This window comes from Primulina tabacum, chromosome 17 (assembly GCF_025594145.1).
Source record: "Primulina tabacum isolate GXHZ01 chromosome 17, ASM2559414v2, whole genome shotgun sequence".
Lineage (NCBI taxonomy): Eukaryota > Viridiplantae > Streptophyta > Magnoliopsida > Lamiales > Gesneriaceae > Primulina > Primulina tabacum.
The window spans coordinates 28,607,347-28,731,555 of NC_134566.1; the positions used below are offsets into that span (position 1 = coordinate 28,607,347).

The 124,209-nt window shown below is 34.6% G+C and overlaps 10 protein-coding genes and 2 pseudogenes across 18 annotated transcripts; 4 read left to right on the forward strand and 8 right to left on the reverse strand.

Annotated features, from left to right (window-relative positions):
* Window positions 1-10,735: 10,735 nt before the first annotated feature.
* On the reverse strand, window positions 10,736-13,001 carry LOC142531212 (uncharacterized). Its single transcript, XM_075637295.1, has one exon. It carries the CDS (start codon window positions 12,562-12,564, stop codon window positions 10,954-10,956), a length of 1,611 nt encoding a protein of 536 aa, XP_075493410.1. The 5' UTR covers window positions 12,565-13,001; the 3' UTR covers window positions 10,736-10,953.
* Window positions 13,002-14,304: 1,303 nt separating this feature from the next.
* Window positions 14,305-20,226, reverse strand: LOC142532038 (uncharacterized). Of its 3 annotated transcripts, none has more exons than XM_075638345.1 (13): window positions 19,882-20,224; window positions 19,041-19,227; window positions 18,745-18,817; window positions 18,381-18,519; window positions 18,088-18,197; window positions 17,614-17,754; window positions 17,381-17,522; window positions 17,156-17,299; window positions 16,644-16,795; window positions 16,013-16,087; window positions 15,715-15,853; window positions 15,087-15,356; window positions 14,305-14,696 (listed from the first exon to the last, which is right to left on the reverse strand). In XM_075638345.1, exons 1-13 carry the CDS (start codon window positions 20,131-20,133, stop codon window positions 14,544-14,546), a joined length of 1,977 nt encoding a protein of 658 aa, XP_075494460.1. In that variant the 5' UTR covers window positions 20,134-20,224; the 3' UTR covers window positions 14,305-14,543. The 3 variants fall into 3 exon arrangements, with proteins under 3 accessions (XP_075494460.1, XP_075494461.1, XP_075494462.1); XM_075638346.1 differs by having other exon boundaries at window positions 19,041-19,259; window positions 19,882-20,017; XM_075638347.1 differs by having other exon boundaries at window positions 14,560-14,696; window positions 15,087-15,178; window positions 19,882-20,226.
* A 2,085-nt stretch (window positions 20,227-22,311) lies between these two features.
* On the reverse strand, window positions 22,312-24,229 carry LOC142531686 (putative pumilio homolog 8, chloroplastic). Of its 2 annotated transcripts, none has more exons than XM_075637912.1 (5): window positions 23,625-24,229; window positions 23,351-23,513; window positions 23,106-23,276; window positions 22,761-23,019; window positions 22,312-22,668 (listed from the first exon to the last, which is right to left on the reverse strand). In XM_075637912.1, the coding sequence occupies exons 1-3, from the start codon at window positions 24,062-24,064 to the stop codon at window positions 23,127-23,129; spliced, it is 753 nt and encodes a 250-aa protein (XP_075494027.1). In that variant the 5' UTR covers window positions 24,065-24,229; the 3' UTR covers window positions 22,312-22,668; window positions 22,761-23,019; window positions 23,106-23,126. The 2 variants fall into 2 exon arrangements, with proteins under 2 accessions (XP_075494027.1, XP_075494026.1); XM_075637911.1 differs by having other exon boundaries at window positions 23,601-24,227.
* A 27,076-nt stretch (window positions 24,230-51,305) lies between these two features.
* LOC142530652 (pumilio homolog 12-like) lies at window positions 51,306-52,845 on the forward strand. The gene is made up of 5 exons (XM_075636473.1): window positions 51,306-51,544; window positions 51,623-51,740; window positions 51,857-52,023; window positions 52,120-52,378; window positions 52,478-52,845. Exons 1-5 carry the CDS (start codon window positions 51,306-51,308, stop codon window positions 52,775-52,777), a joined length of 1,083 nt encoding a protein of 360 aa, XP_075492588.1. The 3' UTR covers window positions 52,778-52,845.
* A 1,534-nt stretch (window positions 52,846-54,379) lies between these two features.
* LOC142531636 (DNA (cytosine-5)-methyltransferase 1B-like) lies at window positions 54,380-63,495 on the reverse strand. Its single transcript, XM_075637849.1, is given in 17 exon segments — window positions 54,380-54,906; window positions 55,253-55,471; window positions 55,573-55,734; window positions 55,867-56,145; window positions 56,241-56,438; window positions 56,550-56,697; window positions 56,829-56,940; window positions 57,043-57,242; window positions 57,364-57,472; window positions 57,475-57,523; window positions 57,715-58,441; window positions 58,443-59,216; window positions 59,675-60,036; window positions 60,038-60,997; window positions 60,999-61,126; window positions 61,563-61,667; window positions 63,188-63,495. Coding segments are annotated over 16 exon segments (4,665 nt in total). The 5' UTR covers window positions 61,666-61,667; window positions 63,188-63,495; the 3' UTR covers window positions 54,380-54,771.
* A 6,358-nt stretch (window positions 63,496-69,853) lies between these two features.
* LOC142530922 (uncharacterized) lies at window positions 69,854-82,254 on the reverse strand. 5 transcript variants are annotated; one of them, XM_075636848.1, is made up of 13 exons: window positions 81,825-82,254; window positions 81,426-81,564; window positions 74,785-74,921; window positions 74,495-74,696; window positions 74,013-74,251; window positions 73,758-73,869; window positions 73,317-73,461; window positions 72,994-73,136; window positions 72,696-72,865; window positions 71,950-72,210; window positions 71,772-71,827; window positions 71,461-71,672; window positions 69,854-71,321 (listed from the first exon to the last, which is right to left on the reverse strand). In XM_075636848.1, the coding sequence occupies exons 1-13, from the start codon at window positions 82,083-82,085 to the stop codon at window positions 70,123-70,125; spliced, it is 3,276 nt and encodes a 1,091-aa protein (XP_075492963.1). In that variant the 5' UTR covers window positions 82,086-82,254; the 3' UTR covers window positions 69,854-70,122. The 5 variants fall into 5 exon arrangements, with proteins under 5 accessions (XP_075492963.1, XP_075492962.1, XP_075492965.1 ...); XM_075636847.1 differs by having other exon boundaries at window positions 69,855-71,321; window positions 71,902-72,210; window positions 81,825-82,253; XM_075636850.1 differs by lacking the exon at window positions 81,426-81,564 and having other exon boundaries at window positions 69,856-71,321; window positions 71,902-72,210; window positions 81,825-82,252.
* Window positions 82,255-85,641: 3,387 nt separating this feature from the next.
* Window positions 85,642-88,715, forward strand: LOC142531360 (microtubule-destabilizing protein 60-like). 2 transcript variants are annotated; one of them, XM_075637461.1, is made up of 8 exons: window positions 85,642-86,496; window positions 86,602-86,647; window positions 86,732-86,821; window positions 87,057-87,176; window positions 87,715-87,813; window positions 88,193-88,252; window positions 88,325-88,419; window positions 88,530-88,715. In XM_075637461.1, the coding sequence occupies exons 1-8, from the start codon at window positions 85,988-85,990 to the stop codon at window positions 88,630-88,632; spliced, it is 1,122 nt and encodes a 373-aa protein (XP_075493576.1). In that variant the 5' UTR covers window positions 85,642-85,987; the 3' UTR covers window positions 88,633-88,715. The 2 variants fall into 2 exon arrangements, with proteins under 2 accessions (XP_075493576.1, XP_075493575.1); XM_075637460.1 differs by having other exon boundaries at window positions 88,193-88,419.
* Window positions 88,716-88,950: 235 nt separating this feature from the next.
* On the reverse strand, window positions 88,951-89,528 carry LOC142530653 (UDP-glycosyltransferase 83A1-like; annotated as a pseudogene).
* Window positions 89,529-92,654: 3,126 nt separating this feature from the next.
* Window positions 92,655-96,739, forward strand: LOC142530409 (LRR receptor-like serine/threonine-protein kinase RPK2). The gene is given in 2 exon segments (XM_075636241.1): window positions 92,655-96,315; window positions 96,317-96,739. Coding segments are annotated over 2 exon segments (3,402 nt in total). The 5' UTR covers window positions 92,655-92,952; the 3' UTR covers window positions 96,356-96,739.
* A 1,632-nt stretch (window positions 96,740-98,371) lies between these two features.
* Window positions 98,372-100,675, reverse strand: LOC142531350 (ninja-family protein AFP3-like). The gene is made up of 2 exons (XM_075637447.1): window positions 99,771-100,675; window positions 98,372-98,874 (listed from the first exon to the last, which is right to left on the reverse strand). The coding sequence occupies exons 1-2, from the start codon at window positions 100,357-100,359 to the stop codon at window positions 98,573-98,575; spliced, it is 891 nt and encodes a 296-aa protein (XP_075493562.1). The 5' UTR covers window positions 100,360-100,675; the 3' UTR covers window positions 98,372-98,572.
* Window positions 100,676-113,279: 12,604 nt separating this feature from the next.
* LOC142531673 (uncharacterized) lies at window positions 113,280-113,727 on the forward strand. The gene is given in 2 exon segments (XM_075637895.1): window positions 113,280-113,604; window positions 113,606-113,727. Coding segments are annotated over 2 exon segments (384 nt in total). The 5' UTR covers window positions 113,280-113,335; the 3' UTR covers window positions 113,721-113,727.
* Window positions 113,728-117,366: 3,639 nt separating this feature from the next.
* On the reverse strand, window positions 117,367-121,913 carry LOC142530764 (protein LONGIFOLIA 1-like; annotated as a pseudogene).
* Between the last annotated feature and the right edge of the window lie 2,296 nt (window positions 121,914-124,209).

Below are 124,209 nucleotides of genomic sequence, written 5' to 3' on the forward strand. Positions count from 1 at the left end.
TGATATACTTTGAAGTTTTTGAAAGCAGCAAAGGCTAAGAATATTCTGATAGCTTCGAGCCTAACTACTGGTGCAAAGGTTTCATCATAGTCTATTCCTTCTTCTTGTCTGAATCCTTGTGCAACCAGTCTTGCTTTGTTTCTTACAATTGTTCCTTCCTCATTTAGTTTGTTTCTGAATACCCACCGAGTTCCAATGACAGCTTGGTGAGAAGGTCTAGGTACTAGAAACCAAACTTTATTCCTCTCAAATTGATTCAGCTCTTCTTGCATAGCTTCTATCCAACTGGGATTCAGAAGAGCTTCTTCAATCTTCTTTGGTTCACCTTAAGAAATAAAAGCAGCATGCATGTATTCATTTATCATCTGTCTTCTAGTCCTTAGTGGAGCTGCTGGATTTCCAATTACCAAAGATGGAGGATGAGATTTTCTCCAAATAAAAGGATTTAGATTGTCTTCATATAAGGCAGTAGATTGTTTTGGAGTATCGACTGCTGGTTCTGGAATGTCAGGTGCTGGTTCTGGAGTATCAGCTCCTGGTTCTGGAATGTCAGGTGCTGGTTCTGGAGTATCAGCTGCTGGTTCTGGAATGTGAATGTCTGGTTCTGGATTTTGAATATCCTTGACACTTGCTTCTGCATCATCTTCACTGTCTAATTCCAGATAAACCCTGTCTAATCTTTTACTTAAATTAGATATGTTATTAATCTCGGGAACACTGCTGTCTTCATCAAAGACAACATGAATAGATTCTTCAACATTAAGAGTTTTATTATTGAAAATTCTAAAAGCCTTAGTAACTGCTGAATATCCCAGAAATAAACCAGTGTCAGATTTTGAATCAAAAGCAGCTTAAATGATTTTTGCCATTATTGTGCACAAAGCATCTACAACCGAAAACATGAAAGTAAGATACGTTCGGTTTACTTCCTTTCCATATTTCATATGAAGACTGATTGTTTCTCTTGTTGATCATCGTTCTGTTTTGTGTGTAGCAAGTTGTATTAATAGCTTCTGCTCAGAAGCGCTGAGAGATGTCTGCATCTGCTAGCATTGTTCTAGCAGCTTCTTTAAGTGTTCTATTTCTCCTCTCAGCTACTCCATTTTGTTGAGGCGTCCTGGCAGCTGAATATTCATGATGAGTGCCCTGTTCATCTAGATATATCTCAAGAATCTTGTTAGTAAATTCAGTACCTCGATCACTTCTGATTCTAATGACAGAAACTGATTTTTCATTTTGAATCTTTTTCAAAAGTTTGATCAGGAGGTTACTGGTTTGATCTTTTCCAGCAAGAAAAATTACCCAAGTAAATCTAGAGAAATCATCAACAACAACAAGGGTGTATCTCATTCCCCCTAAGCTTATGATAGGGATTGGACCAAATAAGTCCATATGTAATAATTCTAAACATCTTGAGGATGATTTGCTGCCTTTATTTTTGAAGCTAGATCTTACTTGCTTACCAATTTGACATGCAGAACATACATGATTCTTAATAAATTTTATGTCTGGCAATCCATCGACTAAGTTCTGCTTTTTGAGATTGTTGATAGACTTAAAATTTAGATGATTCAGTCTTTTGTGCCACAACCAGTGTTTATTACTTAGAGATGCAACTAAACATGTAGGAGCAATGATATGATCTATGTTCCATGAGATTTTATAGGTGTTGCCTTTTCTTACTCCGGTTATAACAGTAGAATCATCAGCATTTGTAACTGTGCAAGTGTGCTTCTGGAATGCTACTGAAAATCCATTATCACATAATTGACTAATACTGATCAAGTTATAACAAAGATTTTCAACTAAGAGCACATCCTTAATAGTGATGTTACCATGATAATCTTACCCTTACCCACGGTTTTACCTTTTGAGTTATCCCCAAAGGTTATCTCTGGTCCAGCACAACTTACTACTTCTGATAGCAGACTTTTCTGTCCAGTCATATGTCTTGAACATCCACTGTCCAAATACCACGTTGAGCTACTGATCTTGGTTTTCTTCACCTGTTCCTGCAAGCACAAATTTTAGTATCTGGTACCCAATCTATTTGGGTCCAAGCCTTATTAGTCCCTTTGGAACCCACATTTGTATAATTTTTATACTTCGGGTATCCATGGAGGTATGTGCAACAGAGGGTCTGTTGTTTCTAACATTGTGCATCTTAGTATGTTGTTCTTCCCTTCTGTTTCTGTTGTCTAGCCTGTATCTCTTCTGAACAGGTCTAGAATTGTAGTACTGGTAGTTTTTAACCTTCATAGGAGGTTGTCTTCCTGAGTTGAATCCTCTTCTGATTCTAGAACTCTGGTCAACTTTTTCCTTAGGTTCAACATAACTCAGACCATAATGCATCCTTTTGTTCATCTGATTTACATTCATTTCTACTGAAACAGTAGGTACTTCTTGTTTCTGTACCACACTGGATTTCACAAAGTGAATATACTTCCCTTTGCACATATCCAGTTTTGGCTTAGTATTCGTTTCAGAAGTACCTTAATTATTACAAAATCCGAGACCACTCCTGTCTCCAGATTGTTTTTGTAATTCTTGCATCTTTTTCAGTGAAATAGAGGACTTGTTCCAAACATTTACCAGCAGTGATAACTTCTGATTTTCAGAAAGCATCTTCTGGTATTCTTCTTTTGCTCTTTCATTCTCCGTTTTTAATTTACTCATCTCAACTTGTAAATCATTACAGTTGTCTACTTGCAAGCAAGTTAACTTACTGTTCTGATATTTTAAGTCCTGATTTTTAGATCTTAACTTCCTCGAACGATTTAGAAAGTCTATAATACTCTTCTACCATGTCGTGTAATGCTTTGACTAAATCATTGCGTGTAAATTCATCAGAGTCAAAGTCAAATACCTCTCCGGATGTCGAGGTTGACTCAGTATTTGCCATCAGACATTTGATCTCATCTTCATCACTTTCACTCGAATGGCTTTCAGAACCAGAAGATTCAGAACTTGAGTCTGCCCATTTGGACTTACTTTTTTCTGCAACCATTGCCTTCATGTCTCTTCTGGTCTTTTTATCATTGCGTTTGACACCCTTCTTCCTCTGGTCATCCTTCTTTGGTTTTGGACAATCAGCAATGAAGTGTCCAACTTTTCCACAGTTAAAGCATGCCATATCACTAGGTGATGATTCCTTTTTGAAATTGCGGTTGGCACTTTGAAATGTTCTATGATTCTTTCTCATGAATCTGGAAAACTTCTTAACAAATAATGACATTGCGTCATTGCTTATCTGTTCAGCACTTCTCTCAGAAGTGTTCTCTAAAGCAGTAGCAGAAGATGAACTTGGAGCAACTGTAGTAGTAGAGTTAACAGTAGCTGCGAGAGCTTTGGTTGGTGGATTTGCTAAGGGCTCTTCTCCACTTCGAACTTTAAGTTCAAACTCATATGCCTTTAAATCCGAGAACAAGTCGTGTAGTTCTAACTTGTTGAGATCCTTGGAAGCTCTCATTGCCATTGTTTTGACGTCTCATTCTCTGGGTAGGCCTCTCATTACCTTTAATGCAATTTCTCTATTGCCAAAGTCTTTCCCAAGAGCTGAGAGTTCATTGACGAGGCTGCTGAATCGTTCATCAAATTCATTCATAGTTTCTTCAGCCCTCATCTTCATATTCTCAAACTTCTGCATGGCTACAGACAGTTTGTTTTCCTTTGTTTCTTCATTTACTTCACAGATCTGAATTAATTTTTCCCAGATTTCCTTGGCAGTATGGCACATCTTGAGTTTGCTGAAGGTATTTTTGTCGAGTGTCTTGTATAAATGTCCTTCGCAACGTTGTCAAGATTGGCTTTCTTCTTGTCCTCACTTGTCCATTCATATCTTGGTTTTTCAAGCATCTGAGGTGCATCCTTCGGTGATAGCAATAGCTGGATTTGGCTTTAAGATCTTTAATGGACCATCAGTGATGACATACCACATGTCATCATCTTGAGCTGCAAGATGAGCGTGCATTCTGATTTTCCAATCATCGAAATCTTCTTTTGAGAACATTGGAACTTTGCTTAAATGAGCCATGTCTATTAAATATTTTTCAGAACAAGAATAACTCTGCTCTGATACAACTTGTTGAGGATCGGGTTGAGTTTAGAAGGGGGGGATTGAATAAACTCAACGGCAAACTTAACCGATTTTTCGGAATGATGTGCTAAAATTCTGTTAGAGATTTTAACGATTCTTGTTCAAGTATAAAGACCAGCAGATCACAAGATAATGTGCGAAAAACGATCTGTTGGTTAGTAGGGTGAAAAATAATAAAGCCGAAAAGCAGTAGATAGCACAAGGTTTGTTTCTGGAAGTTCGAAGATGAATCTTCTACGTCTCCCCTTCTTCTGTTTCCAGAAGATATCACTAAAAGACTTTGGTGAATACAGCACAACAATTGTACACACCCACTTCAACAGGACTTACCCTTCGCCTATTGAAACTCTTAGCTTTACAACTCAACTTCTTGAATGATCTTAAGTTCTGGAAAAGACTCTTTTCCAGTTACAAATTCTTCTATCAATGAAATAGTGAAGTGAATAGCTTGAGAAGATATAACGAAAAATAGCTAGCACAATATGATCTCAATGATCAAGAGTATGCAATGAAGCGTGTGCTGCTTTTTCAGTGTTTGAGCTCTTTTGATAACTGAAAGTTCTAACAATGCTCGAATGATGTTTTTCAATTCAGATTTTTGTTCAATGCTACGTACTACTTCACGAAATCCTTCATCTCCATATATAGGCTCTATTCAACGTTCAAAAACTGAACGGTTTTTTTCTTTTTGGTGGTTCAGCTTTATTGCTTAAAATGGACCCTGCAGAATACATCAAAAGTAATCAGTCGCAGTTCATACCAAAAATGGTATACCGTCTTAAATGTTCTTGTATAGCATTTAATGGCATTTAATGAAGCAATAAATGATGGTATCACGTTAATAGATCAACGGTAATATTTAGAGACTTTGAGATACGCAAGATTCTGTTAGTGTATATTTCGAATTTTATATCCTTCTAGTTCTGGTTTTAGCTAAGAAATTATTTAAGCAGGTTTTAGCGCGATATAAGTACTTCTGGTTTACAACATCTACTGGTTCTACTAGTTTTGAACTAATCCAACATCTACTGGTTCTACTGGTTTTGTACTTAATCCAACATATAATGGTTTTTCCTTAGCATCTCCACAATAAATTTAATTCTAACAAATATATTATCCGCGAGTCAAACAATTCATCTTAAGTTATAAGCTTATCTTTGATAGGTAAATTCCCAAAAATATAAGTAAACTTATATCAGATAGGTGTATTATCAAAATATAAGTCACTTATATCTGATACGTACATCCCCAATATGATTCAACTTATCTTGGTACATTCCCAAAGAATGTTACAGTTATTTCTTTTCGTATGATAATACCAATCTAGTCTACCTTATCATCTCTCCATTATCACTGTTCTTTTTCACTCAATCTATAGGTACTTCTTCTTCTCTAAGCTCTTAATGTAGCTACGTTGATCAGTCGTAATCTTCATCCAAGTTTTGGAGAGTGAATGTTCATAATTGATCTCAAGAGTACAGGTTGAGTTATAGACAATTACTGGAATGAACAAAATCAGTACTGTCTATGCATTTAATGGAAGAAAATAGCTCAAAATTTTTCAGTCTCAGAATTTCGTGAAAAATTTACTAAAAATCCTTCACATCAAGAACATGAATGATACCAAGTTTGGTGTAAAAATGCTAAGCCATTTGGAAATGAAAATTCCTCAAAGTTTCGAAAAGTTCGAAAATTTTACGGAAATGATGATATCACTATCTTACCGAAGGATTTTGAGGTTCGTCGGCGGTGCTAGAAAGATTGAATCGTTCTAGTTTAGGTTCTTCTCATCGAGAGCTTTCCAACGCCTACTTTTAATAGTAAAAATTCCTTCAGGATCAAAAGTTATGGCCGTTTGAAGTTTGCGCGAAAAACACCTCAACTTCTATGCCATTTGCAAGGTCTACTGCATGCGCCTACTGGAATTCGCGGTCTACTGCAATTCTGATGCTACTGCAATCAGTTTGCTGCTTTTCCAGCATTGTCTGCTGCTTTCCAGCACTGTTAGAACCAGTCTGCTGCATTCCGAGTCTACTGACTCAGTCTTCTGCATTCAGATCTACTCGTTTCCATCTACTGGTTCTGGTTTCGGGCTACTGGTTTTGGGTCTACTGAATTTTTTTTTTTTATTTAGACATGCTACTGTATTGTTTCCCTACTGATTTTCCTAACTGTACGTAGTTAGTCTATCATTTCAGTAGTCTATTACAGTAGTTTATTTTCAGTAACTTTCAGAACTTATTTCCAGAAGTCTATAAGAACTTATTATTTCTAGTTCATCCTCCCCAGATTATGAAACCTGGTTTGCTCTGATACCACTTCAATGTCACGCCCCGGGACGGGGGTTGGTTGACACCGGCGTTGCTCTCAAATTTACATTCGAAAACAACAAGCCTCAGAAGTACAGAATTCAGAAATCAGTCTTTTATTCGTAAATACTGAATATTCAATGTCTGATACAACTCAAATAATAATGTTTTACAGCGGCAATGTAAAACCAGAAATACAATGTCTGAACATATGCAGCGGAATTAACATAAACATAAACTGAGAACAATAATCTTCTTCACCAGCCCCAGAACTGGATCTGCTCTTCTTCTTCTAATATTTCTTTCTCGTTCTTATCTGAGATGGGTTTGGTGGTGAGTGATGTGATTGTCACTCAGTAAGCGGGGGCGGGAATAACTCCCAGTTTTCGAAATCATTTTCATACAGAAACAGTAATACAAAAATATATAGAAATTCTTATTTTCATAACGGAAATCAGTATTCAGAAATCAGTAATCAGTATTCGGTAATCAGAAATCAGAAGTTTAACAAGTAAGCACTGAGCACATTCTTGAATTTCATGGCTAAACTGATATCAGTCCCCTATATGTTCTCTCCTCTAAGGGGTGAGGCCAGTAATCAGTAATGTTCAGAATATATATTCCTACCATTAGTTCACTAAGTTTCAGTGCTTCGAAATCAAATATCAGGAATCAAGAATATACTTTGCTTTAAAATAGAAATCATCAAACGGTTTTCAAGATATTTATACATAAGCCCACTTACTGTAATTTGCTAAAAGTGTTTCGGTTGAAGTCTGAAATCTGCTTGTTCTTGCTACTGGTTTCTACTGCTCGAAAAAATCAGCACTCTCTTAGCTCGAAAATTCAAGTGATAATCTCAAGATTTGTGTAACCCAATTCAAAGGTCTGAGAGTGTTATTTATATGCCAAATTATGACTGTTAGCCTCCCAATTAATGATCATAATATGACATTAACAGCCTTTATTCCATGTTAATGCTTCAGTTACAAGTCTAAGCTGAATCAGTAACTGTCTGCTGCTTTCTCGCTCTTCTGCTGCTGGATTCTATCTGCTGGAAAATACATGTCTGCTGGAAAAATACCAGCTTCTGAAATATGAGTTGCTGCTGGAATCTTGATAGCTGCTGAAACATTTCTAGCTGCTGGAAATTCAGGTTCTCACATTTTACATTCGAAAACAACAAGCCTCAGAAGTACGAAATTCAGAAACCAGTCTCTTTATTCATAATACAGAATAAATCAATTGTCTGTTATAACTTGAATACTAATGTTTTACATCAGGAAATGTAAAACCAGACATAACTGTGTCTTAATAGATGTAGCGGAAATAGCATAAACATAAACTGAGAACAATAGTCTTCTTCACCAGCCCCAAAACTGGATCTGCTCTTCTTCTTCTAACTTTTCTTCCTCGTTCTTATCTGAGATGTGTTTGGTGGGTGAGTGATATGGTTGTCACTCAATAAGCAAGGGGCGGGAATAACTCTCAGTTTTCGAAATCATTTTCATACAGAAACAGTAATACGGATATACAGAAATTCTTATTTTCATAACAGAAATCAGTATTCAGAAATCAGTAATCGAAAATCAGTATTCGGTGTTCAGTAATCAGAATTTAACAAGAAAGCACTGAGCACGTTCGTGAATTTCATGGCTAAACTGATATCAGTCCCCTATATGTTCTCTCCTCTAAGAGGTGTGGCCAGTAATCAGTAATCAGTCATGTTTAGAATATATATTCCTACCATTAGTTCACTAAGTTTCAGTGCTTCGAAATCAAATATCAGGAATCAAGAATATACTTTGCTTTAAAACAGAAATCATCAAACGATTTTCAAGATATTTATACATAAGCTCACTTACTGTAATTTGCTAAAAGTGTTTCGGTTGAAGTCTGAAATCTGCTTGTTCTTGCTACTGGTTTCTACTGCTCGAAAATCAGCACTCTCTTAGCTTCGAAAATTCAAGTGATAATCTCAAGATTTGTGTAACCCAATTCAAAGGTCTGAGAGTGTTATTTATAGGCCAAATTATGACTGTTAGCCTCCCAATTAATGACCATAATCTGACATTTACAGCCTTTATTCCATGTTAATGCTTCAGTTACAAGTCTAAGCTGAATCAGTAACTGTCTGCTGCTTTCTCTGCTCTTCTACTGCTGGATTCTGTCTGCTGGAAAATACATGTCTGCTGGAAAAATACCAGCTTCTAAAATATGAGTTGCTGCTGGAATCTTGATAGCTGCTGAAACATTTCTAGCTGCTGGAAATTCAGGTTCTCACAGTTATTATGTCATAATTAGGTTGATTGAAAAGTTTGTCGTATGAACAAGTGAACATGTTGTATATGGTCATGATGTTATTTTATCTATTGTATTTTGATCTGTTTAGATTGACAAATACTTTTAAACATGATGTTGTTCAAATGATTTTAAACAATATATAAATCTAAATTTCGTAATTATGTTTTGATTGTTAGTTAACCACGTGTAACACACGTGCAGTTTCCTAGTATGTTTCCCAGTTTTCCGTTAAGAGTAATAGTATATTTTTTTCCACTGTTCTTTTGTTCAGCATTCCATTCTTATCACGCCATCCTCTCATGGCAGCATCGACCATGAGTTTTAATAATTCATTGCTCTCCTCAGTCGTCCACAAATTATATTTTGTTTGTGAATCGCCCATTTATAATTTCTTAAGAAAATGTAGAAGTTAAATATCTCAATAATTATATTAAAATATAAACATGGAGTTCTTAAATTTGCTCAAACATGTTAGAACATTAAAAATGCATCAGCCTACACATGTAAAAATGCATCATACCTTCATAGTATATATATTGAAACAAAAATGAATACTTGCAAGAAAATAAAAGGGTTCACAGTCGAGAAGGAAAAATTACTATGCTCCTAACTCTTCTACTCCTAACAGCTGAAAAATGACGTTATCTTCTCACACTCATTAAAGCAAACAAAGAAACACTGTATAATATGTGGTGAATGATAATAAAAAATTTAGATGAAAAAGCCTATTAAAAAATCATGAATTTTTAAAAGTATAAAATAATCGATTAAATAAGTCAAAAATTAAACTTCAATATAAGAACAATCAATTTTACTGTGTACGTATGAATGATTCTAATCAAACTATTATTTTCAAAAGAATTTTTACAAATAATAAGTAATATTTTTATTTTTATTCTCTATATAATATGTGGTGAATAAGAACCACCAAACTATTACCACAATTCTTTTTACACATATATATACACATACATCGGATCATTCATCGTTTTTATGAGATAAAGAAAATTTATGAAATACAATAATCATAATGATTCAAGAAAAAATAACAATTCATCTATTTACACATAAATATTGGCAATATAAATATATAATTCAAGAATGACCAATCATACCTTTGAATAGAAGAAATTTTTTTGAGAGAGTGAAGAACCTTAAAGACATCTTGAGATAGAAGAGAGATAGCGTATTTTTTAAAAAAAAAAAGTCCATCAAAATCTTTGGTATATGTGGAAGAATATTTTAGATTTTCTGTAATTGTACATAAGACTTCAAGGTTTTACATAAATAATAAATAAGAATCCTTGAAAATCTATGGATTTTTTGGATACCTCTTGACTTATGGAGAGTTTTAAAAAGTCAAGTTTAAATACCACGTGACTTTTTAAAACTCTACCAAAATCCATGTTGAATACCATTAAACATATATAGAATATATTAAAGTTTAAATTGAATACCTCTGGATTTTACCCTAAGAGTTAAGTCACAAGCGCGGTTCTTTTTTGCCATTCCAGAATATAGTTGAAAAAGTACAGAGATAGGGAAAATGAAAGAGATACATGGAAGTGAAATTGGCTGCCATGTAAAGCTTGCTTTTAACGTACTAACCAGGATGGAATAACATTGTCAAACAAAGATTATTCATAAAATATGCATATGATCCAACGACTATTAAGCAAGGGAATGACTAAACCGCAGTACCACTCGGAATTGTAATTTTATACTAGCATTCATGTGCACGTACGTGTACAATCGTTTTTTGATCTCTATCAGGATTAATATATTGTAAGAAATTCACCAATGCATCCTCAATCTCGGATAGGATTGGAAATACATGTTTTGTAAAATTAACATTTCTAAGAAAAATAGATGAAGTATGAAGATATTATTGCTCCATTAAATTCGTCCAAGTAGAAAATATTGCCACTTCTTAAGTTTCGACAGTCCTTGAAGCTGCATGGTGATGATTCTTGAATCTTAAGCTTACTCACTTTCAGTAAATTTTTGCAAGTAAATTGTTTTCATCAAAAATTTAGTCAGAGTTGGTAATTCGAAATGCAACATTGTTCGCTACATCAGTTCTATACAATGTCTAGTCCAGACTAAAAGAAACTAAGAAAACAAGGACATCAATGTACAAAGCAACAAATCTGTAGAAAATATCTCCAGGTATAAATCTGTAACGAAATTTAGCCAACTAACTTGTACGAAGTCGCTTCACAGAGAAACGATTGAGCTATATTCTCAGTTACTGAGCACTAGCGCTTCGTGCTCATGACCCCTCTCGACCCGCCATAGATTGAGCCCAACATGGCCATTTGTGCCTTCATCAGAAGTTAAAGGAACGTTAAGATCAATGAAATTGTCAACAATTCCAAATTGTTGGTTTCCTGCGGTACTCTCTTTTGTTTTGCTTTCAGCAAATGCAGCATAATGAGCCCTTTTATGGCCACCCAAAGCTTGACCCGAACCAAAGAACTTGAAGCATGTCGAACACTGGTAATCCTTAGTTCCTTGATCTAATCGAATGCCATTATATTCAACCTGATCATCTTGCTTGATACAATCTTCATTTGCAGATAATTGGCTAGCATTTGTGTCCACTGAGGAGATGTTACTGCACAGTCTATGCCTTGCTCTGTGGCTTCCAACGGCTTGGTGAGATTTAAAGTTCTTGTCAAGCATTTTTTGCCTGTTCTCATGCTTCTTCTCAGAATCCTTCGAGATTTCGAGATTATTAGCGCCATTCTGAGGAGAATTATTTTCCATTTCATGTACAGAAAGTTTCGCTTTCTTGCAAGACATGGATTTCAAGGATTCTGAATCAGTTTCTTGAATCCGGGCTTCCATTATCAGATCCTTTTCCGATTCTGCAAATTTGATGGGCACAGAAGAACCCTCTAGCATTTTAGGTGTTTTGATAGATCCAAGACCATCAAATTCTGACGCATTTTTAGAAAATGTAGCTTCACAACCGGAAGTGCAACAATCAAGTTTCTCACTTGTAAGACTATTTGAAATCTTATCACCATCACAAACAAAACTTCCATCAGTTCCATTAATTTTCCTACTTTTCTTGAATGATCCTGCTCCAAAATATACAGAATCATGATAAGAAGACTCAGTGACACCTATGGACAGCATCAACAAGCAGACAGCTGCATTCTGCTCCTCCTCAAAAGCAGAGGACGATGCATTTAAACTGGACACCTCTGGATTTGCTTCAATCTTATACCTGACCCTCGACCGTTTTTTACGAACAGTGCATAAACTCCTCAAGTCTAATGAATTATCAGATGATTCGCCGCGAGCCCTCGATGATTTCTTGGAGTGGCTCTTCATGTGACCAAACATGGCTCTGATCGAATCGAATGCTTTCCCACATGTCTTGCACTGATGCAGGCCTTTACGCTTCGTTGAATGGAATCTCATGTGACCTGACAGAGCTCTCAGTGATGGAAACCGTTTGTGACACACTTTACAGGCTGCCTTTCTTGAAATGCCGCATTTCGGTTTGGAAATTTCCGAAGATTTCTTAGGATTATCTCTTAATTCATAGCCATTACTTAGATAACTCTCTCCATGATCCGTGTTACTGCGGCAATTCTTGACGTCTTCCACGCTCAGAAAGGAACTGTTTGAATGATCATTGGAGGGTTTTTCTAGTTGAAAACCACCATTTTGATCATTTGCGGATTCAGAATCCATTCCAATTGCTACTTTTGATTCTGCTGCTTTCTTTGATGCTGAAATCTGGGCTAAGTGAACCCTCATGTGACCTCCAAGTGACTTCCCACTGACGCAACTTTTGCCGCATATCTTGCATACGTACCTCTGTTCTTGCGACTCCTCCATCGCTACCGAAATTTCTCGGATCCAAGAACCAAAAAACAAAAAGAAAACGAAAAGGAAGAAAAACCCAGACTAAGAATTCGATCAACAAACTTCCATCATCCACTGCCCGCTTGATTACGCTGAATTGAAAGAGAACCCCACCAATCGATCAAAAAAACAAGGTATTACTCCAGAATCCATTCAAAAAACGTCTAGCCTCCTCGAGAAGGTGTCCTCTGAACAGCAAGAAGCAAATGCTGAAGCGATTGACGAAGAACCCATCGCGGGTTCTGAGCAAAAACAAGATCTTGAAATTGCAAATGCGTTGAAAAGAGAGTTTTCCCAAACTCTTTTCTCTTCTGTAGCAAAATTGAAGTGAATGGGAGTCGTTGATAGAATAACTACTCGGTGGAATCCTGGTGATACCTAACCATCGAGTAAAGAAAGACTTGCATGCATTAAAAGATTAGACCTCCCCATGACTTTTGTAAACGGTAAACCGAGATCGGAAAAGTGACGGAGGCCAAAAATCAATCTTAAGGTATTATAACTTGTAATGACAAAAAATAATAATCAAAATATAAAATACTTTGTAGTGGAATTTATTTCTTAGAGTTTATTTAACATTCGAAAATAAATGGAAAAAATGGAAGATCGATTGGTGGAGAGTGAATAGAATTTGTTCTCTTTGTTTTGGGGGGTCTTGCGAGTTGCGTCACGTTGACTAAATGAATGGAAATCACTAATCAACTCTATTTAAGGTATTGATTTATCTACAATTACACACCCTTTAACATGGGCTATATGCACAACATATTGAAGATTTCTTTTTTTAAAAAAAATGATGAATGCTCGTTTTATGAAATACAACTTAACTAACGCAAAAACTTGTGTGAGACGGTCTCACGGTTCATATTTTGTGAGACGGATCTCTTATTTGGATCATCCATGAAAAAGTATTACTTTTTATACTAAAAATATTACTTTTTGTTGTGAATATCGGTAGTGTTGACTCGTCTCACAGATAAAGATTCATGAGATCGTCTCACAAGAGACCTACTCTTCAACTAGAAATTGCAATAATTTGTAATATATGTTAAAGTTTGATGTCTTTTTCTATTCTACAATCTCTACTATTTACTCAGCTGAACAAACCCATTTGTTGTCCATACTGTGTAATTTGTAACTATCTTTATTTTTTTGTTGATTGACAAAATATAATAAGACTAACAAGTACACCAAATCGAGTTTGTAATATAAGTTGAAGTTTCTTGTCTTTGTTACTTTCTGGTGTCGTTTACACGAGTGAACAAACAAATCTTTGCTCTTTGCACCAAGTATAATTACTAAATAGTAGCATGTCTCGTACATATTTTCTAGACATGAATGTTTGTTTCAACCAAGTAAAATAGGCCTAGCAAATGTACTAAGGTGAGTTTGTAGTACGTATTAAAGTTTCAAGTCTTTATGACCGAACACACTTTGCTTGCACAGATCACAATTATATACAAAACTAGTTTTTATTTGAGAAATAGTTTAGACACTTTCGCTCAAACTGAACTCGCCAAATTGCTCAATGTTCAAAAAGAGAGCAATCACAACTATTCCACTAATTCGATATAGACAAAAAAATGACCAAAATAATTTAAAATATTTCAAATGTTGAGACGACGATCTATTCAATTCTCAACATATATTAACTTACAAGTTTGCTTCCATGAAATCCAAGCACAAAAGGACGGTATTATTTTCTATCAGAAAGCATTTGCAATCGCTTAATTATAATCATTAGCATCAAAATTTCGGTAAAACCACAACCCCCTTGTGGAATCAAGAAATGCCCTTCAGCTCTGAGTTATACGATAACAGGATGCCATTGCATTATTCATGACAAATGGAAATGAGAACATTAAATTTTTCGACCGACTACGCTTTCTCTGTCCATTACATACCTGGATTTAAAACTTAACATCAGGACTACCTCGTAAGACAAGCATCTTTCATTCACATTTCATTGCAGAAGTGACTTCCCAATCCACCATGTCAGAGTCTAGCTCAGCCAATCCACCGTGGCCCTGCTGCCTTCCACAATTCACGATTGTTACAATAAACTTTTCCTTCCCGAGTGCAGACGGATACATAATTTGTTCTTCCTGAAGGATAGCAATACCGGGGAAAACAAAAGATTTCTTAGTAAGAGCACCCATCTGGGATGTCTTGCCAAACGACATACCCATAACATGCTATGCACGTTACCTGATTCAGCATCAAAGCAAAATAACAAAATAAACACTGAAAAAACCCTTTTTCGATTATGTAGCCTCAAAAAAATTTGAAAAGAAAAGCTAGTTTAAATCGAATGTCAACTCTATTATTTGGTTTTCCATGATAATAAACTAAAGTACTTGAAATTCATATAATTGCATTAAAAAAACATGTTAAGCTATGTTTTCTTGTCCTTCATTACACCTAATAGTATACATTTGTATCTCTTATTGAATTTATAAGAAGGGTGAAAATGTGTAACATTTATTTGATCTTACGTCAGGAAGTTCATAGAACTCATCTGGAGTTATCTGCAGCAACTCAGCAGCAGTCCTACCAATACACCAAGCAAATAACCTTGTGGTATCATCTGCAAGAGTAATTTTTAAATGGAAGGTTCGTTGTACTTCAGCATTGCGAATATGGTAGCAGAATTTGCATTCAAGATCTCCACTCGATGTTAAGTCAACAAGATGACCGCAAGGGACGTGCATAAATCTTGTATTTATGTGACAATGTTCAATTTGATCTATCCATACTCGACATACCTGAATGGTAATTGGGAAAAAAATGATCTGAGATCAACTTAAACGCCAAGACCAGGGACCAAATCAATGTTAGGCTTTAAAACAAGTGGATAAGACCTAAGCAAAGTATCACCGGCATAGTTTAAGTCTTCCAAAAATAAATAAGAAACCTAATCTAGCACCACCAAAACCAAACTTTATTGAGCAAACTTGTTTATCAGCCTTATGCTTCCTGGGAAAAATATCGTCATAAGAAACCATCTGTAACCAAAAGTAATTGCTGCGGTTGAAACGAAATTTTCCTAGTGAAGAATAAAACAGCAACTTTTCAATGTACACTGAGATTGATTACTGCTAAATACAAACGAAGGTCACAAACCTGTGCACCACTGGTGTGGAGAGATAAATCAGATAGACTCGATAATTTGTGGAGACAAGATGAATTAAGAAAAGCTAGCAAGCAACTTGTATTGATGACTGAGGCTTCAGTGTCATTCTCATGCCATACCAACTCAAGCCTGATCAAAAAATAGTCAAGGCACAAATTTTGATGAATATAAACTTTTGAAATGGAATAAACCAAAAGAAAAAACAACGAAATACAGAAACTGAAAAAAATATATATTTAAATATTGCCAGCACTTTCATGACTCAAAATGTAGTCAGCACACAGTTACCTTTTCCGACGAGTCATTGAAGAGCTTAAACCAGATATGTAGACTGCATGACCAACCCCTAATCTCCCCAATGACCTAAGGACAATTATGGGGAAAAAAGGTCATTCATCTCTTTTGGCAACTTCAGCGAGTGTACAATCAAACATCTTATGGTAGACGCACGCAGTTTAAAGTTTTAAGTACTAATTCCCTTCCTTATATCAACTACACCACAAATCTCATTATCCGTCTCAAAGTGCATTTCTTTTCAAACACCACACTGCCACTAAATGCTGAACAAATGTGTAACTATGTTAATGGCTAATTTTAGTGTTTCTTGTTCCTCCAGTCCTCCTAATGTTCAGAAGCACAAGAATTATTTTGCTCCTAAAGGATACTAATCCTGTTTTTAAAACCCGAGTGGCATTTGAGTCACTTTAAGAGAAAAAATCTTGCAATTCTGCAAAATACTTTATGGATGCATTCATATGCATGGACTTCATGTCTCAGATAAGACTATATACCATATAGCAGAACGTTAAACATATCTAGTAATCATTCAATTTTTATTGATCCGCTATAATAGATTGTAAGGGTAAGTGGTAACATCACACATATAATGCACATGCAAATTGCAAAAAATTTTACATACCAATATCTAATGAAATGTAGCTTTACCCACATTGCTCCAGTTGCATCTTCAATCTTCAAAGAAAACCTGGACTCTGAATTTTTATTTATGTCTCTCACAATGCCATAGAGGCTTATGCCAGTCATCTTGTCACCTAGATCTACAATATATGACTGAAAGACTTTGAACATATAGGACGCAGATAAGAAGTTTAGAAATCCTAATAATTGAAAGTTTAGATTACAAAAAATCTTGATCCATTATACCAGAAAAGAACAACGAATTTATGGGATTGCATGTACGGTAACATTGACAAATTTATAAGCCATAGAGTCATTCTGATATATGGGAAGTCAACAATAAAACCTTTCATCATGCTATAAATGAATTAATCAAGCCAATTAACCAAGCCACAAATCTTTACATCAGATTATCAAGTTCTAGAAAGAGAAGAATAATTGATTTTGAACTTTTATTTTATAGAGCAAAAGGCTGTATCATGTACTTGATAGTTCGGAGAGAGTCGAGCTTACTCGAAAGGGATAATTTCTAAAGTCGATTGACCCTTGAGAATCACAAGGTAATGTCACTTGAGAAACCATAGGTCCCTGAGTCAGATTTGATGCGCTTAACAATCCTGATCCTTGATAATGACTCTGTGTCAATGGAAGACATACCTGAAAAAATGGAGTGGATTTTTGTCATAACACTCTAATAGAATCATAACTAAAATCATTGATTAATTAAGCATTAGTTACTTGTCCTTTATGCTGAATAAGAGGCACCAAATACAGCTGGGTTGCACTGCCATATTCCAGACAAATTTCATTGCATGCATCAAGAAAACTATCGATAGGACTTGCAATAAATGGTTTGTCAATGGCAAGCATACTTCCCACACTGCATAGCAGTAATGCAATTAGATGTATGTTCAACAAAAATAAGCGTATTAAAAATATAAAGAAAATAAAAAATGAAGGACCAATTATACCTGAGTAGATCGGCAACTGCAGTCTGCTCTCCCCAGAGTAAGAATTTTAATCTCACGCCATCATTGTCCACAAGAGTTATTTGTTTCCTTTGCAAATTATCAGATCTCCCCTGAGTTTCCAGTGATCCTATATGTTCAATTCTGTTCAAAACCAAGAAGACGGTGACATACCATGGAAAATATACCACAGAACTGCAAAAGTTGCAAAATCGAGCTTGTTCAATCTCCTCTTACTGAATGTTAAGAACCAATATAGATCATGTTAAATAGTACTTTATAAAAAAAAGATTCGGAGCTCATATATTCTACAAAACTTCTTGAAGGAAGACAAAATGGTGCAGCGAAATAGTTCCAAAGGCTCTCTTTATAACCCGGGAAAAGACCTGACAGAACCAATTAATCGAAACTGGAAGAGCCAACCAGAACAGATTCAATTTGGTTCAACAGAAACACGTGAGAGAAATGGTATAATACCTTGTATATAATGAATAATTTACTCCCTCCTTCACTGCATCGAGAGAAATTGAAGAAAAAGAGTCGGAACAAAACTGTGCTCCAATAAGCATGGCATCATCATCTTCATCCTGCATCAGAAGATAAAAGATAGTCTCATAACAGGAATCATGTAATTGAATTCGGAAAACCATCATTGAATTGCAATTAAAAGTAGCCAATGAGGTACTGGTTTCATTATTGCTCTATGACTAAAACATGAAATGTCAGAACTTTTGTAGCATGATGTGCAAAACATTGAGAGCCAGGGATACCTCATCTAACAACACAACAAGATATTCAGTTGGCAAAAGGCGTGTAAACCCCAAGGCAGCCCGAAGACGACATCCAGTTAAGATAATTTCACGGCCTTCCTTCAGAATCCCATTTTTGGAATAAGCAATGTTTTTAAACCTGTGTGTTTTGGAGTTGGATGGACGAATATTGATAAAAGTAAATATGATTTGCCATATGTAAAATTGGAGTGCTAGAAAATCATCCAATATCATATGTAAACCAGTCTACATATCATTTTATAACGGAAGTTCCTGTAAATGAGTTAAAAGGCACTGATATGGGATAAATAACATGCTGATTCAACAAAAACAATGATTTCGTAAATAGGATTTGTGATGAAACCTGCTGTGAAGATATAAATCTATGGTGTTGGAGCTCCAAATATCCCCCAAGGTAAGCATGATGATACTTGTCCCTGTAAAAATGTAATATTCAATTTTGAGTTAATCAAACTGAAGCAACCAAGATCTCCCAAAATGGGATTAAATTACCCAACGAGTTAAAACATCAATATTCAATAAGTCTAGATCTTTCAATGCCATCTAAACAGAAATAAAGGTGGAGATGATACATTGATTTTTTCTTTTTCTTCCATAAACCATACACAAACTAAAACTACAGAGAAATGCTTTTCATACCGGGAAGAATAAAGGCTTCAAGTATAACAGCTTCAATTACGCTGTTCAAGGATAAGAACTTTTTCTCGTAAATTGAATCAATTGTCACGGTGTTCGGGAGCTTCACCCTCTTATGCTTCCTCCTCAACTTGATCATACGTCCAGACTGTTTTCTAGGAGCTCCACCTCTATTCTTCTCATTCCAAGCCTGTGTACATGCATTCATGCCCAATGTATAGACTATAAAGAGTGTGAGTCTCTATGTGTTTAAATTTGTAAAACACGTTATCTTCGAGAAACACTAGCATCAGCGTTTGGTTGGTATTTGTTGCTCGGAAAAGACGAAATTGTAGATGACTAAAGCCATCTCCAATCCATATCCTCTATTTTTCATCCTCTATACTCCAAAATAGAGATCCATGATCTCTATTTTCAAACACCTTCTCCAACCCATATCCTCTAAATATTACCCAATACTCTATTTCTTTAATTTATTTCATTTTCAACTCATATCCTCTAAATATTACCAAATAATTTTTTTTAATTTATTTCATTTCCGAACACATACACACATATAATTAATTAGTTTCATAATATATTATTTAACTAAACTTAATTAATTCGCTAAACATGGCACAACTACATGTAATTCGCTTATTAATTTTCAAAAGGACTATATGGCAATTTTTAAAATATCTATTTTGTAATTATTTTTCATCCTTTTTCAATCCTTTATATGAACAGTGATACTCCATAAACAGAGGATCACTGTTGCATACTCTAAAATGGAGGAAACAAATAGAGTACGGTTGGAGAAAAAGGATTCCTCCATTATGGAGTACGGTTGGAGATGCCCTAATACCTGATAAACCTCCGTCAGGAGAATCGCAGGGGTGACACCGGTGGGATATGCGACACAAGTTTTGAGGATTCGCTTCACAATCCAGCTCCACCCTGGCACATCCGTCGGGTCTTCTTCCAATTCAGCTGAGTTTTGATTGCAAGGCAACAGAGTCGATTTGGTGTAATCGATGAATTTGAGGAACGGGTCCTCTTCCTCTTCTGACCGTTGGATTTCCACTGGTGCTAGAAGCTGATCAGTAGAAGAGTCCATAAGGAAAGGAATTTCGGAGCCCTAGTTGATAGAACTGAATTGGGGATTGTGGAGGCGCGGGAGATCTTTTTTATATAATATTTTATTTTTTAGGCGGTAAAAGTTTTTTGAATGCTAAAATATCACATGGATCATTTAAGTTCTCAAAATGGGCTTAAGCCCAATGTCCTGAGAAACAAATCTGGGCCTGGGCCTCTTCTTGTGACAAGACTGCAATAGGCAATGGCATCTTTTATTTTTTGTTGGAGGATTTTTCTATTTTCTCGAACAAAATACACTAATGTAACTTTTCGTAGCTATAATATTTCTCTATTTTATAATAATAATCAAACTAATCATAAAATTTTTGATTAAATTCTAAAATAACTTAAATTTTAAAAAACTCTGAACAAGCACACAACGTATACACACAACACGTCAATGTAAAATCAATTATAAGTGGCAAAATCATATATATTAAAAACAATTTATATATTATTAACGATTTTTTTTTTCGAAATAAGGGAATTGGAAACCAACGCGTAACGAGAATTTATAGGTCTGAATCGAATTTAAATTTCAAAATTAAAGTAGTAGAATATATAATCAATTATAAGTGGCAACATCATGTATAAAATGTTTATAATGTTATAAGGTTTTGAAAGATAAATAGCCATTTAACTATCACTTGCATTTTTATTTTTATTTTTATTGATATTCCTAATCTAGGGGGTGAGAGGGCTTGAACTCGAGCCACTGACACGAGAGTTCTCGGAAGAGATCAGTGGAACTAAGCTCCGGTCTCACTTGCATTTTGTTTTGACTTGCCAAGAATAATAGAAAGTCCAATAACAAGAACTTCCTGCGACTGTTTTAACTAAAATTACTTGAAGTTGCAAGCGTGTATAGATCAAACCAAGTGCCATCATAAGAACTAGCATGGACAGTACTAGATCTTTTTTTTTTTGGGATCATATAATGTATTCATTTTCATCATTAGGTGGTTAAAACCTGTAAAAAAATATATTATATTGCATTATTTCATAATAATGGATCTATTTTTGGAGATATTGAGTCTCCCGAATTCAACAATGGCAGATAGTTACTTTAATGTGAGCAACAAATGAAGTTCCTATGGCAATATCCATAGCCATCTCCATCGGCTCCTCTTCCTTTTCGTCTACGAGCAGTTTCATGACCATAAAACAAAAAACTCAGAGTGATATGATTGTGATACTAATATGAATTGTTCAGATGCATATGTTGGTCCAAATTCAAGTTTTGTAGCTCGTAGCTGCAAAGAGAGAAACCAAATGGAAATTGTGAAGAATCAAATACAGCAAATCGACTCCATTCTTAGCTTTTGAAAATTTTGTGAGTGCAGGAACATATCAGCTAAGTGCAGGCAGAACTATCACAGCTAGTGAACCCTTAAATGGCAAAAAGAAAATGTGTACTTCCGTGTCATTTTTACACCCCTTTCTATGAGGACATGAAGCAGAATGGTGGTCAGAAGTGAACAAACATAAGTTTTTGAAGGAATGGAATGACACAAAACAGTCAACACATAATAACTTCTCCACTCACTAAGTTGCTTATCTTCTTGTGAGAAGTGGAATTTTGCCTCAAACATAACTCTGCACCTGATGAAGAAGAAAATCTCCAGTGATACTGCTCCACTGTACTACAGTTCTAGGCAACACTACCAGCAAGTCTCAGTTCACTACATCCCATTTCCCACATCCGATGGTCCAAAAATACAGATGGTGGTTTTGTCATGTTGACAACAACTATAAACATGGGGTGTAGCTACAATGGTTTTTTCCCATCTATTTCTGGTAACTTTAAGCAGCAAGGCTTTAAAAATTTCTTTTTTTCGTATGTCAGTGACACGCCGAACAGACCTACATGAGCGGTGTCAAAAGAATACTTGAATTGATTGCAAGTTTCATGATAATTGAAGTGTCTTGTTGATAAAATTGGCTGCTTTCTTGATACGGTAAGAGGCCAACATAACTAAGAAAATCCATTTTGGAAAATCAACCAAAATACCATTTGCACCAACAGCCGACATATAATTGAGAATATCCCACTAACTATTAAAAACTCATAGACTGCCAAAACCTCTGCTAATCAACAGCCGACATATAATTGAGAATATACTTCGTTAACAAGCCTATAGCCAACTCAACACACACTATGTATCTTGGAGCAAAAGTTCCATTAGATTATTTCTAAACTCTGAAAATTTTCATTAGATTGCATCTAAACTCTGGAAAAATAATCAAATAATTGAGATAGATAATCTATTTTGAGATGAGATGGAACAAAGACAGAAGAAAAACCTAAGTAACCAGTAAGTTATTCATTCAATCTTCAAACCACGCCCTAAAAACACAAAAATAAACAAACAAAGAGGTCATGTGCAAAGCGGGGATGGAGTTTCCGAGTAGAAAGGGAACCAAATTTCTCGATGACGTGATTTCTATTTCATTCCTTATTTAGCAGTTCCGAGTGTTGGCAAATCAGATCATTCAAAGTCTTGCGAACGGTTCCCTGCAAGATTGGATAAAGTTGTATTAACTTTAAAGTTTGTTTTTTTTGGAGCTAGCTAGACTGTAAATAAAGATGAGCACCATTATTGGCACCTTAGAGCATTTCTTAGCGGTTTGGAGAACAGAGTTGCCACAAGGATCTACTACGATACTCAATAAGTCAGGACTACTGATTATTTCATCGATTATTTGAGGGGCGAATTTTCGTTCGGATGCCTCCATCAATTTCTTTACTACATTGCTGGCATATTTGTCCTTCGACAGGATACACACAGCCCCTGTCAGTCGAAATAGTATATTTTGTATCTGACCTGGCCTGTCAAATCCTATGACATGCTCCACTAGCCGATGCCTGAAACCAGTAAAATGTTTGATTTTATATGCAAATTTGTAACTGGGATATGAAAAGGAAACGTGTGTGCATCTATGTCTACGTACCCGAATTGTTTCTTAGACAGATTATATACATCTAACATTATTTTTGCAAGAATTCGCCGTGCGTTCTCTCGTATAGAGCCTGCCTATTGATACGAGGTCTTGAATAAGGCAAGACCCACTTTCGTTGACAATGATCTCCGAACTACCATCAGCTATCACCTTGAGTATTGGCTGAGAAATACACTGAGTATTGTCATAGACATGTTAAATTCAAAAAATCTAGAATGAAATTCAATAATAAATACTTCAGTTTCTTCTGCAGGGAAGATACGGAAGCAATGGCCAATAACGATAGAACCAAACTGGTTGTTTACGAGCGGAACCGTGAAGTAACTGAAGACGGCCATCATATGCGATATTTGCTTCCGTGTCACGAGACAGTCGAGAAATTTCTTCATGGACTCAGATCTGCAAAGAAACGCGAAATCGAGTTATCAACTTTAAGGGTTTTGTCGCAGAAATACGAAAAATCCAGAACTCGAGTTCTAAACACACCCTTGAGGATTCAGACAGACTGACATGAGTAAACTGACATTAGCAGTGACCGAAGAAACCAACTGGTTCATCTGTTCTTCGTGGCAGACTTCGAAAAGCTTTTGAATCACAGAGCTACCCAACCGATGGACCATCAACTTACATATGCAATCTTTCACCTCGGAAAATATCATTTGAACGTCTTCCTGTCTCCTTTCTTGGAGTTTCTGATGCAAGAACTGGCAACTGTATTGATCCATTGCTTCCGAAAACACATTGCCCTTCAAATCTTCTAAAGAAGAAATGGGTGGCTGACGATCGGTTGGCCCATCTCCAGCGGAAACAGGCACTGTAGTGTGATTGACAGCCATCGGGAATCCATGAACACCGAGGTTGGACGGATCGCTTTCCGCCTGGACAGGAATGTTTTCAGCGGCGGGCGGTTCTTGCATCGGAAACGTGGGGGAATTCGCAATATTCTCCATCAACGTAATTTCAACTTGTTGGTTGTATCCTATTTGCGAGAGAAGATGAGGAATAAAAGGATTTTCAGAGATTTAATCGAGCTTGGGCAGACTTAGGGTTTCACGATTATTTGGAAAACGAAATTATCTTACCTAATAAATTCAAACTTGCATCATTCAGATTCAGTCGATAACATTATGAATATTATATGCACGGGCAAAGATGTACTTATAATCTCTTATATTTTATAAGTTTTGATGTTTTATTTTAAAAATAAATTGTTAAAATGTTTGTATGAATTATTTTAATTATAAAAATAAATTTATTTTATATTTATATTTATAAAAATTGATGTTCTTTAGAAAAATATATTTAAAATTATTTTTAGTATGTATAAATAAATTATTGATTTAAAAATTGTAGTTAATAATTTATTCAATAAAGCTGAATTTTTTTTTATTTTTTATATCTTAATAAAAAATAGAACATAACCTTATTTTAAATTCTATAAAAGGCAAAATGATAAAGTGTGGATTTAATTAGTGAGGATAAAGTGGACTTTTAATATGATATATAAGAATATTTGAATAATTGAAATATTAAAATAAGATTTTTTTTAAAAAAGATGCGTTTTAGAGTTTATAAGCTGTTTGCAACTTTTTTTACCAAACAAATTACGAGAACTTATAAGCTCTAAAACAAATTATAAATTGTTTTTTAGAGGATATAAGCTTAGTCAAACACTTTCTTAGTTAAATATGTGAGCGTTTGACCACTATTCAAAAGTTCGATTATATATATAAACATCTTTTCAGATGATCTTATGACAAATGTCTTATCAAATGTAATTTACCTGACTAAGTGATTTGCAATTTATTGAGTTACTCAAAATGTTTATAATTTAAATATTTTAAAAAATAAATATATTTTATATTTATATTTATACAAATTGATGTTATTTGGAAAACATATTTAACATTATTTTTAATGTGTATAAATAAAATATTGATTAAAATTGTAGTTGATAATTTATTCAATAAATATGAACATTTTTTATTTTTTATATCCTAATAAAAAAATAGAAGATAATCTTATTTTAAATTCAATAAAATTCAAATTGATAAAGTGTGGATTTAATTATTGAGGATAAAATGCAGTTTTAATAAGATATACAAGGATGTTAGGGTAATTGAAATATTTAAAAAAAAGATGGAATCTATATTTTTTTAAATATTTATAATTTATCGAACAACTTATTTTGAAAATTTATAAGTTGTTTGTAATTTTTTTTACCAAATAAATGACGAGAGCTTATAAGCAGCTCTGCCAAACATCCTCTTAGTTGAATATGTGAGCGTTTAACCACTATTTAAGAGTTCGATTATCTTTATCAACATCTTTTTAGACGATCTTGTGACACATGGCTTATCAAATGTGATTTACCTGACTAACGTGATTTTCAAGCTATTGAGTTAGTCTAAAAGTTTACCAATGATACACAAAAAAATTAAAGAGAGACATACTTAACTTGTTCAGTAAAACCTTTTCTTTATTTTCAAAATTACCCCACATATTTGACTATAGTATATATAATTTTGTTTTTTGAATTTGACTCTTTTAAAAACATAAAATTAATTGTATTTTATATATTAAATTATTATAGTAAAATATGCTTACTTTTTTATATTTCATAATTATAGAAAAATTTATTTCTAAATATCTGTTATATTTAATTCTGTAAATATTATAATTAAATCAAAACTTACTAAACAAAATATATATAAATACATAATATTATATTTGTGTCCAGTCTCTATGTCCAATACTTTCTCAATTGATGTGTTGCTTCTCTTCAATTGCATTATCGGTAAGAAGCACTTCTTTTTTATTTATTAATTTTTGACTCCATGCATTTTTTAAAGATTTATTTCCTATTTGAGTGGTCATTTTCATCCCGATTCGTGGAAAATTTGTGGGATTGTATTTGGCTGATAATGCGGTGAAGTTTCGAATTCCATTTCCAATAAATATGAAATATAGATGTTTGCAATCTAACTCAGAGATCACGAGTTAAATTAACGTGTGTCTATATGATATTTAGTGTTAAATTTCATCACTCGATTCATTTCACTAAATATGGATATTTTACCCAACCTTTTCCTCCGAAAACTTGTCACCGAAGAGTTTTCTCACTGGTTTGGTTTGTGCATATGTGGTTCTGAATAACTTTTCAGGTGTTTTTAATTTAAAGTGTGCAAGGCTATAGATCATGAATTATCTGACCTTTTTATTTTCTTTCTTGGGTCTTTTATGGCTTGAAGGCTTTGGATGTGTTTTGGGGGATTTTGTGAAGAGGTTTCATAAAATTATTCTAAGTTGATGATGAACGTTGGTTTTATTTAGATTACAGAGATTTGTTAATAAGGATTTTAAATCAGTGCTTCATGCAAAATCCTTTAACCCTTATTTTTGTGTTTATCAAAGGCAGTACAAAGTACTTAAATTTTTTTAAGTTAATGATTGCAAGGGATAACTTGAAGTCCACAACAATTTGGTATTATTATAATTAACAAGACTTTGGGTTTTATTCCTTTGGTAAATTTACATCTAATAAACAAAAATTATGTTGTTCTCATGGTTGTTGCTTCAAATGCTATTAACCTTTTGAAGAGACTTCATCTTCAAACTAATTGTATGCCCCTTCACTCTTTGTGGCATATTATATATTTCATGTATTGTTTCTACAATTCTCATGCATTGAATTCATAACTGCATGTAGTTTTTTTCATTCTTTCCTTGCGTGAATTGAAATAATTAGGTGTTGGGAGCAAGTGTGGACTATGGCTTGAGTGAAGCAGATTCTGAAGTTTCCATAATTGATAAAGAGAAGCAACAATTTAAAAGCTTAGTACTTGTTTCGGAGAATTTCACGGTGCAAGTTGTTTCTACCCGCATCAGATTTCTTTTTACTGCTTCAAACTTTTGCCATACAGGGTTCATATAATTTATTATTGTGGTGCAAATATATATTTTATGATTTTATTACCTAAGCTAGCCTATTTCTTTAGCTATTTAGTTTATCATAGAAACAATTAAAGTTGTGTGTGTACAAACTGAAATTATGATATTGTAGTGGAATTGTTATAGCAAATAGTCGATGGATTAAAATCTAGAAGCGTGAGATTGGATGGAGTCATAGCATTAGGTCGCCATCTGGAAATGATATCATGAGAAATTATGTCCTCCAATTGATTCCAAATGATGTCAAGCATTTTCATGTCTTTATGTTTGGTAAATAATTAACTCATTTATCCATCATTGCCACACAATTCTTTTAAGCATAGTTCCTGTAGCTATACGTTAAGAGCTTCCGACATTACGCCCCTAAAACATCATGCAGGTTTTGAAAAGAGCATGTGGTTTATTTAGCATATTCACTTCAAAATTCGAGGTTCCATTCTTTATTTTTCATCACATCGATATAAAATTTATTTGATAAATACAAAAGATCATATTATTAAATTTTGTATCTTTTTTTATTTGTACAACTCCATAACAAAATCAAATATTTCAACACTAAAAAGTTATTGCACGCGTGCAACACTTATATCACATTAGACCAGTGCAATGCGTGTGCCACAGCTGCTGGATCTTATTGTTTTTAACAAATATATCACTAAAGTGTAATTTCATCTGCATCCCCCTCCTTCCAACTCCACAACCATGTTAATCTTCCAATTCACTTCGACTACCTATCCATGTTGTCCAATCTCCATGTCTTCATCATTAATTTATGCATTCTCAATTGGACTGACCTCTCATCCAACGCTCTTCGTTGGGCTAACCCCTATGCCAGCGCCCTCAATATTTCCCTCTTACATTCCCAAAGGTTGCATCATTGTTGCTTTTTTGTGAATATCATTACTGCTTAATTGAGTATTTTTTAGGTGAGTATTGCTTTGATTTTCAAAGTGCTGCATAGTTGATTGCCTAAGTATTGGTGTGTCTCTCCTCTATTCGTTGTGTTCTATTTCTAGTACATGTTTTGTTCGTAAATCTTGGATATATGGTTAGTTTGTTGGTTTCTTAAGTTTATAAATCATTGTAGCATTTTGATTAGTTTGGTAGCCAGAGAAAATTGGTAAAACTAATTATCCCCCTTTTCTCCAGATCTCCCACATTATTTTCTCTCATTGCAATTGGGGTTGTTGCCAGTTCTTCCGTGTGAGTATATCCAAACAAAATTCAAAATTTTAAACCTCCATAATCCAGTTTCCATGGACTGCAGACATATTCCCAAATTATCGACATGATTTTTCATGTTTAGATTATGCACACGTTTTTAAGAGATCAAATTAGATTATAAAAATGTGGTATTGGTTAACTTCCTCTTCACCGATCTCATAAGAAGTATGTGGTCAACTTATTTTTTATGCGTTATAGTTCATGATTGATCCTAATTTCATGCACAGTTCTGCTCGATGTGCTGTTATGCTCACAAAATGGAAATTATCCATTAGGGTAAACACATCCGCCAATTGTTTAATAAAATTTTTCTGGCAAAATTTCAGTCCCTGTCGTTAGATTGTTATCTAAATTTGAGGATATAACATGGAAGATAATTGTTTTAAAATCTAATTCGGTCAAAATGTGTTATTCATAAATTTTGAGTTTTCAAATATGTAGCTATGATATTAAGCGTGTAATTTCATCATCGAGTTATTACATTTGGTTATTTTACGTAGTTACTTCTTGCCATGAACTTATTTTTTCCACGGTTTTTTCTTTTCTATTTTTAAGTGATGATTGGGATTAATAGGCCTTATAGTGGTTCAGTTTTAGTTTGATTAGGTTCTTGAGCAGTTTGAATCATGGTTGTATAAGATAAATCATGTTCAAATGAACTAGTTGGGCATCTGAATGAAGTGGCATTTATAAATTGGTGAGATACTTAAATATATGTATGTGAAGAATATGACATTCATACCAAACATGCCATACTTTGACAACAATTTTTTGAATTTTAATGGAATTTGGTTTTGTACTCAAGGCTGATGAAAAAAGGTTAACGTTTGTGCTTGATATATTATTTTGATATCGTGCGGTCTTTTCACTAGCTTAGTAAAATATTTTTATATTTATTTGGTATTTTGAACTTTGAGAAAAATTTGGTATAAAATTTTCTCATTTGGTACTTTATGTTTAAATGAATTGTTATTCATGCTACATATAGTTCAAAAAAAGTTGACCTCATACAGGTTTAGTGATCATCAAAGGAGTTAACTTGACATCTGACATGTATTAGGGGACATTGTTTATTGGATAGTTAGACGAATAGAAGCTAAAAGAGTATTTTCAAGGCTACAGGGAATTATTGCATACTGTGGCAATGAAAAACAATTTCTTTAGATTGCATCGTGACTTTGTTTTTGTAATGTTTTGGGATCCATACAATTTTGACAAGGTCTTTTAGAATAGTCAAGTTTCGATGGTCTGACATTATGATTAACATGTATATTATAACGTTTTCTATATTTTAATATACTGAATATATATGAATAATGATCTTCCACACTCAAATGTTGTTTACGAACTCAACTAAGTTTTGAATGAATCTTATTATGGGTGTGAGTGAATAATTTACGGAAATTTACGAATGAATCCATAAACTTATATGCAATATGTTATTCACATGCAACACATGTGCTCGATTGCATGTAACATATTATAATTGAGCATTTTTTCAATTCTGATTAGGTTTAATTTTAAAAAATGATTTGTGGTAGTCACTTGGAGGGAGCTGGTAGTCTTGGAGGGGGCACGCAAGTGCCAATAAAGGACCTGCAGCAGGGAAAAGTATCGGTGTGATGGGACATTGAAAACTGTCCTATCTCGAAAAACTACAACAATTCGAGGAGGATTACATGTAACATCATCAAGGCATTGAGGGGTTGGGCTACTTGGGTGCGCAAATACCAAAACTTTAACTTTAGAAGTGCCAAACATGCTTAAATCCACTGGCGTGTCGGTAATCCACACCTCATCTGATACGTGTATGCTTTCTGAATCAAATTTGATTTATTAATGATTTGTTCCTCGTTTCTTTTATAATACAGGAAAAGATGCTTGCCGACAAGAAAATCATCTTCGATAAGATGTTTTGGGGATATAGGAATCCCCCTCCAGCTAGTTACTTGCTATATCTGGAGATATTGATTACATGTATGCGTCGAAAAGAGTGAAGAGCCTCAATTTCAAGATTATGTTAGCGGGTCAAAGATTTACCTATGAGACTTCTGATATAACGGATATTGTATGGGTTTGGGACAAATTATTGATAATTTGTATACGTTATATCAGAAGTCTCGTAAGTAAATCTTTGACCCGCTAACATAATCTTGAAATTGTGGCTCTTCAGTCTTTTCGACGCATATATGTAATCAATATCTCCATATATTAGTAACTAGCTGGAGGGGGATTCCTATATCCCCAAAACATCATATCGGTGATGATTTTTTTTGTCAGCAACATCTTTTCCTGTATTAGAAAATAAATAAGGAACAATTCATCAATAGATCAAAATTGATTCATAAAGCATACACGTACCAGATGTGGTGTGGATTACCGACACGCCGGTGGATTTAAGCACATTTTGCACTTCTAAGGATAAAGTTTTGGTATTTCCGCACACATGTATTGAAATTTCGCACAAGTATCCCAACCCCCTTAATGCTTTGATGATTGTACACGTAATCCTCCTCGAATTACTGTAGTTTTTCGGGATAGGACAATTTTCAATGTCCCACCACACCGATACTTTTCCCTGTTTCAGCTCCTTTATTGGCGATTGCGTGTCGCCTCCAACCAGCTCCCTCCACATGACTACCGCAAATCATTTTTTAAAATTACACCTAATAAGAATTGAAAAAATGCTCAATTATAATATGTTACATGCAATCGAGCATGTGTTGCATGTGAATAACATATTACATATAAATTTATGGATTCATTCGTAAATTTCCGTAAATTATTCACCCGTACCAATAATGAGATTCATTCAGAACTTAGTTGAGTACGTAAATAGCATTTGAGTGTGAAAGATCATTATTCATATATATTCAGTATATTAAAAATATAGAAAACTTTATAATATTAATGTTAATCTTAACGTCAGACCATCGATAACTTGAATATTCTAAAAAACATTGTCAAAAATATCTGGATCCCAAAAAATTACAAAAACAAAGTCACGATGCAATCTGAAGAAATTGTTTTTCATTGTCATAATATGCAATAATTCCTTGTAGCCTTGAAAATACTCTTTGAGCTTCTATTCATCCAACTATCCAATAAACAACGTCCCCTAATACATGTCAGATGCCAAGTTAACTTCTTCGATGATCACTAAACCTGTATGAGGTCAACTTTTTTTGAATTATATGAAGCATGATCAACAATTCATTTAAACGTAAAGTATCAAATGAGAAAATTTTATACCAAATTTTTCTCAAAGTTCAAAATACCAAATAAATAGAAGATACTTTGACTAAGCTAGTTAAAATACCGCGGGATATCAAAATAATATATCAAGCACAAACAGTATCATTTTTCATCAATCTTGATCACTAAACCAAATTCTATGAAAATTCAAAAAATTGTTGTAGAAGTATGGCATGTTTGGTATGAATGACATATTCTTCACATACAGATATTTAAATATCTCACCAATTCATAAATGACACTTCATTCAGATTCTCAACTAGTTCATTTGCACACAATTTATCTTATACAACCATAAAGCCTATTAATCCCAATCATCACTTAAAATAGAAAAGAAAAAATAGTGGAAAAAATGAGTTCAGGGCAAGAAGTAAATACATAAAATATCCAAATGTAATAACTCAAATGATGAAATTACACGCTTAATATCATGGCTACACATTTGAAAACTCAAAATATTTGAATAACACATTTTGACCAAATTAGATTGTGAAACAATTATCTTCCATGTTATATCCTCAAATTTAGATAACAATCTAACAATAGGGACTAAATTTTTGCCAGAAAAATTTTATCAAACAGTTGACAGATGTGTTTACCCTAATGAATAATTTCCATTCTGTGAGCGTAACAGCACATCAAGCAAAACCATGATATTTATGAACGATAACGCATAAAAAATAACTTGACCACATACTTCTTATCAGATTGGTGAAGAGGAAGTTGACCAATACCACAGTTTTATAATCTACTTCGATCTCTGCAATACGTGTGCAGAATCTAAACTTGAAAAACCGCGTCAATAATTTGATAATATGTCTGCAGTCCATGGAAACTAGATTATGGAGGTTTAAAATTTTGAATTTTGTTTGGATATTGTGGAGACCCGGACGTTAATCATGTTATTAATCATCATTGGGACTAATTAATCAATTATAATAAACAGGGTCTAAATTTTTTTTTTTAAAATAATGCGGAACGTAGTGACATAAAAACATATATACATCTCAGTATATAAAAGTACCAATTCTGTACCACATACATTTATTTAATTAAGGTTTAACAGCTAATATCAAGTGTCCAACCCTATCTCTAATCCAAGTCCGGAGCCGCCACTCTAATCACGATCTCTCTCTTTATCTCCGTGAACCTGTCCCACCTGTTGTCATGTACACATACAGACAAGACAACAGCCGGATAATTCCGGTGAGAATATAATCCCAGTATAAATCAACGAAACATGCAATCATATAAACAAATATAAAGCATGTAACAGGTAACAGCAATATGTATCAAAATCTGAAACATAACTAATATCAACTGTCGACAATACTCGTAGCTACACAATTTAGACTAGACTCAATCCTAGTCTAGGGATCCCGGTTTCCAGAAGTTGGCATTCCTATATCGACCAACAGTGATAGAAAAGAATCAAGTTCTATCCACGTCGATAAGGTATCGATCACCAGAAATAGAAAAAGGTCTTATTCTATCCACACCGATATGGTATCGATCACCAGTAATAGAAAGAACTCTAATTCTATCCACACCGATATAATATCGATCATCAGTAATAGAAGAAGCTTCCAATTCTATCCACACCGATACGACATCGATCAACAGTAATAGAAGAAACCCAAATTCTATCCACATCGATAGCCAATCATCCGGTGATAGACTTTGGCACTATCGCCAATACACTATCTTGTGACATCGTGCAATGTGCCCGTGGCGATCCCGCCACTATCAGGCACTTCTGTCACAAGATTACTCGTCTAATACTTGTTATCTATTAATCAAGAAAACAAGTACATCAATCAAATCAATGCAAATATCAATGCAATAAAGTAAAGTATGTGATTTAGGGAAACTCAAGTCTAAACCGACTTAAGTCGATCTCCCGATACCACATTAACTTATACCTTTCGTTTGTAGTCATGGTCTGAAGCAATCTCAGTTCTGAACTCAAGACTGTCTTTGTAGATCTGAAACGATATATTGAGAATCATAATATCAATATTCAATTCTCAATTCAACACTGAATCTGATTAATCCGGATTTAATTCAAATAACAGCATAACGGTACAATCTCAATATCCCCGTCAATACCATATCAACATACATCAATTACAAATCATAACCCATATCCGATACAATTTGTAATCCATCCATAATCCAAATCTGTCCGATTTCAGATCAATATAATCAGAAAATCATAACAATTCTATAATCAGTCCGTTTCTTAATCTGACTTCGATTCTATGATGTCTAACATGTCAAGAACATCATATATGACGTGTATTCAATTCCAACAACATCATAATTTCAAAACATGTCAAAACGTAGTAAAACTTACGTCCAGTTGTAGCCTACGTTGCTAGAAACTCGGTACCGAAGTCGGATTCAAAATCAGCCGGACGGATTTTGCACAAAAGGCGTAAGGATTTTCTATAACTTCACAGAGACTTTTCTCGACTCTTTTCTCGGAAATAATGAAGGATTTTCGTACGTTTTGTATATATATATATATATATATATATATATATATATATATATATATACATTCACGCATGTAAAGCAAATGGCGAACTCTACGCGCAACACGTCTCGCGCATATGCGCGACCTAAATCGGCGCATATGCGCGAGACCTTCTGGTCTTCGCACATTTCTTCTCGGCAGCTCGCGCATATGCGCGACACCTTCCGCGCATATGTGCGAGACTCTCTGGAGTTGTGATCGAACCTTCACACAGCTCGCGCATATGCGCGCCTTCCTGTCGCGCATATGCGCGAGACCTTCTGTCCAATTCGCGCATGTGCGCGTCTCATGTCGCGCATGTGCGCCGATGGTACTGTCCTCGCACATACATTTCCACACGCTACTTCAAATCGTGTCTCGGTTAATTCTTTCATAATCATATCAAATTATAAATCAATAATTACAGATTACTAGGATTAAATTTCCGGGCATTACAGATATACTCACACGGAAGAACATGCAACAACCCCAATTGCAATGGGGGAGATACAGGATAAAAGGGGGAGATTTAATTTTACCAATTTTTCTCTGGCAACCAAACTAAAATCAAAATGCTGCAATGACTTATAAACTAACAAACTAACCATATATCCAAGATTCACGAACAAAACATGTACTAGAAATAGAACACAACGAACTAGAGGAGAGAAACGCAAATACTCAGGCAGATCACCTATGCAACACTTTGAAAATCAAATCAATACTGGCCTAAAAAATACTCAATCAAGCAGTAACGTAATACCTTAAGTCAAAAAATTCCAAAAATATTGATATTCACAAGGAAGCAACAATGAGGCAACCTTTGGGAATGTAAGAGGGAAATATTGAGAGCGTTGGCGTAGGGGTTAGCCCAACGAAGAGCGTTGGATGAAAGGTCGGTCCAATGTAGAATGCATAAATTAAAGATGAAGGCATGTAGATTAGACAACATGAGTAGTTAGTTGAAGTGAATTGGTAGATTAACATTGTTGGTGAGTTGGAAGGAAGGGGATGCAGATGTAATTGTATGTTATTAATATATTTGTTCAAAACCATAAGGTCTAACAGCTGCGGCACACGCATTATCCGAGCATAATATCTTAAGTCAAATAATAAAAAAATTCCAAAAATATTGATATGAAGCAACAATGAGGCAATCTTTGGGAATGTAAGAGGGAAATAGTGAGGGCGCTGACGTAGGGGTTAGCCAAACGATGAGCGTTGGCTGAAAGGTCAGTCCAATGTAGAATGCATAAATTAATGATGAAGGCATGGTGATTAAACAACATGGGTAGTTAGTTGAAGTGAATTGGCGGATTAACATGGTTGGGGAGTTGGAAGGATGAGGATGCAGATGTAATTACACATTAGTAATATATTTGTTCAAAACCATAAGGTCTAGTACCTGCGGCACACACATTACACGAGTCTAGTGTAATATAAGTGTTGCACGTGTGCAAAAACTTCTTATTCTAGAAATATTTGATTTTGTTATGGAGTTATACAATTAAAAAAAGATATAAAATTTAATAATATGATCTTTTGCATTTATCAAATAAATTTTATCTCGAGGCGATGAAAAATAAAGAATGAAACCTTGAATTTTGAAGTGAATATGCTAAATAAATCGCAGGCTCTTGTCAAAACTTGCATGATGTTTTGGGGGTGTAATATCGGAAGCTCTTAGTGTATCACTACAGGACCTAAGCTTAAAAGAATTGTGTGGGAATGATGGATAAAGGGGTAATTATTTACCAAACATGAAAATGCTTGACATCATTTTTTGTAGCAAAATAAATAATATTTCCTTTAGCATACCTAAGACCTCACACAGTACCCAAAAACGAATTGATTGCAGCTACAAATATTAATTTCCGAATGAAAAACTTTTTTACACGACCATGACTTGTGGCAAACACCACCAATCCTATCCAACTTGGAATCAACTGGAGGACATAATTTCTCATATTCATTTCCAGATAGCGACCTTATGCTCGGACTCCATCCAATCTCATGCTTCTAGGTTTCAATCCATCAACTATTTGCTATAATAATTTGACTAAAATATCATAATTTCAGTTTGTACACACACGACTTTAATTGTTTCTAGGATAAACTAAATAACTAAAGAAGTAGGCTTAGGTAATAAAATCATAAAAAATATACTTGCACCACAATAATAAATTATATGAACCTGTATGGCAAAACTTTGAAGCAGTAAAAAGGATCTTATGCGGGTATAAACAACTTGCGCCGTGAAATTCTCTGAAACAAGAACTAAGCTTTTAAATTGGTGCTTCTCTTTATCATTATGGAAACTTCAGAATCTGCGTCGCTCAAGCCATAGTCCACAATTGCTCCCAACACCTAATTATTTCTGATACAATTTTGTTCACATGATTGTGTTCGTTTGGCCATGAATACACGGCTGGTTTTGCGAGATGATCTAGAATTAAGCGTAACAATTCCTTCGAAGTGGGCCCATTTTCTTATCATATAAGTGAATCTTTATTGCTTCTCATCAAAATCATTATTTATCATCAACTTTAACTGTTTCATAAAAAATGGACAAGGGATAACTCCCACAGTGATCCAACAAATCAGTATGATTAGGTTGTCTCATTAAACCTAGTTCTTGGGACCTCCAGCCAGCATGTGTTGTCGGACACAAACATCAACTTTTAGTACATGAATTTTATCTTTAAAGGTTTATTTTGGGCTTGTCATGATATATGCTAAAGACAGTCTGTTTTAGCTATCTAAAGAAGTTTCGGTTTAAATAGTTTCAAAAATTATTTATGAATGTGTAACATTATACCTTATATATTTCAGTTTGAAGAAATAATCCAGAACAAGTATTACGAGCAAGAACAATATGATGAAATAAAAAGTGAATTGAGTGAGTTCATTCCTTTTACGCGGGTGCCTAAATATCGATTCATGTATTTTGTGATAAAATTTTGGGTGGGGTATACCAGACCTCTAATTATAAATACAATTATTTAGTAAATATTATTAGTATTTGTATGGTTAGTATATATTATTATACTTTAAGGCATAGTTTGGTACACATAATAGGATAAACATGTGATATATAATATAAAGATAAGTTAAGGATAAATAAGATGCTGGATATTATATTTAATGTTTGGTATGATTTTAATAAGAGTGATTAAATTTATATATTAGATTGTAATGACAAAATTAACCGTATCATAATAAATTTTATAATTTTGTTGATATTTATAAAAATTATTTATATAATTATCTCGAATTCATTTATATAATTATCATATTATATAATATATAAAAATAAATAAAATATTTATTTGATTTTAATTTCTACATACTAGCATATATTTATAAAAACAATTTATGAATTGATGACAATTAAGTCATGTGTAATATATTTTATCATTAAATTAAAATTATCACACCTAATAGAAAGAATATTTTATCCTTCTAAAAATTAATTATCAAGGGCCCATGATATTATCATGAGTTTTTAAAAAGATACCAAACATGGGATATTATTTATCATCTCTCCTTATCTCATGTACCAAACTATGCCTAATAATACTATTATTATCGAATTTGACCAGTCTAAATTCGTAGAAGGGTACAAAAGATTCTAAGAACTAGTTTTAAAAAAATATATATATATATGCGAACCGGTTCACACAAAGAATGTAGAATCCTGGAATTCTCGGACTCTATGAATAAGATTTGTCACAAATTCATACACCAAACATTATATAATTAATTTAATTATAAATTATCTCATATTTCATGTAATTTTTTTTTGTTTATATTAGATATCATTTTCAGTTGATTTTAGGGATGACAGTGCCAATCCCCGTTATTTCTAATAGAGGATTCCTCATTCAATCTCCGCGTAAATTAAGTCTCCATCGAGCTCCCATATCAGGTTATATCTAATTAGCCTGAAAATTCTTATCCCGATTTTACGGACATTAAATATTCATCTTAGTCTTATTTTCAGTTGAAATAATCTAGAAATAGTAACGAAGTGAGACGTATTTGTCATTATCATCCCCGAGTAGACGTCACCGCTTCAAATATCTATTGAATTAACCAAAAAAATCTTCAAATTCACTTATAAAAATATTGATACAATAATCAAATTACATATATAAATAATAATATTAATTAAACAATACAACTTTTTGTAATTAATGTTTTATTAAAAAAAATTAAACCACGTAATTATCATGAGACGAAGAGTTAAATCATTAACGAGATTTGTATTTTATGAATTTGATTTTTTTTGTTAATATTAAAAAATTTATTATTAATTCTTATACTATTATCTAGAGTTTCGATATGAGTTCGAAGATGAAGATAATACTCGATTTACTTCGAAGAATTGAAAATTACCAAACCTTATACTTCGGTTTTCTTCGCGCGCCAAAATCGCCAGGAAAATTGCCGTTCTTGTTTGATCTCATATTTACATGCCAAACAAACCTATTTTTTTTTTAATATTTAAAATTATATTCTGTTGTGAAAAAGTAAAAATTTATGGTAAAAAGTAAAAATCTCAAACTCTCAAAATTTACCAAACTACACACTTTATAATATTTTTCTCTCTACTCAATTGTGATTTTCTTCACAAATGAGAGATCTATTTATAGGAAATCTTTACAAATAATCCAAAAATAAAATACATCATTACCTACATCATCACACACTAATTTTCAATATTTACAACTCTTATTTTCAACATTCAAATATTCAACATTCAAATATTCAATACTCACATTTTAAATATATTTTTCAACACTCCCCCTTGTGATGATGATCATAATGATTGTCTTCATTACGTGTTTTTTATACTGCCTCGTTAAAAATCTTACTAGGAAAAACCCATTTGAGATAAAAACCATAGGAAGGGAAAAAGAGTGCAGTCACGTAAACTCCCCCTCATGTTGACACGAACAATTCTTCACAAATTTCGTAGATTGCGCATCCCAATATTATATATGTGCTTTCTGAATATTGACGTAGGAAGTGCCTTTGTAAAGAGATCTGATGAGTTTTCACTTGATTGAATGTGACGAACATCAATACATTTATTATTCTCAAGCTCCTTGGTGAATGCGAAGAACTTAGGAGGAATATGTTTAGTTCTATCGCTTTTTATGTATCCTTCTTTCATTTGAGCTACACATGCAGCATTATCTTCATATAGTATCACAGGCTTCTCGTCGAATGATAATCCACATGAGATTTGGATATGTTGGCTCATTGATTTTAACCACACACATTCACGGCTTGCTTCATGTAGTGCAATAATCTCGGCATGATTTGATGAAGTTGTTACAAGCGTTTGTCTCTGTGAACGCTAAGAAATTGCAGTGCCTCCACGAGTAAATACATATCCGGTTTGGGAACGTACCTTGTGTGGATCAGATAAGTATCCAGCATCGGCATAACCAATTATACTTGGATTAGCATCTTTTGAATACAAAAGTCTCAAGTCTGTCGTTCCTCGTAGATAACGGAATATATGTTTAATTCCGTTCCAATGTCTCTTTGTTGGATATGTGCTAAATCTTGCCAACAAATTTACGGCAAAAGATATATCAGGCCTTGTACAATTTGTAAGATACATAAGGGCATCGATAGCACTTAGATATGGTACTTCTGGACCAAGAATATCTTCATCATCTTCACATGGACGGAATGGATCCTTTTCTATGTTTAATGATCTAACAACCATTGGAGTACTTAAAGGATTTGATTTATCCATATTAAAACGTTTAAGAATCTTTTCTATATAATTTGTCTGGTGAACAAATATTCCACATTCTTTTTGTTCAATTTGTAAACCCAGACAATACTTGGTTTTTCCAAGATCCTTCATTTCAAATTCTTCCTTCAAATATGACACAACTTCTTGAATTTTCTTATTCGTTCCAATGATGTTTAAATCATCAACATATACAGCAATAATTACGCATCCGGATGTTGTTTTCTTAATGAAAACACATGGGCATATTGAATTATTTACATATCCCTTTTTCATCAAGTGATCACTTAGTCGATTATACCACATTCGACCGGATTGCTTTAACCCATATAATGATCTTTGTAATTTCACAGAATAACATTCTCTGGGTTTTGAACTTTGTGCTTCAGGCATCTTAAATCCTTCAGGGATTTTCATATATATATTACTATCAAGTGATCCATATAAGTAAGCTGTAACAACATCCATAAGACGCATTTCTAAATTTTCAGACACCGCCAAGCTAATCAAATACCGAAACGTAATTGCATCCATCACGGAACAATACGTTTCTTCATAATCAATTCCAGACCTTTGAGAAAAACCTTGCGCAACAAGTCGAGCTTTATATCTTACTATTTCATTTTTCTCATTTCGTTTTCGAATAAAAACCCATTTATATCTAACAGGTTTTACACCTTCAGGTGTAAGGACTATAGGTCCAAAAACATTACGTTTATTTAGCGAATCCAATTCAACCTGGATGGCTTCTTTCCATTTTATCCAATCATGTCGATTTTTACATTCATCAAAAGATTTTGGTTCATGATCTTCATTATTATTTATGATGTCGATTGCCACATTATAAGAAAATATATCATCAATTTCTTCTATATCTTTTCGCTTCCATATTTTTCCAGTATTAATATAATTGATAGAGATTTCATGATTCTCGTCAGTTTGTGGTTCTGACAGAACATTTTCATCATCATGTGTTTCTTCAGGAACATCATTCTCTATTTTGTGATCATCATGTGTTTCTTCGGGAGCATCATTCTTTATTTTGTGATCATCGTGTTTCTCTATGAATTTTTTTTTTCGAGGATTTTTATCCTTGGAACCGACTGACCTTCCACGCTTCAGGCGTTTAATGACATCGTGAGTATCTTCAATTTGTTTCTTCGGAATTTCAATTCGAGCAGAGGCATTAGCAGCATGTATATATGATTTAGTTACCACTTTTGTGTCTGCAAATGCATCTGGTATTTGATTTGCTATTCTTTGCAAGTGCACAATTTGTTGTACATCTTTTTCACATTGTTTTGTTCTTGGATCCAGATGTAACAATGATGATACATACCATGTAATTTCTTTTTCGGTATGTTTCTTTTCTCCCCCTAACATTGGGAAGATTTTCTCATTAAAATGACAATCAGCAAAACGTGCTGTGAACACATCGTCTGTCTAAGGTTCAAGATATCGACTGATTGATGAACTATCATAACCGATATAAATTCCAACCTTTCTTTGAGGTCCTATTTTCTTTCGTTGCGGTGGTGCAATAGGCACATACAACATACATCCAAAAATTCTCAGATGAGAAATGTCTGATTCTTTACCAAATGCAAGCTGCAATGGGGAGTATTTATGATATGCACTTGGTCTGATGCGAATTAATGAAGCAGCATGTAAAATTGCATGTCCCCATATAGAAATAGAGAGCTTTGTTTTCATAATCATTGGTCTAGCAATCATTTGCAGACGTTTAATCAATGATTCAGCCAATCCATTCTGTGTATGTACATGAGCAACAGGATGCTCAACAATGATTTCCATAGACATACAATAATCATTGAAAGTTTGGGAAGTAAATTCACCAGCATTATCAAGTCTAATTTTCTTGATTGTATAATCGGGAAATTGATTCCTCAATTTTATTATTTGATCAAGTAATCTTGCAAATGCAACATTTCGAGTTGACAATAAACATACATGTGACTATCTGCTGGAGGTATCAATCAATACCATAAAGTATCTGAATGGTCCACATGGTGGATGGATTGGTCCACAAATATCACCCTGAATACGTTCAAGAAACATTGGTGATTCAGTTTGGATTTTGGCTGGTGATGGTCTTATAATAAGTTTTTCAAGAGAACATGTTTTACATTGAAACTTATTATTCTGAAAGATCTTCTGGTCTTTCAGCGGATGACCATGTATATTTTCTATAATTCTTCGCATCATTGTTGAACCAGGATGTCCTAATCGATTATGCCAATTGGTTAATATTGAAGAATTATCAACTAACATGTTTGATTCAATGGGACTTATATGTGTATAATGCAATCCAGTAGGGAGCGTTGGTAGTTTTTCAATCACATTTTTCTTTCCTGATTTATATGTGATAAGACACATATACTTCTCATTCCCTTCATTCATTGTTTGAGTATCATAACCATGGGAATATATATCATTAAAACTCAACAAATTTCTTTTCGATTGTGGTGAATATAAAGCATCATTGATCAAAAATTTTGTACCATTAGGTAACAAAAATTGTGCTTTACCACATCCTTTAATCAAGTCTACAGGACCTGATATTGTATTCACCGTTGTTTTTGTTGGTTTTAGTTCCAAAAAATATCTTTTATCTCGGAGGATAGTGTGCGTTGTACCACTATCGGGTATGCAAACTTCAGCTTTGCTCATAGCATTTTTCATATTTGAACTTCAAAAAAAATATGCAATGAAATAAAATTACTGACAATACATATGTAAATATAACACATATCATAATTGTACAATAAAACATTATTATATGAATACATGAAAAATAAATTATTGTACATTTATATTCTACCATTATATTGTTCATTTTCAGAGAAATCATTGAGAAAATCTGTAGCATCAATATTGTTCATTTCTATCCCACCAACATATTGATCATTTCCAGAAAAATCATTCATAAAATCAGCAGCATCAAAATGAGTTGAATCACTCAAACGGTCACTTCGTTCAGTGAAGTTGGTCTCTTTTTCTTTCCCCTTTATCGATTCTTTGTAGAGCTTGCAAAGGTGCTCAGGGGCTCGACAAATACGAGACCAATGTCCTGGAGTGCCGCATCTGAAACAAGAACTTTCAAATCTTTTTCGAGTGATTTTCATTAACACTCATGTTCTCATGATGCCTTTTCTGTGGATGGTTCGTGACGCCCTTTTGAGATGAGTTATAAAAATAAATATCTCTATTGTTTTCAAAACCACGGCCTCGACCACGACCAGGACCAATTCCACGTCTACGTCCACGACCACGACCTCGACCTCGACCTCGACCTCGACCAAAACCTTGTCTCTGGATTTGATTTTGGTTTCCAGGTTTAAATTCATTTTTACTCACAGCATTTACTTCTGGAAATGCTGTTGATCCAGTGGGTCGGGACTGATGATTTCTCATTAATAGCTCATTGTTCTTTTCCGCCACAAAAAGACAGGCGATGAGTTCAGAATATCTCGCAAATCCACGCACTCTATATTGTTGCTGTAAAGTTATATTTGATGCGTGAAACGTGGAAAATGTTTTTTCAAGCATTTTCGATTCTGTAACTTCATGTCCACAAAATTTTAGCTGCGAGATTATTTGATACATAGCTGAATTATAATCACTGACTTTCTTAAAATCTTGGAATCTTAACATATTTCATTCATCACGGGCGGTCGGATGTATAACTTCCCTTATATGTTCAAATCTTTCTTTCAATCCTTTCCACAGAGCCATGGGATCTTTTTCGATGAGATATTCACATTTTAAACCTTCATCGAGATGTCGACGCAAAAATATTATAGCTTTTGCTTTTTCTTGTGATGAAGATATATCATTTTCTTTAATGGTCTCGCTTAGACCCAATGACTCAAGATGCATTTCTACATCGAGAGTCCATGACATATAATTTTTTCCCGTGGTGTCGAGCGCAACAAATTCGAGCTTTGTCAAATTTGACATGGTGGTACTAAAAAATTACGATGCATTTTATTAGTTAATGAATATTGCAATACAAAGTAATGGATAAACAACAAGTACAATCATTTGTAAAAATAAAAAAAACACACGATGAGGATATTCTCCGATAAATAAAAGACTCGTGAGTATGATAACCCAAATAATTAAAAATAACCTTGAGAAAGCCATCTTTTCTTCGAAAATTTGATGAAGAATAATTTTTAGAATATGAGAAAGTTGGAGTGATTGAAAGATTTTGTGAGATCATATTTATAGGGCAAAAACTAGCTGTTTTGTTACGTTTATGACCGTTGGTGTAAAAAAAAATAAATGTATGTATTTGTATGATTTTATGGTAATAATATGGTGTATATAATATTAGTCATGTTTAAATAATTATGTATATCATATCACATTATTATAATGAAGTGTCATAAGTTATTTTGTTTAAAAACCTTATAGGTTTTTAAACTTGTCGTATCCCTTACCGGGAGTCTGGGATGTCGTCTTAACATCCTCCCAGGATTTATAACAAGTTTTTGAAAAATTTATTTTTATTATTTCTAATAATAACATTATATTATATATTAAATATATACACAATAAATAAATAACAGTAAAATAAATATTATTACTTTTGTTACCTTTTTCTTCTGTTTGGAGCTTAGAAAAGTATGGAGGACTTTTAGAACTTCGTGCTGATAACGTGTTGTGAAAAAGTAAAAATTTATGGTAAAAAGTAAAAATCTCAAACTCTCAAAATTTACTAAACAACACACTTTATAATATTTTTCTCTCTACTCAATTGTATCAAATCTTTACAAATGGAGACCTATTTATAGGATTTCTTTGGAAAACAATCCAAAAACAATTTCATCATTACATACATCATCACACACTAATTTTCAATATTCAACACCTAATTTTACCTAATTTTCAACATTCAATATTATAATTTTCAACACAAATATTTTTCATATTTTCAACAAAAAATAATCTCAATAAAGGACATTGTTCCTTCAAAATAATAATAATAATAATAATAATAAATAATGAGTCAAAGAAAAAAAAAGAATTGCACGAAATTACCTTGAAATTATAAAGAATTTTGATAATTTTGGTAAATATAATTTAAAAAAAATTCATCGATTTTGTGACATAAATCTTGAATCTAAATTATAAAAAAAACACTATTTTTTATATCAAAATAATCGTTTTTCATCGCAAATATGGTCTCATAAATATAGACGGTCGGACAGATCTCCAAATCAACCTGAATTATTGAAAAACATTACTTCTATATGTTAAAATTATATTACTTTTTAGTACAAATATGAATCAATTTCGATCCCTGTCAACTGTATCTACTTAATTAAATTAAATTAAATAGCGCTGTACTTAATTAAATTAAGTAAAATTAATAAACAATATTTAAATCACAAATTAAATTCATTACTATTGAATGTATAGAGCGAAACACACGCATAGATCGCTATGGATGATCTGCAAGAGTCGGGCTGGGAGGAGCTGAGGAAGGAGGCCAGGAAGATCGAAGGTGATCTCGATGTGAAGCTCTCCTCTTACGCGAAGCTTGGTGCTCGCTTCACCCAAGGAGGTGAATTTTTCTCGTTGTTCATTCCTTTGGCCTCTCAATTTGCTGCCAGACTATGTTTTTTTTTCTTAGTGTAAGTTCTGATCTTGCTGTGATTTTCAGAAGATGTTGTGTAGGATGGTCTGTATATGGACTTGTGATTTTGAGTGATTTTTTTTTTCGTGGTTGTTGCATAATGCACATTGCTACATGGAATTTGATTTATGTGTTTTGGAGTTAATTGGGGCTGCATTGACGGAATTTGGACCGTGGAGGTTGGAATTTAGGGCAAAGAGACATCTGGTGTGAGTTGATTTGATGGTTAAGAAATTGGGAAGGCATTTTGCCATTTTTTATACGGCTGGATATATCAGGATAATGCTCTGACATAACAAGGCATTTTTGCCATGGATTAGCATCTTTTGAATACAAAAGTCTCAAGTCTGTCGTTCATCGTAGATAACGGAATATATGTTTAATTCCGTTCCAGTGTCTCTTTGTTGGATATGTGCTAAATCTTGCCAACAGATTCACGGCAAAAGATATATCAGGCCTTGTACAATTTGTAAGGTACATAAGGGCACCGATGGCACTTAGATATGGTACTTCTGGACCAAGAATATCTTCATCATCTTCACATGGACGGAATGGATCCTTTTCTATGTTTAATGATCTAACAACCATTGGAGTACTTAAAGGATTTGCTTTATCCATATTAAAACGTTTAAGGATCTTCTCTGTATAATTTGTCTGGTGAACAAACATTCCACATTCTTTTTGTTCAATTTGTAAACCCAGACAATACTTGGTTTTTCCAAGATCCTTCATTTCAAATTCTTCCTTCAAGTATGACACAACTTCTTGAATTTCTTTATTCGTTCCAATGATGTTTAAATCATCAACATATACAGCAATAATTACGCATCCGGATGTTGTTTTCTTAATGAAAACACAAGGGCATATTGAATTATTTACATATCCCTTTTTCATCAAGTGATCACTTAGTCGATTATACCACATTCGACCTGATTGCTTTAACCCATATAATGATCTTTGTAATTTCACAGAATAACATTCCCTGGGTTTTGAACTTTGTGCTTCAGGCATCTTAAATCCTTCAGGGATTTTCATATATATATTACTATCAAGTGATCCATATAAGTAAGCTGTAACAACATCCATAAGACGCATTTCTAAATTTTCAGATACCGCCAAGCTAATCAAATACCGAAACGTAATTGCATCCATCACAGGAGAATACGTTTCTTCATAATCAATTCCAGGCCTTTGAGAAAAACCTTGTGCAACAAGTCGAGCTTTATATCTTACTATTTCATTTTTCTCATTTCGCTTTCGAATAAAAACCCATTTGTATCCAACAGGTTTTACACCTTCAGGTGTAAGGACTATAGGTCCAAAAACATTACGTTTATTTAGCGAATTTAATTCAACCTGGATGACATCTTTCCATTTTATCCAATCCTGCCGATTTTTACATTCACCAAAAGATTTTGGTTCATGATCTTCGTTATCATTTATGATGTCGATTGCCACATTATAAGAAAATATATCATCAATTTCATCTATATCTTTTCGGTTCCATATTTTTCCAGTATTAATATAATTGATAGAGATTTCATGATTCTCGTCAGTTTGTGGTTCTGACAGAACATTTTCATCATCATGTGTTTCTTCAGGAACACCATTCTCTATTTTGTGATCATCATGTGTTTCTTCAGAAACGTCATTCTTTATTTTGTGATCATCGTGTTTCTCTATGAATTTTCTTTTTCGAGGATTTTTATCCTTGGAACCGACTGGCCTTCCACGCTTCAGGCGTTTAATGACATCATGAGTATCTTCCATTTGTTTCTTTGGAATTTCAATTCGAGCAGGGGCATTTGCAGCATGTATATATGATTTAGTTACCCCTTTTGTGTCTGCAAATGCATCTGGTATTTGATTTGCTATTCTTTGCAAGTGTACAATTTGTTGTACATCTTTTGCACATTGTTTTGTTCTTGGATCCAAATGTAACAATGATGATACATACCATGTAATTTCTTTTTCGGTATGTTTCTGTTCTCCCCCTAACATTGGGAAGATTTCCTCATTAAAATGACAATCAGCAAAACGTGCTGTGAACACGTCGCATGTCTGAGGTTCAAGATATCGAATGATTGATGGACTATCATAACCGATATAAATTCCAACTTTTCTTTGAGGTCCCATTTTCTTTCGTTGCGGTGGTGCAATAGGCACATACACCATACATCCAAAAATTCTCAGATGAGAAATATCTGGTTCTTTACCAAATGCAAGCTGCAATGGGGAGTACTTATGATATGCACTTGGTCTGATGCGAATTAATGAAGCAGCGTGTAAAATTGCATGTCCCCATATAGAAATAGGGAGCTTTGTTTTCATAATCATTGGTCTAGCAATCATTTGCAGACGTTTAATCAATGATTCAGCCAATCCATTCTGTGTATGTACATGAGCAACAGGATGCTCAACAATGATTCCCATAGACATACAATAATCATTGAAAGTTTGGGAAGTAAATTCACCAGCATTATCAAGTCTAATTTTCTTGATTGTATAATCGGGAAATTGATTCCTCAATTTTATTATTTGAGCAAGTAATCTTGCAAATGCAACATTTCGAGTTGATAATAAACATACATGTGACCATCTGCTGGAGGCATCAATCAATACCATAAAGTATCTGAATGGTCCACATGGTGGATGGATTGGTCCACAAATATCACCCTGAATACGTTCAAGAAACATTGGTGATTCAGTTTGGATTTTGACTGGTGATGGTCTTATAATAAGTTTTCCAAGAGAACATGCTTTACATTGAAACTTATTATTCTGAAAGATCTTCTGGTCTTTCAGTGGATGACCATGTGTATTTTCTATAATTCTTCGCATCATTGTTGAACCAGGATGTCCCAATCGATCATGCCAATTGGTTAATATCGAAGAATTATCAACTACCATGTTTGATTCAATGGGACTTATATGTGTATAATGCAATCCAGTAGGGAGCATTGGTAGTTTTTCAATCACATATTTCTTTCCTGATTTATATGTGATAAGACACATATATTTCTCATTCCCTTCATTCATTGTTTGAGTATCATACCCATGGGAATATATATCATTAAAACTCAACAAATTTCTTTTCGATTGTGGTGAATATAAAGCATCATTGATCAAAAATTTTGTACCATTAGGTAACAAAAATTGTGCTTTACCACATCCTTTAATCAAGTCTACAGGACCTGATATTGTATTCACCGTTGTTTTTGTTGGTTTTAGTTCCAAGAAATATCTTTTATCTCGGAGGATAGTGTGCGTTGTACCACTATCGGGTATGCAAACTTCAGCTTTGCTCATAGCATTTTCCATATTTGAACTTCAAAAAAATATGCAATGAAATAAATTACTTGCAATATATATTTAAATATAACACAAATCATAATTATACAATAAAACATTATTCTATGAATACATGAAAAATAGATTATTGTACATTTATATTCTACCATTATATTGTTCATTTTCAGAGAAATCGTTGAGAAAATCTGCAGCATCAATATTGTTCATTTCTATCCCACCAACATATTGATCATTTCCAGAGAAATCATTCATAAAATCACCAGCATCAAAATGAGTTGAATCACTCAAACGGTCACTGCGTTCAGTGAAGTTGGTCTCCTTTTCTTTCCCCTTTAATGATTCTTTATAAAGTTTACAAAGGTGCTCAGGGGCTCGACAAACTTTGGACCAATGTCCTGGAGTACCACATCTGTAACAAGAACTTTCATATCTTTTTGAGTGCTTCTCATTAACACTTGTATTCTCATGATGCCTTTTCTGTCGATGGTTTGTGACGTTCTTTTGAGATGAGTTATAAAAATAACTATCTCGATTATTTTCAAAACCACGGCCTTGACCACGACCACGGCCAATTCCACGTCCACGTCCACGTCCACGACCTCGACCAAAACCTTGTCTTTGAATTTGATTTTGGTTTCCAGGTTTAAATTCATTTTTACTTACAGCATTTACTTCTGGAAATGCTGTTGATCCAGTGGGTCGGGACTGATGATTTCTCATTAATAGCTCGTTGTTTTTTTCCGCCACAAGAAGACAGGCGATGAGTTCAGAATATCTCGCGAATCCACGTACTCTATATTGTTGCTGTAGAGTAATATTTGATGCATGAAACGTGGAAAATGTTTTTTCAAGCATCTCAGATTCTGTGACCTAATGTCCACAAAATTTTAATTGCGAGATTATTCTATACATCGCCGAATTGTAATCACTGACTTTTTTAAAGTCTTGGAATCTCAATGTATTCCATTCATCCCGGGCGGTCGGAAGTATAACTTCTCTTATATGTTCGAATCTTTCTTTTAATCCCTTCCACAAAGCCATGGGATTTTTTTCAGTCAGGTATTCACATTTCAATCCATCGTCGAGATGTCGACGCAAAAATATCATGGCTCTTGCCTTTTCTTTTGACGTGCATATGCTATTTTCTTTAATGGTCTCGCTTAAACCCAATGACTCAAGATGCATTTCTACATCTAGAGTCCATGGCATATAATTCTTTCCCGTGATGTCGAGCGCAACAAATTCGAGCTTTGTTAAATTTGACATGGTGGTACTAAAAAAAATTACGATGCATTTTATTAGTTAATAATTATTGCAATACAAAGTAACGGATAAACAACAAGTACAAGTATTTGTAAAAATAAAGAAAACGCACGAGGAGGATATTCTCCGATAAATAAAAGACTCGTGAGTATGATAACCAAAATAATTAAAAATATCCTTGAGAAAGCCATCTTCTTTTTTCTTCGAAAAATTTGATGATGAATAATTTTTAGAGAAGAAGAGAAAGTTGGAGTGATGGAATGTGTTTGTGAGATCATATTTATAGGGCAAAAACTAGCCGTTTTTTACCATTTATGACCGTTGGGGTACAAAAAAAATAAAGGTATGTATTTGTATAATTTTATGGTAATAATATGATATATATAATATTAGACATGTTTAAATAATTATGTATATCATATCATAATATTATAATGAGTGTCATAATTTATTTTGTTTAAAAATCTTATAGGCTTTTATACTTGTCGTATCCCTTACCGGGAGTGTGGGATGTCGTCTTAACATCCTCCCAGGATTTATAACAAGTTTTTGAAAAATTTATTTTTATTATTTCTAATAATAACATTATATTGTATATTAAATAAATACACAATAAATAAATAACAGTAAAATAAATATAATTATTTTTGTTACCTTTTTCTTCTGTTTGGAGCTTGGAAAAGTATGTAGGACTTTTAGAGCTTCGTGCTGATAACGTGTTGTGAAAAAGTAAAAATTTATGGTAAAAAGTAAAAATCTCAAACTCTCAAAATTTACCAAACTACACACTTTATAATATTTTTCTCTCTACTCAATTGTGATTTTCTTCACAAATGAGAGATCTATTTATAGGAAATCTTTACAAATAATCCAAAAATAAAATACATCATTACCTACATCATCACACACTAATTTTCAATATTTACAACTCTTATTTTCAACATTCAAATATTCAACGTTCAAATATTCAATACTCACATTTTAAATATAATTTTCAACATATTCGATTTTTTTTTTGTTTTAAAAAGCGTATCTTCGTTCCCAAACTGAAACCCTGTGCTTCTGCAAACTCGGTCGACTCTCTAAGCATCCGGTGGTGATAGGTTTCCGATGTTTGATAATAACACTTCAGCGCCTGTTCCCGCCGGATACAGGTCAACCCATCTGAAACAGCCGCACCCAGCTGTTTATTTTTGAGAAGAATTGAAGGGAAAAGTGTTTTGGGAAGCAATGGATCCAAACTGTTGCCACTTCTTGCATCAGGTACTCGAAAGAAGGAAACCGGAAGAAATGCAAATGATCTATTCGGAGTTGAAAGATCAGATATGTGTTTTGATGCTCGATCGGTTCGGGAGCTATGTAATCCAAAAGCTCTACGAAGTCTGCGACGAGGAACAGATGAATCAGTTGGTTTTTTCAGTCGCCGCTAATGTCGATGTACTCATGGCTGTGTGTCTCAATTCTCAAGGGTATGCTTACAACTGCTTCTATAAACGATAGTATGCATTGTAATAACTCGATTTCTGAATTTTCGTGTTTATTTGCAGATCAAAGTCCATGAAGAAATTTCTGGAGTGTCTCATGACACCAGAGCAGATATCTCATATGATATCCATCTTCCAACGCCTCACGGTTCCGCTCGTAAACAACGAGATTGGTGTTGAAGTTATTCGCCATTGCTTCAATATCTTCCCTGCGAAACAAACTTAAGTATTTATCACTGAATCTCATCCTAGTTTTATGAATTTACCATATCTGTAACGGCACTTGTGTTTACCCAGATAATCGATGTGATAGCTGACAATCTTTTCGAAATTGCCACCAAGGAGAGCGGGTCCTTCCTTCTTCGGGATGTCCTCGATTCAGAAGTCTTTCTACTGGAAAGCCGACAGCGTGTTCTCACAGAAATAATAGCGAATGTACACCGTTTGTCTCGTGATCCATGCGGGTATGTATACAACATAGTCACACACACTTTTCCTTTTCATATCCCTCGTTCAAATTTGCGTATAAAATCCATAACTCGACTTTTTTCTGGTTTCAGGCATAACGTGGTGGGGTGTGTAATAAATTACAGGATGCAGGATGGGGTAAGAGATATAGTTGCTCGACTTACAGGGACTTTCGCTTGCATGTCTATGACCAAATATGCAACCAATGTTGTATTGAAATTGATTGAGAATTACAAAGAAGAATATGCACCCCAAATCATCGATGAGATAATATGCAGTTCTGATTTCTCGAGAGTCCTACAACATCCTTGTGGCAAAAAAGTTCTTGAACGCTCTAAAAAATACTCTTCGGTACCATTAACAACGCTCATCTTTATCTCTTTATTTACAATCTAGCTAGCTCGAATTAAACAAAATTTAAGGTTAATACAACCTTGTACAATCTTGCAGGGAACCGTACTCAAGAGTTTGAATCATCAGATTGCCCTACACTCTGATCACTTGCATAGCCACCGCCATGGAAAGAACATTCTGCCTAAATCGCGGGGAAGCGTACCCAAGATTTTGAATCACCAGATTTTCCCCTACACTCTGATCAATTGCATAGCGATTGCCGTGGAAAGTGCATTAAGCCTGAATGGAAAAGATAGAGGAATGATTACTCAGAAATATGACCTCCTTTCTGCTCGGAAACTTGTCCCCACTGTGCACATGACCTTGTTTGTTTGTTTTTTGCCTTTTAATGTTTGATACTGGTATTTTTTTTTTGTTTTAGGGTGTGGTTTTGAAGATTGAACGAATGACTTTATTATTACTTATTATGTTTGTCTTCTGTCTTTAGAGTTCCATCCCATGTCAAGATAGACTTCCTCTCTTGATTATTTGAATCTTTTATTTCCTTCATATTGATTAAATTTCTATTATGCGCACCTAATTGATAATCTTAAAGAGCTTCTCAATTATGATTATAGTTTCTTAAGTATATATTTTTGTGGGAAAATGTGGAACCAATTCTGGTACCGGAAGGCTGAAATCCAGTAATGGACTGTAATAAGACAACAATCCCTTACTATTTAATTATGTTTGAGGGTTCCATAGAAGCTGTATTTTGTGTCATGGTGTAACATTTTGGAAGTTCTGGCCATTAGTTAATCACATGCTCAAATTGGTCGACGAAATTTCTTTTTAAAACAAAGTTAATTAATGATTGTCTGAATCTCAGGATGAGCATGTGGGATAACATGAAATGTTTCAGGGTACATTATTTCGTGGAAGTTTACTCTTGAGCTATCATTCACCAATATTGATGGATAAAATCTTCTCTTATATTTGTGAATGTTCTTTCTTGCTTTTCATTGCTTGATTATATGGTTTGATTAGTTGAGGAGAATAGTTGAATGTAAAGTTTAATCTTTTCCTATTATTTGTAGTTCCTGTTGGGGTTTAATGGACTAAGTGTTATTCTAAGTTTGCCTTATTTACGCTGAAAATTGACAAAATGTATGCTACATTTACTGGAAAAACTCTTGAGGAGGTTCAAATGTACACAGAGAGACCTGTTCTTTTCTGTCTGAGGTGATGATGTGGTGGTATATATAAGTTTCCCTATGACAACTGATGATGCTATGTTAACTTTTTTTTTGGTTCTTGTGAAAATTTATACATGGTTGAGGTAAAGGTAACTTTTGGCTGAAGGGAGAGCAGAGTAGAGTGGTTCCGATAACAGGAATATCCTCGAGTCGATAGATCTCCATATTCGAGTTAAAATTTAATTTATTCTCGACTGAAGGACCTATTGAATAAAATATAGAAATGATATTTGTAAGAGTTTTAATAGTTAATTACAACGATAATTTTAAAATGATAAGTTTTGAATTTATGATTTTTTATAATAATTTTTTATGTTAAGACTTGAGAGTTATAAGATTATTCAAATTTTAAAAAGTACAGATAAGAATTAATAAATATATTTGTAATTTTAAAATTTTGGAGGGATTATGTATGATAAATAGAGATCAGTATTCTCAAAAAAATAAAGAGAAAATATATTGAAATTCATTTTTATTATTATTTTTATTAAACGAAAATTGGAATAAGATACTTCTGTAATTTGAGATGGATATTGAATTTTAAATATTATTATATCATGATCGCTTTATTATATAGGATAGGATAGTACAAAAGTATCCCTTTACTTTATGAGCTTGTAAATTTAAATATTATAGTATAATATCTTGAAATGAGTATTATAGTAAATGTGTCTCATTCGAATTAACTTGTACAAATTAATAATATCTGAACGTGAGCACCTTGTCATGTCTCAAAGTCTGACTTTAGTGACAAGTTTCTGCAAAATTGTGAAAGAAAAGTGAAAATCATGTTTTTTTAGATGTTACAAACACAATAATTCCAGCTAAATTATGATTATGTTGCTCATAAGTTCACTTGCATCCGATTCTCAATTAGAATACAGTAGTTCACCAAAAAACATTCTCTCGAGTAATGTCAATGGATGGGAGTGAAAAATCCCAAAATAATGGTGTCAAACTCACAGTTTGAGCTAACCAACCCAATTCCTTCAATCTTGACAGCATGAATACAAAATTGATGTAAATTGAATTGGGGTGGGTGGGGGGGTGGTTGGGGTGGAGGGGGGTGGCTGACATAACCACGGTTCAACAAGCAATTCCTCGTCTGAATATTTGGCAGTTGAAAAAAGTTGACCTCATGAACACCAAGTTTAGCTACAAAGACTTTCTCTCAATAGCTTCCTTGAGTTTTCTTCCCAGTGCATATGCTAGAGGAGGTGGAACAGCATTCCCAATCTGCCTGTGCTTGTGAAGAACAGCGCCAGAAAATTTATACTTGTCCGGAAAACCCTACATAAACAAGTTCAATCTGGTTTTAGGAAACAATATCCATATTCATCATTATCTAGAAAATAAAATATCACATGTTCTACCAGGAAGTGTTTTGACTTTTAAAGGAGCAGACAATAATTAGCATATGGAAATATGCATGATACATTTAGATCCATTTGCCAGTTTAAGCCCTCAAGCCTTAGGTCTCCCCAAGTATAAAAGGATCAACAGATGAGCCGTAATATAATATCGAATAAATACTGATTTATCTGATACAGATGGTCTTTTCATATATAAATTTGGTGCATTCATTTCTATAAATGAGATTGAGCCAACATCAAATAAACTGGTAAAAACCACTAACCTGAGAACGCGAGCATTCACGAACAGTGACAATCCTATCTTGCTTAGGATGAAAACACATTCCCACTTTACCCATTGGCTGAGGGTCTGTTATGGAAGTTGGAAAGTTTCCCTCCCAATCCAACCTTCCAAAAAGACCCTTCCACTGATTGTGCCTCTTGGCTGTATTTGGTAAGCACCAAGGTATCAGATCAACAACTTGGCCAGTGGATAATTTGACCTGTAAGGCAATGAAAGACAAGTAAAACTACCAGATAAAATACTTGAACAGAAAGTAGGAGATTTAAAATCCAATCCAACCCCACTAAGTTATAATGTTACCTTTTCATCTGGAAGATCACGCCAATCTGCACCAGGACGCCTGGGAATCCTTTGACACCTAATTAGGTTGAGCTCATTCATCTCTTTCGCGATGTGATCGTTTAATACCTCCATGTTTCCACGAATTTTCTTCTGGAACCATGATATAGGACCACTTTGATACTGCATTTCAGGCGTGAGAAAATCTAATTAGTTAATTGAGCTCAAGTTGTTATATATGATCTATGGAATATCCGACCAATACTATTACATCAAACAGGCTTTTCTGTTCTGGATGGTTCCCAACATCAGTACCTCAATGCCTGTTTTAGATGCACCATTGCCCACTTGCTGGAGATCTCCAATTGTATCTCTGACAGTAAGAGAACGAAGTGGGGCTCCTCTTGCGGTACTCCTAACAGCAGAGTAACACAAATTTCCTGACAATGAGATTTTCAATTCTGGTGCCGCAAAGACATGCATTGGCTCTGGCCACTCAGGAAGCATTTCTTCAGGAGAAGCTGCCCATATGAAGGCTCTCTTCCTCGACTGAGGTACTCCGAACGCACCAGCTTCAAGGATACCAAATCTCACCTATCCATGACCATAAGCAACAAATACACACAAATATTTCAGCAGATATGATCAATCAAGAACCTCATACTCCTGATAAAAGCACCAGCATGTACCTGATATCCCATCTCAAGAAGGGAAGCTAAAGTTAAGCGGAATGTCTGTCCTTGGTTGAAAGTCACAAAATTCCGCACATTCTCCAGAAGGAAAAACTTTGGTCGATAGTAGTCAGCGAAAGATAAAAAGGCTAAAATCATTTCACATTGAACTTTACTCCAGGTACTGTGATTGAATCTATTCATTCCTGAAAAACCCTACAGTAGAAATTATGTTCACTTTTAGCAACATGGTTAATTCATTTAGTTTGAAAATTATGAGAGTGGGTTGTTTAGACAACAATGAAAAGAGTAGATTGTTTAACCAACCTGGCAAGGAGGTCCTCCATTAATAAAATCAACTTGCCCTGGCAGTGGGAGATTATCAAAATCCTTCTGGTTCAATGATGAAGCCAATTCAGTGGCCTCAGGGGTTGAAATGCAGTCGTCTGCATCACCACATTTCTGCATCACAGCCCTGCATATAAAACGGTCTCAGTAAATATCATATATGTTCTGTTGATGGCATGTCTGAGATAAATTTGTGCACATGCATCTGTATATGTGTGTATGTGTGAGAGAGCAAAACTAATCTTCTAAAAGAAATACCTCAAAATTACATTACAATTGTTAACAAACACTGAAGCCTCGGGATGATTCAGTTTAAATGCATCTCCGGTAGCTTCATCATACTCAATAGCCCATTTGGTAAATGAGACACCTGAAAAATTAGATGCATCAGAACCCAAATGACAGGCTTCTACATGCAAAGAACTCTAAACTTGAAAACATTCAAAAAATAAAAAGCAAGTGAAAGTTGTGCCTGATTGTTGCAATCCCTCAGACAAGCCACCACAGCCAGCAAATATATCTAATGAAATCAAGTGGTTCCCCTGAGATTCTTCTTTTAGTATACCAACTTCTAAGTCATCCTGTCCTTCCTTGGATTTTCCTTTCTTTCAGTATGTATCATCACTTGGTGTCCCAGATGAATATCTTATTTTAATATGAGATGGCAACTGCACGTGACCAGGATTGGAACATTTATTAAAAAGCGTAGATAAGGAGGTGGCATAAATTGCTTAACTTTATTGCATCCAACAATTTTGAAGAAATGTAAATGGAAAAGGAGCAAAATATTTACTTGCTTGTTCCGTTGGAGGGATCATACAGATGTTCACAAAAGAAAGCATGGTCAAAGGTGCAAGGGACATCTTGAAGTTGAATGTCTTTCCTTTTCCTGATCTCACAGTACCTTCAATCATATTAACTGGTACGGTAAGCATTTCCTCACTGTAGAAGAGCTGGGAAACGCTCCAGAAAAAAAAATGATTTAAAAAAACATTATAAAATTAAAAAAAAATCAATATAGATAAACTTGCACATTAGGGATGTGAATCTTAATTCCAGTATAATTATGATAAACGATTTAAGCAATCAAGAATGATTTTAGCATAAAATATGTTGGTTTTCAATGTGGTATGCAAGCTATTACCTCTCGAATATCTGAAGAGTAAGCCTTCGCCACCGATATGTCCTCTGGTCTGTAAAACCTTCTAACTTTGACCTGAACTGAATTGGCATCATGCCGCTCAGACTTTTTAAGATTGCAAATTTCAAGCAGCTGGCAAACAACATAGGCCTTTAATCCAACATTTCTTCCACTCTTGAAACTCTCACTTTCCATTGCTGCTGAAAAGTAACTAGAACTCACATAGACATAATCAAGAACTGAGAATTTATTTCCTCGGTACATAAAGTCATTCATAGAATCATGCAGGATAAACTTCTCATTATCAATGGCAGCTTCCTTTGATTTGCATGCTTGACAGGAGCCAGACCCCAGCCCCATCGATTTATAGGGAAGAACAAAGAAGGCACCCCTCTTGGGTGAATACAAACTTTTGCAGTAATATTCAGTTGGCAACCCCATCTTCTTCCTTTCTTCTGCTCGCGCCCTATTCATTTTTTCAGTGTTGGCATTTGCTTTTCTATGCTGATAACCCCATGGCATTGATCTGATGTTCACATGTAAGCTCTGTTTGACTTCTACTAGTTGAAAGTTTATACAGTCATCCGTCAAAAATAGCTCCCTTTCATTTGCTGTGTTTCCAAGGACAGTTTCACAGCCTTGTTGCATCAATCTCCCATGAAACATTTTATCTCCATCAATTTTTTCAAACATGTACTCGAACCAAACAGATGGCCAGATCATTGCCCAGTTCATCAACTTGGACAGTCCCACCAACTTCAATTTCATATCCATGGACTGTGGCTCTTTTATATAAAGCCTCACCAGATGGTAATTTGCCCACTGATTTCCCATCCCACTTTACAACCTTGCTACACAAACAAGACTTGGTTTGCCATCGTGGTGAACCATGTATCTCACTCTTGTCTGTAACTGCCAATTTCTCCTCAGGAGCATCATCCTCTTCATTTTCCTCTTGCTCTTCAATCTCATCATCCTCTTTTACTTCACTGAGGATTCCTTCATTTGATTCCTCTGGTAAGTGATTTGAATAATAAGCACCCCAGAGTCTATTGATTAGCCTGGTTGTTGTTGCCTGCATAGGCTTTCTTTTGGACATGACAGGCTCAATTGCAGATCTGGGATTTAAGTTTTGTCCATTCCTAAACACAACCTTCTTCTTGCTGACTAGCCATTTCCGATGGTGTCTCTCTTCCATCTTCTTGATGAGGCCAATAACAAATGAGCACTTCTTTATATCCTTGTCAGGAAATTCTAAAAAGTGCTGCAGAATAATCTGACCATGCACAACCACATATCTTTCCACCAATTCCTTATTAGATGATATAAAGGCAAGATGACCTTTGGGGAAATCTGAAATTCTCTTCATAACGTCATTAAAAGGAAGCCTTGCCAGCCTAATCTCATCTTTTAGCATAGCAAGGATGCTAATTGCAACCCTAACTGTTTTCAAAACCCGCTCGTACCAAGCAGCATATTGTTTTGAGGGCTTTCCAAGCCTGTACCTGAAGAGTTGAAGGAAGATGACAGTTATGAGTGAAGAAGCCTCACGAGTTTCAAATTTGAATAAAACTAGGAAATACACACAACTAGTTGGACAACAAGAAATCAGAACATTTCTTGAACTTAGCATGATCTTAAAATTTGCCACGTCAAAAACAACAATATAGCCGATGCTTTCTCTAAAATGCATCCACTGCAGGTTTTATTAATTTATTTACAGTACTAATACCTTGGAGAATTATTTCAAGTCATATCAACCATTAAAAATCTAGCACTACACTGAAAATTTTCAGAGCACTCTAACCAAACGCCAATGAAAACAAAAGTGCTTAGTGTTTCAGTTCAAGTATTATGATGTAAAGTTAACAGATGCATGCCAGTGTTTTTGCAGTCACAATGGTACATTCACAAGAGTTATGGATGGTTGGAAGAGGAGGGGTGGGGGAGAGAGAGATCATACCAGGACATATCAGTCCGTATAAAAATAGAGACCATCGCAGATCCAAACTCGATTACCCAGTCCTTAATCTCGCTCAAGAAAATCGGTATACCTGCTATTTCAGAATCCCCGGAACCACTAGAAGAATAAGCGCATTCGCCATCCAAATTGTAACCAGATCCATCATCAACAGTCATTACTCCTGAGCCAAATATGTTCACATCAATTTCAGAGCATGGTTTCATTGGTAGGAGCTCTAATGGAACCAGTCTAGCATCTGAATTGTACAAAGCCCAGTTGTGGAGCCTGTTTTTTGGTAAGTCATCTATATCATATACACCAGCACCACTATCAAAAATTATATACTCATCGGTTTCTTCACTCACATGCCTTAAAATAGGCAGGTAAAGGATAGTCATGGGCAATTTCATCCTCATTGATGTTAATGTAGTATTGGCTAGATAGGGAGGTAGAACCCTTGCTTTTCTTCTGCTTCATTGAGCACCAGACCTCTTGATCCTGGTATAACCTGGCCATTTTGGAATCTTCAGTTTCTTCCGATGGACAAGATATAGTAGATAAGCTTTTGTTGTTTCCATCTCCATATTTTGGACCAATCCTAAGACTCCCAGGCAATGAGCCAGGCTGAGCTTGGACAAGATCAACTAACTTGCTACATTCATCCTTTAAGGCAGACAGGACAGGGAGCTCAACAAATAGATGGTCAATCCTTTCTGATGACTGATCCAAACCTATAAGTTGGTTGTAGATGAAGTCTCCCTGCGAAACAATGAAATCCCTTACAGATAAACCACCACGGAAGCATTTCATCCCACTCATTGCACGCACAACCCCAGCAAGCAATTCATCAAGGCTTACATTGGGATCACCTCCCGAAGATTTTGACAATTTCTTGTAAACCTCAACACAGGTCATAGCCTTGGCATAGAAATGGTCATAGAACTTCTTGAAGTTTCCAGATGGTTTAAGACAATCATAATCAGCTATCTTTGTGGAGAGCCATATCACTGGCGACCCATCTTCATAACCAGATATACACCATTCTTCAATGCGCCCAAAGCCATCACATCTTATTCCCTTTGCTTTTTCTTTATCAACGACTTCATCAAGCGGTAAAATGAGACCCGAGATAAAAATATCATCAACTTCTGACATTTCAAATGGCTGGGGTACCCCATCTGAATTATGAAAGATGAAATCCGTGAGCCGCCTACATGGCCGGCCATTTTCTTGTCCAGCAGTAAGACGTAATGCCAAAAACTCATCTTCCGCACTAATATCTTTTTTTGTTTCAATCATGGAGTCTTTTTCTGCTATGATAAGCTGATTTCTCCTTGAAATCTGAACAAGCAGCAGATCTCTTTGGCATTTTACGCAAAACAACAGAATCCTCATTGGCTTGTGAGGCAAGCCTCTTTCTTTGTTTTTGCTCGGTTGCCACTTTTACTGTATCTGAAGAAAAGATTTGTTAGTGTTCTTTTTATGTGAACAATATCAAGATCAATTACAAAAAAAATTAGGTACAAGTAATAAAAAAATGTATAATTCATGAAATAATTCAACGACTTAGCTGTAAATGAACAGAATAGAAAGTTGGAATCAGAATCAATCTAGATTTGAAACTTGAAAGCATCAAATGGGTTTGAATGAAATAAATGCAATAAACTAATCGATATTGCTTTCTTGTTAATGCTTAAATCTAAGGCTACTTGAGGTACAACAGATAAATGAGACATCTCTTGACTGGTAAAAATAGAGCTGGTCCGTAAATTGGAAATATGAATAACATTTATGGGAATAAAAAAGTTAAAAACCAATCAAATACTTGCATTCATGCTAAAATAAACAACTTTATGTAAAGATTTAATTCTTAAGGTTATGAGCTTACTTGAAGACGACTTTCTACTAGATTGTGGATTTTTGGGGCGTTGAATTCGTTTGCTAGCATCAGACTGATTCTTGTGCCTTCCTTTTTGATTCTGCTTGGCCATTGCTACACAAATACAACACTAAACATATTTATCAAAAGCCCGAATGCTGCAACTCAGGATTCTAAGGATTTGATACGTTCAAATTGTTCACTTAAAGCGTCCCGATAACAATGCAACAAAATATCGGTTTACATATCAAACACCTAAACAAACTATTTGAACAAGATAAAAAAACAAAAAGTTACTTTCACTTGTCATGATGAAGGTGCACAGGAATACCTTATCACTGTGTGTAAACCGATTATTGTATTCCCAGAGAAAATAACCACAAATAAAATGTACTTCAACTACATCTTCTATCTTTTATACCGGTTCTGTGGTTCATAAAATTTAAGCTTGCCATGATACATCCCACTAAACCTTGTAAAAATGCAAAATTTAGGAATATATCCTCTCACACTTGTATCTAGAATCTACCAAATTTTGGCGAGTTCACCAGACTTTACTGCATAATTATGCTGAATTTGACGACCTCAACTTTGGTAACTGTTCATGAATCTTGATTAACAAAATGATACAGCATTAGTTCACTAAAGCAATTCTGACAGAGTAAAAAATCTGATACGCGTTTAAAACCCAATAACTATGGTATATCACTAAACTAACCACAGAAATCCCAACGGAGTTGTTATAGATTTTTATAGTTTCTTGTAGACTCGTGTTGCAAGATTTTTACAGATGTTTGTAAACTTTTTAGGACCAAGAAAAACAAAAAATGGTGATGAGAAAAACCTCGAATAATCCTTTCACTTGTTTTCTTGATTTGGATTGAATCTGCACAAGACTTACCCTACTGTAGTTCCCTAAATTTTTAGGTTATTGAGTTTGATATTTTCGACTAAATAAAGTAAGTAAACATGCCAAAACATTGAATGTTCTTATCTGTAGAACATGGGTAAAAATGAAGTTTCTAGTTTTAATATTTTGAGATAATATATGATAGAGTTGCATGTAATATGTATTTTGGAAGACATAATATATTGATAGACATATTAATTTTTAATAACTACAAATTTATACATCTTTTCAGAGAGTTTACCAATTTTCTGAATTTTTAAATTCGCACCCCGACCGTTATATTGGAACTGGAATGGTAGTCTCCACACTGAAACTGTTAAATTCGCTCCATGACCTTCCCAGTAAACCATGCTTCCCATGGATTTCGCACATCGGTGTATATGCCATGAATGATGAATCTTTTGTTCTTCTATAGAAGATTTGATAAAGCAGCAGTGATTAAAAGAAAGAAAAGAATAATAGATACATAGATAGATAGAGGAGATTGCTGGCGTGTTATTGGAGCATGCACGATAGTTAAAAAAATAGATTTGGTAAAGTAGAGCCCTCATTCAACCATCACACTCCAATAAAATGCAAGCTTCAGGTATCAAGGTAACGCATAATCATTCAAAACGTGAAAAATTGAGATCTTCAATGGATTTTTCCGAATCAAAAGCTGAAACCATTAAACCCAAAAAGAATTAAAACAAAATTGACAAACATTAAATGGCCAAAATCTTACCGCGCCTCAGACCTCCTTCTATAGCTTGCTATATTGATTCAACTCCACGAGTAAAATGGTCTCTAATCAAACAATTGAAGCCAAAATGCACCAACTTTTCGTCTAAACAATTGGAACAAAATCATGTTCCTGGGCGGCGTTAGACGATGGAAAATAAATTAGAAAAACAGGAAAAGATGTAGGCTGGCAAAGAGATTACAGGAGCAAAACCTGTTCGTTCCGTAAGAAAATTTAAAATTTTCGTGGCCTTTTTTAGGGCTTTTGCGTCGGAATTTTGAAAATTTTAGGCACTTTGGATGAGCGCCAAAAACTAAAACGGCATCTTCCCGGGATTTATTATGATTTATTTGTAATATATAATTAGTACAATGGATATACTCGATTTGATCGTCATTTATAATGATATTATTTTATTTGGATAACATTAATATCAGATTACATTACTTAGGGCATCCGCATCCGTCCACATTAATCTATGTTATTAATTTTCCATCTACTCAAAAATTATGGGGTCCACGAGCCACATATTCATTACATTAACACTTTCTCATTATTAACACACACTCACATTCATTTAATATCAACTTTCATTATTTATGGATCTCACTGTCCACTTACTCATTTTTTTTAATTTTAATTAATTCAATATCTTTCTAATTTTGTTAAAATTTTGCAACAAATATTATCAAAAATAAATAGTATTATTATTTTAAAAATAACTTAATTTCAATATTTATTAAAATATTATTAAAAATGATAAAAATATTGGACTCTTTTATTTAAAATATTATTTAAAAAATGAAAAAACAAAATTTTAATAGTTTTATTGATTATTTTACGAGTTTCATTTATGTAAACACTAATGTAACTACCCGTCAGATTCAATGTTCTCAAAAATGCAGATTCAATGTTCTCAAAAATGCAGATTCAATGTTCTCAAAAATGCAGATTATTTTACGAGTTAGTGAGAAAGCGTCGCACATAGCGACGGTTTGTGACAAACCGTCGCAAGTAGCGACAGGTTTTGAGAAACCGTCGCAAGTAGCGACGTTTTTCAATTTGCGACAGGTTTACGAAAAACCGTCGCTATTTGCGAAATAATGCCGTTCATTCTGATGATATGCACCCACGTTGGTGCATGAATATTAATGGGTGTTAATAATCACCCATTAATGCACCAATGTGGGTGCCCTTATAATTGAATCGGGATTATTACAATATATCAAAGTTGAAATATGATGAAATCTAAAAGAAGACGATAAATATATGTGTTGGGTGCAATAATTGTCCCTGCTTGGTAGAGCGATCGAACCGCGGGGTTTGAGCTATTGTACGGTTTAAAAGATTTGAGTTGCATCATTACTACTAGTTATAACTTTTGGTAAAGCGGTAAGCACTCGGTTTTACAATATGATTGAAAAATATAAAATTTTTAATGGATTAAATGATGAATTAATTAATGTGCTAAATTAATTTATAGGCTAAACATTAGATATTGCCGGGCTAATCCTGTGGTGAACAACCTTCCCCTAGTAACACAGTTATTTTATAATTTATTTCGGGATCAAGTGATACCACATGAAATAAAAGATAATTATATTGCATATGAGTTTAATAAAAAAATTATTTTTTACTTATTAAATTATATCCAATTATTTGTCCGCTGTGATATTTTTTTAATATACACATTGTAATATATTTTCCATCAAGTAAGTTTTTGGATTTGCCTCGTAAATATAAAATAAATTATCAGTTACATGTAAACAATTTTTATTTTTTATTATAATTTATTTAGGGGAATTTGTTTTAAAATTTAATTATTTCGTATATTTAAAATCTTCAATTTTATTTTTGGTTATTATATATATTTATTTGGATTTATAATTTTTTAAAATATTATTTTAGTAGTATTCTATTTAATATATATTATTTTATATAATGTAACAGTGTTTCGGTCCGTCCGACCGGTTGAACAATTATTTTAAATTAGATCAGTTCGATTAGGAGTCAGGTTATATAAACATCGTGTGAAAGCATCAAATAAGATATAAAATGAAAGAGGATACAACAAAACACTTGCTTGGATTGATGCAAAGAATGATAGATTGAAAATCACAAGCAAACAGATAATCTATTATTACTTCTATTATAAATTATTTCTATTATAAATATATGAATTTAAATCTATGACCTTAGTGAAGTCTTAACTGAATTTGAATCGTAAATTTACATCTATGTCCTTAATGAAATCTAAACTAAATTTAAGAAAAATAAAATTTAGAGGACAATAAAATTTAGTAATATATGAGTTTTCTTATATGAAAAAAAAATTTAGAGAAAAGTAAAATTTAGCATATATATGAGTTTTCTTATATTAATTAATGAATGAAATTTAAACTAAATTGAAGAAAAATAAAATTTAGAATTTAACATATAGATGCGTTTGGATTGTGAATTTACATCTATATTTTTTGTTTGTGTTTCCCTAACTATTAATGACTTCTACAATAAATTGAAGAAAGTTGAAATTTAGCTACCATTTTCTAAAATAAAAATTTAGTTACCATTTTTTAGAATGATATTTGCACTCTATTTTTTTTAAAACAATATATGTTTTTAATGAAATTTAAAATAATAGTAATAATCAATTTTCTAAAAAAAACTTATATTTTTAATTTAATTCATAATGATAACAATAATAAATATAAGTTTTTTGTTTGTTTTTTTAAAATTATGATGGTACTTTCTTGTTCACAAGTGTTGGTTGTTGAGATTTTTTGGTAATCACTGAAAATCAAATTTCAAATTTGACATTTGAATTGTGTTTTTGAATTCCTAACAATATGTTCGTCAACATATTATTTTTAAGTTATTTTTATCAGTATCGTGAGTGGTAAACACATTTATTACAATATATAAATATTATCATCTCTTTAAATTAATATTCACTTTCATGTTTGACATGTTATGAGTCTTGGCCTCAAAGGAACAATAAATTCAAGCAAACAAATACATAAAGTCTGGGACGAAACCAGAATTATGTAATAGCGAGAATTAAAATATAAATGAATATATTTTTAGTGAATTTATCGATGTTAAGATGAATAAAAAATCTTATATAATAATTTATAAATTTTTTGTAATAAAATCTGCAATATATTTTTAAAAAAAAACTTATATCTTTAATGATATTAAAAATTAAATATATGTTTTTTTGGTTTTTTTCCTAACTATTAATGAATTCTAAAATAAATTGAAGAAAAATTAAATTTAGCTATATTTTTAGAATGAAAAATTTTGATATCATATTTGTGGGGACCCGGACGCTAATCATCTTCTTAATCATCTTTGGGATTTAATTATCAATTAAGATAAACATGGTCTAATTTTTTTTTAAATACAAAGCGGAAACGTAATGTAATTCAATGCAAATTACATATTAAACATAAACATATAAATCTTGTACTATCTACAAGAATTCAACTAGGTTCAACTATATATCAGTGCTGAATCCTAGGTTGCTTCGAAGCCCGGATCTCCACGTTATCTAGTCCAGCCTCGTTCTCTTCTTGACCATGATCCTATCCCACCTGTTGTCATGCACACATACAAACAAGACAACTGCCGGATAACTCCGGTGAGAATTATATTCTCAGTATAAATCATGTATACATGCAATCATAAAAACAATATAAAAGCATATAACTGATATTTCTAACATGTATTCAAATCAGAATATAAATCCATATCAAGAATAAATCATATTCTAAACATGTACCATCATCAGGAACATAAATCGATATGTACCATACTCAGGAACATAATCAACATAAATCAATATAAACTGTCAATTAGACTCACGACTCCACATTTAAGACTAGACTCAATCCTAGTTTAGGGATCTCGGTTTCTCGAAGTTAGCATTCCCATATCGACCAACAGTAATAGAAAAGACTTCAGTTCTATCCACGTCGATAGGGTATCGATCACCAGTAATAGAAGAAATACCAATTCTATCCACATCGATATGGTATCGATCACCAGTAATAGAAGAAGCTCGTATTCTATCCACATCGGTATAGTATCGATCACCAGTAATAGAAAGAACTCCGATTCTATCCACATCGATATGATATCGACCATCAGTAATAGAAGAAGTTATGATTCTATCCACATCGATATGGTACCGATCACCAGTAATAGAAGAAGCTCCGATTCTATCCACATCGATATAATATCGATCATCAGTAATAGAAGAAGTTATAATTCTATCCACATCGATAGCCAAACATCCGGTGACAGACTTTGGCACAATCGCCAATACACTATCTTGTGACATCGTGCAATGTGTCCGTGGCGATCCCACCACTATCAGGCACTTCTGTCACAAGATTACTCGTCTAATACCTGCTGTCTATAAATCAAGAGAACAAGTACATCAATCAAATCAATACAATAAGGTAAAGTATGTGATTTAGGGAAACTCGAGCCCAAACCTCACTCGAGTTGTGCAATCCCAACTCAACATTAATTTATACCTTTATCTTCTCGGTCCGATAAAGACGAAGTATCGAAGTCAACTCTGTCCATACCCAATCTGCTAATAACAATCGAATAGATACAATATCAGTACATAACTCAGTTCAAAACCTGTTCTGATTAATACTCAAATCAAAGCATAATCTGATCAATGCCAATCGACATATGATACCACAATACCATCTCAACCAATACCGAGTCTGATCAATATCAATTTACGGATGTTTCGACGGTATAACAATACAGTCTCAATAACCCGTCAATTCCAACACCACATATATAATACCAGAACTCATAATCAATATCGGTGCAACTCATAATTTCAACGATGATATAAATCTGATATCGATTCTCAATCAATCAATTCCAAAAATCATAACAATTACATAACCAGTCTGTTCTTTAATCTGACTTCGATTCTATGATGTCTAACATGTCAAGAACATCATATATGACGGGTATTTAATTCCAACAACATCATAATTTCAAAACATGTCTAAACGTAACAAAACTTACGTCCAGTTGTAGCCTACGTCGATAGGAACACAGTACTGAAGTCGGATTTAAAATCAGGACGGACCGATTTCTCACAAACGGCGTAAAGATTTTTCAAGAAGTTCCTCGGTGCTCCTTTTATCACTTTCTGAAGGAAATCGAAGTAATACTTATATATATATATCATCCACGTTGCATATAGAGACCAAATGTCGATTTTTCGTGATGCATGCCTGGCGCATATGCGCGCCCAAGTCCCGCGCATATGCGCCGAACGTTCTGTCCGACTTACAGCAAGTCGCGCATATGCGCGACGTCCTTCCGCGCATGTGCGCGACATTCTCTGGACTCGAGTCTTACCGATACACCTCCTCGCGCATATGCGCGCCCTATCTCGCGCATATGCGCGAGGTCCTCTGCCTTCGCCATGACATGCTCGCGCATATGCGCGTCTTTCTTCGCGCATGTGCGCGCAAGGTTCTGTCTACCTCGCGCATGTGTGCGAGGACTCTTTCTTGCTCCTCATCTTGATTTTCTTTCGTCTTTCCCGGTCTGATCCGTTCCGTCTATAATCATATCAATTATCACCAATAGATTATAATAATTATCGCCAAATCCTTTTAGATTAACCGGATAAATTTCTCGGGCCTTACAATATTTTATAATAAAATTTAAATTGATCTTCTATTTTTTTGGAAAGAAATTTGTACTCAATTTTTTTTTATAAAAAATATATATCTTTAATAAAATTTAAAATAATAATAATAATAATAATAATAAATACAAGTTTTGGTTTGTTCTCTCATCTATTAGTGGATTCTAAAATAAATTGAAGAAAAATAAAATTCAGTCGCCACTTATTTGAATGAAATTTAAATTCAGTCACCACATTATTGGAATGAAATTTACACTCTATGTTTTTTTTTAAAAAAAACAAACTACATCTTTAATGAAATTTAAAATAAATAAAAGAATAGTGAAATTTACATTCCATTTTTAAAAAATAAACTATTTTCTTATTTTAAAAATAATTATTTTTGTTTTATTTATCTCTTTAAAAAAAATTTGTAGGACCGAGCGCTTGCCCCTTTACCAAAAGCTATAGCTAGTGAAAATTGTGCAACTCAAATCTTTTAAACCGCACACCAGCTCAAGCACCATGGTTCGATCGCTCTACCAAACAGAGACAATTATTGCATCCAACAAAACTACATCTTTAATACTAATAAATATTTTTTTATCCGATTCACGTCAATTTTAACAAATCTCTCTCGAGCTCAAAAAAAATTAATACATTTTTAATTGACATCGCATGATGAGGAAAAATTTTAAAAATAGTACATTTTCATATACTTGATTAATGACAGTAACTGTTTTATTTTATTTTAATTTTTTTGAAGTGTTATTCATGCATTACTTGCAAAAAAAATAGATTATTTTCATATTTATTTCTCTTTCTCTTTGATTGTAAATAAACTTTGGATAATCAATTTATATTTCATAACTCCCAACCATGCTAGTTGAAAATTATATATAGACAGGTATTTAAAAATAAAAAATAAAATAAAATTGGTTGATTGAGAGGATAAATGTAAAAGCATAAATGGAATAAACGAAACTATTACAATGTAATTAGATAATAAATGTATTTTTGGAGAAATCTAATAATCTTCAGCAGGACAAGAATTTAGCGCAAGGACATGCAAAGGAGAAGCAAAAACAACTAGAAAATGCAATTATCTAGCAGTGCATTGTATGAACTTGCTTTGTAACTACAGTTACAAAAAAAGAAAAGTCATTGCATTTGATTCATAGATGGCTGCCAAAATCATATGTTTAAGATGGATTTTCGACCTCGAGATGATCAACGGGCCAGCGAAGCCACCGATAATTATCAGGAGTTAAGATTTCCTGAATTGAGATGCCACATTTTGATCATCTGATGCAAAAATGTCTTCCAACTCTTTGAACAATCCCTTTGATTTTGACCTGAAATCTGCAGATGTAGACGCAGCAGATGAGCTACTTCTCCACAATTCACTCAATCTAGTCTTACTTGTTGAGGGGTCGTTTGGAGTAGCCTTGTTTCCTTCTCTATTAAAGCTAGACCGTGTCAATTCTCTTATACGCCTCATCAGTGACTTATCGCTTGAGCTCCTGCTGCCGGAGCTCCCTCGTATGCCGCCTGAGGACGTAGTATCTCCCGTTTCACCGAGGTTATATATAGGGAATCGACTGTCAAGATTCTTGACAAAACCATGAGGGAATAAAAGTAAGAGTAAACCAATCAAAGAGGTAGTTAAACCTTGGAAGAAAGAGTTCGTCGTGGGATCGAAATGCTTTATCTGTTTGTACAGGGCAAACCACTCGTTGATCATTTGAACTACAAAAGCTAGTAAGAATACTGAGAGCATTGAGATCCCGAGGTTTTTCTCGTCTTTGGGTGAATAGTCATGATCCAAGAGAACCAAGCAGAAAGCGAAAATAGCAACTTCACTGCACACTGATACAATCTCCACAAACTGAACCCTTTTCTTTATGAATGGCTTCTTGAGAATCATGAAAAAGAGTTGAAACGATGTTATGCTGAGTAAGGTGATTGAGGGGGTTCTTGAACACCGGCCTTTTGAGTATGCACCAGCCATGATTCCAAGAACCATGCGCTTCAGACATTCAAGCAGTGTATAGTATATTCTTAATATTCCTAGAACTTTCTGAATGAAGGATCCTCCTGCATCGTCTGTTTCGTCATCCGAGGCAATGATTATATCACCTTGTTTTCTTGAACCACCTCCCTCAATCTGTGAGACCATGTACTTGGGAGGGCCACTCAGATCCTCGAATAACGGTCCTAGAATGATGAGATAAATTGAACGGGGTTGATTCTTCCATGTCCACCGGCCTCTTTTACCTGGACCTAGCGCTAGTCGAATAAGCTCTTGATACCAGTGAAATTTCCGGTCCTCTTGTTGTACTTCTTTGTATTGAAGCAGCTTTCCAGATATAATTCCAATGGAGAGGAACAAGAGCAAAGATAACAGCAGAAAAGCTACTAAACCCAATATCAGAACGCCGACAATTATACCAGAGGTTGTTCCACCTTACAATGTAAAACCAGAAGATGTTTCTTCATCAATAATTAGGCCAAAGCTTGTTTCGTTTCAAATAGGTCATAATAAGGGAGTATCATGTTACCACACAAAACGAAGGCTAAACTAAAAATTACTGATTTGACATACCTTTAATTATAGCTGCCGAGGATCCAGAAAAGCCTGGTAGTGAGAGCATGAGAAGAAAAATTTCGAATCTTGGAAAAACCAATGCTCCATAGCTCCATTTTTGCACGTCCTTCCTTTTAAATTTGAGAACAAGGAGCAGTAAGGCGTGCAACAGTATCAAGCCGCCGCCAATTACCGCTAGCCAAAACATGCTTCTGCTGAAATCCTTCCACCTATATAAAAATACACTCTGATTGGTTAAACAACGATGCCCATATTGGCTGAAGTTATTGTGCTCAGAAAAGACAATCAGAATAATACCGAAAACTTACCCATCCGCGTTTTGTGGATCTAAAAGGGAATCAACTCCTGGCATGATACCCATGCTCTGTCACCAGAAAATCCCATAATCAACAAACATAAGTTCAGAACATGATCTGAGTAAAAGCAATGATATCAAACCTCAAAATATGCACTGTACTCTAGAGGAGTCAGTGGCAAGCCATAAACCTTTGCAGCTGAATCTGGATTTCCTGCTACTGGTTGAACATTCTCGACGATTATCGAATCATGAATTACAGAACCATGTGTTGATCGATCCATGGGAGAACTTGACCCCACCATGACTGGTTGAACATCTCCCCTTTCCCATGGGAAATTGTAGTAAGGTATACTCCATTGCAAAGCTCTTGACATTTCATAATATTCGACTGGCAATGTAGCCGCCAACCATCTGGATAGCGCAAATACTTGAATGTGGTAAGCAACTCTCTGCGTAATGTAAAAGCACAAGATGCTCATGCTAAGTAAATGTATATTGTAATGTGGTATGTGATCAACATGAGCCAGTTATCCCTAGTGTCCAATCAGTTAATATTGACCATTAATGACACAAATGCCGAAAATTATTTTGGCGATAAAAATAGTCATCGGATTGAAATCGCTGTATCAAAAATCAAAGTTATATTTAGTGATATCCTCATAACTCAATATTAAATGCTCATATTTCGATTGTTGTAGCACATAGGCGCCTACACCGGATAAAATATGTCCATCTCTAGGACACATAGGGTGGTACAAGCAAGTATTGCTCCTTTACAGTATACTCATGGAGGCAGATGTGTGTGGTTACTATTATCACATGGTTAAAGGAATTTGAGTTTCATTTATTGCTCCACAATCTCCACAGAGGACAAGATATGTATACGACATGTTTATTGAATCATGCATGCATGTGAAAAGAAAAGAGAGCTCACAAAAATATTTCTAGTGGGGTAAGAGGATAAGGAAGAACTTGGTCTAGAGAATGCCCCTATGGATAGCAGACTGGAAGTTGAAACAGTGAGAATCACAGCAACTAAACATGTCACTGCGAATGCGATATTCACAAAGGTGGAAACCACCAAAGACATAAGAGGTACAGAATCTGCAAAAAGTATGAACAAAAAGGAGGAGTTATAAATAAATAAACAGATAAATTTATTATAAGATACTGCATTTGTTGTTTAGGCATCGGACAAATATTCTGTAAGTGAAAAAGTTCATAAGACTTACATCGCCTCACTTGTAGTATATTAGAAGCTGTATTTTTATTTCCTGAGACGTCAGTCGTTATATTTTGAAGGATGGTGACTGATATAACATCAGTATCTGCTTGTATATGCGCAATGTAGATGCTTCTACTCATCGCTTCGAAGCTGAAGTAAGAATTCAAGACAAAACCCACTAATGTAACTCGTCTATACCAATGGATATCACTCTTCTTACTCGAGGTTTTCCAAAAAATGAGAGAAAATATTATATGAAATGCACGTTTTTCCTGTAAACGAATGTGTCATCATTGATATGTCTAAAAATCCTTTAACAGAATTGCTTACCTTTGCAAATGCCCCCCAGAGATGGATATATGAGAAGAATTGAAGTCAAACACAGGCTTTGAGAACTCAATCAGTATAGGAATGCTCCTTTCCTTCGTCCGGGCAGAACACTTTGTGTTCAACCTCACAGTAGGCCTTTGAGAATCTAAGACAAAACTACAGGCAGTTAGTTCCCCTTACTGAAATTCTGTAGAAATTGATCAAAATCTTGTAACTACAGGCAGTTAATTCTTGTCTATCAGATTCATCAAGTACTCGTGTTTTTAGCTGAATGTATATATTAGAATTTTATAAAATCTCGGAACGGTTTCAATGTCTTCCTTTGGTTGCATTTTATTTTATATGAATATTTCAAGGAAGTAAAGTTTTTAAAAAATGACACTCCATTCCATTTCCTTATTACTTCATCCACATGATTTCCTTCAAAATAAAAATAGATACCATAGAGGAAGGTGATTGGAGATACAGGAGCAACGGGGGTTCCCTGTCTGCTTATCACCAAGTTTGAATACAAGCTCACCGTGATAATGGCAATCTCTGGTATATCTGTCAGCTGCTTGGTGACCCAAAAAAAATGCAAAAAAATATAAAATTATAGTTATTTCTCTTGGTCATTGTTGAAAATACCATAAAATATAACATTAACTATAAACCTGATAATAATTATAAAAAAAATATTTAAAAATAACTATAAACCTGATAACCAAATCTCCGTTTTCCGAAGTTTTTCCCAGTAATAGGAACAAGTAACCCTTGACTGGTGCTGATGGTGTTCAAGATTTCAGCTGACGAGTTCATGACAGGTTCCATAAAGTACAGATACACCTTTAAGTTCTTAATCTTGTTAGTTGCCATCACTGCTCTAGTTCCTTCGTCAATCTGAAGCAGTCTTTCCGGTATACGAGTCCTCATATTTACATACACACTCCTTCTATCTTCAAAATTCCACAGCAAAAGATCATTGGTTTTTAAGTTGAGCTCTATTTTCTCCAGTGCATAAATTTATTCTGCACTCTGTTTCTCCGTTTAGAAAAAAGAGAAAATGGAAAGCAGAATAAACTAAAGGGTTGAAAAATCACAACCCTTTTATATAAACATGGAAGGACATGAAGGATTAATTTCGTAGATTTTTTTTTGAAAAAGTACGATATACAGCCTTTTCTACAAGATTGACTCACCAAAATGTATGAGCAAACTTGAATTATCTGCCCTTGTAAATTTGTTTCCTGCAGAGTCTGTACAGAAATCTTTATCCATAACTAAGATCAGGCGCCCAAACCGAACCCTTTCAGCTAGAGTTACAGTAACCGAATATTTCAGGTTCGGCTGTAAAATCCTAAGTGTGTTTGGCACAACCTGACCAGGTCCATACACAAGAAGCTGCCAACATGAAAAATAAAATTTCTAAATACAATAAGTGGATAACTAAATCTCAATCTTTGGTTTTAGGAGCAGACGATCAACTCACGTTGCAGGCATTTACAGAAGAACATCTGAAACCACCTTGGCCACCACATGGCTCACTGAAAGATATGTTTATGGGAACCTCAGAAGTACTCGTGAAGGATGTTGCAGCGGTAATATATGCCGTAGGATTCAGTGTATCTGCAGAGGACGTGTACAACAAATCAAGTTGAAGTTGAAAATCAATAAAGGCCTAAACAAAGTTCAATTTGTAATGATTTTTTTTTCCCACGAAATTAATGTCAGAGAAGGTTTGGTCAATGCAGGAGAATATGTAGCACAAAAAGTTGAATAAGATTTGTTTCGCAAACAAAAAGAATCATAAAATCAGATCGAAAAGAAGATTTTGACTATTACAGATGTTGTAACTAGTTTTGTCGTGTTCTTCTACTATATGTTTCCATTCCCTCCGTACTTCCCAGCCTTCTTCTCAGCCTTTGATTGAAATGGTCTACATGCTATGTATGCACAATGCTCATTTCGGGGTACATATAGCAAACTGCCTAAGAGTATTCTCCGGTGATTTGATGGGCTTTTTCACCTTGAATTTGTTGGATAATTATGTCAAAAGATAATATAGTATCAAAAATATGAAATAAAATAATCAACAAGAACACAAAAATTTGTATACACTCAATCTCTCACTATATATCTCAACCCCGAGTATAACCGAGAAAATATTTACTCTAACTAACACAAGAATAAAACTCAATTTTTTCTTCTCACTTGAGTTGTTCTCTTGACATTGAGATGCTTAAAAAGGCTCCGATACTAGTTTTTGGGTAATTACGCCGAAACGATGACAATCATGATGATAATATAATACAAAAAACGTGGAATAAAATAATCAATAAAAACACAAAGATTTACGTGGTTCACGCAATATAGGTTACGTCCGTGGAGCTACTGCAAATCTTTATTATAGAGAGAAAATATTACAAGTGTATACAACTCTCAATCTCTCACCATCCCAACCGCGAGTATAATCGAGAAAATATTTTATCTCTCACACAAGAATAACATTCATTTTTTTCTTCTCACTTGAATTGCTCTCTTGAGCTTGGGATGCTTAGAAAGCTTGGATGAGATCATGTCTAGCAAATAAGCTCTTGTTATGAAATGTCTAACAAGTTTGATATTACAAAGAAACCAATCCAAGATCATCAACAACAACGATTTCACAACTCCAGTAACCAAGCACAAGAAATAAAAGAAGAACAGAGCAATTACGTGGTTCGATCACAAGTGATCTACGTCCACGGGAAGAAGGAAACAATTTTATTTATGAATCAGAGAATATTCACATGTTACAACTCAACTCTTTCTCGATCTTTTCTCTCTATCACAAACCCAATACCCGAGAATCCCAAGAAATTTAGAGCCCTGTGATTTCCCAGTAACTATTCTCCTTTGCAACTTGTGTAGGTGGATCAACGGAGTATTTCAGCTCGCCTGGACTCAATCTCAGCTGGAGGTTTTGAAACTCTCTCTCATTCTTCTTCTTTTCTTGAGCGTAACCGTGAATCAAGAAAAACCAGAAAAATTCCTTCCAACTGTATTGACATCTCCACTGATATACCCGTTGGCCTTGACTTCCTTATTGGGCCCCCATCTTGACAATCGATTTATTAGGCCCAAACATTTCAAGTCAATTTAACAATTCTCCACTTTGACTTGCAAATGTTTCCATTAACACAGATGTTCCTCCTTCCAACCAGCCCCTGTGGGCTTCATGCTTTTCACATATTGACTAGGTTCAGGCAATGCCTAAACTTAGCTGTAGGTAGAGATTTGGTAAGTGCATCCGCTGGATTTTCTTCTGTCGGTATCTTTATTACCTTCACACATCCTTTGCTGATAACATCTCTCACAAAATGTATTTTCACATCAATATGCTTGGACCTTTCGTGAAAACTTGGTGTTTGGTTAAGTGTATAGTGCTTTGATTATCACAATATACCTTAACACAACTTTGTTCGATTCCCAATTCTGCAGCCATCCCTTGTAGCCACATTACTTCCTTTATGGCTTCTGAAACAGCAATGTATTCCACTTCTGTAGTAGAAAGAGCCACAACCGACTGTAGATTTGATTTCCAACTCACTGCTGTACCAAACATAGTGAATATATATCCTGTCAGAGATTTCCTTGTATCAATACTTCCAGCAAAATCTGCATCCACATATCCTATTAGAGCATTCTCCTTTGCTTCATGTTGCTTGAACATTAACCCCAGATCAGCTGAGCCTCTGATGTATCTTAGGGACCATTTCAATGCCTCCCAATGGCTTCGACCTGGATCTGACATGAACCTGCTGATGAGACTCACAGCATGTGCCAAATCTGGCCTACTACACACCATACCGTACATGATACTCCCAACACCACTTGCATAAGGCACAGTTGCCATATCTGCTCTTTCTTGTTCACTTTGTGGTGATTGGTCTGCTGAGAGTCTAAAGTGGTGTCCAAGTGGAGTAGTTACAGCTTTTGACTTATGCATATTAAATCTATGCAAAACTTTTTCAAGATACTCCCCTTGTGTAAGAAATAGAGTCCTATCCTTTCTGTTTCTTATTATTTCCATGCCTAGAACTCTCTTGGCACTTCCCAAGTCCTTCATTTCGAATTCTTTACTCAGTACAGCTTTGATTCCTTGAACTTCTTATTTACAATGACTTGCCACTAACATGTCATCTACGTACAAGAGTAAATAGGCCATGATCCTATCATTTTCTCTTTTTATGTAAACACAACTATCGTGGTTGCATCTAGTAAAACCATTCTTTAAAATAAAATCATCAAAGCGTTTGTACCACTGCCTTGGACTTTGCTTAAGTCCATACAAGGATTTTTTCAGTAGGCAGACTTTGTTTTCATTTCCAGCCATAGTATATCCATCCGGTTGGCTCATATAAATTGTTTCTTCTAACACACCGTGTAGGAAAGCTGTTTTAACGTCCAATTGTTCCAGCTCAAGGTCAAAATAAGCAACCAAAGCAAGAACTAATCTTATGGAGGTGTGTTTAACTACTGGTGAAAAAATTTCATTGAAATCAACTCCTTCCAGTTGTGAAAAACCTTTGGCTATTAATCTAGCCTTATACCTTTCCTTTTCAATTCCTGGGATTCCTTGTTTTATCTTGTAAATCCATTTGCATCCCACAATCCTTTGGTTTTTGGGTCGATTCACAAGTATCCAGGTTCTGTTTTTGGTTAGTGATCTCATTTCCTCATCCAAGGCAGCTTTCCAGAGCTTTCTTTCCTTGCTGTTTAAAACATCCTTGTAAGTTTTAGGTTCCTCATACACAATGTCCTCTGCCACATTGAATGCGTAGGAAATAAGATCAGCATGTCCATATCTCAATGGTGGATTAATAACTCTTCTTTTCCTGTCTCTTGCAAGAGCATAAGTCTTGATTTCATCAGTTCGCACATCAGCCTCATGTTCTTGTAATTCCTCTTCTTGAGCTTCAGTTTCTGTTCCACTATTGTGATTATTTTCCTGTGGATTTAAATCTTGAAGCTCCACCTCAATTTGAGATTCCCTTGAATCTGTCTCATTTATGGGATTTTGTTTCTGATTATGTGTTGGATATCCCATCTTAGTTTCATCAAATATCACTTCTCTACTTATGAAACATTTTTGTTCACTTGGTTCTAAACAACATAGTTTATAACCCTTGACACCTTGAGGATAACCAATAAAAATACACCTCTTTGCCCTAGCATCAAGTTTTCCCTGTCTTGTATGAGAGTATACCCTGCATCCAAACACTTTTAAGTAGGTTGTAGTCTACTGGTTTACCACACCACAGCTCCATTGGTGTCTTACAATTTATAGCTACAGAGGGGCATCGATTCAGCAGGTAACCTGCTGTTACAGCAGCTTCACCCCAAAAGGATTTTGGTAATCCAGCATTCAATAGCATGCGCCTCACCCTTTCCAATAGAGTTCTATTCATCCTCTCAGCTAGGCCATTTTGTTGAGGTGTGTGGGGGACTGTTTTATGCCTGGTTATACCTAATTTTCTGCAGAACTCATTGAATTCATCCGAGACAAACTCTAAGCCATTATCCGTCCTTAAGTGTTTTAGCTTAGATCCAAGTTTGTTTTCATTCATTTCGTGCCACTCCTTTAAATTTTCCAAAGGTTTCTGTCTTATTTTTCAAGATAATGACCCACACTCTTCTTGAGAAATCATCTACAATGCTCATAAAATATTTCCCTCCACCATGAGTTTGTGTTTGAGCAGGTCCCCACAAATCAGCATGAACATATTCAAATGGTTTCGGTTGTTTTGTGAGTTCCTGTTGTGAACTTGACTCTTTTGGCTTTTCCCAAGACACAAAATTCACAAAATTCTAAACCATTCACTTTGTCACCACACAAGAGGTTTTGTTTTGACAATTCAACTAATCCTCTTTCACTAACATGGCCAAGCCTCATGTGCCAAAGTCTTGCCATTCTAGTTTCTGAATTTTGTATGGTGGCTGCATTTCCTACCACTGTACTTCCCAGTAATGAGTACAACCCATTTTTCCTTATTCCTTTCATGATGGTCAGGGATCCTTTCATGACCTTTAACAGACCATTTTCTGCTTTAAATGTATGACCATTCATTTCTAATATGCCAAGTGAGATGAGATTTCTCTTGAGTTCAGGAATGTACCTGACTTGTTGAAGCAATTTTTCAGTGCCATCATGCAGTTTCAATCGGATGTTACCTGTTCCAATTACTTTATAACCTTTGTTATTTCCCAGCAGTACTAATCCACCATCCCCTGGTTCCAAAACTTCAAACCAGTCCTTGTTAGGACACATGTGAAAACTACAACCCGAATCAAGAATCCATTCCTTGTTTGTTGCAGTTTGATGAACCACTAGTGCGTCTGCTGATTCATAACCATCTGAGATTACAACATCACTTTCACCATCCTCCTTTCTATCATGACCTTTCTTCCTATCCGGGCAGTCCCTTTTAAAATGACCTTGCTTGTGGCAATGATAGCATTTAAAAGGTGTCTTGGAATTCTTATTACTGCTTGTTCTTGATGAGTTTGATCTTGATCTGGACTTTGCCTTCTTGTGCCAATTTTGTTCACGCTTTTCTGGCCTACCTCGCACGAATAAGCCATCAGCACCATTTGATTCTTTTCCTTCAATTTTCTTCTGCAGTTCTTTAGCCTTCACTGCAGATTGAACTTCATCAAGGGATATTGTTTGTTCCCTTCCATAGAGCATAGCATCCTTGAAATGATCATAGCTCTTTGGAATCGAATTCAGCAATAGCAGGGCTTTATCTTCATCATCTAGTTTTACATCAATATTCACAAGATCATCAATGATCTTGTTAAACTCATCAATCTGCTCTGAGATGGTCTTATCTTATGTCATCTTGAAAGAATAGAGCCTCTGTTTTAGATAGAGTCTGTTGGCTAGAGATTTTGTCATGTAGAGAGACTCAAGCTTTGTCCATATTGCACTAGCAGATTCTTCCCTTGCCACTTCCCTAAGGACTTTATCCCCTAGGCTCAAGATTATGGAGCTGTGCGCTTTATCAAGGATTTCTGCTTTCTCCTTTTCATTTAGAGATTTTGAAAGAGCTGATTCTCCCTTTAATGCTTCGACAACTCCTTGTTGAACCAACATGGCCCTCATCTTTACCCTCCATAATCCAAAATCATTTAGCCCTGTGAATCGTTCAATATCAAATCTTGTAGACCCCATCGATATGGTTTAGTTTCCCACAGACGGCGCCCCTTGTTATGAAATGTCTAACAAGTTTGATATTACAAAGAAACCAATCCAAGATCATCAACAGCAACGATTTCACAACTCCAGTAACCAAGCACAAGAAATAAAAGAAGAACAGAGCAATTACGTGGTTCGATCACAAGTGATCTACGTCCACGGGAAGAAGGAAACAATTTTATTTATGAATCAGAGAATATTCACAGGTTACAACTCAACTCTGTCTCGATCTTTTCTCTCTATCACAAACCCAATACCCGAGAATCCCAAGAAATTTAGAGCCCTGTGATTTCCCAGTAACTATTCTCCTTTGCAACTTGTGTAGGTGGATCAACGGAGTATTTCAGCTCGCCTGGACTCAATCTCAGCTGGAGGTTTTGAAACTCTCTCTCCTTCTTCTTCTTTTCTTGAGCGTAACCGTGAATCAAGAAAAACCAGAAAAATTCCTTCCAACTGTATTGACATCTCCACTGATATACCCGTTGGCCTTGACTTCCTTATTGGGCCCCCATCTTGACAATCGATTTATTAGGCCCAAACATTTCAAGTCAATTTAACAGCTCTATATATAACAAACTCTTCAATTGTGAATGTCAGATGTAAATTCAAACTTTGTTAGCCGCTATTTGGACGGTAGTGCGGACGTTCGCGTTGAACGACGTATGTAAACATAAGCACAATTTTCTTGCTTACAATTTTGGTCAATAAACCACATGTTCAAATCTCAACATAATATTTCTTAGGTTCTATAGCAGCTCGGTGTGTAAAGCCTTTTTTTCGGACACGAGATAAAGAACTACTAAGTAAGAATGGTTATAGTTATATACATTTTGTATTGAAATGTCAAATTTCGAAAGACGAAGTTTGAGAAGAAAGGAGTGTTGTTCAACCAATAGTCCAGTAATAGCTAGCGCAGGCGGCTCCGTGAAGATAACCACTGGTGCACACCTCAAATGAATGAAGCCCATCCTGCAGCCCTGTATAGGACTCCTTTTCGCTATTACAAGCCGAGAAAATACCATGATCCAGCTGCATTTGCAAAAGATAGCTAGTCAAAATCAAAAGATGAATGAATCATCATAAAAAGTACCTCTCAGCACCGTTTTAGCTCATTAGATAGGACGACGAAGGATGTATCATGTATGATACGGGCCGGAACCAACATATGGATAACATAAGGTTTATAACTCTAATACTTTTGCAGAATTTGAGCGTAGAAGTTCGATGAAACAAAGATCAACTTAAGTTTTTAAACTTGAAATAATAATAGTGCAGCTAAAACTAGTTACCTTGCAAATTGTGGAACAATCGGAGCAGAAGCTACCAGTGTCACTCACAAGAACTTGAAAACCAAAAGTAGCGGAGTTACTGTTTGAAAATGGAGAAGGGGTCTTCAAAAACTTCACAGAAACCTCGGGTCCGCCACAACAACAAACTCCCAAACACAAAGCAAGAAAAAGCCAACATTTGAGATTCAAGAATGAATGAAATTTCAAACCCATGTCACAGAAACAAGTTGAAAACTGTCTGACGTACAAAAACCCAAGCATGAAATGCTATCTTTGCAAAACTTAGAGCAAGAAAATTTAGATTGTGCTAGGGATAATTCCAGAAAGAAGAAGAGAGTGCATTCAGTGGTCACAAGTTTGAGTGGGGATAGCGAGCTCGTGAGTTTTGGACAAGACATAGCAAGAGACAAGAATGGAATAGGTTGGAGTTGGCTAAAACTATCAAAGTTAACTGGTTCAATAGATTTCATAGAATTTATTGGAATTTGCAACTACAAAAGCATCACCACAATTGTCATGACAGATTATCCATTTTTTTTTTTTAAATATATTATTTTTTAAATAAAAAATATTATTTATTATTATAGATTATGAACATTATTCACTCTCTCACGATAAATATCACTCATAAGAAATCTATTAAATATTTTGTTACGATAGAATTTTTAAACGAGATTGATATTTGGTATAATTAAATGAAATTTTAATAAAAATAAAAATATTTTATGAGTTCTCATGGGATTGAGTTATATGATTAAAATAACTTATTTTTTTTTCTTTTCAAAACTAATAAAATATCATTTTCTCAAAAAACATTACATTTAATTCACACATATCTTATCGTATAATTGAAAAAATTATTCTAAAATATTTATATATTTAAAAATTATGTAAATTATTTTTTGTTCTTATGATCCTCGATTGTTTTTAACATTCAAAAAACTAATTTATCATAATTCGATGATTTTATCTTAGATTTCTTTTGATGAACTTTTTTTCATTATTTTAAAAATATTTAATAAAAAATTATTTTTTATATTTATAAATATTTTTTCTTGTATATCGTGTATAAACAATATGTGAGTATTAAATATTATTATATAAGAAAGATATTTAAAAATTTATAAGTAAAACAATTTTTTAAATATCAAATAATATTAATTTTAACTATCAAATCCATTTTTTTAAATAACATTAGCCAAACACTACTATAAAATTCTAAATTCATGGATTTCAAATTCAAATACAATTCCAATTTGAAATCGAATTCCGAACCTCATTTTTAATTATTTCAAACATAGTGTAAGGGGTAACCGCAACCCTAAATTTCTAAACTCAACTTGTGCAATTTATAAACTTCTCTGCACTATCCTAAACCGCAAAAAGCCAACTTTTTTTGGATCACACTAATTATCACAACACACTATCCTACACTTTTTATTCACTATCTATGTTTAAAATCTTAATTTATATAACATAATATAAATAATTTCATATTTATAAACGCTTTATGATCTTTAATATTTTTTCATTAATATATAATTATTATTGTTACAAAATTAAGACTTACAAAAACATAATTATATAAAGAAATAAAACACAACATAATTAAAACATTCATAATTAATAATAAAAACCAGTATAATTAATCGCATTCGTACATAATATTTGACTAGTTTAAAATTCTAGTTCTGATAGAACTATATATATTATTGGCTCCACAACTGAGAATACAAACAGCCTGAGCATCCTTTGTTGCCTCATACGCGACCAGGGGCGGAGACACTGCATTTTTCACCCGGGCTGGTCCATAATTTTTTTAAAAAATTTATATGTAAATTTTTTTATAATTTTGGATAAATTTGATATTAGTTTGAGTAGATCAATTTAAAATATTAAAGGATTTTATAGTTGAAAATTATAGCCCGGGTAGAATCGGATTCCTGGCTCTGCCACTGTACGCGACGGAAGATTTCTTGATTGACGTGGGGCTCATCGGCGGGCATGGAGGGGATGATCCAAATCAAATTTGTCCATGGAAAGGTCTGATCTCTAGATTTTGGTCCTTGGTGACCTCGGGATCGTATATGCTCAATTGAGGCCTTGTCTCCTAATAGACCTTTGCAGCTGGAGTCTCTCTTGTATCCTTCTTGAAGGCGAAACCCAAGATCGCTATTTTCTTGTTGGCAACTGTGTTGAACATGGATGAAACTATGCGTTGACAAATCGGGTCTTTTGATAGTCGCTAATCTTAATAACTTGTTTCCAATATTCTTCAACCTCGGGGAGACCATTGCACTCACGGATGTAAACTAGGTTGAGGATATCTTTCTGGAAGCATGAGCCCCCCAAGCCAACAGTAAAGTTGAGATGCTTGGGACCAATTCTTGAGTCTTTACCGATAGCTAAGCAACTAATTGGGTAACATCTGCTCCAGTAGCTAGCCTCACAGAGAGCAGAAAAGGAGACTGTCGGGAAGACAATAATACCCATATGTACATGTCAAATGTCAAGATTGTCGTGATTTATGTAGTTGAATGTTTAGTTACTAGACAAAAGTTCGATTCTCCGAGCTAATACCCTCCCGGACGAGTTTGTCACTACAGAATTTGTTCGTTGCGTTAGTTTCAAGTTTATGCTCTTTAATATAATGTCTTAATTTCGTGCATGCAAAGTACAAAGTCAGGCACATTTTCTATATTGAAGAGTAGCTTTGGAAATTTTTTTAGAAGACGTGTTGGTTGGCAAGATTTCAAATTGGTATATTCAAGCATGTAATAAAAGAGTATTTTTTTTAAAAAAAAATTATATCTTATTATTATATTTTTTGTTATCTAAATTTCGACCCAAATCAATTTTTTTTTTTTGATTGATTTTAAAAACCGATTCAAAACACCATCGACTAAAATCCAATTCAAACTGCGGTGTTTGGTTCGGTATTTCGTTTCAGATATTGATTATTTTTAATAATTTCTTGCATGTTTTTTATACTTATTATCATACATACCTCAAAAGTCGTTGTCACGACGCTTCAATTTAGTGTTCGTGAGTATCGAATCATAATTAATTTAGAAATATATATTAATCAAATTTGGCTAATAAATTTAAAGAAACCTAACTTAATGAAACATAAATGATTAATGTTAAAAAAAAAATCAAGATTATTATGATATGTATCTTACATTTTTGAGCTAAAAGTTTAAGAAAATTTACCATGTACAAAACAACCTTAATAATTTAGGCAAAAACTTGTGTGAGACGGTCTCACGAGTCGTATTTTGTGAGACAGATCTCTTATTTGAGTAATCTATTTAAAAGTATTACTTTTTATGCTAAGAGTATTAATTTTTATTGTGAATATCGATAGGGTTGACCCGTCTCACGGATAAATATTCGTGAGACCGTCTAAAGACCTACTCTAATATTTGTATATCTTTTCAAATATTTGATTCTTTCTTGATTTAAATATTATAATACAAAACTTTTGTGATGTTAATTTGTGATTAGAAGACAATATTAAATCATTAAACAAAATACGAAAAGGAGTGTATATGTTCGTACTGATTTCATTTGATAGTTATATTAAAATTATATTTCATTTGATAGTTAAATTATTTATAAATTGAATTAATATTCATTTGTATGTAATTATTACATTAAAAATATTTAATTATTTTACTCTTATGATTTCTGATTTCCACATCGCCTCGTAATTGATTTTCACATTTATAAACTGCATCTTCTCGAATCCGCGAAAATCGACGGTTTAAAATCGCCCAAATATTCAGCCAATAAATCCAACGCTCCTAAACTCAGCGCCACTCTACTAGCCGTTATGTGCAAGAGGATCTCCGCGCTCACGCTGTAAACCCTAAACCAAATCAACACACAGTGTTGAAATTCCTCTGGATTTTGAAATGTATTCGAGTTTAAATTCTTTGGGAGCAATTATTATCCCAAAAGAAACTGACAATTTGAATTCATCGAGATTTAATGAAGCATGTAAATACTCGGAGAATTTGAATCCGAATGTATCGAGAGCTATATTGAAGCTGTCTAACTCGTCGTCGATCAAGTTTGGGAATAGTGCATAAATTTCTGATTCCAGTAACCCTGATTGTATCACGGTGGATCAGCCTTTGGTGGAGAAGAAGATCGCGAAGATGAATTCGTGTTGCAAGGAAATGAATTCTTCGAAAGAAACTGCTTTTTGCAGAAAATCTAAGGGGAGTGGAAATGGGTGTCTGAGGGCTTGTCACGAGGACTCGTTTAACTGTGATGTTGTTGCGGGATGGGAGGAATTAGAGAGGCAATGTGAATTGTCTCGGATGAACGGCGAAAATGAGGATTACACAGAGAAGAACAGAGTGAATTCTGAGAACGATTTGAATAGGTGTAGGGATAGGCTATGGGGAGAAGCGAGAGGTAGTGTACCAGAGCTGGGATCAGGGAGGGTGATGCATTTGGTGAAGGCGTTTGAAGAACTTCTTTCAATTCACAAATTGAGGGATTCTGAGGAAGAAGTACAGGAGGTGGAAAATACACCGCAACAGCCTCTGAAGGTTTGTGAAATGCAGGACTCTTCTCTCTTTCCATCAGAATTTTTCATCTCATTGAAGAGCTTAGATCTGCATTCACGACGATCTTGCTCATTGGACAGCAGCCAAGAGAGGTTGGTATGGTCACAGAAACTTAGTTGGATTCGATGATTGTTTTCTAGACGAAACAAATTATCAAGTTTCGGGTCTGAAGAGATTTTCTGTTTTTCAAATTGCAGCCTTTTAACTAAAACTTCTGCTGGCTGCAGAAGAAGCTGGCTAAGCGTGAGAGCTATCCACCAAAACTTATCCTCTGTTAGAATAATGGTTTTTCTTTTAGGTGTCTCATCCATTTTTCCATTTCTGTAGAGCCCCGAATCCATTGAAATGTTTTCTAGACCACATCGGAGGAGGAAGCCTAGAACAACTTCTCCAAAGCCTTTCATGCTCCAAACTGAGGTTCGTGTTTCAAGATTTTTAAGCATGCCCATGATGTGAAGTTCAGTTGGTGGTCATTTAGTGACAGTCTGGAGTATTTTTTTGCACATAGTGCAGTTTTTTATGATTGATTAACCCGTACATTCCAATTATCAATGATAAGCATCAGGCAAAACTTTAGCCCTTCTATTCTTTGTTAATCATGTTACTCTCTGTCGAACTGCTAATAATAATTTGAAAATTGCTCTACATGCAGGAAAGAGGAAAAATCAAAGAGAAAGAATTCATGAAGAAATTGCAACAGATGATGAAGGAAGAGGAGAAGTTGCGGATGCCAACCACTCAAGGTCTTCCTTGGACAACAGAGGAACCAGAGGTAACTCATATGGACTTTCTTCTTGGTTTCACATGTCTTCATGACTTTTTTCATGATAACTATGTAAAGTATTATGCCTTAACATAACGTCTAAATATTTGTTAATATTGGTCATATTGTCAAGTGATCGTGGATAAAATTTCCCTGATTTCATGTCAGTTTGCAGTTTTCTTTTCACTATTGTAAGGGGTAAATTCTGAACCTTAATGGCATATTTGAAAAGAAGTTGATTCACCGGATTTTTTTGCACCTCAGTGTGTGGTGAAGCCTCCAGCCAAAGAGAATACAACTATGTGAATTATATTTTTTTTCACACGTCTTCTTGACTTTTTTCATGATAAACATGTGAAGTATTATGCCTTAACATAGCGTCTAAAGATTTGTTAACTATTGGTCATCTTGGCAAGTGATCGTGGCTAAAATTTCCTAGATTTCATGTCAGTTTGCAGTTTTCTTTTTTACTCCTGTAAGGGTAAATTTTGAACCTTAATGGCATATTGGAAAAGAAGTTGATTCACTGGATTTTTTTGTACCTCAGTGTGTGGTGAAGCCTCCAGCCAAAGAGAATACAAGACCTGTTGATTTGGTACTGCATAGTGATACTAGGGCAGTGCAGCGTGCTGGATTCGATCATAAGGTACAATCTTCACATATCGAACATACTCTGCTGCCTTCCTTTTCACTAAGATACATATATGAGTCCAATGGTACGTGGCATTGGGACCAGAAAACTTGCTATTGGTGTCAATATGAGCTATTTCAGTGTAGTTTTAATTTAAAATCACAACCTCGGTAGTCAGACTTATGTCTTACAACTTTGCTTAACGAATGGGAAATTTGTCTATACATTTCAAACCAGAGTGGACTCATTGAAATGAAATAAGCTTAAAAATAAGCAAATGATTTCTCTAAATAAGTATGTTTTCACCCATTTTCAGGCTTCAGCTATATCTATATCCTTAGGGGTTTAGCAATACTAGGTTTTTATCTCTGATACAACTGGCGCTGTTTCGTAGATGGCCAAGAAAATTAGCCTACTTGAGCACTACCGGATGGAAAGAGAGAAACAGCAGAAGGTAACTAAAACTGCAGCAATCAACTTTGACAACACAATGTTAATATTTTCAGATTACGAATTTCACTTGCAGCTAACAGAAGAAGACGAGATCCGGAGACTAAGGAGAGAACTCGTTCCGAAAGCTCTACCCATGCCATATTTCAATAGGCCTTTCGTACCCAAAAGGTAAACTGCATTAATTTAAAAAAATTCTCATCCGACGCGCTCCCATCGAAACTGCTATTTAAACTCAAGCTAGATGTAACACAATGAGAAGCTATCTTTGGATTTCGCAGGTCTGCCAAGCACCCTACTATACCAAGAGAACCAAAGTTCCAGATTCCTTTATACAAGATGAAGTCTCTCAAATCTTTGGATAGCTTCTGTTTACACCAGTGAATGGCAAAAATCCAGATTTTATTCTTATTTTTATTCAGATTAAAATTGCCAAAGGAAAGAAATTTTGATTATATAAAGAACTAACGTACACACAATTCTTATTGATCCTTTCTCGATTTCTTACACTCCCATGCGTCGAGTTTGACTCAATTATCAAGAAAAATCTCATCAACTTATTCTTCCATATGATTCAAATCTTCTTAATCTCTTCAATTTCCTTTAATCAAATGGACAAAATCTTGAAAATTCTTGTGAGAGCTACCCCCTTCCACACACAATCCAAAGCCTTTTTCTGAAGCTCAAAAGCCCTTCTCTTCATTATTCATCACTCAGAAGCTGCTCCACCTTATTCTTAATCTCTTCCTGTTTAATTATCCCACTTTCATCTTTATCCAGTCTCAATCCAACCCTCCAGTAATAACAGATGTAGCTCATTGATGAACTGATAGGCAAAGTACGGCCAGCAAAAGAATCGCACCCCGTTGCTCACACCCTCCATCGTTGAATTCCATCCACAATGGCTCACGAAGCTCGACACAGAAGGATGCGACAGCACCTTCTGTTGAGGCGCCCAACCGACTATCTTCCCGCGATTCTCGACTCTTTGTTCAAATCCTTCCGGGTAGGATTTACCCGTGTGTTCCCTTACGACCCATAGGGAAACGGCATGTTGGTGCGTTCCAGGCCGAGCGCCAGTTCCTGAAACCGTGTTTCATCGAAGACGGTGAAGAGCTCCCGAATGCAACGTAGATGACGGAACATGGTGGCTGTTTGTCGAGTCAATCCATACAGGCGGAGTCTTCGGGCCAGAAATGACCCACCGTTCTGCCAAGCTGATTGCTTGCGAGAAGAGGTCCTATGGCCGAGCAATTCGGGACAAAGACGGATCTCCTATAGGGTTATGGTGAGCTGTAACCTCGGGCGGAGCAGGGTGGTAGCTCGGACGGTACTTCATAAAATTTTGTTTTATTTTTTAATAATCCGAAGTTTTATTTGTCAATATTAATACAACTATGATTTGAAAAATTTTAGCCCGAATAAAAATTAAAACTCCCGAATAAAAATTAAAACTCGGCTCAGTCGCTTGCTGTAACCCACCACAACTTTTTTTTTTTTTTTTGTTATGTTTATATAGAGATCTAAAATAATCAATAATGTTGTAAAATTTTTACATTTGTATGCACTTAGTTTCTCTGGATTTTTTTCGTAAAATTAGTCTCATTGACTTTGGTCTGTCAAATCTCAAGCATAGGTAATTATGTGTATTTATTATCTTATTACTTTAAATTAATGAAATTCTCAAATTGATTTCAAAATGTATTGTATATAAAATTTATTATATTTTTTGATAATATTATATATTTACAAGTCCTCCTTAATTTTAACTCATGAATTCGTCCCCGATTCGAGACATGCACGAGTGCTGCGGGTTCGAGCTCATGGGAGTTTGTAGGGCCGGTTAGGTATGATATATCGATTTTTTTCAAATAATACCATATATCGTACCGAAAAAATTTCATTATCAAAAAGGAATATTGATATCGTATCGAAATTTCGGTTTACCGAAGCTTTTTGGTAAGAACTGTATGAAATTTCTAAAAAGCCCGACACAAAAAATAAAAATTGAAATATTAAGTGAACCAAACAATATTATATTATAATTTTTAAAATATATAAAAAAAATCGATATAATTTCGGTATATATCGAAATATTCGATATAGCATTAAATTCGATATGTGAGTTATTTTGCAGTATGGTAAGTGCAATATACCGGAACGATCGGTTTTTTTTCGTAACCCTAGAAGTTTGCTGCAGATTTTGTATCTAATTTTAGAGAGTAATATAATATAATCCTTATCGAGAATTATTCTGTCAAAATGTGAGAAATTATCACACATTAACGTCTGATGGGGAAGAAAATAAAATTGGATTTGGATAAATCTCTTGAGTCCCAATCTCTTTTTGTACGTCTGGTTATTATTATTATTAATGAAAACCATTTATAAATTTGATCCTTTTTTGTAAATAAAGATATTTGCATGAAAATTTAGATTTTCATTAAATAACCTTTTTTATCTCGTTAAAATAATATATTGTTCAAAAAATATGTTATTCTTTTTATTTAAGCATATAATATTTTATTCTATAAGAAAAGTTTTTGAAATTATTGTCTATATACGAAATTTTTAGTAAATTTGGAGGAACGCATATGATTTACAAATGAGAAGATATGAATATTAACAAAAGGTGATGTATAACATCTGAAAAAGAATTTCCCGTTCCAACTCCGAACAAATCCGATTAATTTTGGAAGGATTCCAATCAATCTAATGAAATCCCACCAAACTCTTCCCGATTACAATTCAATTTAAAATCACATTCTTCTTCACAAATCCAAATTCTGAGATTTATATAATTTTATCAAATCAGAGTGAGTATACAGAGTTAAAATGTAGCATGACCATTCATTTAGGAGTAGGTCTATTGTGAGACGGTCTCACGAAGTTTATCTGTGAGATGGGTCAACCATATCGATATTCACAATAAAAAGTAATACTCTTAGCATAAAAAGTAATATTTTTTCATGGATGACCCAAATAAGAGACCCGTCTCACAAATACGACCCGTGAGAATGTCTCACACAAGTTTTTACCTTCATTTAGTGTGGGCTCCGCATATTTTGTGGGGGCCTCACACGAAATGAATAGCTGATGCGCAAAATTTTTCTGACTGTCATCAAACTGAATTTGACATGGAAGTTGATGACAAATTGTAAAGGTTGTTGAGCAAAAAAGTTGAACAAAACAACAAAAAGGAACAATCAACAAGTAGAGGGCACCAATTTTCCTTGAGGTTGAAGGGAAATGGAAGGGAATTTGGAGTGAAACTTCCATCTCATTTGTGGGCATTACCAAGCTTTTCATCACATGTCCAACACACAAACTCAACAAAAAGTAGCTTTTTCACAAGTAGGGGGTGGCCAATTTCAATTATTAGATTTCCCAATCTTTCCCCATACCACACCCTTTCTTACAAATTATTTAAACATTTTAAACCATTATTTTCCTTACATTTCTCTCACATTTCATTAAAAAAAAATTAAATCTAACATATAGTAGAAAAATCAAATATAATTAATGAATAAAGTAGAATCAAATGTTTTCTTGTAGTTTTGTGGGTAAAGATTGATGGGCCCAAAACCAAGTCAACTTCAAAAACTCATTGCAATAGTGTCTGGGCCTTGGGCCCACCAGCTCCATTGACGGGCTAATTCATTGACTGACCGGCTAATGGTCCAATTATCACCTCCCCACATTAAAGGTATATTAACTTTGGGTAACTCTCAACAATATATTCAAAATTCGGCGGAAGAGATGGTTATAGTTTATCTAACATTGAGTTTTCAGGTTGGGCTGGAGTAGATAGATCACGAATTTTTATCTATGAGACGGGTCAACCTTACCGATATTCACAATAAAAAGTAATATTTTTTCATGGATGACCCAAATAAGAGATATATCTCATAAAATACAGATATCGTGAGACCGTATCACACAAGTTTTTGTCCAGATAGATTTCAAGATTTTAAATAATTTTTTATTCAAATATGTAACATCAAAAGATTCGAAAATTGGGCTTTTACTTTTGAAAATTGTTTTTAAAAATTTGTATGAACCAAAGATTCGATTTCTTCTCGATGGATTTTCTTAGAATCACTTTAAAATTATATCAAACATAATATTATTTCATATTCGTGTATTAAATTTCACTATTAATCTCATCATCCAAATTAAGCGTGCCCAAAATGTACAAGAAATCTAGAAAGAATTTTTTAAAAAAATGAATCATTAAAAAAATTTAAATATAACAAAGTTCGATATAGAAAAATGAAGTGACTAGGAAGGTCCAATCTGAAGTCATCATAGTCCAGCTTGATCAAGAAAAAATTCTTTGAAAATTTAAAAATGGAGGGCATTAAATTTTTAAATTTTTTTTTTATTGGAAAAAAAAGAGAGAAACAAAAAACAATGACAAGAGAAGACCAAAGAGAAACAATGAAATTGCGAAGCAACGCGTTTTGTCAAAGGAGAACAAACAAAGAGCAACCCCACTGTTTCCTCCTCCCTCTGTCTTTCCTCTCTTTGCTCACCTCGGTGGACTCTGTTTCGCGAGTACAATTCGAAGAAAAAAACTGATCCCAGAATTAGGGTTAGGGTTTTTTTATCGCGCTCCATTACCTGATTCCAAGAAAAAGTTGGAAAAGCGAGGGTCCGAGCTTTTCTTGGGGCTTTTTGAGGACCCCTTTTGGTTCTTCAGCAATGGGTTGTCTTTCTTTTCTTATGATATCGCATCATCTTCACAGGACGTTGAGGGTTTTGGTTTTCCTATGTGTTGTCTTGTTTTCAGCTCAGAAGCGAGCTGTTTGGGGCTCCGATTCGGATAAATCCGTGCTCTTGGAGTTGAAGGATTCACTTTCGGACCCTTCTGGTGTGCTGAGTAGCTGGAATTTGGATAGCCCGGATCACTGTGCGTGGGCCGGGGTTTCTTGTGATTTGGGTTCCCGGGTCGTGGCGCTGAATGTTTCTGGTGGAGGTAATTCTTTGTCTTGTGCTAGAATTGCTCAATTCCCGGTGTACGGGTTTGGAATTAGAAGGCCTTGTTTGAAAAGTAAAGGTAAAATTTTGGGTACACTGAGCCCTTCTATTGCAAAACTTACTGGACTCAAGATTTTATCTTTTCCCTTCAATGAGCTAAGTGGTGAGATTCCCGTGGAAATTTGGGGTATGGAGAGTCTTGAGAATCTTGACCTTGAAGGGAATTTTATCTCAGGCTCTTTGCCCGCTCAATTTAATGGTTTGAAAAATTTGAAAGTTCTTAACTTGGGATTTAACAAGATGTTTGGGGAGATTCCAAGCTCTCTATCCGCCTGTGTTGCTCTTGAAGTTTTGAATTTAGCTGGGAATCAGATTAATCGATCAATTCCGGCGTTTATTGGCAATTTTAAAGATTTAAGGGGGCTTTACTTGTCCTATAATATACTCAATGGGCCGATTCCCCTTGAGATTGGGGATAACTGCAGGAAGCTTGAGTATTTGGAGCTTTCAGGGAATTACTTGTCCGAAGGTATTCCTAAAAGTCTGGGAAACTGTAGTTGGTTGAAAACGCTTGTGCTATTCTCAAATATGTTGGAAGATGTTATTCCTAGTGAACTTGGTCGGCTGAGTCAGCTTGAAGTGCTGGATGTGTCGAGAAACAGTTTTAGTGGCACCATACCATCTGAGCTCGGAGGGTGCTCAAATTTATCTGTCCTTGTGTTGTCAAGCTTATGGGATCCTCTTCCAAATGTCGCAAGTCTTGGAAGTGGTCTTACAATGGAAAAGTTGGCAAATACTGGCAATGAATTTAATTTTTATGTAGGTACAATTCCAAATGAAGTTACTAGTCTCTCTAGCTTGAGGGTTGTCTGGGCACCTCGAGCAACTCTTCTAGGAACGTTGCCTGTTAGTTGGGGTTCTTGTGACAACTTGGAGATGTTAAATTTGGCTCAAAATTTTTATTCTGGGCATGTCCCCGAGGGGCTTAGCAGTTGCAAGAAACTGCATTTTCTCGATTTGAGCACAAATAGACTCAGTGGTGAGATCCTTGACAAAATTCCCGTTCCTTGTATGACTCGGTTTGATATTAGTGGGAATTTTTTGACTGGTTCGATTCCCAGATTTAATGGATCTTGTACACCGGTGCAATCAATATATGGGGAATCTCAAGATCCTTATGATCCATCTGCTGCATATATATCATATTTTGGATATAGAACTCAAGTTGAAACTTCTTTGCCATTTTTTGAAGATGCTGGTACTTTCCCTGTGATTCATAACTTTGGTTCTAACAACTTCACAGGCCTTGTGCAGTCAATGCCTATTGCATCTGAAAGATTGGGAAAGCAAACGGTTTATGCATTTCTTGCTGGCGGCAACAAGCTTACTGGTTCGTTCCCTGGAAGTTTTTTCGAAAAGTGTGATCAAGTGAGAGGTATGATTGTTAACGTCTCTGAGAATTGGTTATCTGGCCAAATTCCAATAGATATTGGCACAATGTGCAAGTCTCTGCTGCTCCTTGATGCTTCGGCTAATCAACTGGTGGGTGGTCTTCCTTCCGGCATCAGTGACTTGGTGTCACTTGATGTTCTTAATTTAAGCTGGAACCGTTTGCAAGGTCTGATTCCTATCAATCTTGGCCAGATAAAGGATCTCCGATGCCTTTCTTTAGCTGGAAATTCCCTGAATGGTTCCATCCCTGCAAGCGTTGCACGGCTACACTCTCTGGAAGTTCTTGACCTGTCTTCAAACTCTCTGTCTGGTGAAATTCCTATAGACCTTGAGAATTTGAGGAACTTGAAGGTTCTCCTCCTGAGCAATAACAAATTTTCTGGGCAGATCCCGGCAAGGGTCGCAAATATAACCACTCTGTTGACATTTAATGTGTCATTCAATAATTTTTCTGGACCTCTGCCTCTGAATAATAATTCCATCAAATGCAACAGTTTCCTTGGGAACCCTTTCCTCCAGCCTTGCCCTTCGTTCTTGTTAGCTTCGCCACCTGCTGATCAGCACAGAAACTGGCAAAATGATGCTACTTCTCCATCATCAAGTCCAAATGGAACAAGTGAACATGGAGGCTTCAACTCAATTGAGATTGCTTCTATAACATCAGCTGCAGCTATTGTATCTGTTCTTCTTGCTCTTATTGTTCTATTCGTATACACAAGAAAGTGGAAACCACGGTCCCGAGTAAGTGGAACTGCCCGAAAGGAAGTGATCACCTTTACCGACATTGGTGTTCCACTAACATTTGATATTGTTGTGCGTGCCGCAGCAAATTTTAATGCAAGCAACTGCATCGGCAGCGGAGGTTTTGGTGCTACATACAAAGCTGAGGTTGCTCCAGGTGTCCTGGTTGCCGTAAAGCGCCTATCATTGGGACGTTTCCAAGGTGTTCAGCAATTTGATGCAGAAATCAAAACCCTGGGGAGGCTTCGCCATCGAAACCTTGTTACTTTGATAGGATATCATGCCAGTGAAACCGAGATGTTTCTGATTTACAACTATTTACCAGGTGGAAATCTTGAAAAGTTTATTCAAGAAAGATCCACCAGAGCTGTCGATTGGAGAATACTGCACAAAATTGCTTTAGACATTGCAAGGGCACTCGCCTACCTACATGACCAATGTGTCCCACGAGTTCTTCATCGTGATGTGAAGCCAAGCAATATTTTACTGGATGAGGAGCATAATGCCTATCTATCTGATTTTGGACTAGCTAGGCTACTGGGGACTTCTGAAACTCACGCCACAACGGGTGTGGCAGGAACTTTCGGGTATGTAGCTCCAGAATACGCCATGACTTGCCGTGTCTCTGACAAGGCTGATGTATATAGCTATGGGGTTGTGCTGCTTGAGTTGATTTCCGATAAGAAAGCTCTGGATCCATCCTTCTCTTCCTATGGAAATGGGTTTAACATTGTCACATGGGCGTGCATGCTTCTACAGCAAGGCCATGCCAAGGAATTCTTTACTGCTGGGTTGTGGGATCCGAGCCCGCATGACGATTTGGTTGAAGTCTTGCATCTGGCAGTTGTTTGTACTGTCGACTCACTGTCGAGCAGGCCAACAATGAAGCAGGTTAGTAAAACGGCTTAAACAACTTCAACCTCCATCTTGTTAGAAATGCAGAAGAATTTCATTTTATTGATACGGAATGTTAAAAAGTTCAATTGTATTTGTGACCCGGCGCATTTATGGGAGAAGTGGTTTTGGTTGTCTTCTTGGGGCTGCTGTCATTATTGAATTTTTAGCTACTTGTATATTTTAGTGTAGCTTTTACCTTTACCCCCAAATTTTTTTCATGCCTGAGTCTTAGATTAAGGGGGGATTCATTTACTAATGTTCTGCGGAATGAAGCAGATATTTGTTTATGGTGCTGTATACTTGTATCCTTTTTCTATTTTTTTTCTTGGTTCAAGTAAAATAAGAAAGATTAGTGTTTTTTTCTCTTTTTTGCAAGATTTCATCCCATGATTCCCAGCCTGTGAAATCAACACTATTTATACATAGAAGGCCCAATTTCTTGCATTGCAGACGATGTTTGGTTCTGATGCCCGAGTAAAATAACTATCAAGTAATTTCCCAAAACATCATTAAAAGTTTGAGGTTGTTTGACAGGATGGAATGAGTTGGAAATGAAATGATCATTTTCAATATTATTCTTCATTTGTGTTCTTTTGGAATGAGAAATGTTCATGAGAGTAGACATTCTCACCACTGTGGTTGAATATATTTACTAATCTCCAAACTTTTATATATTCGTATTATATATTTATATAAATGGTTTTTTTTTTAAATTCTTTTTATAATAAATATTTATAATTTATTTTTACAATATAATTTTAATTATAGAGAAATATTAATAATAAAAAAATCACAAGTTAAGAATAAAATAAAATATTATTTTATAATTATATATAATAATATATAAATAAAATAATAATGACAATAATTCTCATTTGATAATAATTATAGACAAAAACTTGTGTGAGACGGTATCACGAGTCGCATTTTGTGATACAAATATCATATTTGTGTCATCCATGAAAAATATTAATTTTTATGTTAAAAGTATTACTTTTTATTGTGAATATCGGTAGGGTTGACTCGTCTCACAGATTAAGATTTGTGAGACCGTCTCACAAAAGAGCTACTCCTATTCAAAATAACCTACTCCAATTATAATAACAATAATAATAAATTGAATATTAATAATTAAATTAACAATAATAAAAAAAATATCAATATTAAATAATAGATAGATAAATAAATATATAAATAAAATATTGAATAGAAATTAATGATGATGATGAAATAACAAGCAAGTTTAGAATACTTATTAATTAAATATTTTAATTGTGATATGGTTTCTTTATTAAAAATAATTGTATTTTATTTGTTTTCTTTTTTTTATATCAATCATAGAAATTAAATAGATATCATTTCATTCTATGATCCATTCAGTTTTTATTAAATTTTATTTTATCATACCAAGCATGGCTTAAGCCTATCTCATATGAGTCCGCACAAGTATATTGTTTTGAATAGGAGTAGGTCTCTTGTGAGACGATCTCACGAATTTTTATCTGTGAGACGGGTCAACCCTATCGATATTCATATTAAAAAGTAATACTCTTAGCATAAAAAATAATTTTTAATGGATGACCCAAATAAGAGATCTGTCTCACAAAATAAGACTTGTGAGATCATCTCACACAAGTTTTTAACTTTGAATACATCGAAGTATATGAGGTTTTTTGTATTTTTTGGTTTTAAAGAAATAATATATATGAAGTTAATATTTCATGCAACTATGCGGAAATCTCTCTACTATATACAATTACCATTCCATATGTAATAATTATATATTATAATTCTATTCATATCTCATCAATTTTTTAAATATTTTTTTCAATTAATTATTATAGATGTCAATTTATATATTATTATTTTAAATGCCAAAAATCATATTAAATCAAATATCTGAATTAAACAAATTATTTGAAAAATAAAAAAATATTATTTATATGCAAATATAATTCTAAATATGTTATATTATATTATATATCATGTGTTCGATGAGGCTAGTTTAATTTTAAAGCCTACTCTGAAATTGTAGAACGAAATCCTTCTTGGATCAATCAATAACAACATTTGCTCCAAATAAATAAAATGACTCATCGTCACAATCTTCTTACAACCAAATCTCTCCCCCTTCGGGAGCCATGTTTTCTTCATGGAGTACAAGAAAGTCTGGAAACTTTCCTGCATAAACCAAATCCAGAAGCCCAGCCTAACCTTCCCACCAAAGTTCGTCTCGGATTCGATTAAAAGATCATTACAAAAGAGGAGAGGGGTTAACAACTATGTGCTTCAAAGGATTCTCCACATCGCCGCCGCCGCCATGCTTCACGAATTCGGCTGGTGAAAGGAATTGACCATGGCAAACGCACAGAATTCTAACTTCCTCCCCCTTTTTGTATCTGTATAGAAACCCGTCGACCTTATTGCCATTTACTCCATCACATTTTGTTGATACATAAGGCATATCGAGCATAGCGTTCTTCAGCGTTTCTTTTGCTCCACATGTTGTACCTTCATCGCCACTAGAAGGGCTCTTCACCTCAGTATTTTGTATTCCTGTTATAATACATAAGATACATGAAATCCCACAAAGATTTAGAGTAAATTCAGTATTAAAGTTTACTTTCAACGGTTACATCATATTTCATTTGGAGTGGAAAGATTTAATTTGAAATCCACAACCATTATGATGCCAAAAAAACCTAGTTAGGGAGTTAAAACCCGTTATCCCAAACAAACCAACGGATTTGTTAAGTACGGATTTCAAATCTCTAGCTTCAAATACATCAGTCCAAATGCAACCCTACTGATTTAACTAGCTGAAAATTATAAAAGATCAAAATCGTGAACGATTTTCCAGAGGTGGACAATGGATTTCATTACAAGACAATAATCATCAACAAAACTCCAGAAGAAAGTATATTCTTTCGTTATAATATGATTTCCTAATATAAAAGGAGTAGCCGAATTTATAATGCAGCATCAAGAAAATGTTCTTGAAGAATGTGTCATTCACCTCATGTTACCAAGATAAAATGTGATACACAGAGTTGAAACAAAGCACTTATTTCTCGAGGAGCATAAGCAGCAATTGCTCCCTTTGTTCTCAACCATAGAGTTTCAAAGATTCGAGTCAAGCACTCGATCTTACATATTCTACGACAAAAATCAAAAACCATGTTTTCCAACTCCAAAATCACCCAACATTGTCCATGAAAATCACATAAGAAAACCAAGTCCAAAATGGAATCTGGTCACTAATATGGGGTATATGAGAAACAGAATTAAATGACCCGATGCCAGATTTCTACATACATAAAAAAAAAAAAATCAAAGTCACACTTCATATTTGTTAGTTCAACAAAGAACAATTTAAAGTGCATATTTTAGACACAGTACCAAGAATTTTTTTTTTTTTAAAAATTTACAAAGATGTGAATTGTAATATATACCATTTATATGCTGGCTCTGAGTTTCAGAAACTCCAGATGAACCACTCACCCTTGATCCAGTTGACCCTTCCATTGCATGTCCATTCTCCAAGCCATTACAATTCTCATTGCAAACCATTTGAAAGCCACCATTTTCAGATTCCAAACAGCTCTCCTTGTCCTTCACCACACGCACATTCTTCAACTTCTCCATCCTCTTCTTCCTCGCCTCCATACGCCGCATCGACTGCAGTTCCCTGCGGCGGCGGACCTCCTCCGCCGCCGCCTCTGTCGGCAGAGAGCAGGCCCTCATCAACGGCTGCCCGTAACTCTCAAGCACAGACACACGTGGTGGTTGTGTGCCTCCCCCATTATCAGCCGCAGCCTCAACTGGGGAAACCAAATCCGAAATGGAAGAATAACGCTTCAGCTTCTTTCTAGCCAGGTCCACACCAAATCTACCGTTCGATGAAAGCCCTAAACTCAATTCCATATCTTCATCTTCCTCTTCAAAACCCTGGCTCGTGAATTTATGCTGCAGATCTATTCGAACCCCGTTCGCCAGCAAAGAAAGATTGAACTTTTCTTCATTTTCTTGAACTTTTTCCATAACTCAAGCAATGGAAAGAAAACCCAGAAATGATTTGGAAGAATTCGCCAAACCCAGATGGTAAAACACACTTCCAATTCAAAATTCAGGCGGGTTCTTCAAAAACCAAAAAATTTCGCGCGTTTCAACGCAAAAATCAACATGTTTTCTAACAGAACAAATAACAGAACCGAATTTCCGGGGCTCTTAACCAACGGGGTGGTAAAAAAATCTTATCTTCTGATACTAAGAGAAAGCGGCCGGCGATATAGAGAGAAGCGAATGGAGAGGGAAATAGGGAGAAATCGTTGGAGGAAGAGGTGGAAATGGAAGAGGGATCTTAATTATAGGAGAGAGGGTGAAATGACGAAAAGGGTCTTTCAGCCGTAACGTAGGTGTGTCAGGAATGCGCCACGTGGCGGCATGAGACGCGATTGCACTCTGTCACGTGGTTGAGACAACCAGTTTTCTAGGTGAAGCACTAAACAGGTGTCTCCAGCAACTTAGTTATATCCATTTAAAGATCTTATTAAAATCAATAATTTTAATTATAAAAAAAATAATAAATTTTTATTAATCTTTTTCTTATTTTTCATTAGGACTCTTTTATTAAAGAGAGTCTGTAATCATTAAAAAATAATAACTTTTTTATTTTTTATTTTAAAAAATCAATTTGTATGTGTGTTCAAAATCAGATTTTGTATTAAACACCTGTTTAATTTAATTGAAATCTAAAATTTTGTGGAGTTAAAATAATTTATTTATCAAATACTACATATTTCCAATTTTTACCTTTACAAATTTGGCAAAAACATGTGTGAGACGGTCTCACGGATCGTATTTTGTGAGACAGATATCTTATTTGGGTCATCCATGAAAAACTATTACTTTTTATGCTAAGAATATTACTTTTTATCGTGGATATCGATAGGATTGACCCGTCTCACAGATAAAGATTTGTGAGATCGTCTCATAAAAAACCTACTCTTACCACTTTTGTTTTTTAAAATACATGAAATAACTTTTTGACTAGGGTTGTTTTAGAATTTTCAAACGCTATTCAATTTTGATTTTTATTATTATTTTATTGTAGGTTTTTATACAAAAATTGTTTTGAGATCGTTTTATAAATCAATTTTGTAAGACAGATATCTGACAGGACGCAATTCATAAAAATCATTGTTCCACTATTATGATCAGAGTTCGTTCGTCGCACGCCATCCTTTATATTGGAAAATTTGGTAACGTTGACGAGTTCGTAATCACCAATCACCGTCTAAGTTGGAAAATGGATCAAAACATTGCTGTATAAATTTATTCCGAGGTGGCGGAGGATTAGACGACATTATTATATTATATATATTGTCTCATGGCCAATAGGAATGGGAGAAACATTGTCCTAAGAAAAATAATATTATATTGAATAATGTATTTAATAGTTAATAAATTAGCAAGTTGGTGTGCAAGTAACAATAGACAAATGTCAATTGGGGCAATTAATGATTAATATTCCCAAAAAAAAAATTTAATTTGAAAACTACACAAAAACATAATTATCAATGCTTTTCAACTTTTGATGAAACTATTATATTAAAAACAAGAATATTATAGCAGGTTGAATATATCGTAAATGACGTATGGAAAACCATGAGATTTATTGTCAATCTATGATATGCTGTCTATTTAAAATAGAGGTTCTTATACTAACTATTTTTAATTTATTTGGATAAATACTGATTCAAATTATAATTATATTCAACTCGAAACTTTTTTAATTATTATTTTTAGGTCTCATATTTTATTTATATTTTTAAAAGTTAGATGACTATATCATTTATAATAAAAAAATATTTAAAAAAATTTTTTTTTAAACAAAATGAATATCTAAAAAAAATAAAAAAATGTTGATATTATAATATTTGCTATAATACGGAATAAAATTATGTGGCTAGCTTCGTTATTTGATAATTTTTTAAAAAAATATAAATTAAAAATTTCCAAATATTATTTTATGATGGAGAAGTCGTTGTCACAAGAAAAAAATAATAATAATGCAAGTTGGAGGGTCCGGGACTCGGAGCGAATCTGTGGAAAGATAAAAATGAAATCCGAAGTGGACCCGACTGGCGATTCAAGTTGCACTTTCCGGAGCGGGTCGGTGTTGCCACGTGGAATTGTTGGTGATTTGTACACGTGTCGAGTTTTGGTGCAGAACCACATGTTAACACGACAACATGCAACTTGCAGAAGGCAACGTGCTGGATGACAAACTGAATGAGAGTGGGGCCCATCTACAAACAATAATTTTGTACTCTTTTTTTTTTGAGTATTTTTTAATAATGTATAATTATGCTTTACATTATTGTAAGGAAGGATGATCTTTGCAGTAACTATATTCGGATAATTAAAAAGATAAAAATTTGTGTGAGACGATCTCACGGATCGTATTTTGTGAGACATATTTTTTATTTGGGTTATTCATGAAAAATTATTACTTTTTATACTAAGAGTATTACTTTTTATTGTGAATATCGGTAGGGTTGACCCGTCTCACATATAAAGATTCGTGAGACCGTCTCACAAGAGACCTACTCTTTTAAAAAAATTGATAAATTAAGATAATTTATCAACAGGCTAATACCTCATAAATCGAAGTAGGAAACTACTCTCCTCACTTAATCATACATAAAACCGATTGTTCTGACTAAAATATGAACCACTTTATTCGTTGATCTCGATACAAAAACAAACAAAGAATTAACAAAGTTCAAATAAAGGAGCTTGCAATAATAGAAAATCAAACAAAGGTGGGAGAAATTTGAATTGAGATTATTAAGAATCAACAACCAATTTTGCATCAGATTCAACTGTCACGTTATAGATTTGTTGGTCTTTGAGCCAGCTAAACGCTTCTCTTATTCCAGAGACTTCTGCAGTAGTTGGAGAAATTCATAACCTGCATTTGGTCGGTCTTATAAAAAAATTTGTTAGTTCCACTGAGCAATAAAAATTCATGTGATACTATTTCATTGATTAAATTTATGAGACGGATCTTAGACCTGATTTGATCCGACTTATTAAATTTATTATTATTTTTATGTCCAAGCTATTAGTTTTCATTACAAAAGTGTCATTTTTTGTTAATTAGGTTATGAATAAATATTGTGTAATATATGCTGATTTGAATAAAAATTATTATTATTATGTCAAAATATTAACTTTCATTGTATGTATAAACTGGATCGACTCGTCTCATAAATATAAATATATGAGACTGTTGCACATTATACCTACTCCTACCGAACTTCATACCTAGAATTGCTGATTGTTTCGATGGTTTTCTGAGATTGTTTCTGGATATAAGTGACAATAATTTATTAAGAATTTGTTTTGAATTATATTCGTACATTAAAAGTGAAAAATATACTTAGCTACTCTTTAATCAATTTCTGCCTACCCCTTTTGAGCAAGCACAATCACATTTGTGCCAATAATAGGAAATTATATGGCATTGTGTTGGTGTACAATTTTCTCACATCAAAAGAGCATCAAAAGTTTTAAAAATTGTGTTTTGATAATCAAAACTCCCTTGGACGTTGTATTATTTAAATTATTCATATGACAGTTTAAATTTGATTTACCTTTGCATTTAAGAATGATGAACGCCAAATAGTTCGGGATTAACGGACTAGTCATTCTTGTAAATCTCCACGAACAATCAATCTATAAGAATCAACCTGAAACGTCTATTGCTTAAAATTCTACTGATATGTGTGTGTGTGTGTGTGTGTGTGTGTGTATATATATATATATATATATATATATTTGAAAGCTATGATCCAAAATTACTCATACACATTCATGTGAATAAAAGCAGTCAACCATGCATTTTAAAAAGTCATTCAACCACTGAAATAAAATAACCGCAGTTAATTAAAATCTTAAAATGAGATCAATATCATAGTCTACTGTTCTAAAAGAACTCAATTTCTGTCAAAAACATCAATGTATAAAGAGATGCAAAAACATTTAAAATATTGTTTAGACCCATAACTCATGATTATAATATGCGGAAGTATGCAAGATCTTCAGGTTAACATGTGCACCCACATCTCAGCCTATTCAGTCTTCAGCGCCTTCAGTCTCCTCATCAACAAACTGCTCACTTGCACCATTCACATCTAGTGAGTCTAAAGACTCAACACACTTGAACCGTTATAACAAGTACGTATACATATTATGCAACAATGAAAAGTAATGTAAACAAAGTAACTTTCATGGTCTTTCAAAGCATGAAAATAGACGTAAACATATTCATATCAAATCGTGTCATATCATGTCATCATACACATATTCTTTTCCTTAATTGAATTCAGATCATTAGTTGTGACTTTCATATCTGCTCTAATTCGATGGATCCATATACGTATAACCGCGATACCTGGCGGGGGGGCATCAGCCACAATATTACCCATCCATTGAGCCTTGGTCTTACATGTTCGTGTTCGTATTAGTCACAACCAACTCCCCTCTTCAAAATATGTCATCGTATTCATCACTTGTAAAAATCATGTATATGCGTAAATTTTCTTAAAACCAAGCATGCAACGTATTTTCATAAAAATTCATGTTCATATTAAACATATACACTATAAAAAATGTAATTTTTAGTTATCAGGGCGCTTCCAGGACTGCTAACTTCTCCCGCGTGCAAATTGATCCATTTTGCCCCTGAAAATCCTAATTGACCGTTTTAACCCTGGACCTCAAAATTCGACCCGAAGTCAACCAAACTTATTGAAACACCTCAAATCATATTTATAATCATTTCCTAGATGTAAACTCGAGCCCGTTCAATATCTTATACAATTCGGTTTAAAACTTGGACTGGAGTCCCGTTTTTAACCCAAATCAACCCGAAACTCAACCAAAATTTTCCCAACTTAAACCATGACTTGAACCTACATGATCAGCCCTCAAAACCCTTGTTTCAGACCACCTAAGACCCTCTAGAAAGACCATACAACTTCTGGAAAATTCTGCATACTAGAGGACCGAACCCTAGTTACAATAACAAGCTAAACGCTCGACCCGGCACCTAACCAGCTTGGACCAGCCTCGGACCAGACCCTCCGACGTTACTGGACCCTCCTGGACCTACCTAGCCCTAGGTAGCAGTCCTGTGCATGCGGATCCCTCGGTTCATCAAGGAGTACGCGATCTAGCCCCAAACTTGTCCTAACTTGCCATCAAGCTTTGATCCGCGCTTAGCCTCCCTACCAGCCAACCAAGGACCATCCCAAGCCCTGACACGCATCCCCCATGACCTAAACCAGCACCTGGAACGAGCCATAGACGGCTGCTCTTCCCTTTCCACCCCTCCCCCCGTTCTAGCCGAAACATGCATCACACATCCCAACCGATCGGCCCCGTTGTCTAGGCGCGATCCGAGGTGCTCTCAGCCCTAGTCACCATTGAACTCAATGTTTACAGCCCCTAGGAGTCTAGACCTAGCAGTACCTTGCACATAAGCCATGGAAACGTGAGTACATGTCAAAATGTATTCATATTTTCGTGCAAGAATTGTATAAAACCAACATGACATGATAGATCGATGGTTCCTCATGCAAAAACATACAAACCAACATATATTGATGTGAATGATAAAACGAGGTATAGGGCGTACCTTTGCGTATTTACACTCGAGACCTTTGAGATAATCGCGTAGAACGTGCACGGAGAGACGAGGAAGAAATATTTTGAAAAATCTTGAGAAAATTAGGGAGAAAAGCTGTCGAATTTTGAGTCTTGTTGCTGCTAAATGGGGAGGGGGCAGCCACATGGTATTAGGGGTGGGTTTAGGGTTTGAGTGTAGGGTTTGATTAGAATATTAAGTGTTAATGGGTCCTTAATTAAAAATAATGAGATGAAAAAGGATTTTAGGTCAATTATGCAATAAAATATTATCATCAAGCCCAAAAACACTCCCGTAAAATATTTTGTTTAAGTACGTTTTTGAAAATATTGTCCGAACCCTCAAAAAAGTTTCCCGACTTGCTAAATTTTGTGTACAAGTTTAAAATATGACTCGTTGAGTAAAAATATCTTAACAAAGCCCATTTTCTAAAATCACCTTTATTTACACCATATATTAAATAATTAAAAATAATTATTTAATAAAAACATTTTTCCTTCATTGTCCCCGGTCTCCGTTCATCATTCGAGCGTGAAATACTACTAAAAGCCTTATATCATGCAATCTTAATGAACCAATAATTAAACATATATATTCATGTTAAAATCATTTTGCATGCATGTGGTTCACGTGAACTTTCAAATTTTTGGGACGTTACACAACCACATTTTTCAATCTCTTGAACCAGGTCAACGATCAAATGCTTTCTTCCTCATGTAGATTGCACTAGAAATTCATACGAAATTTGTGTCGAGATTACACAACGGAATTTTGAAATTCTGGCAAGCGGCGGCGACACATGGTGGAAGAAAGGTGGCCAATTTTTATTTTGTTTCAAAATTAGAAGTGACCGATTTTGGCGATGATGAGGAGAGAAGAAGATTTTTTGTAGACAAAAACTCGTGTATAAAAGTTATGTTATTTCATATAATACTTAATGAAATATTTTAAATTTTAAATCCTGATTTAATCAGGACTATTCTAGAATCAGAAAACTATATTTTTATTATTCAAAAACTCTCATGTATGTATATTCCATTTTGAAAATATCATGCATAATTAAATTATTATCAACTTTTGATAATACAATTTATATATACACAAACATACATATATTTATTTATATTTTAAAATAAAATAACTTTTATTTAATTACTCAATTAATTATTAATTAATTAATCTATGATAGGTTCTTCTAGAATATTCCATGATAATTTTGCACTTCGTAGTCACTGTTATTAATTTGCTATTTAATTATTATATTTTAAATTTACTAGATAAATAATTGTGAAATCATTATAATTTTGATCGATAATCAGATAGCACTGATGCATTAAGAGTACAAATCTCGTTCACATAACGAAAAATGAAAATTTCGAATGACAAAATTTTCTACTAATTCATTTTTTTGCAGTTGTTGGTTTTGTGAACTCTTTTACTAAAACAGACAATTCTACTCTTCTCACTTAACTAGTATTTAAGCTAAATTTCACAACTTCCATAATATGGAATTAACTCATACACTGCTTTATAAGTAATCTGTATGATCTCCATCAAACTACAGTCATCAAATTCAACAACTTGAATTTGACTGTTTCAATGAGAACACAAAACTCAATACTTGTATGACCCTCGATAGTACACAAATACATCTAACAGTAAGTTCACAATGTTATGTGATTCAGAACAACATTTGTTCCTATTCAGGTTTATCCTAATTAGTCTCAATCTTTTCAACAATCCCTATATCAAAAACTTCATAACTCAAGTATGATTGCACCCATCGGATCACATTAAGAGCATCTAGTATCATCGCCTCATGATCCCTTATGTATCATTGATAGTGTCTGGAAGAACTTTAAGCTATGGTTAGTGTACAATACGGTCACTTCAACTCATAATACCGATCGAATATGCAATCATTGATATATCGAGAGTTAAAATGAATTCGATAACGATGCGGTGTATATTTGAGTAACAATAGTGACCTTATATGTGCAACAGAGGAAACATCTTTCCAAAATGCACATACCTTACTTTGGCCAGATAATCCTTGCATTATTAACTCATCTGATCATATAGATCTCTTAACCTATGGGTTATCAGCGAATCTCCGATTACAATACATCGACTCATATGTATTTCGAACCTACACACAACCTCGTTACCTGACTACCTTCAATGGAGTCGATAACAGATTAAAGTACATGCTAGTACGTAAAGCCTCCACAGTGTTCCAAGTCAAAAAACTAATGACGTACAATCATAACTATGGATTTTTACACCTGATAAGTGGTAACCACTTGGAAATTAAGTTCGAGAGAGAGTTGCTTGGTGCACCATCAAATAATCACTTATCAGTATAAATAGATATCTCCATACCCAAACATAGTGTTTACATCACAGATGATACTCGCAAGCTCGAGCGACCTTTATCCTTATTTTAGACTGCTGAATCAACTAAGAACTTGTTTAGAATATACAGTACACTTCCTGATGAGTTTCACTATATTACATTGAGAGGCATAATTCATGGTATTTATCGTATATTCAATGACTTCTATGCAGATTGCATGATCATACAAATAAAATAAATGACATAATTAGATAAAATCGTAAATTATTAATTAAATAAATATTATTTTTACATAAGAGTCAAAAAAGTATAAGCCACAAATTGGTTTGTTGGATACCTATTTTAACACGTGGAAGTGGAGTTATTAAATCACGTAGTAGTTAATAGAATGGAGTCGTAGCCGAAGGTTTTTTTAAATGTTAAAGTTACTTAGATTTCAACAAGAGCAATGTCTATTTATTTTTCAATTATTTATCCATCGTCACATATACATATTTAAATTCCACAGTAAATTCAAAAAATCATAATACTAAATTTTATTATATTCTTCACTTCAAGAGAAAACCAAAGAAAGGCCAAATCTTTATAAAAATCCATGACATTCTCATCCAAATTTCCGAAATATAATCCATTATCCGTAATCAGATCATCCGAATTAGTTTGCAATCACAAAAACAAATGATGCCTTAAGCAACAAAAGACTTATTCCAGGTGAGACGAGAGACTATTAAAAACCCATAATGAAGAGAAACAACTAGAAAATAATATATTATTTTATGATATACTCGAAGTATTTCTCTTTTTATGATGTTGTCAAATGTTAGCTATTGGATCATCAACATATATATCAAATTGCATAAAAATACAAGGGACTCACGTGATCTAATGTATTGAAACAAGAGAAGAAATATTTTCGATATAATGTAAACTAATCCCAAAAATCTGCCGCCTATATTCTCCCCTGCCCTTGGATAGCCATCCCCGTTGGCGAGTTGGTCAGCTCGCCGTCGCGGGTGTGTGAAGCCGCCTCTTACCCCCCTTTTCCCCTTCATATTATTGGTATCCAGAAGGTGAGATCAGAAGGCCAAAAATAAGAAGAAACAGAATTATTCCAAAAATTCAAAACGTTGGAAGGAGCTCCAGCTACTAAGTCATGAACCAATGAGACTGTAACTGCTTATTCCTTTTTTTTATTCCTCGTTAAGCGGACTGAAAGCTACAAAGCCTCTTATTGTAGTAACATTATTCATTTTAAAGTGTCGCATGGTGACTTGATTTTTTATTATCCGTCTTAGGACCGAAGACTTGTAGAGATCAGGGGATACTGATAAGGCCAAATCTTGCAAATATTTTAGGTATTTAATTTTATAATATTTGCCCTTATCTAGAATTTTTATCCCTAATTATGTGATTATTTGAATTAATAATTTTACATTTGAATAAAAGTGAAAAAGTGTTTAAATTAAGAGATAAAATAAATTTACTAGATTTCAAAGGAAACAAAATATCAAAAGAAGTGAAATAAAATATTTTTATTCCTTGATAATATTGAAATCTTGAAAAATATATGTAAATCTTGATAAATATCTTATCTATACTTTCTTTACTTGAAATGGGCTTAGAAAGAAAGAAAGAAAGAAGGAGACCCATTGAGTGAGGATAAAAGGAGAAGAGGCAGAGACGTGAAAGGGAGGCGCAAAACAAAAGAAAAACCAGCGCAGAAGAAGTGAGAGGAGGAGAAAGGAAGAGAGGAGAGCAGAAGAGCAGAAGGGAAAGAAGAGAAGACGGAAGTGCATGAAATAAGGAGGAAATGAACAGCAGAGACGAGGAAAAGAGGAAGGAAGCGTAGAACAGAAGGCTACAGTGAAGCAGAAACAGTGAGGAAGTGCAGAAGGGAGGAAGACAGAAGCCAAAGGCTGGAGGAATTCCTCACACACGCCTAAATCACAGAGAATTTCTATTATTTCCTTCTTTCTTTAGTTATCTTCTATGAACTTAAATATGTGTTTTCACCCTTGTTTTGAATTCATGGAATAAATTTCTTTAGGCTAAGACCACGATAGGGCCAAACAATACTTTATTTGATATTGTTTTATTTTCAATATATTATTTTTCTTGATTTTAATTATTGATTGATGTTAATTTAATATTTCTTGTTAATAGCCTGATCAACTATTTGCATGTTTGTTGATTAATCACGAATCGGAAGATGATTGATTAAATATAGCAGCAAAGACGTCATCAACACATGGTTAAACTGACTATAAATAATATTCGGTTTCAGTGTGCGGTTTTAGGTGAAAACTGAAATTTCACGAAGATTTAATGCATTTAGATCTAATTAAATTCAATTAGAAATAGTTGGAAGGATGATGAAACTCAATAAGGAATAAGATAAGAGATGAAGGAATGCGCTGAAGGAATAAGTGTTTATTTTCTCTCATTTTGAATATCCCTACCTTTATTGTAGCCGTGAGCCGTGGCCTAACGTTATAAGCTTAAAAAGACCTATTGACCGGGTCATATTCCTCCAACATTTAGTGGAGAAAGGTATGAAAGACAAGCTTATGGAGAGTTTCTTAAAAAAAATTTCAGAAAATATGAGCACTCCTTGAACTGAAACACCTTTGAGGAATATGAGTTTTGACTTCCACACTACACACGTCTCATTATCTTGATCATTTCTAGTGAATGCTTGAGTTTTGAAGTTGCAACGAAAGTGAATTTTATGATCTTCGAAGTGTGATCTTTTGATTGAGTGTGACGGAATTTGATAGATTGAAAAATGTTGATTGTGTCATTTTTGTGGTGAATAATTGAATATTCATCGGTTATATTTTTATTCTTTTATTTGTTCGAGGACGAACAAAAGCTAAGTGCGGGGGGGATTGATAAGGCCAAATCTTGCAAATATTTTAGGGATTTAATTTTATAATATTTGCCCTTATCTAGAATTTTTATCCCTAATTATGTGATTATTTGAATTAATAATTTTACATTTGAATAAAAGTGAAAAAATCTTGAAAAATCTATGTAAATTTTGATAAATATCTTATCTATACTTTCTTTACTTGACATGGGCTTAGAAGGAAAGAAAGAAGGAGGCCCATTGAGTAAGGATAAAAGGAGAAGAGGCAGAGACGTGAAAGGGAGGCGGAAAACAAAAGAAAAACCAGCGCAGAAGAAGTGAGAGGAGGCGAAAGGAAAAGAGGAGAGCAGAAGAGCAGAAGGGAAAGAAGAGAAGACGGAAGTGCATGAAATAAGGAGGAAGTGAACAGCAGAGAAGAGGAAAAGAGGAAGGAAGAGTAGAACAGAAGGCTACAGTGAAGCAGAAACAGTGAGGAAGTGCAGAAGGGAGTAAGACAGAAGCCAAAGGCTGGAGGAATTCCTCACACACGCCTAAATCACAGAGAATTTCTATTATTTCCTTCTTTATTTAGTTTTCTTCTATGAACTTAAATATGTGTTTTCACCCTTGTTTTGAATTCATGGAATAGATTTCTTTAGGCTAAGACCACGATAGGGCCAAACAATACTTTATTTGATATTTGTTTTATTTCAATATATTATTTTTCTTGATTTTAATTATTGATTGATGTTAGTTTAATATTTCTTGTTAATAGCGTGATCAACTATTTACATGTTTGTTGATTAATCACGATTCGAAGATGATCGGTTAAATATAGCAGCAAAGACGTCATCAACACATGGTTAAACTGACTAGAAATAGTATTCGGTTTCAGTGTACGGTTTTAGGTGAAAACTGAAATTACACGAAGATTTAATGCATTTAGATCTAATTAAATTCAATTAGAAATAATTGGACTGTTAGATTTAAATAGGTTTATTAACTCGAGGAATCGTTTAATAAATAAAATTGAGGATTTCACTGTGATTGTCAAGAATTAAATAATTAATTGAATTTTAACACTTGTCAATATAGTAGAGTTTGGTACCGTTGTGTGTCTTAGTTATTTATTTGAATTTGAATCCCTCTTTGATATCTGAATCCGTCGTTTTAATTGATATTATTTTATTTAATATTTTAGATTAATAATCAACGTATCATCTTTTTATTTATTTTGTCTAGCTTAAGTTAAGTGATATAAATTCTAGTAATTAAATATTAGTATATGTGGGATCGATACTTGGACTCGTCATCCATTTACTATAACTCGACCTAGTCCGCTTGCTAGATTTATTCCCAACCGAAATCGTCGGTCAGATACTTTTTTTTTAATCCGAGACAAATCTTTGTGAAATAACTCCGATGAAAAAAAAGTCGTAAAAAGGACAGCTGCGATACTAATGGAGAGTACGATTTCATCAACAAACATCTCATAATGCCATCTATCAACAATGTGGGCTTTTATGACATACACAATTTTTTTTAAGCCACCTGCTCCGCCCTTGTCTTTAACCACGCTGATATCTAAAAATGGCTTTTCATTGTTAATCTAAAAAATATTATTACAACTAAAATGGGCTATGATCGTTCAATTTGTACATTTTAAAGTCATTATTATCTTTACGGACACTTTTTTGTTCCCTATCTTTTTTTTTAACATTAAAAAATATAAAATGATATAACCAAATGACTTTGAAAATTTATAAAGATTTGGAAAAATAATAGATATCATTAGATTAAGTAACATCCATTATGAATTTCTTGAAATTTGGCCTAATGTTAAATACTTGGATTTGAATTCATCGTTTTCGATTACAATTTTATCGAAAACGACAAAATAATGGATCGAATCTTAAATTTATATTTTAATTATTCATAAAAACACTACTATAAAATAGATTTCATTAATCAATTTTGTGATACAGATTACGAAAACTCCCAGTTCATTGTAAGAAATTGGGCTCCATAAATCTAAGCCCAATTCGCTCTTTATTTCTATTTTGTAGCTGTGATTTGAGATCTTTTCCCCAATTCAGCCATGGCGTCAACGGTAAAATCCCTATTACAAACCCTTCGTCGATACGTGAAGAAGCCATGGGAAATCACGGGCCCTGCGGCTCATCCGGAGTACCTCTCAGCCGTTCCTAAGGCAACGGAGTATCGGGTCTACTGCCCCGCCACCGTTCCCTCTCAGGCGATTGTGCCCTCTTCCCTCCCCGAGACTGTTTACGACATCAAGTACTTTTCTCGGGACCAACGGCGCAACCGACCACCGATTAAACGCACTGTTCTGAAGAAGGCGGACGTGGAGACTGATGATGAAGGAGAAGGCTTTCGATCCCGCCAGCGATTTCCCACGGCCGTATTTGACTGCAAAAGTTGTGGAAGATGATAACGCTATTGGCGGTGGGTACCAGAAATGAAAGATCCGGTATGGCCTTCTTCTTCTCTCTCTTTTCCTGAATGTTTATACATCTGGCTGACAAACGGGTTTTGATTCTTTTGAATTACGTTTGTTGATGGATATATGGAGAGTTACAAATGGTTGAGGCTTTTGATTGTCCATTGGTTTTGTCGTGAAAAATGGTGGATTGTGTCGATGATCGATGTTCTGAGAATGATTTTGATATCAGAGGTGGCGATTTGCGAACTTTGAATTGATATGTTTTGGCTTACGTGCAAAGTTGATTAATTTCTTTCACAAATCTGTGTGGTTCTTAAAAAGATACATTTTTGAGAAATACGAGTGGAGGTTTAGTTTACATCTTGGTAGAATCTTGGACTGCAATTGGATCAGATCATGCTACTGCTATTGCTAGTGCTACTGCCATGTTCCATGTCAACCCATTTGAAATGTATGTTCATCAGAAGTTAGGAGGGGATTTACTTGAACATGATTAGATCTCGTAGAATTTAGATATACGTGGAATTATAAAATGCTTAAATCGACACACTCTTTCAAGTGGTTTGAGGTTGCATTTAAGCATCGGTAGGAGTGAGTGTGATTCTCTGTTGTATTCAGTGTTTGTGAGACTCATGTGTCATTGATGTTTAGAAACATTTATTTGGACTTGGAATGGTAATCTTGTGTTGTTTTGGGGCTCGCATGCTATGAGTCTAGAGTTTGATAGTTGGTGATCATGTAATGCTTTTATGATTGAAAGAATAAGATACTGGTAGTCTGTGACCTTTAAATCATCTCTTTATTTACATTATTTGGTCTTTCTTCGGTGCGCTTTGCTTTTCTGGAGAAGCACAGTACCACTTTTATTCATCTGTACAATATTGGTAGAAAAGGATAGAAGTTGGAATTTAACCTCTGAGGAATGTATTTTCTCTTTATAACAGATTTGTCAGCTGCGACGGACCAGTTGCTGCTCACTACTTGACTTCGAGGTCATTCTAGCTTCAAGCCTGAGCGCTTGGTTTCTTATTTCTTGCCGTATATCAATAATCACCTGTATTTCGACAACTTAGACGAATCTAAGTTGAGATAAGAAGGTTTAGGACCTAAAATGTATTTGTGGATGACGTTTTGTTGATGATGTATTGTTGCCTTCAAGTGATATTGTCTGATTTTATTTTACTTGAATCCAATTTAGCTCTGGAGAATTGGGTAATTCTTGTAATGCAACAAACCGATCCGCGTATGATAACCTTCTGTGCCTTGTAATGCAAGTGGAAGGTAAGGATGATTTATGTGAAATCTGCATCAATTTCAGTTGATATAACAATCTATGTTTTCACTTGTCACCTAGATTCAGTTCCTATAATGATTTGGCTCCATTTTTTATCGTCTCCCGTGACAAAACAGAATGCTTAAAACTCTTTTGACAGAATCAATCCCATCGTTACAGCTGTGGCACCAAAAAGTTGATCTGTTATTCAGACTATAACAAATAATTAAGTGTAATACAACAATAGAATAAATTTGTCCGAATAAGTAAATTATTAATGTAAAACTATTGTGACGTCATTAAACACCATAAGGTAATGTACACAAACTTAATGAATAATCTATATATTAAAATAAGCGAAACTTTAACCTATTTAATCCCATGCTATGTCAAAAAGAGTGGCCAATTTAGAAAAATTGCCGTCTTTAAACTAAAATCAAATAATTATCAGAAATGAGAGCCTTAATGGAAGCCTAATTCTTCAGTCATTATCCAAACAAGTATCTCCCTGAGGTACTCGTTGAATAAGGGAAGCTGTAAAGCTAGCCAAGGATTTGAAGGGCACTAGTTCAATTGCAGATGGATTGGCTCTTGACCGAAATCCAATTCACCAAGAGGGCCTTATTGTACATGTGATTTCGGTTGCAGCTACCCAAGTTTGTGAATCTCCAATTTCCTACTATGAACTTTTTGAAAAACTAACAGACTTCAAAGAATGTGGTGAATAATAACTCAGGCTTCGCCCGGTGCTCTTTCCATGGTTACTGTCACCCAAAATTACCATCCCAATCTCAACCACTCTCGCCCAGCTTGTGTTAGGAGTCCTAGAATGGTAAATCCATCAACCTCACTAGAAAACACCCACTGCCACCTGCACCTGAACGTTCGACTGTAATCCAAGCTCTTAAAGAACCCCTTAAACAACAGGGTGTAGATGATGAACATAATGTACTTTTGTTGAATGATGCTTGGGAATTTATCTCGAAGTTCAGTTATGCGTATATACATTGCAAAATGGATATTTTGAGTGAGAGAAATCTAGATGACTCAATAGATAAATAATAAACTCGTCTTGTGGCAAAGGTGTTTCAACATGAGCAAGGGAGAGATGATTTTTGTGCATTAATCATGTGACAATTACAAAACCTGCAATGATACAAATCATTTTTTTGGCTTGCCTTATCTAACAACTGGCCTTTGAATAATTAGATGTCAACATTGTGTTTGTCCTTGCCCCTTGGGACATTGCATGAAGATGTCTGTGTTGGATAAGTGGTGAGTAGTGAATGAAAGGAAGTGAGAGTTGTACCATATTAGGAAATGAATTAAGTATATTCTTCTTTATTAGCTCCAAGTTCGAGCTAAGGGATTTGAGCCCAAGAGGCACCAGAAATTTTTGGAAGGGGGAAAATTCTGATAGGCAGGGTCTCGGTGTAACACACACACGGCGCTCGGCCCGATCAGGTCCAGTGTGGTGTAGTGTGGTCCCAATATATGCATGCACCAATGGAATTTCATTGACAAGCTATAAAAGGAGTTCTCAAGTACTTGAATGGCTCAATTTGTCATCGCTTGTTTCTCAAACCGGGTTTCCTGTTAACTTCTCAGTTTTTTTGGACTGATTGTGACTGTGTTACGGACAGAGGTGGTTCTACCACAACATATTTCTTATATCTTGGTTCAAAAAATTTTTCGTGTCATTTAGCTCATCAAAATCAGTTTCGCACTCCTCCACCGAGGACTGAGTACAAGAGCAAATCCAGCAGCAGAAGTTTTATGGGTTCTAAATTTATTGCATGAGATTGTGTCTATATACACCGGCCTCCTACCTTATTTTGTAACAATACAGGAGCCACATATTTATGTTCCAATCCTGTTTGTGTATGAAACATTTAGCTCTTGAAATCACTTTTTTCGAGAACAAGTTTCTGCCTATTCTTTTGTGTGCTTACAGAGGGTTGGTAGTCCATTTCTCAGATTCGTTCCAAGATCTAGACTTTGATGGATCCTCCATCTCGCAGGGCGTGGAAAGGATAAGTCAAAGGAGTAACCAATTCCAATATTATCTCCCTTATGCCTTATTTTTGTATCAATTAGTTAGTTCTTGTGTGTTTATGTTGTTGTAGCAATAAGTAATATCAATGATCATTCGACACCTTTATACTGCTTTCCTTTAGCCATGAGGTAGTTGTCAAAAGTCGTACCATATGATCACTTTTCTGTGAAGCACCTAAACTACTGAGAACCAGAAAATGTTCGTGTCCACTGGTAATGATGAATCAGAAAACATTGGAGGAGCCAATTCTTGGTCTTTAATATTGCGCGATGTGGGTTAAAATGAATTTCAGTGTTGATATATATTCTGATCCACTTATTTTATAACTACAATTGCATACAATGATTCATGAAATGAGGCTTAGCCATGAAGAATAATGGTATTTTAAAGTAAATGAGATATTTACTCGATTCTAGAGAGATGTTAATTTATATATACATTTGACATGATGTTTTTTTACATAGAAGACGAGAAATGTAGAAGCACAGAGGGTAAGCATAACTTCTATTTTCTAAACAGTTGCCTGCAATGTTTCTTGGGCCAATTCTGCAGACCCACAGTGTCACTCGTGACTACCTCATTAATCAAGTCTTTAAAGATCAAGCGTTCGATATCCAACACCAAGGCTGGAACCTCAACACCGAAGTCTGCCCAGTCTTCCGATCGAGACATCATATCTGCATTTAAGATTCTGACCAGTCCTTCTTCTTCGTCAAGATTGCATTCTGTCTTCTGCTGCACCCGGTCCACCTCCAAATATATTTCTTTTATGAGCACCTGTGGGCTTACCCTTTTCCTACCTGGGGTGAATGACCCATCTGAAGCGATTTTGCGGGCATATATCTCATTTACCATATCAAAAACAACTTTTCTATGGCTTCTACAACTCGACTGTGACAAATCACTCTTTCTGTTGAGTTCTCCATCACCCCTTTCCATGATCTCCTCAGTTTGTTCAAGGATGTGGAACATATTTGGATTGATCAGATGTGACGAGGAATGGAGCTGATCAGTCATGGAGATGACATTCACATCCTCGAGAAGTCGTGAAGCGAGTATCATCTTATTAATGTATCTGTGATCCTGATTTGGGCTCACATCCACCGATGCAGTTTGTTTTGCAGTAGCTTCATCAGGTTTGGTTTTCAACAATCTACGCTCATGGATTAAGTGCTTTATATTTTCTAGCTTCTTTTGATTGTTCTCGTGACAAAGATAGGGTGGCAAAGAATTAAGTTTCTCTAGATTCCATAGAGCTTCATCAGGATTTGAACTTTCATCTTCTGCACAAGTAGGACACAACAGAAAAAAATAATCACACGTCAGATGATGGATATCAGGTGTGTATTATACAGGTGAAACTTATTAAATCATATGTTTATATAATGTGAAGTTTACTATCCACTTCAGTTTCAGTTTGCCATTCTGAAGAGAGAACAATACCTTTAAAAGCTGTTGATATCTTCTTTATTGGAGACGGTGAATCTTCTTCATAAATTGTGGTATCGAGAACTGAGATTGGACTTGGTTGTTCCATCATGGTCGCTGCAATTTCGACTGTTGGCTTGTGTTCCATCAATGTTGACGCTGAATTCTGGGATACCTAAAACGAAGGCTAGTAAACTAGGGGGGCTAAATAACAAACAAGAATTATATTAAGTTTTTGTATCTCTATCTTTTCTTACCTTGTGCGTTTTGGTATTTGTGCTAATAGAACGAGCAATGCCTGTGACTTCTGTTTCCATCTGTGAGGATAAGCTAATGTTGTCTTCCGACTTTATAGAAACTGTATCACCTTGGTTACTTGAATATCTCGTCTCGCTGCTTCCCTCACTAAATTCATCATCACTTAATTGCAGATTTGTTGACTTTATGTTGAGTTCCCTGGCGTTGGAACCTTTTTCTATGACTTTCTTAATGGAATGCCTTTTGACCCTGGCTGAGTCTGATGATGGGGTTGTGGGATGGAATTGTCTTTCTATCCTGCCTCTATACTCTGTTAATCTTGGGTTCACACTTTCAGAACTCCTTCCAAAAGTATTGCAACTTCTTACCTTCACCTGTGGAGACGCTTTTAAGGTTTGCTCTACTTTTGTGGTTCTCCTTGTAATCTTCTTTTCGATGGAAGAATCATGTGGAGCGGAGACACCAAAATCAATTTTCCTTGCTTTTAGATCTTCTGCTACTTGTTTGTGAAGTAAGTTATCCCTGTACCGGTTAGAGTCATGATTCTGAACCTCTGCAAATGCTGCATTGCTATTCTGGAAACCTGAGTTGATCTTGAATGTTTCTCTGTGTCCATTACTGATGTTGGTTTCATGATCACGATTGAAGAATCTGTTATATTCGGAAAGCTATGCTCATTAATGGTAAAAGCTTGTTGATGATTCTTTTTATCATGCCACATTGACAAGCAATAATTCCGACCAGAGCAGCTTTCATCTAAACTATATGCCCTTGTATGTGACGTGAACTGAACAGACTCTCCTCTTTGATTGTCCATTCTGTCTCTTGTTTTTTGCATTGCTTCGAGTATCCGTTTAAGAGCCCTCAGATCCTTACCGGACTTTTTGAATTCAAGTTCTGTTATTCTCTTCTCAATTTCGCCATAAACTGAAGAAGATCGATGCTGGATATTTGTTGAAGCTGTCCTACTGTGGGAAGCCACTTTGGGAGAATCTTGACTTGAATTTTGTTGCCTCCATGGAGCAGGTTCCATTGGAAACCTTGAACAGTTGCTTGATTTCCAATCAGAATTGGAATTAGGCAATCGTGGTGAGGCGGGATCATTCCGTGTAATTCGTGGGGAGTAAGAAACATGATTTTGGTTGATGTTCTCTGCTGTTGAGGATGATCTTGAAACCAAATCTTCTTTTGGGCATCTATTGATGTTTGTGAGCCCACTATCACTGGTGGCAACATTATCTGGGAAAGATTCCAAACCCATTAGCTTTGCTACTAAACTGGATGATCGGTTGTGGCTTCCCGTTTCTTGGTTCGTTTGGGGTACTTTGCTCCATTTCTCATTTTTCATGTGCAAGTCACAGCCCAAAAAATCCAATCTTGACTCGAGTGCTGAACACTTCATGGTACTTGCTCTACTGTCTAATGATAACCTTGGGAGTTCTTTGAGCTTCATCGTTGACTTTGATGTCTCTCGTGATTCTCTTCCATCGTAAGAGAAGCGAGGAAGTGCCGGCCGCTCATCCTTGGAGCTGTTTGTACTATCCTGGGGCTTGGCAAGAACTCGAGTTGATACCTCGGCACTCATGGCTTTCGGTTTCACGTATTTGGGCAGCTCCAAAGGCCTGGGAGAGTCGACATGTATCAAGACGCGGCCTCTTTTTCCATTTTTAGCTTGACATTTTACCGACAATCCATGTGATTTTTTGTACAACGAGTCCTTCACTACATCTTGAAGATCATGGGATTTCTGCTCTTTCATAGCTGTGATCTTTGATCGGGTCTCAGGCATACCGATTTGCCTCAGAGAAAGCGATTCTGGTTTGACTGTTCGGTTACATTCGAGTGATGAGAATATAGATGAACAAGAAGAAGACGATGAATAAGAGGGTCGGGATGATTCCATGGAACTCCTCGATTTCTCCTTCTGCACCTCCAAATCTTCTGCCTGCCAATACAAGTTATTCAAATTAAATAATGGAGGTGACAACTAATTTTAATGAATTTTGACCAATTTCTTCTTTCTTTCTTCGATAAAACAAAGAGTAGTACCCTGCAGAATCTTACCATGACAGCTTTTGGTGCATTTTTAGGATCCAAATGGTGTTGAGCATCTGAAAGCATAAAGTTGCAGCTATATTTAGTGTAAGAGAAATTTGATGAGTGGAACCGATCTCTAAGTAGGTGCCTCTCTTTACTGTGTAAATATATCTCTATCTTTAATCTATTGTGATTTTCCAGATGGTTCACCATAAATAACATGCAAGATTGCCAAATAATTGAGTTTTATTTGAAAAATAGATAATGAGTCATAAGTCGAGTCGAGCTTTTAACTTTCTGTAACTGTAAAAGAAAACTCGAAGAATGAATGTGAGAAACTACCTTGGATTAGTCTTTTGTGGTTGCGACCATTTACACGCCGGCCTGCAAGAAAATGATTCGGGTCCAAGAGCTGAAATATGCCATTCATACACCCAATCTGCTTTTGCAGATCTCGATTAAGCATCTTCTCAGGCATATCCGTTTCCTTCCCCGATAACATATAATGAAAAAACTTGGATCTTTAGTCCTCTGTTGCTTCTTGAATGGCTTATGTTGCCTCCAAACATGAAAGTAACCCGATTCAAGAAATATTTTGATCACACAGTTAATCTTGAAGCCTTTTTTTTTATCACTTGACTTTTATTTCAGCATGTTTTGCTTCTTGTTTTCTGCCACAGGGAGGAATATACCGAATCTTTCCCAGTAGTTTTAAGGTTTTGATTCAACCAGACTTTGGAAAAAAAATATAAACTTTCATTGTAAGCATAAAACTTGAAACTGTGAGCATGATAAAAGAGAAGCAGAAAACATAGCACTTACACAGAGATTGGATTATGTTTAAAACTATAGATTTTCTGGATTCCAAAAATCAAGAATTGCCACCATCAGTGCAGAATCTCAAAGATCCATCCTTCCCAGAAAACAAAAATGCTGTTTCATTTGGGTTTTCTCACAGAATCAAGAAAAAAAGGTGATGTAGATTAGAGAACACAGTTTTTAGAGGGAATGTAGTTTGTGCAGGTAATATATATATAAAATGGTAAGTGTTTATTATATTTTATTTTTTGAGGAGAGAATCTGAGTCAGATGTAGTGTGAATGTATGGGACACAGTTTCACTGGTCATATTCTTTGATTTCCATGTGGATCATGTAATGTGGGTGGGGTCAAGATTCTGGAGCCTGGACCTCTCTACTTTGGCATGTGGGAAGTCTGTCAGATTGTGCAAGAAAGTGGATTCATTCATTTAGGCAAATACACTTCTATCACAACTCTCTAATCACTCACTTCTTCTTCCTTTTTTATTTATTTATTAATTTGATAACAGATAGAAAATGTCAATTGGTTAGGAGGGGATGTTTCAAGGTTATAACTCAAATATGCGAGGTTTAATCCTAAAGAGTGGAAAAAATTTATCCGAGTTACAAGTCATCGTTGGACTTTTGGTGGAATACACAAATTAGATCATATTGGTTTTAATGCATGTTTTGGTAGTGTAAACTCATGGATAGAAACTCTGGTGGTATCCAAAATTTTGATATCGATTGAGAACGACCTCGTAAAAATTTCTACGACAGTTTTGAAGGTCTCTTCGATTGTTGATAATCTTAGTAAATTTATACAAGTGACCGATGCTTGATGTTGTCTTTAAGTTCCGATTGGTCTTGTTTTGAAGTTCAGTTGTATGATTCACATAACTTAATGGTAAGTTGTTGCCATTTTAATTGTTAATTTCAGCTTAGCATTTAAGGGAGCGTTTGGTACGCGTGATTAGGCGGGATTATTTTTTTTATCCTGCCTAGTCAGCTGTTTGGTACGCGTGATTATTTAACCAAGTCAATCCCTCCTATGCTGTCGCCGTCGCCGCCGCCGCGTAGGGAAAGGACAATTTTGTCTTTTCATCAAAAAATTCAAAATTATCCTACATTTAAAAATCTTACTAAACATAATATTATTTTACACCATATATTACAATCCTAACACAATCATTTTTTTTATCATTTACATATTAATCATTAGTTTATCTTATCCTTCTAACCAAACGTAGCCTTAAGTGTATAATATAAGTTCATATAAATAGTAAGTCTAATAATTATTTTTTAATGTTAATGTGGTCCGGTATTAAGTGCTGGAATTGAATGTGAAAATAAGGAAGAAGACACAACACTTAATGTCTTCTTTTAATAAATTATAATTGAACAAGAAAATATAGATAGAGGGTGCAACTGTAATCCATCATAATATATATTCAATATAATCTTTAGATAGTAAGAATGTGTCTTCTTTTGCTTGTTTCTTTACCGAATATTATTATTTTTAGAGGATACCGTGTTCCGATAAAAATATGTATACATTTTTTTTTATATATTTCATCAGTATTTGATTCAAGTTTTATAAAATATTAGAATTTTATTATTCATATATTATACATCATTCATTATTTATCTTTCGAGCAAAACAATATCTAAAAAGATTAACTAATCAAATAGTTTCTAATGGCTTATATTTATGAGACCGTTTCATACAAGTTTTTGTCATATCTACTATATCTGTGGTAATATTTTCTCAAATGGGCGATAGTAAAAAAGGCAAAATATTACGTGATCAAATAGTTTCTAATGGCTTATATTTATGAGACCGTTTCATACAAGTTTTTGTCATATCTACTATATCTGTGGTAATATTTTCTCAAATGGGGATAGTAAAAAAGGCAAAATATTACGTGAGACGGTCTCACGGGTCATATTTTGTGATACGTATATCTTATTTAGGTCATTCATGAAAAAAATTACTTTTTATGCTAAAAGTATTACTTTTTATTGTGAATATCGATAGGGTTAATCCGTCTCACAGATAAAGATTTGTGAGACCGTCTCACAAGAGACTTATTCAGTAAAAAAAATACATTAAAGGAACTTGAATAAATTATTTTTACTCTTATATTTTATTTTTGGGACATAGGCTCTATCATTTATTAAAATTTTCTCAATTGTATCTGTAATTTAAATATTATCCCAATTAATTGTGTGTATTGATTGAAGCACTTTGATGTGCTGACAACCCAACCAATAATAATGTTGTTTAACAATGAAAATATCATTTAATAACATGGATGGCAAAGCGCATTTAAGGGACACTTTTATCTATTTTTATCCTCTCACATGTTCATTCAATCACATTGACAAGGGGCAGATTCAAAAAATTCAATGACCTAACTGATTAACTTGAACTTGGATTCTATATTTTGATTGTGGAGAAATGCCATATTCAATTGATTTTTTTTTCTCGTTTATTGTTGTTGGTCCCACGTGCGGAATTTGAGATAATAAAACCCGAAAATAAAGAATAAACTGGACACCGAGATTTACGTGGAAAACCCCTAAAAATTATTAGGGTAAAAACCACGGGCAAGATGAAAAGAATTCCACTATAATATTTTGTGGTGTACAACTCA

Coding starts and splice junctions, on each gene's coding strand:
- LOC142531212 (XM_075637295.1), bottom strand. CDS start 12,564: ATGGAGGAGTCGCAAGAACAGAGGTACGTATGCAAGATATGCGGCAAA.
- LOC142532038 (XM_075638345.1), bottom strand. CDS start 20,133: ATGGACTCTTCTACTGATCAGCTTCTAGCACCAGTGGAAATCCAACGG. Junction 17,523..17,613: donor GCAGTTGCCGATCTACTCAG/GTATAATTGGTC, acceptor ACTGCTATGCAG/TGTGGGAAGTATGCTTGCCA. Junction 16,796..17,155: donor TTAGAAATTATCCCTTTCGA/GTAAGCTCGACT, acceptor AAAGTCTTTCAG/TCATATATTGTAGATCTAGG.
- LOC142531686 (XM_075637911.1), bottom strand. CDS start 24,064: ATGGAGAATATTGCGAATTCCCCCACGTTTCCGATGCAAGAACCGCCC. Junction 23,514..23,600: donor GTCTGTCTGAATCCTCAAGG/GTGTGTTTAGAA, acceptor GTTTCTTTGCAG/ATCTGAGTCCATGAAGAAAT. Junction 23,277..23,350: donor TCCCTGCAGAAGAAACTGAA/GTATTTATTATT, acceptor TGTATTTCTCAG/CCAATACTCAAGGTGATAGC.
- LOC142530652 (XM_075636473.1), top strand. CDS start 51,306: ATGGATCCAAACTGTTGCCACTTCTTGCATCAGGTACTCGAAAGAAGG. Junction 51,545..51,622: donor GTGTGTCTCAATTCTCAAGG/GTATGCTTACAA, acceptor GTTTATTTGCAG/ATCAAAGTCCATGAAGAAAT. Junction 52,024..52,119: donor TTGTCTCGTGATCCATGCGG/GTATGTATACAA, acceptor TTCTGGTTTCAG/GCATAACGTGGTGGGGTGTG.
- LOC142530922 (XM_075636847.1), bottom strand. CDS start 82,085: ATGCTTGGGTTTTTGTACGTCAGACAGTTTTCAACTTGTTTCTGTGAC. Junction 74,252..74,494: donor AAGTTTGCTCATACATTTTG/GTGAGTCAATCT, acceptor GGAATTTTGAAG/ATAGAAGGAGTGTGTATGTA. Junction 72,866..72,993: donor TATACTACAAGTGAGGCGAT/GTAAGTCTTATG, acceptor TACTTTTTGCAG/ATTCTGTACCTCTTATGTCT.
- LOC142531360 (XM_075637460.1), top strand. CDS start 85,988: ATGAATTCGTGTTGCAAGGAAATGAATTCTTCGAAAGAAACTGCTTTT. Junction 86,822..87,056: donor CTTTCATGCTCCAAACTGAG/GTTCGTGTTTCA, acceptor CTCTACATGCAG/GAAAGAGGAAAAATCAAAGA. Junction 87,814..88,192: donor GTGCTGGATTCGATCATAAG/GTACAATCTTCA, acceptor GCTGTTTCGTAG/ATGGCCAAGAAAATTAGCCT.
- LOC142531350 (XM_075637447.1), bottom strand. CDS start 100,359: ATGGAAAAAGTTCAAGAAAATGAAGAAAAGTTCAATCTTTCTTTGCTG. Junction 98,875..99,770: donor TCAGAGCCAGCATATAAATG/GTATATATTACA, acceptor GTATTATAACAG/GAATACAAAATACTGAGGTG.